This window comes from Calonectris borealis, chromosome 1 (genome assembly GCF_964195595.1).
Source record: "Calonectris borealis chromosome 1, bCalBor7.hap1.2, whole genome shotgun sequence".
Classification (NCBI taxonomy): Eukaryota; Metazoa; Chordata; class Aves; order Procellariiformes; family Procellariidae; genus Calonectris; species Calonectris borealis.
In genome coordinates, this window is record NC_134312.1 from 144,910,519 (window position 1) to 145,030,789 (window position 120,271).

Consider the following 120,271-nt stretch of genomic DNA (forward strand, 5'->3'; position numbering starts at 1 on the left):
TGAAATCTGAAGAGAAGTGAAGTAGTGGGCCTTTTGGCAACAGATAGAAATTCATCTTCAAACTTTTCTTTAGTTTGGGAAGCTGTGCTATGATGAGAGAGATCCCAAAGCTCTCAGACCTTGGAGTCTGAGAGCATCACGCACTGTACCTCCCTTCAGAGATGGGGGAAGGAGTGGCTGGAGAATTACAAACCAGCGAGCCTGGCTTGCATGCCTGGGGAAGCTCTAGATAAAAAATTATGAGGTTATTAAGGATTTCTCAAGAGCAAATTGTTTCAAAACAATCTACTTTCCTGTTCTGGCAGAGCAAATAGCCTAGTGGACAGGCAATTTTGCAAATAATTGGCTGGTTTTTATTAAATAAAGTAGTATCTGCACACACTTCCTACTTTTTTTTTTAATTAAAGGTTAAGCCACTTGACTTACCTCCAGACAAGCTGCCTTCACATTCCTCTCCAGACTGCATAAACAGGAAATCTTGCATAATTGTCAATGATGTTCCTTACACCAGTTTGGCATTGACACGGTGCCAGAGGGCATTTAACACCTTTGTTCTGGAGAACCCCCAGCAGTTTAATTACTATTGGAATTATGACTAGGGAAAAAAACAACAGCCTGGTTGTTGAGCAAACATTAGAATGAACTGAATGTTTTATTTCTCAATCAAGGTGTCTCTGTGCAGCTGTATGGACTCACCTCCCTTCCAGGGCAAGGTAGGAGTGAAGCAGAGCGACGGGCCAAGAGCCTTTATCCTGTTTTACCAATTATCTGGTCAAGTAGCACAGGAGAAAAGTGCTTGCTAATGACCTAAATTAATCATCTAGAATAAGTGTCTGAAAAGTACCTAATGTGGATTTTACAGTAGACTTCAGGTAACCACAATGAAATAATGGACTTTGGAAAACCCTGTTCAATGGCCAAGTATATTCAATGGTGCTTAGTGAATAAAACTCCCTTCTTGGCCCTCTGGATCTCAAATTTCTTTCTGGACTGTGGCCCAGTTCAACTGGAGGGACTAAATACACCAGCTACCTCCCTCATGTCACATCACCCTTCAAAATGTGTAGGACATTGCCCTGGGACATGTGGCTTGACTTGCCCTCTGCCTGATCAGAGTGCAGAACCAGATCTGCTTGTCGGCAGGCCAGAAGGCTACCACATAGGAGAGTTGAGCATTATGGATATTTTAAAAGGAAGAAATCAACCCATCTTTGTCCTTTCAAAAGTGCTAGGAGAGACCCTTGCCAGGAGAGGGATGCTGGTTCTGAAGAAAACAGCTAATTCTAGGGGGAATCTGCATACAGCCCCAGGGAAACTACGTTTAACATCACCGAATGGCTGACCGCAGTTTCTCTGCTCCTCCATGCGCAGGTTATTGTGGGAGATTATTATTACTCCCTGCTCATAGTGTCTGAGGGCTAACTCCAGGCTTTGAATAGCAGTGGTGGAAAGGCCAAATACCTCAGAGAAAGACACTGAAACATCTGGTCTGGTAAATGATGAGTGTTATTGACCTCCTTGTAACATCACGAAGTGTCAGCATTAAGGATCTGAAGATGTATTATGTGCTGTGTATCTTTCCAGGCAGTAAACAGATAGCAAATTCAATGCAAAGGCTAGATTTCACTAGATATCTACAGGTCTTAAGCATTCTTAAATAATTAAAGTAAACCTTTCCCTAGAAAATAACTAGAGAAATACAAACAAAAGACAGATTAAAAAGAGTTGATTCAATGAAGCGTTGTTGCATGTGCACTAGGCTTTTCCTAAAATCAGCTTCTGGAGTTCCTCCTGAGATCAAGTAGACCCCCACGGAGCTGTATCCTCCAATGCGACAGAAGCTGCTGCCCCACCTTGGACCAAAAGGATCACAATGTTTCAGTGAAACCAGCATAGTGTTGGGTCATTATTTAAATAGCCTCTAAAAATACACACCTTGACGTAGTGTTTTCTGTACCACTGTGGTATAATCAGCACCTGCTCATTGGGAAATGAACTGAAGGTCGTGGAGTTGTAGGAGTCAAGGATAGTCTGTTGGGGCCCAGGTTTGCACAAAGCCAGGAAACACTGAGGGCCCCCCTCCACAGCACTCGCTGTTTTTACACAGGCTCATCTGTCAGCATCTTCCAAAGTGCATTTCACTTACTCGCATGCAAGGTGCTATTTCTGCCCTGTCTGCAGACCATGCAGGAGAAGCAGTGGGAAGAGATGAGCAACTTCTCCACTTCCATTGCTCACCCGCTCAATCTGGCCAGCTTTTGGACAGGACCTGGCTCACTGCAGGTGTGCTGAGGCCTTTGGGGAAACCCCAAATTCAAGAGTCAGCTTTGGTGTAGTCATTGGTGTGGGAGAAAACCCTGCACAGTTTGGGCAAAGGGGAAAATGTCGATAGGCCAGATTTGCTCTCCCAGAGAAGAAAGAGGTTAAGGTAATGCAGCAAGAAACCCGAGCAGATATATACAGCATTGAAGGCAGGGACAAGGACTTCAAACTCAGTATGGACCACAAAGAGACATAAGAAAGCTGACAACAAGTGAGATTACTCTAAGTTCAGAAAGTAAACCCAGGGGAAAGAGAAGAGAAGAAAAAGGAAATCTAAAGGGAAAAAGGAGAAAAATACTTGAAACGGGAAAGGAAGAGAGAAGTCATGCATGCAATAAGAAGGCGAAGCCATGCATGCAATAAGAAGATATGGAAAGCAAAAGGAAGTCCCTATGTTTGTGTGCAAATATGACCCCTGACAGGACAACTCTACGGAGCATCGGTTTTCGGTATCACAGGCCATCCTGGTAGCTCCCGGGCTGTCTGTACCCTGACCATGTGTGTCACTCAGCATTTTCATGGTAATATATGAATGCAGAAAAAAAAATCCATAAGCATATTTTAAATATGGTTGCATAGTTTATTTTCAACAGCATAAATGGTGTCCTAAAGACAAAACAGAAGAATTCATGACAAGGCAAATGGAAACAGGCTAGCAAGGATGTAAAAATGGAGTGTGGATACTATGAATAAGTATGATCACCAAGAAAACACCTCGCAGGAGTCCCACAGCAGAGGAGCAGTCCAGTTCAAGTCATCACTCTTAAAATGTTTATTAAAATCTGCCATATTATTGCTGGTACATCACTGTAACATGAAAAGACAAACCAGGAGTCAGATTCTGCTTCGAGAACCACAGACTTGAAAATCCAGAGCTGGTCATCAGAAAGTTCAACAAAACTAAGCTCGAGCTTGAAGAGGTTTATGGAAAGTCACAAAAGTTATCAAGGTGTAACACAGATTAACTTTACCTCTCTAATCTACTGCATCATGCCACAGGCCCACAGAACAAGGAATATCTTCAATCCCAAACAAGCGCGCTCTTAAATGTGGATTTAGAAATCCTCACACAGATAAATTCTGCAGTTCCTTGGACTTCTCCTTGTCAGAATTACTACAAGATGCAAGCATTTCTTCTTTGTTATTTAGCGTCAATGTTCAAGCAGCATAGAAATTCTGTGGGATCCCTTTCACGCCCAGGCCTGTTATCTGTTTAAAAAAAAAAACAAAACAAAAACAAAAGAAAGGAAAAAGATAAATCTTCAACTGAGTACAACATTCAAATGTTGTACAACAAATATCATAGCGACCTACCCCTACTTCAAGAGGAGGCCAAAAAGAGTCATTATATGGAGTTCTTTAGAACTCTGTAAGATTAAGATCTTTAAGATTATCAAGCACCACTCAATAATTTTGCTAATTTACACATTATTTGTGGCCCTCACATGTGGTCCTTATCTCTGTATTAACCAAACAAATCATAGCAACTTTTAATGCGCTTTGCCCATGCAAGACAAATGTGAGTTTGGAAAATACCAATTCCCTTCTAGAACTGGAGAACTGAGGCAGAGAGATAAAAAAGGCAAGGCTTAAAATTATCTTTTGGTATTTAACTCTCCTGTGGGCTCCTAAATTCTGCTGCTTGAGAAATCTATCAGTTCTTGGCCATGGGAAATCTGTTCCAAGCACTGCTTTCAGACTAGAAGGTTCCGGATCCCAGATTAGATCCCCATCCCTCCTGGAACATGTCTTCATCCTATTGCCAAACTGATAATAGAGTTGGTTTATTCCATTTCCACTCATTTACAACCCTTCCCTTTCATGCTATGGTCAACTTTCAGAGAATGATGGCAATTGCTGTTTCAGAACTGCATTTTATTTTCCTGATGTAGTCATTTTACTGATGGACTGAAAAATGAAGAGAAAACCAAATTTTGGATTCAAAAGCCCTGAACAAAAATGTGGATTATTAGTTACTCAAAAGATAGCACCCACTTTTAACAGACTAAAAAAAATCCCAAGAGTTTTTGGATTGGGATGCAAAGCTTTGCCCTGGTGAATTTAAGCATTTAATTTTTAAAGGAGCAATCTGTATTGTAAATATTTAGATACCCTGGTACAATTAAAAAACGAGAATTAAGGGAGTGAAATTTCCAAAACTGATGAAAGTATAGTAAGATATAGGAATAAGACCCAATTCCTTACAGTGTAGTACAGAATATGCTATACAGGGCAGACCCAGATATACTGGCTGCCTTCGGATCCTGGCTGGATACCGACTTTGGCTAACCAACATATCAACACTATTACTAGAAACTTCTCCACGTCTTCCTTCCAAATGCATGAGCAGCTGTACCTGGGGATGAGCAATGCATCAGGACCAGCCCATCAGGCGAGCAGGATGAGCCAGGGCAGCCGGGGGGCACCTCACTCTCCGAGCACAAGGCTTGGCAGGTCTGACGTATAGAAAGAAATCAAATCTGCTCACCTTGAAAATCTCTCCTGCGTGAGGTTCCTTGGCTAAGGTGGACTCATCCAGTCCATCGTATGCTGAAGTCACATACATTTCTGAGTAGTCTTTTCCACCAAAGCAGCAAGAGGTGATCCTCGGAGTAGGCAGCCTCACAGTTTGGATTCTTTTTCCTGGGAAAAAATACGTGATTGTTTCCTAATGTCCGCTTTCTAGGAAACATGTAAATATGAATGTACTATTAGCGCACATGGTGCAGCTGTGGCATTTACTCAGAAGGCACCTCCCCTTCAGACAGGTCATACCCTAAAGGACAGTTTGTGGGGAGAAAAAATTCTTTCATCTGCCTCATCTATTTTTCAGCCTCTCCCCTGCATCTGTGAGGCTTTGTTTCCTTTTCTCAAAACGAAACAATAAAGTATTTAAAGCCAGGAAGGGCAGAGACACCTGGGCCTGGGACGGCTGTCATTCCCTAACAGCGTTTCCCAGTTAAACATTTCAACACTGAGAATTTTTCCCGTTTTAATTGCAGGTTTACAAAGTTTCTCGCAATAGATATGCAGTGCTTTTTTTTTTTTTTTTTTTAAAGTGGCATTATTAAGAAGTGGGTGTGCTGCATCAGCAGACTGTGGGAGCAGGGGTACTCGACGCTGGGAGGCAGCATGGGGAGCAGCGCTCTCCACGTGATCAGGGCCTGGACCAGCGATGCTCATGGCAACCCATGGGGCCGGGATGGGCAATAAACGACACTTTCTTATCTCACCTTCAGACATTCCTCCTGGCTGCCTTTCCTCTCATGTTTATGGCACGTAGGTGACACTCAATATGCACGTGTTGGTGGAGGCCTTACCTGTCTCTGGGTCTATACGAATGACTCTCCCGGCATCAATACAGGCCACCCAGAGCTTCCCTTCTGCATCAATGCACATCCCGTCGGGCATTTGCTCCTCCTTTTCTAGATGGTACAAAAGTTTGGGGCAGGCTGCAGGGAGAGTTACAAAGCCAGTGTTACATGAGCTGGTACCAGTTCTGCATCAGATCCCAGTCTAACATCTTCCACACTCTTGGAAACAGATAAGTTCATTTTCTGTGACAAAGACATACTGCAAAATTTATATCACATATGCATTTAGCAGATGTGTTAAAAGCCCAACCTAGCCTGGCAGAAACAAGCAGTAAAGCCACTGCGGTTTGGGATTGTCCTGAATTAAGGCTCTTATTATTTTACCAAGGAAGAGAACAAAATGCCTCTGTCCTTCTTGTTAACCCACGAGCTGACCACCATACCACAACTGCCTGAAGCGCAGTAACTGTTCCTGGACTTTCATTGCTCACGGCAGCCTGGACGTCTTTTTATAAGCAATACATCACATAAGTAATGACTTGAATTTAAATGTTGGTAATAAACAATCTTCCATGGGTAAAGATCAAGAACTTTACTTATTTTAATGGCCAATCAAGCAACCAGTTTTGATTAAGCCTGGACACCAACTGCTAGCGGTCTAGGCTGCTGGTCGGTGGGCATGTGCACAGACCATGGAGCGGTGCCCACGGGCAGCAGTCTGCCTGCTCTGACCCAGCGCCTTACGGCCATGACACCACCCAAAAATGGACAGTCACCAGCATAAAGCCAAGGCCAGGACACTCAAACTCATTATGTTTTTGTATTTGGGGGAGAAAAAGTAACATTAAATCTTCTTTAGAAATCTTATCTCCTAAAATCTGTAGAAATAGATTTTCTCAGCAAAATGAAATCTGAGTACCTGTAATTATTTGTACGATTTTCACCCATGATTACACAACACTGATTAGAGTACAAAGGCAGTTCAGCCACTTAAATTCCCATGAGTATAACAGGTTGATACAGCACAAAAATATTTCATGGAGTTTTGAAATGAGGTTACTTCCATTTTGCTTGCACTTAAAGCTCCTTTTTGGGGATATTATAATAAAAAATGTTTGTCTAGAAAATTAATTTAAGTGAAATTTGCGAAACATCTGAAGACAATTTTAATTTCAGAATTGGGAAACTTCAGTCACAACAATAAGTTGATTCTTTAAATATATTTCTGTGATATATATGCATGCACATTCTGTATTTGTATTTATGGAGCTAGTACAAATGAAGCATTCCAGTAGATGGCACTCAAGAATAAATAGCATCCTATAAGCTAATTCTCACCCTGCAGAATAAATGGCTTCTTCCCTGCAACTCCCTGAATGGGTCTAAATATAAGCCATCTATCCAGATGAAAGTAAGTTGAAGGACTGTCAAAAGTTTGTTCACCAAATACATCTGGTTTGTAACTAAGCTTGAGAAAAATCACAGTCAGCCTGCTGACAAGCTGTAACCAGAAGATATGAGATCTGCCAAATAAATCACTCCATATTACACGCCCAGGTCTTGCTGCAGAAAGAGTAATAGCACTACTTGTCACCAAATTTAGAAAAGCACGTGTACCGATCTTTCCAGTGTGCACATCATAGCTGAAGGCATGCACAGCGTATGCCAGGCTGTCGATGTGAAAGAAGGTCCTGTGGTCCAGGGACCAATCCAGACCATTGGAGATGTCCACCCGGTCTAACTGTTTTATTACCGAAAGGTCGGGGAAAAGGGTATAGAGAGCGCCTTGCCGCCTCGCTCGGACCCCCGGTGCCGTCTCTTCAGCCATCGTACCTGAAACAGAAATGGGAGCACCGGTTAGAGAGTAGAAGCTTGTTCCTCATGCTTGATCAAAAAACTCCTCTAAGTGTTACTGAGAGGTCCTACGGAGAAAGGGACTAACCAGGTCCCGTCAGACTGATGAGAAGGAGGAAAAGGAGTAGATCAGGGGCAGCTGCCTCCCGCGGAGGTGATCCTGGCTAATGAAAGGACGAGTTTCTGCGTCATAGACACCAAAGACCCAAAGGAGCACCACAACACGCCAGGGGCTGAGGTTTTGCTCACAGCAAAAGCCGAGATGCAGGCAAGCATCATGTGCTCTTTTTGTTGTTGCTCTTTGTAGGCTACTTTTATCATTTAAATGGGCTGTGACCTTAAAACACAGGTGCTGCAAATCACAGTTATCTCAGAAGCAAGTGGAGAATACCACAGAACTGAGATTTTTTCTTAATGAATTTATGCCTCAGTGTTGCACTCATCATTTAGTTTCTGATTCTCTCTTCTCCAGAAAGGAGAGAGCTCTGCAGTGATGGGATGGGAAGCACTCCAGGGAGGCATTTACGCCTTCTTTTAACTGTGACAGACTGTCTCTGTTGGCCTCTCCTTTTAGAAGACCTCATGAGCTTTTTTTACAACGCTTGGCCAAAACCCCTGTTGAAAGCATTGATCCACCATGCACAGCTAGGAATGGATGTGCAAAGCAGGTTTTTCTCTCTTATTCTTGCCCTTAACTCTAGTGACACGTCAGCCCTGGAGCATAACCATGAGTCAAATGAATTTCCTGATTTTTGGCAAATTTGAAATGAGAAGAAAAGGCTGGCTGGCAAAACAAATTTTCACTCCCATCAAAGTGAAAAAGCCATTTTCGCTCCCATCAGTCCATCACTCTCCACTTCCAGTGTGGATTGCTGTGGCTGGCTTATCATTTATGTGGAAGGAGAAAAAGCACAGGGGGATCCTGGCTGCATTGCAACGGGTGGCAAAAGTCCCTCTTGCCTTGAGGAGGCCGAGGATCTCTCCCCACACCCCTGTTTCCCTCGGGCTGGCCAGGGGAGGCTGTACATGAAGGGTGCAAGCCACAGCTCATCTTCTGCTTTGGGAGCTGCATCCTCCTCTACGTCTCCAGAAACCTTCCCGCCTGCGTGAGCCCTTCACCGGCTTTTCACCTCCCGTGTAGGCAGACGTTTGAAAAACACTGTCCACCAAGTAGAAGGGGAGCCTTCCTGCCAGACAGCCCTTGTCAACAGCCTCCATCCTCATTTAGGTCAGAGGATGCGGGGTCCCTTGTCCTCCTCTGTCAGGCAGTAACCGAGCAGAGCATTCACAAGACAGCTCATGCTCGTGATGGTGGTTTTTGTGGGGAACTCGACAGAGGAATTGAGAACAGGGAATAAAATGCACTATATAAAATACACTGTAATTACTTCCTCTTTGCTCCGAGGGAAATTTCTGCCAGGAACTTACCAGCAAAAAACCTCCCCTTTGGATCCACTTTCCCATCATTGAACCTGTTGTTGGGTTTATCCTGCTCGAGCTCGAGGATGGTGGTGACAGCTTGAGTGTCCCAGTCCAGAAAGGCAAACCTGGTCCCCAGGGCGATGACGTAGCCCCCACACTGCCGCAACGCCACCGAGCCGACACGGGCATCTGCGGGCGAGAGGGAGCGGGAGGTGGCGGGCAGCTCCGGGGCCATCAGTCAGGCCTTCTCCCCCTCCCCACCTCACCTCGGGCGTCTGGCTTGGTTGGGACATTCCTGACCCAGGAAAGGCTGAGCTGATGCTAAGATCCTTCTCCCCTGGGATCGTTAGCACATCTCACTGGCTCTGTGTTCTCCAAATCTTTCCACCTTCTGGGCAGACATAGCCATTAGGACTGTACCTTTTCCTCTGCAGGTCCCAAGTGAAACACTGCCTTCCCACTGGGGCTTAGCAAGGGCAACGCGTGCATGGCCCTCCACACCTGAGCACAGTCCCCTCTGCTCGGCTGGCTCAGGCCACACCATGCTCAGCAACATGTCGTGGAAGGACGGGGTGTGTGGCCCCATGGAAAGTAAGGGAGACCACCATGCTGCAGGACTCCTACCGGGAGGGATGGACAGGGGCAGACAGAGAAGACTCCCAGAATGAAGTGGTGAGTACGGACTCTTACCCACGGACACGCTCTGCACCTCGTTGGTGAGTGGGCTCCAGCGGCAAACTTTCTGTGAGTTAATGTCTACATAGACGAGTGCGCTCTCCCTTTCTTCCCAGACTGGGCACTCTCCCATCCTGTTCTTCTCCTTCACGACGGATTCAATTTTGATGGAGGAGGACATGATCTGAGGGGAAGAGGGTCAATAATAGAGTTAATGAAAAGCTCTTGTGTGAATTTTTCACACCTATGATGCTTAAAAGCAGTGTTTGTAAATGGCAAAGCCCTCCAAATCCCACGTGACAGAGTAATTTAGGAGGTTCCTGTGACATTTCCGTGGCCTCATGGCTGGAACTGAGCTCGAGGAGCCAAGGCTTCTCCTTAGCAAACCTTTTGTAGGCGAGGGACTTTAAACCAGAGCTGCTGATGAGGCACCTCTCTCCAGGCAAGAGAGTGCTGGGGACACGGCCCTGAGCCGGGACCAAGCTGTTGGCTGGGGATCGGTGATCCCGAGGGTCCCCCAGACCACGGGGAGGGACCGGTGGGCAGCAGCACCGATGGGTCAGAAGCCTTTTTGGGGAAAAACAAGGCTCTGCCTTGTTAACGCAGATGCATTGACTCGCTCCATAGGAAGATATATACGCACCCATAATACTGACTGCAGTTTGCCACTGAGGCCGCTGCAGACCAAGTGCCTGTTCCCACACCGAGTCAGTGTGAATATGCAAACGCCAGGGAAGGCTCCTGCCTTTGAAATCCCGCTCCTTTGTTTTCCCTCCAAGCGTTTCATCTTCATCGGCCCCCTCATCGCCCCAGCCAGGGCTCCAACCCCTGCCGCAGACTCCAGATTTCACCCTGTGCCAGGCTGCGGGTGTAATTACCCCAGTTGCTGCTTCAGGGGCAAAGCCTCCTATGAAGCTCCCATCCCGGGCGCCTGCTCCTGCCGGGGGGCGTTCATGCCCCGGCTGCTCCGTCCCCCCGCTCCCGTTGCAGCGGGGTGCCCGGAGGGACACCGGCCACTCGGCCACCACCCTGGCACAGGGTGCCCAAACCCTCACGTTTGCGTTCAGAGCCTGTTGATGCCCTTCAAAACAGGTAGCTCGGCCCCTGGGCCTGCCCTGCCCCTGCTGCGGTGTGGGATGAGAGCAATGACCTCCACCATTCAGCTCTGACAAAAGAAAGGGGCCTACTCGCTGCCTCAGTCACCGCTAATGGAGACGCCGCCGCTGCTACACCCGCCGGCCTCAGCACATTTTTTCCACAGATCGGAGCGATATTTCTTGGGAGGCAGCCAGTCCCTGACATAACACTATTCCACGGATTACTGTCTTCAAGCAGGCATTGTTTCTTAGTAGGTGAGCTGGTGATAAGGTTTATAGGTAATTAATTAGCACTAATGCGCTTCAAAGTACCTGGGAAGAGCCAGTGAGTGGAAAGGCCAGGGCTGGGGACGCGGGATCTTCCCCGCTCCCCAGCCGCAGGCATGCACGGCAAGGAGTCACGCAGCCAAGGTGAGGTCCAAACAACCCATTTATCAAATATATCCTTCTCCCTTCCAAGCAAAATGGCCATGAGAGGCCAGGCAGCGACCTGCTCCGGCACAGAAAGGCACAGGCAAATAGCATCAGTCTCAAGTGTAAATGAGGATACGCAGCAAGATGCCAGTAAAACCTCCTAAAAACTGTTAAGCCGTGCTCGAGCTGGAGGAGTGAGTTTCTCTTGGATTAAAGTTTTGTGTCACGTGGCTACCGCATTTGGGACCCGAGGCTTGGAGACACAACGCTGACTTTATTGTATCGCTGCAGAGCTGCTCTCGCCCCGCAGGAAGACGGGGTTCGGCAGCAGCCCGGCATCCGCGCGGCTCCCGCAGAGGCAGAAAGTCGCCAGATCTGCAGCAGCCGGTGTGTATTTGTCTCCTCGCATTCCAACCGAGCCTTATTAAACCTTCCTCTTCCCACCAGCTCCCCTGTCATTTATTGCCCCTTCTCCAGCTTCTGCAGAAACAAAACAGGGGCTGGCAGATAAGCCAGGGTGAAATACTGATTCACAGATCTGTCCTGCACGCCACATGAGGAGTATGCAATCACGCCATTGCCAGCCGTTTCACAAGGCACAGGCAGGGGAGAAATCAACCTGCCTGCCCCAGCTGCCTGCTTACCCCTCGCATGCCCCCACCCGATGCTGCGGAGACCCTGCCCCGTCCCACGGAGCCTCTGCGCCCGTCTGCCTTCCCCAGCTCCACATCCAGCCTCATCTCCCCTCCACCACAGAAATAGCTCCGGTGTGCCCCTCCAGCTGTGGGGTTTTTTCAAACAGCTGAATATTTTGGCTCAGATTTCCACCCCTGTTTTTAAGAGGAGGGCAAGTAGAAGGGAAGATTTGTGCCTTGCTGGCTGAGGTTTCACTAATTTTTACAAGCAGCTGAAAATGGAGGCTTTTAACAGGAAGGCTCATCCAACCCTAAGAGGCAGCACTGCCCTACAAAAGAGTCCCCCCCACCCTGGCAGGGATGCAGCCCCCGGTCCCCCCACGCCCGGTGGTCCACCTCCTGCCGCACCCTCCCTGCCGGCACCCCGTGGAGCTATGTAGCAGCGGCGTTTCACAGAATACAGCATCTCAGATGGAAAAATGAGGAAATGACCGCAAAAGCCTTGTTCAAAACATCCCGGCTTCATCAGCCTCGAGGTGCCCTTCCGCCTGGCACCTTTTTGTGTAGCACCTCGCACCCTGCGTGCCGCAGCACTGACCCATCGGAGATGAGTGTGCAGTGAAAAAAAGAGCAATTCCAAGCAGAAAGCACCAAATCCTGCTGTATTCTCCCCAGACAAAATCCCTGAGGATAAAAACATCACGTTCACCCTGCCTATATCCTCGCTGCAACATTTTGTTGCTGTTTTAGCCTCCTGGACTCGTGCCTAAACCCCTCGTGGAGAGCAAGGTGCTGACGGGTGTCACTGAAACGTTTTTCAAGGTAAACTGTTTAAAGTTATCAGAATTTGGAGACAGGAAGAAAAATTTCCTGGTAGGAATGAAAAACAAATGTAAAAACATCCAGTCTGCTGTAAAAACTAAAACCTCTTTCTGGTGGCTCTTTGAAAATAGCCTTTCTAATCCTCAGTGCCCACCCCTTTTCAAATGATCTTGACAAAAATTGGTAATTTCGGTACCCCTAAGATACATGTAAAATGCAAATTAATGACTTAAAAGGTTAAAAATGACTTAAAACCTTAGAAGGTTTCTTTGCTGTTTCTCTCCCTCTCTCCCCCGTGCAAGCACACATCATTTCATTTTTAATTTCAAGCCGAAGCTTGGAATAAGCAGGCAGACAGTTAAAGCTTTTTATGTGCATAGAGTGAAACAACCGTCTGTGTAAACCGAGGAATTTTAAGAACCCTTTTCCCTCAGTCAAACAGCCGAATATTTATACCAAGCTGGAGGACATCTATGCGAAACTCTGCAGTTCATCACAACAAAACACCTGCTGAAGGAAAATATTGCAAGACCTGGGTTGGTGTCTCTTTTCCAGCGCTGGTCCAATGAAACCGGCTGCTCTTTTCGGCGATGATTAAAAATGTGCAACAGTTGATGTTATCTGCACCGAGCAGGTAACCTTTTACATTTTGTATTCAGTCAGCAGTCACATGAATGATGAGGCACGGACCAAAGCCCTTCTGAATGGTCTGGTTCGCAGTGCCAGCAGCAAAATATGTGATAGGGAAAAATCCTTGCTCAGTATTTTCTCATGTCATGAGAGTGGAAGAGGGAAACTGAGATGTTGCACCATTCGGTCGCCCCGAGGGCTAGCCGGTCTTCCCAAATTTAGGGGCAAATGAACGTCTCGGGTGATAAAAAGGGGAGGTTAATAAAAGATGCGGGGGAGGGTTTTGTAGTACAAGTCACTTTGAACGACAAGGAAACAAATATTCCTGTGATTAAGGCATATTAGCATCGTTAAGACTTGGCTCCTATTCCCAGCTGTGCCACAACCTTCCTGTGCGCAGTCACCTGCTCTCCTCGCCTGGCTCCTCACCTCAAATATGCAAAGCCCGATCCCCGCCTTGGCGGAGAGCTGCGAGCTGCTCCCTGCAGCGCGCCCGGGGAAGGGCTTTGGCCAGGGAGCCTTGGCGGTCGCCACGGATGCTACAGGACAGCGATATCTTGCTTGGCTTTTAAGACTTTTATTTTTTTCCTTCTTGGGCATCTGCCATTTTTTTGTCTGTGGGAGGCAAAGGCGGAAGATGCCAAGTGCCTTCTCCCACCCAGCCCCGCTCAGCAGAGGTAGGTGACGGCGGGTCCCCCCCCAGCAGCTGGGCCAGCCAGGTGGGGACAAGGGCAGGCTTGCTATGGGGACAGAGTCCAAGCCGGGCAGCGAGCCAGAGCCACCACCAGCGGTTTGGTGACAGGGCACCTCTCCGGGTCCTGCCTGCTGCAGGAAGGAGGGGAGGCGGGAGGCAGGTTGCTGCTGGCGTTCGCTGCCCCCATCACACTCAGCACGGGCAGAAGCCACGTGAGAGGAATCAGCCCCAAACCAGCATGCAAGAGCAATGCATTTCTTTACTCATGCAAGACTTTAATGAACATTTTAATTTGATGCTCAAATGATTCACGGGATGAACGTTTTTCCCAGATAAGCAAATAGCCTAGACAGACCTCATATTATCCTATCGTAGTCACCATTGATCCAAATTCAGAGATTAAAAATTACAGCCCTAAACCAGAGACAAATTCAAACATTTCTAGCGAAAAAGCCAGTAATATTTCCAAGTCAAACTCCTGCCAAGGTCGCTGCATTACAAGCAAAGTGGTTGTGGGTGCCTTGAGGACCCTTCTCAGCCTTTCTTGGGCTCCCAGCCCAAGCCATTGGCTCCATCTCATTTCAGGACAAACCCTCCGTCTCTGCTTGCCCTCACAACATTTTTCATATTACCCTCCACTTTCCTTCTTTTAACCTAAATGATAACTTTGAAGGGAGGTTTATGTAGAACAATATGCATTTTTTTCACAGCATTTTCAGCTGGAAGACATATTCAAAAGGAAAACTCTGGGTTACGATCATTTTAACTGCTTTCATTTAAAAAGAAAAGCAACTGGTTCTCAGCTGCAGAAAAAAAGAAAATAATCTTTTTTTTCTGCGAAATATTTCCCAAAGCATTTTTTCTAAAGGAATTTTGATTGAGAAAATCACATATCCCATTCAGCTCTTTTCTTCTGGTGACCTGACTGACTTCCCCACCACAGGCTGCGGCAAAGTAAAATCAAGTCACGCAGAGGGACAAAGCATTCACCCCACCGCAACTAAAAAAAAAAAGCATACGCTGCTTTCCTAGCGAACAGCTCGGATGCTGGATTATCAGCAGCGCTAGGCAGGATGGCAGCCGTGAAAACACTACCAGAGCATGTCTCTCTCATTTACTGGGGTGGCTACAAATGCTCTGGGGACTCCCTCACCGCGTTCTGCACCATGCCTTATTCCTACCCCACCGACTTCTAGACTACCAGTATAGGTATCATATTCCCCACCCTCAGCACGCCATTTCAACATCCCCCATGTCTACCTTTCCAGAGGTCGGTCACTTTAGGAAGAGACACATCTCAAAGGCTTTGTGGACGCTGTCGAGGATTGGTGCAACCCTGCAGTAGCAGGTGCACGTATTTGTTCCTAGCCTGCCAGCTATTTTAACTATTCCCACAACATAAAGAGCCTGCCCCCGCCATGCGCTTCGTTTGTTTCTAACGTTGCTGGGTTGCAAAGCGGAAGTTTATAGTAAAGCTGGCCAAAGGCGGCCACGTGCCCCTGTACCTCTGACTGATGCCCCACCGCAGCGTCTCCTTCTGGGGCGGCTTCCTCCCTCCTTTCCCACTGCTTTGGTCTCTTCTGATGCAACTCCTACCGCTTCTTTTTATAGACCCTATTTTTTATCAACATAGTATAGTTGTGAGAGTGTATCAAGGCATTAGCACACCACATATATTTATGTGGTATTCAAATAATTGTGTTTGTCTTCTGTTACCTACAGGCATGCACTCAGACAATAGCTCTGAATTTGTTCCTGTGGCTTTACAAATATTTAGTAAATCTGTCGCTCCCCTCTTTTTTCCACAAGTCCCCAAATTACACTTGTGTCGCTTATGCCCCTTGAGGGTCCATCCCAGCTTTCATTACTCTAGAAACTCGACTTTGCATATAATTCAATTGTCCCAATCTCTTAAAGTCATTCTTCACCTAGAGAGAGTCATCTTCTGTGGCTGTCTCCCTCTTGGAGATGACAACAGACACGGTTAGAGTTAATGAAGACAGTTATTAAAAACCCCAGGCAGGCACAGGTGTAGCTACTCACCCCGGCGATATCCCACTCGACAGCGTTGTCCAAAAGTGAAGCCAAGGCTTATCTTCTTGCGGCTTCGCCCTTTTGTAGGAAGGGCCTGGTCCCTCCCCGGTGCTTGAGATGGGAAGAACTGGAGCTCCCGGGGCAGTCAGTGCCGCCTGCTTTTATTTCAGCAGAGCTATTTTGCCAGCAAAGGATTACTTGAGTTTTCTCTAGCTCAGTTGGGAATAAATACGCTTCACCTATGACTATAGATTTTGGTCACGAGGGTGAAGAAACCCTTCGGGGCACAGCAGCTGCTCCTCCTGATACAGCCTTTCCTGTCACTGGGTTCTTGCTCAACCCTAATTGAAATCAGTGCAAGTCTTTGATCAAAGAGGTGAGCGCCATTAATAAGCAAGGGATTAAACAAAAGTCAGAAAGCCTTCCTAATTGAGTGAACCGGCAACCGCTCAGCTCCAGTTTGCCGGATCCAGTGCTCTGTCATGGGACTCGAGTCAAAATACGCCAGCAGCGCCTGTCTCGGCTCCTCGGGGCTAGGGCGCGGGAAGCAGCTATGGCCTCTGCACCGGAGGCTGCGGCAAGGCGCGCTCCCAGGACATTATGGCAACTTTTAAAATACAAATCTCCTGGCACAGTTGGCTCTTCCTGCTCATGTGATGCCCGTGAAACCAGCGTGACGAAGCCCAGCGGGTGATCTTACAGAAGGGGGAGGTGGCATTTATTTGTAAAATCTCCTCAGAAGCTTATTTTACCTGCTCCCACTCCCACACTCACAAAGACATGCGTGCCCCAGATGTCTGCCCAGGGCCACCCACGCACAGCATAGAGGATGAGGGGCTCCAGTGGCCGTGTCCTCCCGGTGTCTCCCGGGTGCCTCTCGGCCAGTGGTGACAAATTAATCTTTGAGCAGATCTTTCATGCCTGTACAAGCTGTTGCCGTTACCTTTCTAGTGCAGCAATAAAAAAGGATGGGCAGGTGTCCTGCGCTGTGCTGGCAATCACCCTACAGCCATCGCGGTGGGGTGAGGGCGAGCACAGGTACAAAACCTCATGGTGCAGGAACCTCTGCAACATGATAGCAGTGGTAGAGGGAGCTTATTTGTGTTTATGCCTACTTATTTTCTGCTGCATCTCTGAATGTCCATCAACCACAGCAGGCCTACAACACGGTTCCCAAGCTGCAGTTATCACCAGGTTCATGACTCCAGCGAGATCAAAGCCCTAAATTTGCCACATTCACCGTCTCCCTCAACTCATAAACTTTCCCTCTAGCCTGCTTTGAGATCACTTTACAGCATATAAAGCAAATGAAGGATAGTGGACACTCGCAGAACAAGCCCCAGCTTCCTTCACTGCCTCACGCTCATCTTCTGCCCTGAAGTGGGGCTGCTTAAACCTCCTGTTTTTCTAGCTGTCAAGACATACCCCCGCATGCTTTAAAGAACGAAAATGGAGACTCGCACGTCCCTTGGTTCAAAGCAGCACCGAGGCCTCCCTGTGGTCCAGGGGCCAGGCAGCTACTGAGTCGCCCACTGCACACTCGGGGGGCATGGCAGACACAAGCAGATCCAGCAGAGAGAAACTAACTCCAACAGGCTTGCAGAGATGCACTGGAAAACCATGAGGTACCAATTCTTGGAGCTACCTGCAGAGAAAACGCACAGCCACAGGCTCTCTTGTGGGCAGTCGGTGGGTTATGCTCACACAGCAGGACGGGGACGGAGAGCTGTTTCAACTGCGGGTGCACAAGCATAGGAACACGTAACACGTCAAGAGCAAAATCGGCAGTTTAAAAACCAGCTGAGCTACACAATTGTTTCAGCATATACAGGCCTGAAGTGACCAGCAAAAACCCAATCCAGTGAATAAGCTTGCCATTTACACCAGGCGTTAGGAAGAAATTACCCTTTTCTGCACATTCGTAGAAGCAGTGGCCACTTGGGCATGCGGGCCCCTCTTGCCTCTCCGGCTGCTCTGGGGGGGTTTGGTGCAGCAGGAGGTACACGCAGGTGGTGGTTTCTTTTAAACACAAATGGCCAAGAACACCTGATGCTTTCATGTCATCACAGATCTCCCCAAAACAGGCTGAAAGCTTCGGAGGATGGACAAAGATATGGTTCTTGATCCTCAAAGTTTGGTTTTATATTTAACAAAATGAGCAACATAATGACATGCACTGATGATGATTGGCTCCAGCCGACCAGAGTTAATTTAAGCACAACCGCAGCTGAGGCCTTAAAAATGTAATGTAAAAAGGAAGCTGCAGACACACAGTAATCAGCATTAATGTTTCAGTTGTTGAGAACATCATGGGACAAATGATGTTCCAGTTAAAGCAGTGGTAAGACCACAAATGGATATTTTATGAGGAACTTTGAAAATATGTAAAAGAGACAGTACAAGTAGTTTAATCAATAAATCAATATGGCATAAGTTGCAAATGAGATGGGAGAATAAACAATAAAAAGAAAAGATATTAAAACATTATTTAATCATAAAAGAAAGTTACAATATTCAGTAGTTTATTAGGGTGAGAATCTTTTTAGCACAACAGAAAAAGCACCATCAGATATTTAAAGTAATGGAGTTTAAAGGGGAAAAAAAGATCAGTTTTAAAATATTCCATGTATTTCAGTAGTTTTTCATCCTTTCCTGATGAGGTATTATAATTGTGTTATTGTTTCAAAGCAAAAGATGCTGAACACCAGAATAAGACCTTCCGACTTGTCTTGCTTACGTCAGTCCATTCTGAAGAGTGTATATTTAACCTGCAAATGCATACGGTGGGACTCCTTTCACCCCTAGCCCTGTTATCTATTAAAACAGAGAGGAAAAAAAAAAGATTAGTGCAATAATTCACCACTAGCAGACACTCGCTTTTCTTTCACAACTAGGCATGCTTTAATTTAGAAAAGGACTGTGTCCTCTGACTTGACATCCTACTACATTTTGCACACAGCGGCTCATCACAGCCAGGAACTTCAACCTATGCTCTTTCTCTAAAGGTCAGAATCGCAGGCCAGAGTCCGTTCCCCAAATGCCTCTTCTCAGATACTACTAAGCCTTAATTCTGCAGTTCACAATGTAACCTTTGGTATGCACACATATGGAAGAGCAGGGCTTTAAAACAAATCCCAGGGTGACAAATTTTTAGAGAGATAATTTAGTTGTAACTAACTGGAAAGTAAATAAAAGCAGATGCTTTTATCTGCCATTGATTAAGACACAGAAGTATTTACACATTCTTTCCATAATAAATAGAAAACTTGACCTGTGTTGGGAGGGGAGAAGTAGAAAGGGGTGATAGCATAGAAAATTTGCAGTATCAGCATTGTTACAATTTTTAAACCCAAAAGTTTTTTCAAATCTCTAAATACATATAACTTTCTCGTCCTGAATCAGGAACCAAAAATATGAACAATAGCTTAACATAAGACACATATTCTAACAACCACCCTTTTCCTGCTTCCCACCACTCCAACTGGTTTGCTACCTGAGAAATCCAAGGGGGAAAAAATGGCCTTCTAAAATGACAGGAAAAAGTATCATTCACCTTGAAAACTCCGCCAGCCTGCGGTTGCCGTGAAAGCCAGTCTTTATCCATCCCATCACTGGCAGAAGTCACATACATTTCTGAATAATCCTTTCCTCCGAAACAGCAGGAAGTTGTCTTGTCAACAGGAAGTTTCACAGTCTGGAGTCTTTTTCCTGGAGAAAAACATGCATGCCGTTTCCTGTTCGTCTACTTACGACAAGAAATTTAAACAAATTATTGCGAACAACCAGTGTGGAGCCAGATGTTCCACAAAAGCAGGTACCAGCGCAGGAGGAGGTCACACGCTGAGTTTCAGCATACTGATGAGCACCGTGACAGGGAGAAACCAGACTTCTGTAAACTGCGTTGTTGACGATGCACCATTTAACAAGTTTCACTCTCAGTTATCACAAACAAATCCCACTCACCCCCAATCCCAGCCTGTCCTCTAATTAAATGCTAACATCCACAGCACAGACATCTGTATCTGAGCTCATCATCTAGGCTGCCCATGCAGTCAATGGAAATGGGCTATAATTCCTCCCTAAAATAGGTCACATGAATCACGCCCTAGACCTGCTGACTTTTCTACTTTTAACTACAAAGGAAGCCTGGAGCGAGCAGACCTCATGCAGCTCTACTGAGGCATAACTCGTGCTACACCTCTACTGCCTGCAGTTAAGGAAGATTAATTCCTAGAAGTTTTTCCTGAAATTTCAATAGCCTTTTAAATCAAGCTTGCATAAAATAGGAATCATGGGACATGTCTGAAGTTTACAAGAAACCAGCGCCACCATAAATAATACTATGCATTTATTATACGAACAAATAGCTACCGTCCTAATGACAGTAGTAAACAGATTGCCTCCAACCTTAACCAGAAGGCCGTCGAGACACCTTACAGCAGATTTTTCTAAAATTCCTCCTAATTCTGGGCAATAAGTGCTTATACCCATCACGCCTGTTTTATTTACCTACAGTTGAATTTCTCTTTCTAGAAATATGCTAAAGCACGTCAATCTCCTTACAAAATATGCAATTTCCCTGGCCCCTCATTTGCATGTGTAAAGGGCTTGGTCCCCTTACAGTAACTAACTGTTTAGCAATGTGTTGAAATAGCAGGAGAGTAACTTTGATGTTGGGAACCCTACAAGGAGAAAGAAAAAGTGGGAAGTTTGGCCCACAACATCTATGAGAAGTTTTTGGTCAGAGTGGGGCACCATTTCCCAGGAGGTGCTTAATCAAAGCAAGCACCTGTTTTCCTTTTTTATGTGCTCTAAAACCTTTTCCCTCACCCAACAAGCTGTGTGCCCTGCTGCCTTGCAGTACTGCCATGAACTGACAAAAGCACAGACCAAACAGCTCCACCTGTACCACAACCCTAAGCGAGGCATAGGCACAGACACTGGCAAAACCAGAGCCACGATATTAAGCCATTGGTGTCGTCCTGGCACAATGTTGGCCCACCTAGTTGGGTATGCTGCTCCCCAGAGACAGTTCGGGCCCTGTTTTGGCGTGGGAAGACAGCCTGGCTGTGCGAAAGAAGCTACAATATGCCATATGGTGCAGGACTAAAGGACATTTGCTGATCCATTTTACTTGCTAGTATGGATGTAAGCAGTACATCCAGAATACAGGACTAAGAGGGAATTGCCTTTGTTTCGCAGAAAACCCTGACACGAGGGCTGGACACTTTTAAACTGTCTTTTTAATCCCCAAATAAATAAAAGAAAACAGCAAGTGAGCAGTGGCAGAAGAGTCTCTTGTATGCAATAGCCAGGGAAGTTTCAGCACTCTGGGATTCCTGATGCTGTGTAATAAGCTTATTTGGCACACACTTTGACCCACAATGGCCAAAGTAAAAATCAAAATCAAAGTTTAAAAAAAAAAAAATCAACATCAGTGTAATGGCATTTAGATCATCAGAGATTATGTGCATTATGGTTAGCTGTTACTTCCCTGAAAAGAGCAGATTTTTCAAAATATCTAGAAAATTGGGAGACAAGAAGTCCTGCCTGTTGCCTGGGAGTGACAAGGACCAATGAGTCCCAAGACAATGCTCCTGCCAACTGGCTCTAGCAGCACTTTGTGGTTACCCAGTCACCTGGCAGCGGAAGGATTACATGGCTACATGGTGGCTTACAAAATGCTTCAGAGGCCACCCTAGAAATTGGCTGACACCAAGTCTCGGAGAAAATGAGTGGGGAGGGCATTCAAAGGGAGAAAACATGAACTGTAGGAGAGGCATGAGCCCCAGAGACAAGGGAAGAGACCCTGACTGTACTTGCAGAGTGGACTCAGCAGATAATGGCCCAGAAGATGTTGTTTAGAAAGCTCTAGGATCAGCAATGTCTTCCTGGAGCTGCAAGAAAATCTACACCTGGATGCTCTGAAATCCACCTGAAGTATTCATCTATGCTTGGTATCTGTAGAAGAGAGAAACTTAGCAAATCTTTGAGATCCTGTACAATCAAAGGATATAAAATACATTCATTAGGAAGAACTGGAAAATATTTAATTCCTAATTAAAAGACAAGATTGCATAAAACTAGCAGGTCACTAAGTGACCGGAAGGTAAGACAAGACTTGGCAACGTACAAGTTAGACATCCCTTTCGAGCCCTTTGCAAACCCAGTGGGATCAGTCATCATAGCCTTTCCCTGTAGCACATCCTGAATCTAAAGGCAGCAGCTACCTAGGCTAAGAAGCCTAGACCTGAAAAACCGCTTCACCCTGAACCTCAAAACCTTCGCTTAGAAAAGACGCCAAACAAACAAGTTTTCTCGTCCATTCCCCTAAAAACGCAGTCCAAGCTTTGCTATCAGTGAAACCTGAAAATCCCTCACGTGCTTTAGAGCTTTTTATCAGTGGATATATCTGCAACTGGTTGACAGTCATTCAAGCCACACTTAATAGCTATTGTCCATCAAATAAATAAAATTAAAGGCTTTCATGGAGCTCTCCTCAAACCTGTCTGGGTTATCTCCCTAAATAGTTACAATTCACTCAGAATTCAGCAAATTGCAGATTTTAGATATTACTTTAAAATGGTAGTGCACAGAGGGCAGATAAGCACGAGATATTCACAAAGAAGGTGGCTCTTTCTGACAGGGACACTTAACCTGTGAAACTTCCTGCTACTGTTTGCTGCGGGTGCTGGGAGTTTTACATGGGCGAGGGGAGACAGAACAACTTCACAGAAACTTGAAAATCCACTGGCAGTTACCGATACATCGAAATCACATCCAGCTCTGAAAGACCCTGAGCTGAGCGTAGTTGAAAGCTGGGAATGGATTAGGGATATGTACTCTTGCTTTCCCTATTCTTACAGTCTCCCTATGCATCTGCTTATGGACACTACTCCCATTAGCTTTCCCTTAAGAAAACACCTCCAAAAGGGAGGAAGAAAGGGAAAACAAGTGAAAAAAGGAAGAAGGTGAAGGCCAGGGTGGAAAAAAGTAGAAACAGTGAACCAGAGAGGAAAAATGGTAGAGTCTACTGCTCCAGGAGGGTATTCAAAGGGTTGGCGGAGGTCACCAAGGGGTGCTCTGCCCACCAAAGCGGGAAGATGTCGGACCAGAAACAGGTCCCAGAGCTGCTGGGATGTCCCAGCTGGAGCTTCCTCCTCCTACAGCTGGGTGCATACTCTGCAGGACAGGAGGCAGTCCCACAGGCTGGCAAGACCTTGGATGGGTACAAATCAAAAGGTGAGGGGAAAAGCACAGCCTGAGCCTCAAGTAAGAGGTTCCAGGAGTCAGAAGAGAGGCTGCAGCCTGACCCGCCTGGTGCACGTGTGTGCCAGGGTCTGCTGTGCGCTGCAGGAGGCATGCGTCAAGGGACGCTGGCATCCCTGAATCTGCAGCCCCACAAAACCCCAAGACTTCTGTTAGGGCTGGACCTGGGTTCAAGAGATCCCAGATGCAACCAGATGCAGTTGCTCCTATGCTGCATTAGGCAAACCTGTGCTGTCTGGGATCTGTCAAAATCACGCTCCCATTCTCACCCGCTGGCTCCTTGCAGACAGTGCGGTTCAGTCTCTCTGAAGTGCTTCGCAAGTTTTTTACCCAGACTAAACCACGCCTGGCAGACCACCAAAGTCCAAATGAGAGTAGCAATGAACCACAGGCTCAGACAATGGGCACACCCAAGACGTTACTGTGGGAATGATAAAATGCTGCGGAATTCATTAAATAATTTTTATTATTTCAATTGCAAAATTTATCATACAAATAATTTTCAACAATAAAAAAAATGTTGCTGGCATCAGTGTCATGTGGGACTTGTATTAACCTCAGTAGGCTGCCCAAAATAATACACTATGCTGAAGAAACAAGACAAAAACATGGCTTAACTCATCTTTGCCATTTTGTGGCTTATTCATTTTCTTCCACATCATTTATCAATAAGGTAAATGCTGATCTTAAATTTGGAGGATGCAAGAGGATGCTAACTCAAACAATTCGCAAGTATAACGGTAATCCCCTCAGCAACTTTACCTCTTCCAACACAACAGAGGCTGGGAACAAAGGAGACTTATTTACAAAGCTAACTTTTGAGAGCAGAGACGTGTAATTGCTTTTAAAAAAAAGCAATATTTTAAAAAGAGCAGATATACCATTTCTGTGAGGGGAAAAAAAAAACCCTCATTCTTGGCTTTTGTTTCTTCTTTTCTTTTTTTTTTAAAACACAGAATTCCAATCCACCTTTTGCAAGGACTTACCTGTCTCAGGGTCAAGACGAATCACTCTCCCACCATCGTAACAAGCTACCCAGAGTTTGCCTTCTGTATCAATGCACATCCCATCAGGAATGCTTTCCTCTTTTTCCAGTCTGTATATACTCCTACGGTTGCCTGCGGGGTAGAAAAACCACAAAAAAACAAAGTGAGATAGTTGTTAAAATTTTTATCAGTCACAGCCCAGCAGAGTTATTCGTACTATTATTTTCCAAAGCTGTGCTGAAGTCCTGAGTTCTTTGGTATGAAAGAAATAGATCGCGTGTGCTGCCTTGTTTGTTTCCTGAGATTGTTGTTTCTCAGCGTGAAAGCCTGTAGATCACTTTCTATCCATTGAAAGTATAATCCTTTTTTCTGGTGTTCTTTTCTAGTGCACCACTCATGCTGCCTACTTACAATATTAAGTGAATAACTGAATAAATTAATGTTATATATATTCAGAAAATTAACTACTTGTTCTAAAAACAGTTTCGATCATTTCAAGTATGGGTTGCTTCCAGTCAGAGAACTGGAGACTTTTCAAACAGACTGCTGGAACGTGCCAATAATCACTGTTCCAATAATCACTGTTCCAACACAAAACTGACCTTCAGATATATGAACTGAGAGTTTATATAAACACAGAGTTAGGAAAAGCATCAACTTCAAAGGCATACTGGCAACCTAAAAAAAACCAACTCTATCTGAACTTTTATCCACTGTTGTTAAAGAAAATTAAAACCAACTTTCCAAAATTGTTTATTTTATGCTCTGACAACTTCAATGTTTCTCATATGTAGCAATATTTTTAATGAGTTTCCTTTGTGCTCCTGGGGATTGTCAGATTGCCCATAGAAAGGGAGCGAGCGAGCATGGGTGACACAGAGAGGAGAACCACCCTATTTCCTAAAGAAAAATGCGATTGTAAGCCATAGCAGAGAGACATTGGGACAAGATGCTACACCTAAAAAGACTTCAAATTCACAGCTTTAAAAATAAATATCAAATTGACTGGGTTCTTTTAAAGCAAAATACCGCAGTCCATGTACTCAAAAGCAAATTATTAGTCCAAGTCACTGGAATTTTTCTTTTGCCCAAGCTTGTAGAAGCCCTTAAGGGCTTGTTTTGTTTTGTTTTAAATAAATGAAGGAAGAAGAGTTTTGAGTTGCTGCTTTCCAGTTGTTGCTTAGCTTTGTCTGCAGAATCTTCATCTAAGAGCTTATATTTTAAAAAACAAAACAAAGTGAAAAAAAAATCTAGAGAAGCTAGCAGAGGTTTTGCACAAGACTACAAGCTTTTCTGTTACTTTGCCTGTGCTGTCAGGAATAAGAAACATGCAGCCACAGAAATCTAGCCATACAAGAAACACTTTTGCCCTTTTTACACAGGAAGATCAGATATGCGTTGTGTTTAGTAACAGTAGTCCAGATTACTACTCAAACTCCACCATGCAATTTAAATACTTTATAATATTACCAACAGCCTCTGACTAGTTTGAGCTAGGAGCCTACACAGGCGCAAATGAATGTTAATATGGCTTTTGCTGTTTTTTTTCCGAAGAGATTTCTGAAGAAGCACTTCCAAAGCTCTGATCATCTCTGCATAACAATCAGAGTGGAAACAAATATCACAATCTTTAGGCACAAACGATTATTTTAGAATACAACAATTCATACCAATTTTTCCAGTTTGGAGGTCATAATCAAAGGCATCCACTGAGTAGGACAAGCTGTCAATGTAAAAGAAAGTTTTGTGATCCAGTGACCAATCCAGCCCATTAGAAATGTCCACCTGATCAAAGTGCTTCACTACTGAGAGGTCGGAGAAGAGCGTATACAGAGAGCCCTGGTGTCTTTCCAGCACGGCAGGTCGAATCTCCTCAGCCATCGTACCTGTGCAGAGCCAAAGGGGAGAAAGCAGGTTCAGAGTGAACGGGCTCTCTTCCAGATTTGGTGGCAGCCCCTCACTATGATGACGACCACACTGCCAACATCAAAGGGAGCAATGTTGGGGCTTCAGAAATTCAGGGAAGAAACCGAGTTAAAAGCAAAAGAGAAGGTAGATTTCAAAAGTGCTTGCTTTTAGCAGAAGATGACAAAACACAGCCTTTGGTTTTTTTATTGAACTGTGGCAGAAATGGTGTGCAGCGTGATTTCTGCTAAATGTTTTACTCAGTCACTCAAATATTAAGAAAGGTGTGGTCAGCATTTAACTTCCCACAAATCTTAACATCTTGTATAGCAGAGAGACTGGAAAAAAAATTTCCTCCTCCCTCAGAACGAGTCTTACTAAAGCCTTTTCAAAAACAAATCTTATCATTGTGGCTCAAAGTTGGCAGCTGAGACTGGCTCTTGAGAGGCTGGGTAAAAGCAAGTTATGGTAAGCCTGGGGACCCAGGCAGGGACAGATGCACAGAATGGTGTTTTAAAAACCAGGAGGACAGGATGACGGGATGGCTGAGGCTGGAGGGAACTTCTGGAGATCATTTGGGCCCAGCCCCTGCTCAGAGCAGGGTCAGCCACCGCAGGTTGCTCAGGGCAGCGTTGTGTCTTGAGTATCTCCATGAATGGAGACTCCACAGACTCTGGACAACCTGTTCCACTGTTTAATCAGTAAAACTCAGTAAAAGAGTTTTCTTTCATTTAAACAGAATTTCCTGAATTTCAGTTTGTGCCCATTGCCTCTGGTCCTGTCACTGGGCTCCACTGAGCAGAGCCTGGCTCCCTCTTCTTCATTCCCCCCCCCATCAGGTACTTATACACATGAATAAGATTCCCCTGAGCCTTCTCTTCTCCAGGCTTTACAGTCACGTAGTTTTTAGAAATGCCATCTACAAATTCTGATTTACGAAGAAGAATACCCACAAAATCATAAATTTCTCACTGGAAAAGTATTTTCTATTGGCACTCTGCCAGTATTCAAAACAAGCATGCCAACAGAGAGGAGGCAAGGCCAATGTCTTAAACTAGGCAGGCTCTGAATAGCGGGCCTCTTTTTAAAGAAATAGTCTTGATTAGATGGTGTCCAGGTGATACAAATAAGATTTGTAAATGGGATAAAACTCTGCTTGAAGACAAAAAAAGCCCCAGCATTTAACTATGAACAAACACTTGCTGCATCTACAACTGGTCACTGCATCTTGTCACCAAAACCTAATGGAGCAACAGAAAGAAGGAACCGCCTGCAGCATACCTGCGAAATACCTCCCTGCAGGATCCACTTTCCCATCATTGAATCGGTTGTTTGGTTTATCCTTGTCCACGTGAGTAATGGTGGTTACCAGCTGCTCTTTCCATTTCAAAGCAGCAAACCTGGTTCCCAGAGTGATGACATAATCCCCAGATTTCCGGAGAGCCACGGAGCTCACAGGAGCATCTAGAAAGAGGGTGAAATGGAAAAGAGATATGTGCTACGGAGAGACATTTCTTTTCTACCCACTTTAGACACAGAAGCAGTGACACCAAATTCAGTGAGACCACAGGCAAGAGAAACAACCTACTTTTCTACCAACAAAACTGTTGGTTTAAATACACAGAAATAGATTCTTTCACGCGAAGAGGGCATACTTAACGCGTACAGAAAGTTGCTACGAAGAGAATCACCAGTTTGGGACATAAACTCAGGGAGCTTGAGTACTACCACCACTCTCAGGAGCGATAATCATTACCAGCACCTGGTTCTGCCAGGTGCTTTAAAAAAAAACATAAAAAGGGGGACAGATACAGGCGTGTATGCTTTTTACAGTAGGTTACTGTGTGGGTTCCCCCTTCCCCAAGGGAAAAAATTGATTGCCACAAGACCTCTGGAGCTCCTGGGTAAATCAGCCCTGCATGGCCGTTGAGTCATAACTCATGGAGAGAGAATCTCTGCACTGGGACAGGTCACGCTGGGCAGGAGAACCCCCCCCTGCACCACACTCTGCCATGCAGTTCAGACATGCCTCCAGCAGCACCAAAAACACACCAAGGAGCAGCAGAGCTTTCCAAGAGTTAAAGCAAAATAGAAAATTAGTAAATGCTCCATGGTTAGTTTACACTCATTTGAGCTATTATGCAGTAAAACCTCAATTGCAGGTTATTATAAAGGAATTAGTAAAAAAAAACAGAGAAATGAGTGTGAAGATAACATTTCTGTAAAAACCTATAATCAGAGGCAATATAAGGAATAATAACTTTAAACAGGGTAATAAAGTCTGAGATAATATTTAATATGCATGGAACTAATCACCATGCAATCACCATGCTAAACTTTCTAATTTAGAAATAAAACATTTCTTGTATTTATAGCTTTGCAGAAGTCTAATTAGGTAATAGTTTCACAAACGCTTGTAACCGCCACTAGCCACCACTGTTGCAAGAGGAGATGCTCCTTTCTTGCTGCTTGCGCGTGGCTCGGGGCACGCCTTCCCTTTGCAGCCCCGGCAGCGGTACCACCATGCTAGAAATCCGAATGCTATTTGCCCCCAACACCTGAGATGCACCGCTGATTGCAAGCTCAACTCGAGCAACTCCTTCACCTAGAGGTGTGTGACCGCGCTGCTGAGGCTGCTGGTGGTCCGGGCTCATCTACGCTGGCCAAGTGGGTGCCACTTCTCTTTCCCCCATGCCAGCACAGGGAGGTCGGCGGAGTCCCCGCAGCCGTGTGTGGCACCCGCCAAAGGCAGTCATTTTGCTGCTCTCCCAATCGCTGGTAATCGTGCCCATAAAAGCGCTTTTCTATCTGCACCGGCAGCAGGGACTTTGCCGGCAGAGCGTAGGAACACAACTCTCCATTCGCTCTCCCAGCAAAACACCTGGGGCCACGGCCCACAGGAGCGCTTCCACTCGGGCAGCCCCCAGGGCCTCCCTCCCACCCTGGGGAGCAGCCCCCAAGCACAGCAGCCTGTATACTCCTGCCTGCCTGTCCCTGGAGGCTGCCCCTACAGCCACAAGAACAGCTCCACACCTTCCCAACAAAGCACCCCAGGGAAAAGGGGTGTAGCGAGACAGACACAGCCACCCTACTCTTCACTGCACAAATACAGGGCAGGCTGTATTAGCCCTTGCACCCGGCTCAGTCCGCAGCCACCCCAGAGGGCTTTGCTAAGCAGCATCCACAGGAATTGATTTATTTGCAACACCATTTTACGCCAAACAGAAAACTGACCATAAGGTCTCCCCCCCGGGCATGGTTATGTATGTAGTGGTGTTTTCCCTGTGGAGTTGAAAAGGGCATTTGAAGTTGTTGCCAAGTGTGGGGTTGCTGTAATTCTCTATAAGCTTCAGTAATGAGTAATTTCTCTCTGTTTCCACTTTGGACATTAACTCACTATTTTAATCACATGGCACTCTTTGGGTGTTTGGGGTTTTTTTGGTCTTTTAATCATGGTATTCCCAAAGGCACAGCTATTAATTACAACTATTTCATTACCAAACAGAAGGAAGTACTTCAGCTATATTCCTTCGACACCTCCAGAGGGGCCACATGTAAGAGATTTGAGAGTAGGTTCGAGTTGCGGGGGGAGGCAGGAACCCTACCTCAGCTAAGGTAAGAGGAAATAAGTTTGGGAAACAATGTTTCCAAAATTAGTATTAGGCCTTCTCTCATCATAAAACTGGTAACTACAGTAATTTGAAGGGCAGACAAGCCCACATCAATTTATTGTGAGTAACACAAACAGCTTATGTGTGGGCAAAAGCAAGTGATTTTCACCAAGTGTTACTGAACATAAGAAAGTAATAAATCCGAGTACTTAAATTATTCAAGGAACTGTCTTCAGACAGACAAATATTTACATTATCACATCCAGAAGTAAATCTGCAACTCTTTTTTTATGAGAGTTAGCACATCTCTCTCTTTCTGGAATAAATACTTAAACTATTGAGACTCCAGCTGGTGACACTGTTACCTTAAAAAAAAAAAAATCATTTTCTTAAATCGTTACGGGAAATTTTCTTCCAATAAAGAAAATGTTATGGGCATTGCTCATTCAAATCAGTAACAAAACTCCCACAGATATCAACAGCAGAACTTTACCTCTGGGACAAAGAGGGAGCAAAAAAGAGCGAGCTGTAAACAACTTACAGGAAAGAGAAGCAGGTAAAACATAACCCAATAGCACAAAATCATACGAAAAGTCCTCAGGACTAAGTCTGGACAGTACCTAGTGCCTGTGCACAGCACAAGCCCCAGTGTCCTTGGCCTAAGAAAGTCAGGTTTTAGGGAAAGAAGATGAGCACCCCGCAGCTGCTGAGTGATGTAGCCGCACCACCTACAGGAGTCCTGCCCGCGTCGGGCAGGGACGCAGCGCCAGGTCAGAACGCACAACTCTTGCGTCCAGCAGAGCGTTTTTCGAGCCGTTCCTTACCCACAGAGATGGCCTGCACCTGCTTGGTGACCGAGCTCCAGCGGCACACCTTTCTACCCGTGATGTCCACGCAGAGGAGCGCGCTTTCCTTCTCGTCCCAGACGGGCGACTCCCCAATCCTGTAGCCCTCCTTGGCAACGCACTCGATCCTAATGGATGACATGCCTGTGGGGAAAAGCAGTCCGGCTTTACGTACGCCTGCCAGGAGCGAGCGCGTATGAAATCAAGGCCCGCATCCGAATGCTGAAAGTCTGTATTTGCGCCTGCCGCCGGCTCAGAGCCCCATTTTCAATCTAGAGGGGTTTTACCTGCGCAGAGCAACGGAGTTTGCTTCTCCTGCTTGCACCGATCGCCCGCTCCGTCCTAGTTAACGACTCCCACACGTCCGACAACGTGTGGTCCCCCCCGCCACAGCCTGAGGGGAGCGCGGCCCGGCCCAGACCGCCGCCGAGGCGGGAGGGCGCCCGGGGCCGGCCGGGCGCCCCGCGGGGCGGAGCGCAGCCCTGCCTACCCTCACATTTAAACAACAAAAAAAAAAGGGGGGGGGGGGGGGGGGGGGGATAATAAAAGAAAGGAAAAAATAAATCCGGAGGTGCGGCTGGGCGCCGGGCGGGAAAGGCCCGTCCGCCGGCGGGCCCGCCCCCGCACGCCCGGCTCCTCAGGCGCACCTCCCGCGGCGGCACTGCTGCCGTGCGTGGGACGTTTTCATTTAAATGCATATAAAGAGAAAAGAATAATAATAATAATAAAACACCCACACACACACCCCGCCGGCCCTACCTGTTTCCAGCAGCGCAGCCAGAGGTCCCGGCCCGCCGCCGCTTTTATAGCGGGGAGGGGAGAGGGAAGGCGGCCACGCTCCGCCGGCCTGAGGGGCCGCCCGCGGCTGGGCCTCGGCTGCCCTCGCCAGGGGCGGGCGGGCGCGGCTGGGGCAGGGCCCACGCCCCGCCCGGGCCCGACCTGCGCCGCGGGGCAGGGGCCAGCGTCCACCTTCCCCCCCCCGGCCAAGGCCGGGCCGCCTGGGGTCGGCGCCATGTGGTGCTGTGAGGCCCACGCAGGCAGCGGACAGCAGCGGTTACTTGAGCTGCGGGGGCTCGGCTCCCCCCTCCAAGAGCTGCAGGGAGGAAGAATTTCTCTCCGCGGTGGCCAAGTTTCTCTGCTCCCTGGAGAGGTCGGTTTCCGAAAAGCCTGGTTTCTGCACGCCTTCTCCTCGCTGTGGTTTCGGCATCCACTGGGCCTTCACCCTGACTTCCAGCGCCAGGGATCTTTCTCCACAGCTCCTGCAGCATTTCCCTGGTTATCCAGAGACGTAGGGCCTTCAGCGTGCCCTGCCCTCCTTCGCTCCCTTTGCTCCAAAAACTTCCAAAGGCACGAGGCAAAGGGCTAGCATCAAAATTTCCATGTGCAGTTCTCCATTGCGCCTGCCTGCCTCCATGCTACGGCCGCTGCGGCTCCCAGGCCTCAAGTCGTAAAGCAAAAGACACTCTGTAAATGCCAGCTCTCCTATCCAGCGTCCCGTGACAAATGGCCTTTTGACTTGGATTCAGTCATCCCTGTAGGGATCCGTGATATAAAAATTACTTCAGTCTCACTGCTCAGTATCTCACGCGTCTTCTCCTGGCAACTCAGGGTGCACCAGGTAGAATCGTAGAATCATTAAGATTGGAAAAGACCTCTAAGATCATCGAGTCCAACCATCAACCCAACACTACCACGCCCACTACACCATGTCCCTAAGCGCCTCATCTACACGTCTTTTAAATACTTCCAGGGATGGTGACTCAACCACTTCCCTGGGCAGCCTGGTCCAAAGCTTGACCACTCTTTCAGTAAAGAAGTTTTTCCTAATGTCCAGTCTAAACCTCTTCTGGCGCAACATGAGGCCATTTCCTCTCGTCCTATCGCTTGTTACTTGGGAGAAGAGACCAACACCCACCTCGCTACAACCTCCTTTCAGGTAGTTGTAGAGCACGATGAGGTCTCCCCTCAGCCTCCTCTGCTCCAGGCTAAATAGTCCCAGTTCCCTCAGCCGCTCCTCATAAGCCTTGTGCTCCAGGCCCCTCACCAGCTTCGTTGCCCTTCTCTGGATACGCTCCAGCACCTCACTGTCCTAGGTAGGCGCAGACTGGCTCACCACCGCGTCCCCACAAACCAGCATTAACTTGGCTGCTCCAAAACCCGCCTCTCTCCCAGCCAGGCTCTTGTTTCCAGCTGGCACTTGTAGCAGCCCTTTTATTCAAGGGGCACGGCACAGCACTGCACACCGATGATCGCACAGCACCCACTGGGCTTTTTTACCGGGCAGCCCCCTACACAGCTCCTGTGACAGATTTTGTCTGTTCCTTATCATACACCTTCCTACTGGCAATTATCTCCTGTCAAGCATTTTTAATGGGTTACCTTTATTCATACAGCAGGTGCTCACACCCCAGACTTCATTTGGTCACGTTTTTTTCTTTTAGTGGTATATTTGGAAAGTTCATGGGCTGCATGTCCTTACCAACCCGTGTTTCATGCAGGCTTCCCTCGATGGACTACTACCATGATATTTATTAACTTATTGTCATCTTACCTCGGCAGTTAGGCTTTTATTTTACAGGCTTGCATAGCATTACCTCAGTGATTAGCATTGAATTTTATCTTTTTGCCCCCACAGTGGTGGTGTACAACAAACAGCAGGATTTCATCTCAGACCTGAGGCAAGCAAATTATTAGTGACTGCCAACACAGAAAACAAACATCCAGGAAAAAAGTGCCACAGCTCTCTCTCTTTCATACATTTTACAACAAGGAAAGAAGATCCAAAGTTTTAAAAAAATGAATGTATGCGAAGAATTCATTAAGTAAGTACAGTGAAGTACAATTATCGCTTTTTACAAAGCTCACCCACGTTTGCTCCTCTCCCATTGTCCTTGCACACTACAAGGCCATTTGGGATACGTGGCCAACGCAATGGCTTACTGAATTCAGCAGCAGGAGATACTGACACGCTCAACCCACCTGGCCAGTCTCTCTGCTCCTTGCTGACTTAGGCATTTGCCAGCATGGTTTGGAGGCATCAAAACAAGCTGTGTGTTGGCACACACCTTGGGAGAAAATTAACAGCTTCTGTGAGCGCCGAGTTACAACACAAACTCTGGTCTTCTTCCGAAGTGCCAAATATTTTGAACTTCGATCTTAGTTACACGGGACAGTACTCTTGCTTTGTCTTTTCTGTAATGGCTAATCCAGGCTTGCTGAAAGGTAGAGCAGGGAGGAGTTCACAGGGGGGTGCCTTCACAGAGGGCGTCAGCTGAGGTCTTCTGCCAGTACAAGTTCACCATGGGAGAAGAGCACAGAAGAGATGGCTGCCAAAGATGGTGGTGCCACGTGGCTTCCCCACCGCTGTGTTGCATCACAGCCACGATGTCTACTCTGTGGCCTCCAAATCTGAGCGATAGGGAGCACACGCAGCACCTCCGTGGCTTCCAAAGGAAGTGGCTGGTGGCTCAGGGTTTATTCCACGCGGCAGGGAACATTGCACACTTACTCCTCCTGCTTTGCAGGGAGCAGGGGAAGGGGAATCTTATTATCACAACCACGAAGAGCATAAGGAGTAGATCTGTGACGCAGGAGGCCCTGTAAGGTGAAGTCACAGCCCTCACCCAGCCTGCAGGTTCCCTGGGCCTGCGACAAGCCATTACTCTTCTCACCAGTCAGGAAGTGCTCAGCAGTTCCAGAGAATGGCCCAGTGTGCACAGAGCTGGAAAAATCCCCCCACTCATAAGGGCTGCAGGCAAGAAAGGGTGCTGGACGATTTCAGGGGTTATAAAAAGAAACTGGTTTTTGCTTATGCTGGTTCCTGGAAGGTCACAGTTGTTCTTCTCTGCTGTTATGAGCCTGATCCTGTCATTTCTTCATCTTTAGAGCCATCTTTGTCTTTTTTCTTTCACCTTTAGTCTTCTTGTTTTACTTCTATGTTAGTCCTCCTCCCTGCTTGAAGGTGGGAGGGCTGTAGGCCTTACCCATGCCTGGTACAAAGTGCAAATGCCGTAAATCAGATGTCCGTATCTTACAGCTGCCTCCAAGCACCGCACCACATGAAGGGAGTCTGTCAGGCCTCCTCCGCAGCTGGGCAAGGTGCAGTTGAGAGCAGGGACTGCGCCAAGGGCACGGGAGCCCAAAGAGCCACCACCTCAGTGTAAGCCTGCCCTGCTGTTACATCCTTTAGGGATGCTACAACCATAGTGAGCACATGGGAATTTACCACTAGTGGAGGTAGTGGTACAAGCAAGAGCAGAGGTAGAAGTGGAAGATCAGCCACTGCAATCAGTTGGCTGGAAAGCAAGAGTTGGCACTGCCACACACTTGTTTTCAGCCAAGTATAGTTCTTGGAATTGACTTGTGTGTCCAGATCAAGCTTTTATTTGTTAGTAAGCAACAAGCAGGTCCAGGAGAGATCAAACTGCTGAGAAGTCTCAACTGTTTACTAGTCTGGATGATCACAGTCGCGTATTTAAATAGTCACACAGTTCGAACATTTGCCAAAGTACACTATTTTCCTGCTTTGCAATGTCTCCTTGGGAGAAGGTGGCACGAGGGTGTTAAACAGCAGACTTGTGCCCATTGATTAATTTATATGTTACGTCAAGTCTAACAGCCATTGCTGTCACACTGTCACAGAAGTAAATGTAGAATAGATTAAGAATCTCAAACGGGGAATCTTTTCTAAAAAGGATTGCACCAAATTACCATGAAGTCGTATCAAAGCATTTAGCCTTAAATAGCCAGTTTCTCTCACAGAACTGGCAACGGTACCCTCTACTTACTACATTTTATTATGCAGACTTCTTTCAGTATCATTCCTTATATACCGGCCACAGTCTCACGAAAAAGCATCTCACACCTAAGGACGTAGTGCTATAAGTGTGACCCTTCCCAGTGCAGCCAGCTTCTCAGGTGTTTCACGAACACCCCTCACACCGTCACACGTGCACCTCCAACTTCTTTGTCGTGGGAGCACCTACAAGTGCTAGTTCCTGCCACCTTAAGCTGCCTCACAGAGCTCGAGTGCCCAGCCTGTGCCTTTCCAGCCCTCTGCTCTGCGCTCGGAGCAGCCGGGGAACAGGGCGCTTCAGAAAGCGTTCTTCATTGGAGAACGGCCAAGACATTTTTCATTAATGCCTTACTTTTCTGCTCTTTGTACCCCACGTGACCCGGATTTGCATTTTGCTTGCCTCAGGATAAAAAAAAAAAGAGCATTGATATGTGCTACGGCAGCTGCAAAATTATAGCCACAACGGAGGCCATGCAAGGGAGCCAGGACTTCAGGGAAAGGCAGCATCTTTCATTCAAGTAGCTGAGTTAGCAACAGTGCTTTCAGTGTTTGCGGCTTTCAGGCACGCAAGCCCTTCTTCTGGCCCAAATCAGAAGCAAACTTCAAATTAACTGCAGATTTTGGGCGACTGCTCTGAGCTTAATTTAGCATGTTCAACCAGACAATTTGAGAGAAGTCTGTTTTCTGTATTAGCCATTCGTAACGAGTGTAAACTACAACTTGCTTATGGATATCCGCATCACCTGGCTCATCCACCTTTTGGCCTCTGCGCTTCCTTAAGCCAGGAGAGATGGCTGGCTGCTTGTAGGAGGAATAATCAGAAGGGAGAGGGTAAGGCAATTTTAGAGGAGATAACAGAACAATGGCTGAGCCATCAGTTTTAACGAGGGGAAGTACTTTGGTCAGGCTCCATTCCACCAGATGCAAATGGAGCCTAAAATGCCAGTGATGCTAGGGCAGGGGTTCCGAAACTACTCAGCACCACCCTTCTGAGGTAAGAGGGCTGGAACTACAAAGGAATGCAACCAGACACCGTGGTTTCAGGTGAAGTGGGTGGGCTAGTTTAGCGATTTCCACCCCCACTCCCCATATCTCATTCCTTCACTAGGGCCTGCACTTCCAAAGGTATAACCAGAGCCATTTTCCCAAATGGCATGTAACACATTTTCTTTTTCTAGTCCACTCCAGTGGACTCCTCGTGGTTGCTGAGACCATAGAAAATAAGAGCAGTGGCATATCTTGTTGTTGGTCACAAGCTCAAGGGCTTTCGGATGACCAGGAAATTTCTTGAAGGCATCTTCCTTTATACGTTGCTGTTGTGCTAGGTTTTAAATTCTTCCTCGGGACACTGGCCCATCAATTTGGCCAGCAGAACACCTCCGGAGCTGTTAGGGAACTCTGTCAAAATACGCCTTGTGTCCCTGCCTGGCCCAGTGCTCTTCCGCAGGATGAGGGCGGGTGGGGCAGCACCCAGGGAAAAACAACAGAAACCGGAAAAAATGTCTTGAGGAGAGTTAAGTCAAAAGAAACCATAAAGGTGTCATTACAGAGCCTACCCGGAGATTTAAAACAATGTCTCAGATAAGGCAGCTTAGGCAAGGCAGATACCCAGCTTCAGGGCTGCTGCGAAAGCAATGGGAAGGCAGGGAGGGTCTGCCCAGCCTGAAACAAAAGAGTCCCAGAGAAAGGGCAAGGCAAGGTGGATCCAGGAAGTTGTCCCGGCCAAAAGAAGCCTACTGGAGAAAGATTGTCTGGAAGCTGTACTCTGAGGCAGGGAAACTAATGGGCAAATATCTGAGGCTGCTTCTCCTTACACAACAACGTAGGCACGCAAACTTATCCAAGCTATCTGCAGAGCGATTAACTTGAGGAACAGAAATAGGCATGCACATCTGCTATTTTCAAACAACTTATCCAACTGCTGTGCAACATTTTGTTTCAGAAAGCAGTGCTTGCAGTCACTTTAATCCACTTCTGTCACATTGCTCCAGAAGAGTCCAGAGGTTGACAGATCCGCTGACTTGGTTCGGAAGGGAGCCCGGGAGCAGCTACCCCAGGATGGTCTCTGCAAGAGGGGTATGTTGCAGAATTGCACCTCAGGAGGGGCAAAAGCCGGTTCAGCCATGAAGCTGGCGTAAGGAAGATTCAGAAGCAGCAGTAGCAGGGCATCTCTCATGAAACCCGAACCCAGAATCCATGAGTCTTCACTTCTTCCTAAAGAAGCCGCATTGAGGCATGCCATTGTTTTCCATCTCTGCCCTTCCCCAGTGTTTTTCCCTTGCATGCCAAGCTCCCAGGTTGTGCAAGCAGCTTCCTTTTGCTCATTAATTCACATCAAAAGCATGTTTTCCCAATAGATGTGTCAATTCCCTGCAGTGCTAAACCTTCACGAGTACTACGATCATCAAAATTCACAACAATCAAAATGACTGGTTTCGCTAGATTATCTTTGCAGCTCACAGAGGCAGGCTTTGAACACTTGGTAACGCTCAGTCCCTCCCAGATACCAGATACGCATCACGTGTTTGCAGAACCGCCTGCATGCCTAGGCCTAGCCATCAGTGAGGTACCACATCAAAATCAAGTGAACGTTTCAGGCTTGTTTTTAACAGTTAAACGTTTGTAATTCCTCCTTCTATGGTTTGGGATTCATGGTGCAAAGAAAACATTCTACAAATGACATATGCAAGTTATAGCTGAGAAACATTTCTCTTTGGACAAAGGCATAAATGCAGAAACGATGGTGCTGGGAATCACCGCACAGCCCCTATTAGTGCTTGTGAGAGCTTGGCCCCAGTTACTGTCAACAAGTAACCACACTTACTTATTTGTAAAGACTCTACAAACCAATAGCAGCTGTTTCCAAAATAATGGGGATACCAGTTTCCTTCCTTGGTCCCGTCTTTCCCACATCCCAGCCACAAGCAGACTGTATTGCAAAGGGAATGGGAGGCCGCCAGTAAGAAAGTCATAAAAAGGAAGTCGGTTGCTGGAATCTGTTGCAAGAACGCCTTCAGGGAAGGAGAAATCCTGGTCCTGAAAAACGGCTGACAATCCAACGCTTACTGCTTCTTCCTAGTGCTGATTTTTCCTCTCTTCTGTATGCACCTTTACTGCCTTCTTCCTTTCTTCCCTCCTGTTTTCTTTTCAGCCGAGCGACCTGTTGCTCCATTTCACCCAACCCACCTCCAGCTCTGCTCCCGGCCTGCCTGGGGCCACCTGCTCGGCCACTCCTGCCCGTACGCCAGGCCACAGGCGCGTTGGCCGCTCAGCTCATGGCTCGCTCTGCCGCTGCCTGACCCGCCGCAGGCAGGAGGGTCACTGCTACCTCCAACATGCGGCTTGCAAATCCCCAGTCCCTCTTGAACGCTGGCAGCTACTGAGCAGATCAGAGCGGGAGGGATGCTGTCGGATCAGAGCGGGAGGGGTGCTGTCGGATCGGTTGTGCAGCTACACCTGCTCCTTTCTCTCCACCTTCCTCCCCTTTTTTGCCGCCTTCTCTGCTCTGGCACAGGGAGCAGCTCGTCTCTGCCAGCAAGGTATATCACAGCACCGGCCTGTGGGAGCAGGGGGAACTACAGCAACAGGTCACGCAAAACTGACATAAAACATCAGCCCGGGAACTTGCTGGCAGCGATTTGTCCTTTGCACACACACGGCGATAGCTGGCTGTTAAGTATGCATTTGTGCGTGTGTGCCAGTGTGCAAGAAGAGGGACGAGACAGAAGGCCTGGTGACGGCTCTTCCTCTGTAACTTGATTTGCTTGACCAGGGGAAAAGAGTCATACTAAGGCATAAGCAAGTATCTTAAAAAGTGAGGCCAGGGCACCAAATGGTCTGTTACATTTGCTCAGCTAGGCAGAAACAAAAGCCAGGCTTGGACTATTTGCTATACACAGCAAATTAGTGTTCAGCGACTCTTTTTTGGGAGGCTGAAGGGGAAGGGTTTTCCTTGACACTTCAACTTGTTAAAGTATTGCCAGCTCTGCAGAAATAATTTACTCCTGATGGACACAGTACTGCTATTAGACTGATGAGTTTAGCAACCTGCCAGACACAGAGGGTAAAGCCCTGAATAAATCACAACAAATGAAAATACTGTTAGCAGTTTCATAATTTAATGAAAAAGTACTTGTAAAAAGGGGACATCTGAAAAAGACCGAGTCCATCTTGGAAAATTGAATATATATATATTTATATATATAAAACAAAATGCAAAAACACAAAAAAAATTTGACAAATAAGGTTAAGAGGTAATACTTCAAACAGTTAGCCACCGAACACACAATAAAAACTAGCAAATGCACTTTGGGGACAATACTTGAGAACTACATAACCAAGGGCTCCTTCATATATCTATTAAAATCATGTAAAAATTAGCAAAACTATTGCCCAGACTGGAAACAACTGAATTAATAACCCCAGAAGAGCAGAAACACTGAGTTTTGCTGAAGCACCATTTTCCCTCCCTTCTGTCATAGGCTTCCGGCCACAAAATAACATGAAGGCTTTGCTGACCTCCCAGATAAGTGTTCCCAATACGAGCTTCATAAAATTTCATGACCAGCAAGAGAGGATTACTAATAAATATCGAAGGAGAACCTAGAGAATCAGAACTGGAGTACAAATGAACAGACATTTGTTTACTTATTCTGAATGACCCATGGCTTGGAACACAAAGCATTTCCCGTTAAAATAAAATATGTGGAAACCTAAAAAGCTACTGCTTATTTACACCAAAAGAAATAATTTTGAAGATACAGCTCTAGAAAGATCAATTACACAAATATACATAAAATCAAGAAGTGAAAAAAAAAAAAAATTAAGATGCATGAAGCAAACAGAGCAGAATTGCCAAGTATACTTTTTTTTTTATTTCACTACTGAAAAGTCCTCCAGCCCCTGACCTGCTAGTCCTATTGCAACTAGGGAGATTTCAAAGTTTAAAACAAATCTAAAAATGTCGTTGCCATTTCCCAAGCTAAAAGCAATAAATTAAGATTATGAAGAAAAACAGGTGGATTCTGCATAGTTGTCTTCACGCTGGGTGGGGAACACCTTTTGTTTCTAGACAAAATGAACCCTCAACAGAAAAGAGCCGTATATCGTGCCCTATACAACCTATGGCCCATTTCAGCCAGTGATGTGGGGACTGAGAATGTTGTGTGTTTATGAAATGTACAGCATTTCAGAGAAAAACAGTGCAGTTACTTTGTTGATCAACACAACACCATGTGGAAAAGAGTAAGTCTGTTTGCATTCCAACAAAAATCCCCTGTCATTGAAACGAACAGGAAAGGATTCCCCTTCCCTTCTCGCTTCCTCATACTGGCTGAAATTTCATCACTACTTAACAACTGCTCATTTTAAAGACATACAAAAAAGTGTTAGTCTGGGAAACAGCAACTGATCCAGAGGTTGAAAAGCAGCTTAATAAAATAATAAATTTTCAGCAATTAAAAAAAACATACTCCAAATGATGACTGGCTAAAATTTTACAGACCTAGATGCCAGAAATAAGGCTCCTACGCCTATATTCAGGCAACTAGGGTTGAAAATTTGTGCCTGCATAAAAAGTTCAGACAAAATTATTTCTAATTCAGCTTATTTTAAAAATACCAGGTACAAACACCTCTGGACATGAAATCTCAGTTTCAAGAGGAACCTGGCATCACCGGTGATTGCCTAAATTTAAGTGTCAAATAGCATTTTTCTTTGAAGTAGTACATCTACTTTTGTAAACACTATCCACAAAATTAGCCATCTGTACTTGTTAGCTGGGTAAAATATTTACAAGTGCATCCCACAACAAGCAACTATGTACAGAGATTAAAAAAACTGAAATACTAGAAGTTGTATATTTACAAAATAAGCAAATTATTGTGAAGAGAAACACAACCTTCAGCAAGAGCAGGGAATGGGGGCACATCTAGAGGTCAGCGAGTTTGGCAGCGCCAGCGACGCCTGCTTCCACCCTCTGCAAGGAGCCTGCAAATGCCACTGCAGTTCAAAGCCTCCTGCAGAAGAGGATCGTCACTTAGTAGTCACTTTGGGCCTGATCCAGCAGAGCACACCGGCATGCGCTCGGAGATCTGAGCACAAACGTTCCCCGGGGAAACCAGCAGGACTTTTCACGTGCTTAACTTCCTAACACATCCGCAAGTGCGTTGCTGGATCAAAGCCATACTGCAGGTGCCGTAAGAATGCAGTTTCAGTGTCTCCATTTGCAGTCTCTTGCAACATGCTAAAGCAATGCAAGGACTTCTTTAATACCTGTCCACCACCACAAGATTGACATAACATGAACACGTTGCCTCGCACATAAGCTGGCAAGGGGGAAGCAGTTTCCTGAATTTACGCAAGGATTAACCACTTCGTGGTCTCCCAGATGTTACCCCCTAATAAAAGACATCGTTTTCCACATGACTTTGCAACAACGCAGTTAACCTTGCGAAGACTGCAAGCCAATTCACAGTTGAACAAAACTACTATGATTTCTCTCCCCTCCCCCCATCCCCTCCTGCAACTCTTCCTAACGTAGGTCCTGGGCTATTTTCTGGAACCTTGTGATGCTGAGCTCTGCACTGGTACACTGGAATACATAAAGGCTGAGTTACCCCGTGGGGGCTTCTAATCACCTTTGTACTGAACTGTGAGAAATCATATTCTTTTTGTTTCTATTGTGACAATCTCTTCCAAAGTCCTTACTTGGGCTTTCTCTCTCTGAGCTACTTCGTCTTAACCTCACTTGCTCTTTGTTTTCATCACTTTCTGCTTCAGAGTCACTCAGTTCTAAGTCAGGACAGTACCCGTCGTTGTCCTGGTACGGAGCACCTTCAAGCGTCTGCTTGCTCCACAAGCGATCTTTTGTTGCAAGTCTTCTCGTTGGCTTTTCACAGCACCGGAGATCTTCCGTGGTCCTCACCAGACTGTTGGTAGCCTCTTTAAAGGACCGACTAAAATGTTCTATGGTGGATTTTCTGAAACCGCTCTGGCTGGCCAAGTGAGCTGTGAGCACGGACTCTTGTTCGTAGGGTGTCTGGCTGGAGCTGTCTCTCTGGCTCACGTCTCCAGCCCTGCCCATCAGACCGTTGGACTTGGCTGCCAGTCTTGAGTTCTCCTGCTGCACCCGCCCATTCCCAATGGAAGACTGTCCATGCAAAGCAGCCTGGAGCGCTAAGGGCTTCCCGGACGGCTGGGCCCGGTGAAACTCCGGCATCTGTGTGGGGCCAGAATCCTTTGCCTCGCTCCGAGGCTTGCCAATCCCTGCCAGCAACCCGTTACTTCTGCTGTCATGCTGATACCTGGAGTAAGATTTTGCTTTAATTTCAAACGATTCCTTTGACATCGGCACGCTCCGTTTGCTGTAAACAGTGCTGTTGTTGTCAGGAGAAAGCGGTCTGTTGCCAGGCTTCAGAGAGTTATTTTTGCAGTCTCCTAGTGCTGATTTGGGCATTTTTAACTTCAGGGTGATCCTGGGAGGTGGGTAGAACAGTGTGTTCTCTAGTGCACTTGTCAGGGCATGGCCTACAGGAGAAAGAGACAAGGGGGCAGAAGAAAAAACAGGCTTTTTTAAAAGAAGGTAATCGTTTTGTTATCTGTAACAAGTTTTATAGTCCATTAGAAGGTCATTCAACAGTAAGAAGCATTTGCAAACAATTAGCGTGAAATTATTTTAGGACATTAAAGATTGGGATAAAGAAAACTGTTCCAAATTACCCACCGTTTCAGAATTTAGGTAAGCATTTTAGCATTTCCATTAAAAACAACAATGTGCCCTTTTTACAGGGCCAGTGAATTGAACCAGTTTTGAGATATGACTGAAGTAGTTCCAACAAAGTTATAAAAAAAGGTTCATATTCAGTTTTGGATGGAGAAAAAACAATGCTTCAAACTGAGTTTCAATTTGGACTTAGTTCAACTCTCTGCTTTGTATTATAAAATTCTCTACGCTTTAGAGGTCTTTTCACCCCAATATATTAGTCTTTATGATATTATACGCATACAGCACCATTGCAAAGTAGCTATCAAGCTATTCTAATAAGCATTAAAAAAGCACTTGTATTTGTAAAGACATAAAATAAATTTAGTAGACGTTTCTAATAAAATGCATTTACCCAAAACCAAAGTACTTTAGAGTACTGCTGCTTCCACAAAGTACTAGTCTGATCTAAAACAGTTTTAAAAAAACCACCTTGTCAGTACTAATGAAACCTATCCATGTTTCAAGGGTAGAGAAAAAAAGCACAAAGACTTTCCTCTAAATTGGTCATGAAAAACATAGTATGTATCTTGAAAGAACAGCGAGATCTTAATTTGACATTGAAGAAATAGCTGCCTTCCCTATTTAAAAAAAAAAAAAAAAGTAATTGCACTGTAATATATACTCTTCCTCTTTCCAAGTGTTGTGTTCCTTATTTCAAGACGGTCGCTATAAAAATGAAGGGCAGAGTGGGTTTTGGTACATCAGCATTCCTAAGCAGTTACTATTCACTATTAAAAAGCAGAGTACTTAAAACTCTTTTTGAAGGAAGGAGAGTAACTGCAGCTGGCAGGCTAAGAAACGCCTCTTTGCGCTGTTCATCAAGCATGCAAGGCAACGTGAGAACAACAGCGATTCCCATCAGTCACTCTTCTCTTTTGCCTGAAGGAACCAACTTCTGACAGCAAGCAAAAAGCCTTCTCAGCTGGAGAACCAAGCAGCAGCGCAGAGCTTGCTGTGGGGAAACAGTACCATAAAACAGCAGCCAAGGACGTGAAGATCCCCACCAGCTCGTTTCTGCTATCTGGATGCCATAGTGATTAATAATTAATAGGCATATACCAGAAACGGCCACAAAATAAATACCCAAGTAAATACTTTAAGAGATCAAAGCGTTTTGTGTATGTTGCTACTTTCGTTGACTGTGTACTTGAAGAAAGTTTTTAAAGGCAGATTTACAATGTTAAAAACACTAAGCAGGAACATAAAAAGAACACATTTTTTAGTTTAAATTCAGATAGAATTTGTAAATATTTTACATTTATGTGATTACCTGCAGCAATTTCCTGATTAATGAGCTGGACTTGCAAATTGAAGACCTGTTCATGTACTTTACTATGAGACAACTTCAGTTTCTCTCTCCTGCTTACCATGTAGCAGAGATTTCTTACCTACGGAGGAATAACAGGAAACTTCAGAGGCAATAAGAAAATAAATCCTGACATAGCTTAAAAAAGTGCATCAACAACAGAATTAAAATAGCATTATGTGCAAAATCCCTTGGCAAAGTTCTTGTGAATATTACTGAACATACGTAACTATGAATTAAAAAAAAAAAAACTGGAATTTTTTTAATTGCCAATTTAATGAATGCCTTGAATATCTTCTGCAAGAAAGCAGAATATATTTTCATCTATAGGAACAGTGAGCGAACATAAAATTCCAGTCAAAAGAAAAGTAAGTAATTTCTAAGACTTGCTTGTCTGTAAGCCTGCTTCCACTATGTACGATGCTGGGGATGTTACTGCAGGCAATACTGGATTCTCCCAGAATTTCCCTGCAAAGTGTTTCATAGAATGATTTTTAACAGCTAAACTATGATTGTTTCCCCTAAAATTATTGCAACGTTATAAAGTAATACTTTTCACAAAGCTACCCAAGACAGCCAGCTTGTTTGGACCAAAACTAACATGTAGATCACCTCTAAAAGAACACTCTGGCTTCATGTGCAACGTACACATTTTGGCTGACCCATTTAGAGTTTATTTTCCGACTCCATTGCATTGACTCATGAAGTTCAACACGGCCAAGTGCAAGGTCCTGCACCTGGGTCGGAGCAATCCCCAGTATCAACACAGGCTGGGGGATGAAGGGATTGAGAGCAGCCCTGCCGAGAAGGATTTGGGGGTACTGGTGGATGAAAAGCTGGACATGAGGAGACAATGCGCGCTCGCAGCCCTGAAGGCCAACTGGAGCCTGGGCTGCATCAAAAGCAGCGTGGCCAGCAGGTCGAGGGAGGTGATTCTGCCCCTCTACTCTGCTCTGGTGAGACCCCGCCTGGAGTCCTGCGTCCAGCTCTGGGGCCCTCAGCACAAGAAAGACATGGACCTGTTGGATTGGGTCCAGAGGAGGGCCACAAAAATGATCAGGGGGATGGAACACCTCTCCTATGAAGAAAGGCTGAGACAGTTGGGGTTAATTCAAGCTGGAGAAGAGAAGGCGCCCGGGAGACCTTATTGCAGCCTTTCATTTTATGAAAGGGGATTATAAGAAAGACAGAGAAAGACCAGGGCCTGTAGTGACAGGACAAGGGGCAACAGTCTTAAACTGAAAGAGGGTAGGTTTAGATTGGGCATAAGGAGGAAACGTTTTACAATAAGGGTGGTGAGGCAGTGGAACAGGTTGCCCAGAGAAGTTGTGGATGCCCCATCCCTGGAAGTGTTCAACACCAGGTTGCATGGGGCTTTGACAACCTGATCTAATGAAAGATGTCCCTGCCCATGGCAGTGGGCTTGGACTAGATGATCGTTGAAGGTCTCTTCCAACCCAAACCATTCTGTGATTCAATTCCACATAATTCTACTTTCACTATTTGTTTGAATTAACAGCAATATTTCCACCTAATGAAATGAGAACAGGAAGAGGCACTGAAAGTTCTTGATAAACACTTAAAAGAGCTTTCAGAACACAGAAACAGCGTAGGGGCTGGTTGAAAGATATTTGCCAAACATAATTCCCCCAGCACTCAACTCCATCTGTTCAGAACTGGAACCTCTCTCCCCAGAAAGGAAATTCCAAGATTCCCAAATTTATTTTCATGCCAAGACATAACTGAGCAGGAAAATCTCATGGCACAGGAAGTTCAGAAACTTTGAGACAGCCGTTTCAAAGTATGAAGTATAGAATCATAGAATCATTTAGGTTGGAAAAGACCCTTAAGATCATCGAGTCCAACCATTAACCTAGCACTGCCAAGCCCACCACTAAACCATGTCCCCAAGTGTCACATCTACACGTCTTTTAAATATTTCCAGGCATGGTGACTCAACCACTTCCCTGGGCAGCCTATTCCAAGGCTTGACAACCCTTCCGGTGAAGAAATTTTCCCTAATATCCAATCTAAACCTCCCCTGGCGCAACTTGAGGCCATTTCCTCTCGTCCTATCGCTTGTTACTTGGGAGAAGAGACCAACCCCCACCTCACTACAACCTCCTTTCAGGTAGTTGTAGAGCGCGATGAGGTCTCCCCTCAGCCTCCTCTTCTCCAGACTAAACAGTCCCAGTTCCCTCAGCCGCTCCTCATAAGACTTGTGCTCCAGGCCCTTCACCAGCTTCGTTGCCCTCCTCTGGACACGCTCCAGCACCTCCATGTCCTTCTTGTAGTGAGGGGCCCAAAACTGAACACAGTATTCGAGGTGCGGCCTCACCAGTGCCGAGTACAGGGGCACGATCACTTCCCCGCTCCTGCTGGCCACACTATTTCTGATACAAGCCACGATGCCGCTGGCCTTCTTGGCCACCTGGGCACACTGTCAGCTCGTCTTCAGCCAGCTGTAGACCAACACCCCCCATGTCCTTTTCCACCAGGCAGTTTTCCAGCCACTCTTCCCCAAGTCTGTAGCATTGCATGGGGTTGTTATGTACCTCCACTCAAAATAAGTACATAAATTTTAACAAAACTTGATGCAAATGAACCACTCGTCAAGCAAAAAGAAAAAGCTTTAAATGGTTTCTTTAAAGACAAAAAAAAAAACCCAAACCAAAATCCCAGCCCTCCATTTGAGGCATGTTACGGATTTTTTTTTGAATAAGGATCCATATCCAAAGTGCTCTTGGAAAAGGAGATCTGAGCTTGATTATGATTAGATTCAAGACAACAGTTAGACTAACAAGTGCAAGTCTCAACTCCAACACTCATCTCCCTGTATTTTCACGCTCTTTTCTCCCCAATATTGTTTTCCCTTTTTTTACACCACTATTTTCTCTCTTCTGTTTTTCCTTCTCTTCTTCTCCAATGTCTCGTCTCCATATCACATTTAGCACACCTACTTTATTTTGTTACCTTTCTTTACATTCACCACCTATCTCTAAGCACTTGAAAACTGCAGGTGATCACTAGCTAACAGGCCAACCTAATGGGCAGCCCCCGCGTGGTAACAAGCCTGGCTTCCTCCCCCATCAGTTGCTGGAAGAAGGCACTACGTATGCCTTCCTAATAAATTCCTGCTCTGAATTTTGCTGAAGGACTCCATCTTTTCAAACTACCAGCTAGCTGGCAATCTGATAAGAGCCCAGCTAGCTACTGATAAAAAGATAATTTCCTTTTCCTCCTTCTCAGTAAAGCCACAAGCAGTGGTAGACTCAGTGGGTTATTTTCAGACCGCTAACCAACCGTAGCACCCAAGGCAGCTACGTGCAGTGAAAGCATCTAGGTCAAGGGAGCAATGAGCGATTCAGCCTGCCGGCTACCTGGGACTAGCTGACACCAGCATGCTGGCGAGGAAGAGAGGTGAGTAAGGCTCCTGATTCAGATGTCACGGGAAGTGGTATGAGTACAGGCCAGCATTCTTCTTCTGTGTGTGCAGAGCCAAAAAGTCACCATGGAAGTTAACCATCTAGGACTTCACCTACTTGCCTTCAAACCATGAGGGTGAAAAGGTCTGCTTTAATATATTTTTAGGATTCTCCAAAAGCTTAATGCACACTCACCAAAGAATACTTACTGCTTTACCTATGCAAACTGATTTTTCCAAACCCAGAGTTGGCTAATATTTACCATTCTATTACAAAACACCTTTTTAAGTACAAATTAAGAGTCCCTCCATCCCAGACAGAAAGTGGAAGACAAGAATTTGTTAAACCTGCCCCATTCCTTCGCTGTTTGCACTTACTTTCGTTGAATAAAACTAACATTTTTTGTTATTGAATCTGTATCACTAGCAACTACTACAGCTGGGCCAAATAAATTTACTCAATTTTTCTAAACATTTACTCAATTGAAGTTGAAATCAAAGAGTTAATCAGCAAATGGGTCCATTGTGCATAGAAACATGCATCTTAAAATACATAAAGGAATAACCTCTAAGCATGTCAGGAAGCACTCTTTTCACATTGGATCTCTCACTGGACTGAGAAGAGACAGTTCCTGAAAGTGTCTGCAGCAGGCAATGCAGCATACCAAAAGATTGGAGTTGAAGGCCTTCCTTTTTTTAATTATTATTTTAAAAATCACCTCCCTGTGCTTCCCCCATACCCACTTTCATCCCTGAACAAAGACCTTGCTCAACTGCAAATATTTTTTCAAAACTTTACCAGTTAAACTCTTACCCTCTCTAGGTCTTGCCTCAAATGCATGAACATCCTCATGCGAGTATGAATGCTATCTTCTTTTGGCTGCACCAAGCCATTTTCTTCATCCTCCTTGGGAGGAAACAATGGTTTGTTAAAGTTACTTTTTCGCTTTAATTTCCAGTAATTGTAGATGAAGTCTACAGCAAGTTTAGGAAGGCCCAGTTCTGCTGCAACATCCTCCACTTTAACTAGTGAGTAAAACTCTTCTTCCAGCTCTCGGAGTTTCTGGGCTCTCAAACTGGTTTTCTCACTCTCTGTTTGCTTCTGGTCTGACATGCTCTTGGGGTGCTCATCAACATCAGGCAGTGAATTCTGTTTGTTCTTGCTGTGCTTTAGACAATACGACTTGAACTTGACCTCATCCCCATCATCCAGGATAGTCTTCATCTCTAAGCTATGCTCAAAGGCACAGGTGACATGAAAGGCAGTGATACAGCTTTTCACAGAACACTACAGGCAAAATAAAACAAAAAACCTCAATCACTAACAGTAGCAACAAACCAGAAAAAAAGGAGAGAATTATTTTAATTACATGAAAGTCCACCCCTACACAAACATATTTCCTAAGCACTCTTAAAAATATCTGTTGATCTCTTTGAATTTGGTATCACCCGATTTAGTATTTTCTCTTTTGTGAGCAGTGTTCAACGGAAGGACCTTTCTATCCATCTCTGACCCACATAGTAGCAGTCCGTACACATCTCAGCCTTATTCAAAAGAAGGCAACTCAGACTAACTCCTAAATCTCCGTGCTAGTGAACTAATTTGATAGCAAACAGCTATGAAGAAGTAGGCATCTATCCAACAGTCATCTGCATTATAAAGCATCTCTGAACACCGGAAGAACAAAACGCAAACCTGAAAAAACTCTTCTCACATAGACTCAAGAGTTACCACACGACAAGTACGTACCTGAATGCAAGCACCAGTTTTCAGTTTGCATAAACTACACACTAGAGCCCATCGACTTGGTGGAATGTGAGACACCTTTGTGATTGGCTCCATCCTTTCTGGACAAGCAATGCTAACCTGTAAACAAAAAACCAGCATGGAAAGCAGTTATCAAGGCAATAAAAGCAAGCTCTCCATTAATACCAGAAGAAGAAATATGACCACACATTTATCTCACTGCGAGATCTCCATGTGCTCATACTTCTTAGCAAGGATCCCACATGAAAACAATATTGTGGCATACTACTAATTTAACCTGGTGGCTAGAAGTTGCAATTCTTCAAAACGTTTGAGGCATCTACAGCATGCCTTGTTATGAACCAGTTGAGAGACTGCAGTAAGTGATCCTTAAGTTTATTTCCTTTCCATTCCATTTTTTTTTCTGTGCTGCTTTAACAGGTCTAACTTAAAAAGTACCAAAATACAAGCTACTCAGAACAAAATAGGAACACTTACTCATACTTACGTGAAAAGTTCCTTCTTTAAGATCCACAGATCTGCTACAATAGCTACTTCTGCCAGCTCACAATCTGGGGCAGAACCAAATCTGTCAGTCAGCAGCCAGGGAAAGCCTCGCTTCCCAGCTCTGCCTCTCCACTGAGCGCTCCCAATGCAAGAGGTGATTCTCTCTCCTAACTACAGATTGTATCAAGTATAATTTGAGAAAGAATACAACAAACTTCTCTTACTGCAAAGCACGGTATATTCTCTTGTGCCAGTTTTCACATACTTAGTCTGGATGATCCATTTGTCTCTGGTAGACCAGATTATGGATATTAATACTAAAAGAAAGAAAAAAATTCAGATAAGCACAGGATACTTTTTCCTATTCTTTGTTATACTAACATCCACATATCCATTGTGATAGAAATTTCTCAGCCGCCTGTTGTCCATGCTGGGAAATAAGGACTGTCCTCCATAATCTGGACACCAAAACAGACATAAATTATCTCTGTAGGCATCCCTGAGCCACTCCTGACAGACAGGATTTATCCAAGGACAGAAATAAAAAGTTGGCCAGCTCTGAATGACCAACATGCAGAACTAGGCCAGTATGAGAATGGCACATGGCAGAAGATTTCAGTGAGATAACTGTTCTGTCCCAAGAATGCCAGTCTCCAAAAGCTTGGATTTTGATGCTTACACAGCACTTTCTGAATTTAGCCATTGTGTGCTTTGGAGGGCTACCTGCCTGAAGAAGAAATACAATGCTGATTCTAGCTAAGAAGATCTCCACGCTTTCTATGAACAATTCACCTGAACAGAGCAGACCTGTATTTCCAGTGGTAGGATAGGGGCCTCTTCTCAAAGGGGTCAGATCTAAGAATTCAAAGAAAAAAGGTTCCTTGGTCATGCTCTGTGGCACTGTGAGGCCAGAATAAAGCTGATTCCTTAAGAAATAAGTTAAGGCTGAGATTGGAACAGCAATTGTTTTTTCTAGAAAACTTTAAGAGTGTTACGCTACAGTAGTTTCCATAGATTACCTCCACAATAAGACTTTCCTAGGGAAATCCAGGTTATATTAATTAGTTTAACATGTGATAATTAAACCATTGACTTTACAAGAGCCAGTAGCCTAAGCTGAATTTTGTAGCTTCCCTTTTGGGGTACATCAACGTATTCATTTTAAAACCTGCTTAATCCCTGAGGAGGAAAGGTTTGCTTCAGCAGACGTTCTCTGTGAGGTAGACTTATCCAAAGACAGCAGTGCTAAGTTGATCAAGTCCGAGAGTCATAGTTGCTATGCTCAACCTGAGTATTTTTGCTACTTTCTCCTTATCATTGCATTGCTCTAAGGATCATTTAAGTAGGTGGAAAAGACAGCTTTGCAAGAGATTACTTGGTTCATTATTTCCACATTTTAAAAGGTTGATCAGCAGTTCATGAATGAATGACATAAATTGACTCTAATAAGATTTATATTTGTTGTAGTACTTCACCCCCTGGTCCCCCAGCTGCAAGCCACATCTTCTGGAACATACTGAGGTCAACCTGCTGCATGGCGTTTCCAGAAGTCTTCATTAGGAAGATAGTGAGATGCTTCAGAGAGGGTCCAGGTTTTACCAGACAAGAAGGAGAACAGGCAGGCAATATGTCATGCCCTCATCAGGTAGAGGTGACAAACAATTTAATCTGTTGTGGCCTTCCTATAAATTGGTGGGAAAGTGACAAAGCTGTCCCTGAAACGCTTGAATGGTTCCACAAAATCATGTCCAGCACTCTTAAACATCACCAAATGTAGCTGTTTTGCTTCCAAAATGAAAGAGCCTTTCATCAACCTAACGTGACGTTGTTCAAAACAGAGCTGGTTACAAGTTGCACAGGTATTTCTGAAGCAATATTGTACAAAGACTGACTGCAATTCTCGTTCCAGTTACCACTACACTAAGAGGCAAGACTTCCTTTGGGAATGAAGGGATTATATCAACTTGTCAGGTTGTCTATATTCCTTTCAAAAAGAAACCAGAATCTTCAGTGAATTTTTCTGGAGACTGAGCAATACCAGCTTTCCACCATGCTTCCTCGCAGGAGCTGGGAACTGACACACATCTTCTCCCTATCCCTCTTTGCCCCTTTTAATGCTCTCCCTGCTCCTTCCCCAGAGGGGACTCATAAGGTCAGGAAATGTTTATGGTGGAAATACTGTCCATTCAGCTTGTAATGCTGCCTGTTTATATTACTCCACTTTGCAAAAGTACAAAGAGGCACTTACAGAGTCAGGTGCAATTTATTTATACTGGCCTCATGCCGCCTGCGTGTTTCTGATATTCAAAGAGAAGAATCAAGGCAAAGTCTGTTTGAACTTCGCTGCTCACAAGGGATCCAGAGGGCAGAGAAGCCAACCTTTTCATTCCCCAAAACCTCCCATCCCAAGGCAGAAATGATCCATCTGCTGTAACATGTAGCTGTTTTCTCTGTTTTTTCTTCACCTTGTAACATGTTACATTTTGACTGCTGTACTCTGAAGCGGTTTTAAGAGTGGGAGAGAGTGAAGACAATGGGCTGTCTTCTCTGCAACTGTTATGCACACGAGCTGCCATCTCAATCGTCACCCTGCTGTCCTCTGCTCCCCTGCTAACCTGCCGGGAGCAGCTGCAGGAGCGCACAATGATCTGCATTGGTGGCTGGGAAGGGCAGCCCAGCGGCTGGAGCACAGCCACTCACAACAGCAGCTAAGGAGAGTCAATTTGACACCCTTCCAGTTGTAGCAAGGAAAAATATCTTTCCCCTGCAGCTAACACCACATTGATTGAGGGACGACGTAACTGTAATGGGTTATCTAAGGCAGACAAGGACCTTGGATTTCAAAACACTCGGTATAAGTTTTCTGGTCTCAGTGTTTCCTTTTTTTATTTTTTTAAAAGAATGCCTTTTAAGAAAACATGAAATAGACTACACATTTACACTAAAAGACAATGAAGGCAGAAGGGTCAAGAAAGCCTTTTGATAACATTAGCTCACAAGGAAGGGAGGGAAGAAAAAACATTTTAAGACAGTGCCGAATGAGTTAATGAAGGAAAATACCTGGTGCAATTGCCTGCAAAAATGCTAGCCTATACTTGGTGATTCATGAAGTCCCTCTTTGAACCTTTTAACCACAAGGCACAGACATGTTTATGGCCCATTCCTCTCTGCATTCTGCCTTGCTCCATTTTATTAGAGCCAAAAGAGGAAATGGCAGTGACTTTATAATTAATCTATTTCTTTCGGGGGAGTTCCAGTGTGCTACTATCTTGGGGAGAAGAAAAATAGGTATATGAGAATACACATTCTCCCCTAAAGTATCCATCCCCAGGTCTTCAAACTCTGGGTCTTTCTTGCCCCCCACAGCACATAAGGCCATAGTGACTCTCCAGACACAAACTGACGTGCCATTTTAGTAGAGATTCCCAAAGGTTTCTCTGGCTTCTCCAGTGACTGAACTGTTTTACAAGTGACAACGCAGGAGACTGAGTGAGAAAACGGATCCAAGAGGCATTTCCCACCCCTACTGGCAGGTGTCACCTCCTCACTATGCCTGACACACTTGGTATTGCTGTGGAGGGGAGGAGGTGGCCGAGGCCTGGAGCCACCAAATGGGCTGTGGGAGCAGCCGGATTTGAGCTCTCCCACCTGGGTGCTCCCCGGCAGCTTCTCTCCTTCGGCCAGAGGAAGGTGGGCAGGTGGGAAGGCAGCATGTGCTCCCTGCCCTGCCATCACCTGCTTCCCAAACCTGCCGGTTCCTCTTCTGCTGGTGAGAGCATCAAGGCAACCACATGCAGAAAGAATCTTAGGAAAACCAGTCCGCTCAGAGCCAGGAGAGCTTCCACCCAAGACACTTCATAAGTACAGGAGGAAAAGTCAGAACATCTGTTTTTTAAAAATTTTAAAATAAACCTTTCTTTTTTTTCTCAAATCCTCTCTCCTTAAAGGTGGAAGAGATGCCGGGAACTACAAGCAGGCCTGAAAGGAAAGGGGAACTGCAAGATAACCTCCTTGAAAAGCAGATATATGCCTGAGTCAGAGCAAGGAATTACACATTGCATCTGGCTGCTATGTTAAAAAAAATACCCAGAATCTTAACATCTTCCTCAAAGTTTTGCAAACATGAGGCCTGGCTGCACTTGGGAGCAGAAGGTTCAGAAAATGATAGAATCACAGAATCATAGAATAGTTTGGGTTGGAAGGGACCTTTAAAGGTCATCTAGTCCAACCCCCCTGCTGTGGGCAGGGACATCTTCAACCTGATCAGGTTGCTCAGAGCCCCCTCCAACCTGACCTTGAATGTTTCCAGGGATGGGGCATCTACCACCTCTCTGGGCAACCTGTGCCAGTGTTTCACCACCCTCATTGTAAAACATTTCTTCCTTGTACCTAGAATCATAGAATCACTAAGGTTGGAAAAGACCTCTAAGATCTTCGAGTCCAACCATCAACCCAACACCACCATGCCCACTACACCATGTCCCTAAGCGTCACATCTACACGTCTTTTAAATACCTCCAGGGTTGGTGACTCAACCACTTCCCTGGGCAGCCTGGTCCAAGGCTTGACCACTCTTTCAGTAAAGAAATTTCTCCTAATGTCCAATCTAAACCTCCCTTGGTGCAACTTGAGGCCATTTCCTCTCGTCCTATCGCTAGTGACTTGGCAGAAGAGACCAACACCCACCTCGCTACAACCTCCTTTCAGGTAGTTGTAGAGCGCGATAAGGTCTCCCCTCAGCCTCCTCTTCTCCAGGCTAAACAACCCCAGTTCCCTCAGCCGCTCCTCATAAGACTTGCTCTCCAGACCCTTCACCAGCTTCGTTGCCCTTCTCTGGACACACTCCAGCACCTCAATGTCCTTCTTGTAGTGAGGGGCCCAAAACTGAACACAGTATTTGAGGTGCGGCCCCACCAGTGCCGAGTACAGGGGCACGATCACCTCCCTGCTCCTGCTGGCCACACTATTTCTGATACAGGCCACGATGCCGTTGGCCTTCTTGGCCACCTGGGCACACTGCCGGCTCATGTTCGGCCGGCTGTCAACCAGCACCCCCAGGTCCTTTTCCTCTGGGCAGCTTTCCAGCCACTCTTCCCCAAGCCTGTAGCGTTGCCTGGGGTTGTTGTGACCCAAGTGCAGGACCCGGCACTTGGCCTTGTTGAACCTCATACAGTTGGCCTCGGCCCATCGATCCAGCCTGTCCAGGTCCCTCTGCAGAGCCTTCCTACCCTCCAGCAGATCAACACTCCTGCCCAACTTGGTGTCATCTGCAAACTTACTGAGGGAGCACTCAATCCCCTCATCCAGATCATTGATAAAGGTATTGAACAAGACTGGCCCCAAAACTGAGCCCTGGGGAACACCGCTCGTGACCGGCCGCCAACTGGATTTAACTCCATTCACCACAACTCTCTGGGCTTGGCCGTCCAGACAGTTTTTTATCCAGCGAAGAGTGTACCTGTCTAAGCCGTGAGCCGCCAGCTTCTCTAGGAGAATGCTGTGGGAGACAGTGTCAAAGGCTTTACTGAAGTCCAGGTAGACCACATCCACAGCCTTTCCCTCATCCACTAGGCGGGTCACCTGGTCATAGAAGGAGATCAGGTTGGTCAAGCAGGACCTGCCTTCCATGAACCCGTGCTGGCTGGGCCTGATCCCTGGTTGTCCCGCACATGGCTTGTGAGTGCCCTCAAGATGAACCGCTCCATAATCTTCCCCAGCACCGAGGTCAGGCTGACCAGCCTGTAGTTCCCTGGATCCTCTTCTGGCCCTTCTGGTAGATGGGCATCACATTGGCAAGCCTCCAGTCATCCGGGACCTCCCCAGTTAACCAGAACTGCTGGTAAATGACGGAGAGTGGCTTGGCAAGCTCCTCTGCCAGCTCCCTCAGTACCCTCAGGTGGATCCCATATGGCCCCATAGACTTGTGAGCATCCAGGTGGCGTAGCAGGTCGTTAACTGCTTCCTCTTGGATTATGGGGGGTTTATCCTGCTCTCTGTCTCTGTCTTCCAGCTCAGGGGGCTGAGTAGCCTGAGGATAACTGCTCTGACTATTAAAGACTGAGGCAAAGAAGGCGTTAAGTACCTCAGCCTTATCCTCGTCCTCGGTGGCAATATCCCCCCCCCGCCCCGCATCCAATAGAGGATGGAGATTCTCCTTGGCTCTCCTTTTGTCGTTAATATATTTGTAAAAACATTTTTTGTTGTCTCTCATGACAGTGGCCAGATTGCATTCTAGCTGGGCTTTTGCCTTTTTAATTTCCTCTCTGCACGACCTAACGAGAACCCTGTACTCTTCTTGAGTTGCCTGCCCCTTCTTCCACAAGTGATAAACTCTCCTTTTTTTCCTGAGTCCCAGCAAGAGCTCCCCATTCAGCCAGGCCGGTCGCCTTCCCCACGCCTGCTCCTGCGCCTCCTCCTTCCTGAAGAACGTTCAGCCTTCCTGGACCCCTTTGCCCTTCAGGACTGTCTCCCAAGGGACCATCTCGACCAATGTCCTGAGCAGGTGAAAGTCCACCCTCCGGAAGACCATAGTAGTGGTTTTGCTGGCCCCTCTCCTTACTTCACCAAGAGTAGAGAATTCTATCATTTCATGGTCGCTAAGCCCAAGACAGCCTCCGACCACCACATCTCCCACCAGTCCTTCTTTGTTTGTAAACAGCAGGTCAAGCGAGGCACCTCCCCTGGTAGGCTCACTTACCAGCTCTGCCAAGAAGTTCTCTTCCACACACTCCAGGAACCTCCTCGACTGTTTCCTCTCTGCCGTGTTGTATTTCCAGCAGACGTCGGAAAGCTGAAGTCCCCCATGAGAACAAGGGCTAGCGATTATGAGACTTCTGCCAGCCGCTTGTAGAATGCTTCATCTGCCCCTCATCCTGGCTAGGTGGTCTATAACAGACTCCCAGCAGGGTATCTGCCTTGTTAGCCTTCCCTCTCATCCTTACCCACAAGCACTCGACCTTACCATCACAATCGTTGAGCTCTAGACAATTGAAGCACTCCCTAACATACAGAGCCACCTCACCACCTCTCCTCCTCGCCTGTCCCTTCTGAAGAGTTATAGCCATCCATTGCAGCACTCCAATCGTGAAAGTCATCTCACCATGTTTCTGTGATCTAGTCTAAATCTACCTTCTTTTAGTTTAAAACCATTCCCCCTTGTCCTGTCGCAACAGGCCCTGCTAAAAAGTTTGTCCCCATCTTTCTTATAAGCCCCCTTTATGTACTGAAAGGCCGCAATAAGGTCTCCCCGAAGCCTTCTCTTCTCCAGGCTGAACAACCCCAGCCTTTACTCACAGGAGAGGCATTCCATTCCCCTGATCATTTTCGTGGCCCTCCTCTGGACCCACTCCAACAGGTCCATGTCCTTGCTGTGCTGAGGGTTCCAGAGCTGGACGCAGGACTCCAGGTGGGGTCTCACCAGAGCAGAGTAGAGGGGCAGAATCACCTCCCTCGACCTGCTGGCCACGCTGCTTTTGATGCAGCCCAGGATACGGTTGGCCTTCTGGGCTGCAAGCACACATTGCTGGCTCATGTCCAGCTTTTCATCCACCAGTACCCCCAAGTCCTTCTCGGCAGGGTTCTCTCAATCCCTTCATTCCCCAGCCTGTATTGATACCGGGCGTTGCCCTGACCCAGGTGCAGGACCTTGGACTTGGCCTCATGTGGACCTCATGAGGTTCACACAGGCCCACTTCTCAAGCTTGTCCAGGTCCCTCTGGATGGCATCCCGTCCCTCAGCCGTGTTGACCGCACCACTCAGCTTGGTGTCATTTGTAAACTTGCTGAGCGTGCACTCCATCCCACTGTCTATGTCATTGATAAAGATATTAAACAGTACCGGTCCCAATACGGACCCTTGTGGGCCACCACTCACCACTGATCTTCATCTGGACATTGAGCCATTGACCACTACCCTCTGGATACAACTATCCAGCCAATTCCTCAGCCACCGGACAGTCCACCCATCAAATCCATACCTCTCCAGTTTAGAGAGAAGGATGTTGTGGGGGACCATGTCAAAGGCCTTACAGAGGTCCAGATAGATGACATCTGTAGCCCTTCCCATGTCCACTGATGTAGTCACTCCATCATAGAAGCCCACTAGGTTGGTCAGGCAGGACTTGCCCTCGGTGAAGCCATGCTGGCTGTCTCGAATCACCTCCCTGTCCTCCATGTGTCTTAGCATAGCTTCCAGGAGGATCTGTTCCATGATCTTCCCAGGCACAGAGGTGAGACTGACGGGCCTGTAGTTCCCTGGGTCTTCCTTTTTTCCCTTTTTAGAAATGGGGGTTATGTTTCCCCTTTTCCAGTCAGCGGGGACTTCACTGGACTGCCACGACTTCTCAAATATGATGGATAGTGGCTTAGCAACCTCATCCGCCAGTTCCTTCAGGACTTGCGGATGGATCTCATCGGGTCCCATGGACTTGTGCACCTTCAGGTTCCTTAGATGGTCTCGAACCTAATAAAGCATCCATCCCCCTGATGTCATGGTGCCAATAGGCTACCGCCTCGCATTAAACCACCCACTGTAATGAATCTGTGGATCTTACCAGAAAGAAAACAAAAATATTCCAAGTACAAAATTAAACACAAACCCCACCTATACATGAGTGAACATTTCCGATTTACAGAATTCTAATGTGACGCTAAACTTGATTCAAAATAGAGGAAGAAGTGTAAAGCTTCGTTATTAAACTCTCCATATATGTATGCACAGATATATCAAAAAAGCCTTTACTTATAAAATATAACATAGAAGAGAAAAAGCCTCATCTCCCCACCATTCAGAAAAATTTTAGTTCAAAAAAATCCTTAACTACAAATCTTGGAGTCCATCCTACACAAATAATGCAATGGGGGGTCTTTAAAAAAAAAAGAGTGGCTGTATGCATGCAAATTATACACCTAACTGAGCACACAAATTCATCAGAAAATAAGAGAGACAATGAAGCTGCAGTTGTACAGTGAACACTAGCTTACATCAGTAACCCTTTCTAGCAGGTCACTCAGATACTATAATGACACCAAGAAGTGACTGCTGAGTAAATGGAGGGGACAAAGTGATTAATTAATGGAACATAAGCTGCACTCTCACCCAGTCCTCACAGACTGTGCAGACTCATCAGAATAAAGTCTGGTATTAAGCCAGACAGATATCTTAAATCATGAGAACATAAAAAGGCAGAGGAGGGAACGAGAAGAAGGAGGACAGAGAGGAGTCTATGATACAAAAGAAAGAGGCAAAAATTAAGTTTTACCTCTGGAATCCAGAGAGCACAGCTCACATGTGCCCACTTGGTCCCTGTCCTGGTAGCTTTCATGGCACCTCCTCTTTTGGGACACAAGAGGCACTGAGGATGTATTCCCAGGACACAGGTGCGACACAGCCAGCTCCCTTCGGGTACTTTTAAGATTCCATAGCATGCCTTGGAGGAAAACAGGTATTGAGATCATTGCGCTGATACGATTTCACACACAAGCATTACTATTCATATGGACCAAAGCTTTCAAATACTAAAGGTACAGTTTGGCCTTAATTTAATCCTTCTCTAATTTCTTTACCTTAAAATGAGTCAAGTGATCAAAGACATAAACAGCCTCTAAAGCAAAGTCTTTTCATGCCTGTTTCTTTTTAAAATGTGTGCTGGTATTATTTGTTTATGGTATAAAACATACCCATTGCGACTGCACAACACCACTGGTGTTAAGAACCTTCGTCTTTCCTTTTAGGGACTTTTAAATTTCTGAAGCAAAAAATGTAGACATTTCTTTAAATTAGCTTCTGCATCTAATCCTTTTTAAAATCACAATTTCCTACCACTAATGACTTTGCACTCTAACATAATTCTATTTAGATGTGAAGGGATATGAGCTGTTTGACTGAAGACCGTTTCCTGCAACATTAAATTACCTTTGTGGTTGCAGTTCTGTGAACTGTTTGTTACTTTAAATATTTATATGATATTGCAACAAAAATTACGGCATATACTGAAATTATGAGGTGCTGGGTTTTATGCCTATTTCCTGAGCATTGCACTTAACCCCTCAGAAAATGAGAAATACCTTAAGTTTTGCTAGGTTTAAGAATTAAAAACAAAAAGAAAAAAGAAAAGAAAAAAATAAGTCTGCTTTCTGATTCAAGTTCCTAGCAGTTCTTAATGGCTAACTACACATGTATCTAGATATATCTCGCTGTACATACATACATGCATATTAAAGCTGAGTATATCTGAAACCATTGGCTGCCACCAAGGTCTGATTCCACTCAACTGCTCCAAATGAAAGCTTTATCAAAAGGGTGGCTTTCAGAGTAAATCTCACCATTCCTAACACCGTCTCTCGGAACAGTAACATTGAAAGCCTCAACAGAACAGGATCATTAGCTGTAACCAGTCTTTCAGATTCAAATCTAGTATAAAATTCCCACACTTGCCTTCCCAGCCTTCTAAGTGTAAGATCTCAGTATTTAATATGAAGCTGTATCATAAAACATTGCACATTTATGTCAGGCCTGTAGAGATGGGGACTTTCCTGAATTAAATCCCGCATTATGGAAATGCCAAGACTGACTAACCTGAACGCTATTTTGATGTGACGACTGTTGTAAAAACCCAACAGGGGGAGCTGTAATCTAAATTTTACAAGTGATTTTTTTTTCCTCTTATGTGGCACATTCCCACCAGCATTCTTTCTATTACTAATGCAGAAGAGGCATTACACCTAAGATCATATTTAGTTGGTTGGAAATGGACTGAAACTATACTCTAATTTAATCCAACTAATGATTGGAGGAAGCCTAGACTACTAAACCAGTAATTTCACGATGTGTTTGAGCTGGCACGAGAGGGCACCGTGAAGGAGGAAATCTCCTCCTACTCCTCCTACCAGCCACCTCCAAATTGTGTGACAACAAACAGAGCTGAAGGCTAGATGGTGAACCAGGGCTGATCTAGATTAAAAACAGAATGATTTTTTTTGTTGTTGTTAGGATTAGCTCTAGCCCAGACATGCTCCCCAGTTTGTTTCAGGCAGGTCTGGCATGGGGAAGGGTCAGGAGGAAGGAGGCAGCAGGCCGTCAGCTCAAGCTCAGCTGTCAGCAGGCAACCACGAGCCTCCGACTGCAAATTCATCATTACTTTTGAACAGGCAGGGGCTGAAGCAGGCGGCCCAGCTGCCGGCCGTATTCCTGTCACTGGCCGTGTTACTGGCACTCAGGCTCACGTGGCTGCTTCACGCGGTGAATGAGATCAGGAAAGCGGCCAGGCTGGAAGCCAGCCCAGTGTGAGCAGGCAGATGACAGGTCCTTTTTCAGTCAGATATGTTTTCCGATTATTACTTGCAGTCGGTACAAAAATACATCTTAAAAAAGACCTTCTTCATCTCTTCTCAATTTATAGCAAAACCCCCTTCCAGAACAGGGGACACAGAAGCCACAGGATTCATATTCCTTTTTTGATTATAAGGATACTTCTGCCTGACTAGGCTGAGCTCAGTAATGTAAAATCTTGGCTACATCTGAAACACTATAAACGTGAGCAACATTCAGACTGAGAGCACGGTTATTGCAGGTGCTTATGCCTTCTAAAAAAGATCAATCTGTTAAAGTCCCTACATGTGCTTTCAGATAGCTAAATTTGGACAGGCCATGTCTGGCCAATTAACTAGTCAGTCAAGGAGCAAAAACCCCAGCTCTGAAACAAATGGTCTTTAGATTCTTCACATATAGGGCAAGCCAGCATTTCCTGCCCTGTTTATCTTCAAAAACAGGTTTAATAATAGGGGAAAAATTGTTTATGGTCACAGAGGAAGTACTTGCAAGTCCCAAGAACACATTTCGTGTTCCTATTAGACTGTAAGTGGCCACATATTTACCATGCTAGGCCACTTAATCTACTGTAACTGTCAGGGGCCAAAAATTCAACTCAGTATTGTACCACTCTTCATACCTAGGAAATTACAAAGCCCTCCAATTAACATTTAATAATTAGTAACACTTAGTTCAAATTCCACACTTTCCAAGGTAAACTAAGACCACAGGACAGCGTCAATATTTCTGCAGGCACTAACCTGATGGACACAGATATTACACTTGTCACAAAACACCATGTCATTCCCATCTTCACTGTCAGGGGACCGGCACACATCACAGATGACGTCTTCATCATATTCAATACCCAATCCTTCTTCAGTCTCAATAGCATGATTCATGTTCTCATGACAGTGCCGTTCCAGCACTTCAATTGTCTTTTCCATTGTGTTTTCATCCAGGGGCCCACATCCTGTAACAAAGAATGTAGAAGGGGAATTAGAGGACAGTCAGGTGCCTCTGACTGAGTCCGAGATGCAGAAAGAGAGAAGAACAACTTCCAGCAACTAAAGCAGTAGACACAGCGTCTTCTCTCCCATCACGCATACTAAAAATAAAAACTAAAATAAAAATAAAAAACCTTTTTCACTCACTGGCTAATTGTAGCATTATCTTATAAATACAAGTAGAACTACTACCCGAGTAAAAGTTTAAGTTGTACAGAAAACACAAGACTGCACCTTGAAGAAAACACTACAGCATAAAAAACAGACAGCAGTTTCTGTAACTGCTCGCTGCTCCCATACAACCCTCTCTCAACCTCCATCACTTTAAGAAACACTAATGATATCCAAAAATCACACACAAATTTCTTCTGAAGACTAACTCCCTAGGAAATAAAACTTATCAAGAACACTTTAGACCTTATGAAGATGCAGAAGTTGCCACCACCCAGTATACTACTTGAGCGATCAGCACAATGGATATGAAAAGTGCTTTTATTGTTTTGTTGGGTTTTTAAAAATAAAATAGTAGATAAATATACTGTTGGCAATCCATACTGTCTGTTCACTTGAACACTACACATGGTATATACACTCACCACTAATCAAACTTAGCGTAAGCAGAACCACTTAAAAAGGATTTGCTATGAGACTGGTCCCCAGCTTGCAGCTTCAGGACACACAGTGCATAAGAAACCCCTCTCAAAATCCTGAGTCAAAAACGATGCTGCTGCCCATAGTTCACTATTTACTCAGACCTTCAAAGGCTGAGATATTCATGTAACATTAGTATCAGAGGCTAACATTTTAACTGCTGGACTATGCACAAGAACACGGCTACTAATTTGGATTCCTTGTTGCAACTGATAAACATGGAGATGGAAAAGATAAATGACTGCTGATACAAAGTGTCTTCTGCTATTAAACTGTTCTCTCCCATGCCTGGGTATTTTCTCACTCCCTGAATTAAAAGAATGACAGAATTATTTAGGTGGGAAGGAACCTTCAGAGGGCTTCAGCCTAATCCCTGGCTCCAAGCAGAGTCAAACAGTGAATCCAGACAAGGTTGTTGCTCAAGAGATCAGATCGTGAAAATGTTCATGGATGGAGATCTGTCCCCCAGAAAAGCTTTGGTTTTGCTAACAGCACCCCTGTCTGCCTGAGAAGCTTGTCCTTGCTTCTACCTCTTACATACATCCATTGGCACTGGAGCTCAGTCATGAGTTCCCTCCTTCACCAAGCTGGTCTCCTGACACATCTACTTGTTTTCCTGAATGTCTGGATGGATCTTTCTTGTGCTTGGAGGAGATTGTCCTTCAAGTCCTGCTAGCTCTCTTCAGCAGTTCCACTCTTCAGAGCTGCCTCCCAGATCCCACCTACCAGTTACGCGAATAAGTAGAAACCTGCTCTCCTGAAGTCCAGGACCAGAAGGCTACTTCCTTTCCTCACTCCCCTCAGGTTCTCAGTCACCACTGTTTCATAGCCACTACAGCCAACGCTGCCATCGATTATCACATCCCTACAGATTCTTCCTTGTTTGTGAACAGCAAACCCAGGAGATGCCAAGTATCTCCCTCTTTTGACCACCTGTCCTTCCTAAAGGACCTGCAGTCATCCATGGAAGAATGCCAGCCACACAGGCTATTCCACCACAACTCAGTTATTCCAGTGATAATTCCAAGATTATTTTCCATAGCTTGCTCCCACTCATAGCCCTCTATACCCACAACTTGCACAGAAAAAAGAAAGTTTACTTAGCTGATTTTAAATGGGCTAACGTGTGAAACTTAACTACTCTGTTAAGAACCCAGCATGCAAGCTCCTCACAACTCTGAATTTGTAGCAATAATATGTTCAAGTTTAAGAAACGGAAACATCTGCTTTTCCTACACAAAATTTTTAACTTCTGAAGTCCTAAAATCAATTCCACCTAGCGTGGGCTTTTTCTCTTCTGCCTCAGTCTGCAGAAGTTGCACATGATTTTGGATGTGAAGAAGTTTTTTGGCACAACAGGTAAAACATAAAACATAAACAGATCGAGCAAGTCATTATTTTAATCATTTTTACCTCTTGTTTTTCTCAGCATTTCCGTTCAATTCTCATTCAGCGATCTTTAAGAGATCTCACACAGCAGACTACAACTCAAACAGCAGAAATTAACCGCTGCTTTTAAAATTAGAACACATTGTGAAATTACCCATTTCTGTAAGCTCTTCATTTAGCTCCTGAAGCCAAAAGATGTCCATGTCATCCAAGTCATAGCGACACACAGATTCTGCCAGTTCCAAAATGTTGATGTAACCTGGTTCTGTGGGCTCTTGGCTGGAACAGTGGATGTATTTCCTGGGTCGTGTATACAGTACTTCTTTCACCTTTTCTGCTACAACCCTAGAGTGAAAGTAAAAAAAGAAAGAGAGGGTTATAGCTTTTTAAGTCCCATCCTTGAAAGACACGAAATATTTGCTGTAAGTGCGAAGAAACCTAGTGTTTCACAGATTTTAAACTAGCCGGTAAGTGTAGCCAGGCTAGGGAGACGGGATACTGTAAATGTCATTTCTTCACACAAAATGTGCTAAGGTTTGCTACATATGCAGAATCCTTTTTAAAATGTAAGCCTGTGCATATGATTTTCAATTTAACAAATGCTACTAGTGCGACGCTGCAAGTATTTTTGAAACTCACAGAAAGTATTATGCACAAAAACCCCTACAATCTTTGTTCTATATTCTTCTTAAATGATAGAAGGAAATCCTGCCAAGTGATTTCTTGAAAATACCAGCTTTGTCACGAAAGCTTGATTTATTCTACTGCAGTGTGTGTGTGTGTGGAGAAACGCTTGCTCTTCATTTGGGATAAACAGTCTACCCTTATTTTGTAAATGACACTTCATCCACGTTACAAATGTATTATTTTGTTATGTAAGAACCATTCTGATGCCAAGCAAAAATGTAAAGGGGGAAAAAAACAGCTAAAAATCATCCAGGAAGCAAAGGAGAAAAATATTGGCGTTTTCAATCTTTCAATTATTTTAAGAGATAAAACTCAGCATTTGATTAGTAAACTAGCCTATGGGAATGGGAAGACTGACCTTAGCTAGATAAAGTCAATCTTTCTCTGAATTCAGTGCAAGAGGCCCTGCATGTGAAAGGAAGCCAGAGAGATACTGAATGGAACGGTGCCATGCGTGAGCAGCTCTGCATGCTTTCTGGAGCTAACCCTCCACAGGACAAGGAGAAAAGAAAAGCTGTGGGAAATAAGGCAAGAGGAGTAAAGAAGGAGCAGGCAGCAGTCAAACAGTATCCCACGCAATTCTTACCGGACAACGTGGGTTGTCAATGTTAGCACAAACAATGTTTTTCTGCCATTCTTCCTCCCCCTTCACCTTACTCATTTTTTCCTCTCATTCCCTTGTGAGCTTTTCTTTTCTCTGGTCCAGCCAAATCTATAGCAATTTTTTCCTCTAATGTAATACTGCTGGTATGAGACGCAATAGATTTATTTTTAATAACTTGGTACTGACAATAGCCCCAGTGGAAATTAAATTATGCTGGCATCAGCGCTTTCACTGGACAATTCATTTATCTTCGTCTCAAAGACCACGCTGGCAATAACATTTCTATGTTGAAACACACTCTGTTTCCACCAGGAAGGGTTGCAGGACTACGATGTTATGTTTTCCTAGTCTAAGCACAGTGTGAGAGAACAAAAGGTTATTTATCTATCTCCTGAAACTGAGATCACTGAACTTCTATAATGTTAAGCAGCTATCTGTGGCAAGAGAAGGCAGAAAGGGTTAAAGCTTTGGCAACAATAACCAAAATTAAATTATGTGAACGAGAGTAACTTTATCAGGTATCAGTAACTACTGCGTGCCTACTGCTCTATATCATTATGCTTTATAGGGAAGCCTTTCAAGTACATGTATAAGATTTGGGTTTATTTTTAATTTATTAAACTCACCATATGCAAATGAGAAAACTGTTTTTAATCCATAGCACTGCGTGACTCAGGAAAAAAGATCCCCTGTTTAAACTCACAATATAGATTCTATAACAGTGTAGAGACAGAACCAGATCTGGACTGAAGTGCCACAGAAATGTTTTCCAAATTGGTACTTGTTTGGTTTAAGAACAATTCCTGAGATTTAGAATTAGAGATGCATTAGAGATTTAAATATAATAACACAGAAAAGCTGAATGCATTTAGACAACCTGTTTTTGAGAGACCATCTTTTCTAAGTTGATGTTTTGTGCACATGACCTGCATCTGATTGCCATTACCTGAGAGAAGGCTGTGGAATAGTTTCTGGACTGGCTGGAACTTGAACCCCTTTCTCCCATTCTTGTTTCCACGTGTCCGCAAAGATATAATATTCATCAGGGTTGACATGGTGAGAATCTGGTAGTTTCATGGCACTAATGAGATCCTTGCGGAACACCTGCAAGAAACACCAGGGAAAAGAGTGGCTTGAGAATGAGTGTTGCGCTAAAGGAAGCAGTAGGTATTTTTCTTAATCTACACTGAAACAATGCATATACCTTAATAATTTTTTTAAAGAGTACCAACACACAAACAAGTCAATTTGAAATTACCTAGATTATTAACTCAGTGTATCACGTGCAGGATGACAAGAAGTTTATGTTAACTCAAAACCACGCTGCTGCCTGAAGGCTAATCAGAAGGAAGAAGGCTGTTATAGGCGACCAGGGAGAGGGGAAAGGAGGCCTGCACCTGATTTAAGACTCCTCACCATATCACTTTCAAACAGCTTATTTTACTTGCCAGTCTGTAGTCTTCACCCCAACTTAGATACAAGGTAGCGTGTCCTTTTCTTTCACTCAGTTTAGCTACTTTAAACTGTCATATTCATCATGGGCTACGAACAGTTGCCATGGCAAAAATTGATGTATAGGCACTTGTTCATTTATTAAAACCACTTGAAGTTCTCCTGGTCGGGATCTCCGGGATCAAAGATGAACAGCTGCCTTTGCTGAAACACGAGACCTGTGTTGCTCTGTGCCTGAACCCCAGCGATGCAGGCACAGCAACACAATCCAGCCTCAGCATCCTTTAGCAAACCTATACAATGAAATGCGCCATCGTGAAACAAAGCAAACCCGTCAGTGACAAACCTCCAGCCATAACATTCAACTCTGGGCTCAAGAGGATTAAGTTTTTACGAGCATGCAAACATGATTACCAGTCATCTCAAAGCTTACTTAATGTCAATGTCTGTCAAATACAGGTACATACAATTTAAATAAAGGGCATATGCATCTTTTGTGTTTTTTTTTCCTCCACTGCTACATGCACCAATTTAACGTTCATAAAAGCAAAACAGTGACTGTGGCTTGGTGTTAGGGAGACATCATAACTAATTAACTGTATTATCATAACGAGAAATCAAATCCTCAAAGGGCAATAAAATGAAACGGAAAATACCCCTGCAATAAGCTGTGGCAGGTTGAACTCTCTTCTTACTAATTCAGTTTTATAGCCAGAAGAGTAATAAAATCTCTCAGAGCCAAATATCTTCGTGTAACCTTTTCAATTTGACAGCACCAGACCAGTTATGCCTACTGCAAAAATTCTCAGCTGTTCTTGGAAATCATCAAGTAAACATTATTAAAAAAGGCTCCATGCTAAAAACAGGTATTGAAATAGGCTGCCGGTGACCTGGAACATCAGTGTTACTTCATTATGTCCTACAACCACATCTCACATGGGCTGCCAGGAGAGCAAGCTGACCAAGAGAACTCAAAACCACAGACTCAAGGCTCTCTTATTTGCTACTGATGTGTTATCTGCTTTGGTTCAGACCAGACTGTTCACTGTTGTCTTCTGTGTAAAACTTCTTAGGTATCTAACAGGCCTGTATTAAAATCTGAACGACAAGAGTGAAAGCATTAAGACTGCAAGCATCCATTTTTTCCAAGGAGTGGAAAAATAAAATGTAAAATGATTTATGCCACTTAAAAGGCATTTTCATTTTCTGTTTTGCAGGTTCAGAACCAGGATTATGAGAAACACTAACATGGCACAATTCCAAAGAACTCCAGAAAGCAAAAAAATAATCCAATAAATGAGAAGTGGAATGACTGGTTTAATTATCAGAAAAGATATTCCTCAAACCTTATCTGAGGTAAGTGCTTTACAAACTACCTTTTAAACCACTGGCAGAATATAGAAGTAGAATGCTTCATATCAAGCCCACTATTTTTTAAACACTAGATGAAAAATGCTATTAAAGGCATCAGTATTCTAACGACATTGCTTAGCAGCAAATTCATCTTCTGATCATCCATTATGTATGTGAACTGTACCATCTCTATTTTTAGAGCACAAATACCCTGGAGCATGGACTTTGTTGGTTTTTCGACTGTTGTACAGTACTGACCACACCATTACCACACCACAATGTTAAGTTCTCTGCTTCAGATTTCTAAAATTTTCAATAGAGGTACCACCAAAGCTCAAAGATTTAACCAATATAAACGTAACTGCTGAAACCGTAAGGAACCCCAAAACTCGACCAAGGCTTCCTAAGAATTGCCTATTCATACTTGCGATAACAGTGCAATTGAGTATTTCCTGCAGACGCTTGGAATCATTACAATCTCTAGCTCTCATCATTCTTCATTTCTTCACGTGTGGCCAAGCAGGGGTCTTCCAACAGTAAAATACTCACAAAGGACAACATATGAGAACACGCACCTTGATCACTGACTCTGTATTTCCTTTGTTGTGGAAATAAACCAGAACACCCAGGGGACCCAAAGAGAGTTTTCTGACAAATCAGGTAAATTTTACTTCAGCAGTCAGCCTCAAGGCTATGAACTAAGCCAACTCAACGAAGAGCAGACACATGCCTTCGGGATTTAGATAGACAACTTCTCCTCGTGGTTGTTTCTTTTTGGACACTTATTTGAAAAACAACGCAGCTCCTTTACTAACTGTATCCATAAAGCAACAGATAGTCCACTCTCCTCTTGGTAAGGACCACCTTCACTTCCACAGCTAGCCGATGAAGTGCAGCAGTCATCTTTCAGTCACCCAAAAGCAGTTCTATTTCTTACCATGCGTAAAACACAACCCTTCAACTTTATTTTAATATCATATGTAATATCAGAAACATTGAGAAGACCTGAAAAATAAGCACGCCAGGTCTAGGCTAACAAGGCATTCCCATCCGGACACATCACTCCTCAAGAGTACACTCAGCTAGCACTGCGTGTCTTTACCATGATAGAGAAGGGCCTTGCAGAGCTGAGCTACAACCGACTGACCACAGCTAGCAGAGCCAGGTCCCTACACACAGAAATGGGAAACTCCCCACCACTGTAAGCATTTGCAAAAGTTACCGTGTGAGGGTGGAATTTTTAAAAAAATATTTTTAGCAACTGAAAGCATGAAAGAAGAGACGAGTTTTAGCCCTGCTTACCATGCAAGACTGCTTGGTCTGAACTTGCCATTTCATTTTGCTGCCAGGAATTTTCAGTTTGAGCTGAAAACAGTGCAGCACTTCGAGTGAATGACGTAAATGAAAGATGTATTTGCTTATGTCATCATAATAATAATAATCTTAAGCATTTTGTTGAGAAACTCTAATAATTATTTCATGCTTTAGAGCTGGAGCTTAAATCTGGAAGAGGAGACCTTGTTCTTTGGTCAAGATTAGCTTTTTACTCTGCAACAAAAGTCTGCCTGGATTTGCTGAGGCAATGAGAACTTCCTAGTCACCTCTGCAGAGACGCACTGCTGTCTCTAAAGCCTTTAAAAGCTACATTCTACAAAAATTCTCCAGAAATAAGGATGCTCTGCTCCCCCACAGCACTAACACACCAAGTAATAATGATATCATGGAGCTGTGGAAAGAAAGATATGGTTCATATGTTTCATTTGTTTTTCAGACTTCTGAGTCCTATTTGGAAATTATGTTAGAAGAGTATGTCCAAGAAAATGAACTTCTTAGAATCCGTTTACAAATGCTTCACCAAAAGCTGTCTATAACTTTAACCCAAACTCCTTCTGGAAACACTCTATGAAAATTCAATATATAATCTTCCTCACAGGACCCTCCTGTGCTTACACTGTGAATAAATCAAGCCTATGAAACAAAGAACACTATTTTGTGTGAAGTATCCTTATCCACTAAAGATATCAAGGAGGATACAAGTAATGCTATAGAGAATCACAGTAAAATATTAGCTTCAAAGACAGAGAGTGGGTCTTGACAATACAACAGCCTTCTACAAACCCCATCTTCGCTGAACAATTCAAACATCAGATCTGCACAGACTGTCAGGCACCTTTTGTTCATGACCATTGCAAACCTAAAACCACATATAGGAAAAAAAAAAAAAAAAGAGAGAGAAGAAAAAAAAAGAGTCAAATACCTTTTCCAATACCCCTCTGCAAGCTCCTACTGAAGCTGACTGATGCCATTGCTCATTCAGCTTGTCTTGCCCAAATGCATGTGTGAGGGAAAACAAATGGATTGTGTCATCTCTTAAAAATGGAAAGAAAACCAATATATCTTCTTATGACACACTCTAAGCTTTCGGGTATTTTGACCAACTGCTTACAAACCCTCAACAAGGGTAAGCCGCTTGTCACAGGCGCCTAGGACACGACTGGGAACCACACCTCAAAGGTTTAAGTAAATTATGGGTTAACTGCTCTGTTGTTACAATCAAAGAGGGATTTCTGCTGGATTGCGTCTAATTGCTTCAGTCCTAAGGCTTCCCCTGCTCCTGGCAGAGCCCAGAGCGAGTCAGCCACATGTGTTTCCGTTCCTCGTGCCCACTGCTTAGGGAGTCAGAAGACCCACTGACCCAGAAACACAGACCCATGATTTTTAAAAAGCAGGAGGGAACTACTATGTCCCGTCCTGTCCCCTCCAAGAGTATATTCTCAGAAATCTTTTATAGAAAACAGTGTGAAATGAGGGCCAATATCCCCTCTAACCAGAGAAAGCTGAAACAGTTAGTATTTTCCTGGATTTTTGGTCTCCTTCACAACCCATCTTGAAGGCCAACTTTGAAATTCCAGGTGCCAAACATTCAAACTACAGTGGGCACTTTCTGTAAAGCGTAAAGTAAATTACACAAGAGTTTTTCATCATATTTGAGGTCAAATAATCTTTTTTTATTCACCTTTGAAAGGATCTAGTAACTTTTTTATTCCCATAAGCATTAAAGCTTACTCTACTATTGTAGCTGTCAAGCAGAACACCTTCAGCAAAATTTAAACACACTTATAAAGCAGCAGTTTATACCTAAAATCACCTCTTAATAACAAAACAAAAGCCAAATTGCGATATGACCTATTACAAGTGTAATACAGCCACATAGTATCTCAGCATAGATAGTTTAATCTTTGTATAGATGTTTCACAGTATGTGCAAAAGACTGCCCATTTACAGAGGATGAAGCTCCATGGGCTTCATTTGGTGGGCTCATCTTGGAGAGGTAGAATTTTTCTCATAGCAATCTGGGCATTAAGTTTCTGAATTAAGGCACCTTATTACAGAGGAGTCTGGAGACTCAAGATAGGGTGGTTTTTTTGTTTGGTTGGATTTTTTTCAGCAGCAAAGTAAATAAAAGGCAACATAATTTTAAAATGGAAATGAAGCTATAGTTCCAGGCATGTATGCTGACTGGAATGAAAAACTTGAGATGTTAAAAAAGCTGGGACAGAAAGGAGTAAATGTAGCATTAAATTTGTAATTCTCAAACATCCATACAATTTGGACATGCACTGCAGTAAAATCCTAACATTCAAACCACTGCTCCCTAAAACTATTTTTATGGATCATCCAGAATTCAAGCAAATGAAATATTGTACTTTTATTTTAAGTAGCCATGAATCTTCCTAGCCTCCTTTAGAAGCCTGTTTAGGAAAAGCCTGGAAATCAGATACTAAATCCACCCTACCTAACATCATGTCTCTGACAGTATGTCATGAGCCAGAAGAATGTGCAAGAACACATCAAGTTTCCTTCTGGTTGCTAATCAGACATAAGCTTCAGATTTTGGGATTAATCCTAACAATCAATTTTTAAAATGGCATTAATTTATACAGATATTTAGAAAAATCTGTACTCATTATCATCTGTCCAATTCCTTTTTTAATCTTGTTTAATTCTCAGTCTCAACAACTTCCTGTAGCAGATGAGCTTCACAGTCTAATTACATGATGCATGGAAAGGATATCCTTTTAATTGCTACAGATTTCCTAAATTTTGGCCTCATTCATCTCCCACCGCCTTTCCTCCCCAATTCTTCCATCACAAGGACAGGCAGGACTGAAGCTCTAGCTCTGCTGTTTCCAGACCATTCACACTTTACTGTTAGGCTTGCTCATTCACTTCCAAAGGTAAAATAGCTCAGCCTTTTCACAAACAAGCTTTTCCATTCCCTTATGCATTCGTGTCACCTCTTGCTAAAGTGTTCAAATAGCCTGAGATGGTATCTCAAAGCAAAAAAAAAAATCATAAAAATAACCAATGAGGTTGCACCTCTGACTTACATAAAAGTATTGTAAATTTTTTTTTTTAATCAACTAACCCAAGCAGACTAAAAAGCAGCTCATTGAAACACATAAGGCACATTCGCCAGAGGTCTTGAGAAGCCTGTACAGATGTCCAAGTTAATTCAGAATTTTCTAAGGTAAGCACGCGCATAAAGGTAGCAGTTTCCTATTCTACTATGCATGGTACATGCAATGCAATATGATTTAACCACGTTGCCCGTTTATTTGCAGAACAAAACCAACCACTTTCAAACTGCAGAAAGAATCCATTTTCTGCCAAGAATCTAGTCTTACAGGGTGCTCCTTGGGATCAAGACCTATGGTTTATGTGGCAGTTAAATGCCACTAAAAAAAGTTTCACATACCCAAGTAATGAAAGCAGACCATTTACTCGTGGAAGACAAGCTACACTTCACATGATAACACAGCTGTCACTATGAGCAATGAGGGATTAAAAACTACTATTGCTGTGAGATTCAAAACTCTATTTGCAAAGAGAGGTAAAATACTGCCATCTTATACGGGAAGGGTTAAAAAAACCCCACAATGGTAACTTAACTCCTTTACAGTTTCAAGAGGGAGAGAGGACTGAAAAAAACCAAAATGTAAGCTTGAGTATTATAAAGATCTCTTAAGCTCTTTTGTGACCCCACTAACCTAAGGGAAAAAAAATGGTCAGCCATTCATAGAATCATAGAATAGTTTGGGTTGGAAGGGACCTTTAAAGGTCATCTAGTCCAACCCCCCTGCTGTGGGCAGGGACATCTTCAACTAGATCAGGTTGCTCAGAGCCCCCTCCAACCTGACCTTGAATGTTTCCAGGGATGGGGCACCTACCACCTCTTTGGGCAACCTGTGCCAGTGTTTCACCACCCTCACTGTAAAAAATTTCTTCCTTACAGCTAGTCTAAATCTACCCTTTTTTAGTTTAAAACCATTACCCCTTGTCCTGTCGCAACAGGCCCTGCTAAAAAGTTTGTCCCCATCTTTCTTATAAGCCCTCTTTATGTACTGAAAGGCCGCAATAAGGTCTCCCCGAAGCCTTCTCTTCTCCAGGCTGAACAACCCCAACTCTCTCAGCCTTTCTTCATAGGAGAGGTGTTCCATCCCTCTGATCATTTTCGTGGCCCTCCTCTGGACCCACTCCAACAGGTTCATGTTTTTCTTGTGCTGGGGGTTCCAGAGCTGGACACAGTACTCCAGGTGGGGTCTCACCAGAGCAGAGTAGAGTAGAGGGGCAGAATCACCTCCCTCGACCTGCTGGCCACGCTGCTTTTGATGCAGCCCAGTTGGCCTTCTGGGCTGCGAGCACACATTGCTGGCTCATGTCCAGCTTTTAGTCCACCAGTACCCCCAAGTCCTTCTCGGCAGGGCTGCTCTCAATCCCTTCATCCCCCAGACTGTGTCGATAGCGGGGGTTGCCCCGACCCAGGTGCAGGACCTTGGACTTGGCCTCATGTGGACCTCATGAGGTTCACAGGGGCCCACTTCTCGAGCTTGTCCAGGACGGTCCAGCTAATAGGTTTTCCCTGCAAAAATGATTCCAACTACTCTGCCATCATTTTCTGCTGCAGCTTCCATGGAGACAGGAAACTGCAAAGTACAGGCTTCATGCTGAGCCAGACATCCAAATGCCTCCTACCCTGCTACTCCCACACAGCCTACTGCTTAGGCCTGTGAGCCCCTCCTGTCTAGGTTTAAACCCATGAGGGGCAATACCACGAATGGCATGTGGCCAACACCATCATAAAGGTCTGAAAAACTTTTATGACTTATACTACCGGTGTGCCTGTAACCTTAACACAATTTATTTATTCAAAGTAAATGCTAAAGCTAATCAGACAGCAGAATTTTTAAGTCACTATTTCAGTAGTTTGTGATAGACTGTAATCCAGAAGGGGAGCACCAAGAAAGAGCCACAGTCTTGCTTTTGAAATTACACAGAGAAACACCATGGTCTGAAGAAGCATCGTTACAGGCTTGCCTTGTTCTCACCTTGTTCTCCAAGGAGAAAAATGGGGTAAGCAGACCACAGGTCTGAGCCAGTAACATCCCTTCTGCACTGATGTAAACCCCTGGCGTAAGTCAGGCTCTGGGAACGGGTTTTGACATTTGCACTCTAACACTGCACCGCTTTGCCCCACAGCAACACCAGGCGACCTTGCTCCACTGAGGCCATCCCCGCACCCGCCTCGATTCTGAAGCACCTGGGAGGCAATTCAAGGCAGAGCAGTCCTCAGATGCAACCACCCGTCATTTTCTATAGGTGACCACAGAGGACCATGGTACATACAGACGAGTCCTGTGAAGCAACTGACAGATACACTAACTTGCTTGTTGGTCACAGTATCAAAACCAAGCTTTTATTTAGAGAGAGAACCTAGGTACTTGGGTTGGGCTGGAGATGGTTGAGGAAGTGGAAAAAAACCTATGTATTCACATGCAACTTAACTCAGAAAGCCAGGCTTACTGGCATGAAAAAAAAAATTAATGTATGAAGACCACGAGCAAAAATATTCCCAAACAGCTATTTATAGCTTTGACCTTTTAGATTTTCTGCATCACTAACTCAAGAAACAGCCTGCTGCCTGGCAAGCAGAGGTGAATGAAAGGAGAGCAATGCCAACTTGTTAAAGAGAGCCCTTGCTAAAGGGATGCTGTCGCCTGAAATTTTAAATGTCTATCTAATAGATATTAGACAACTATTACTACAAAAAACTTGTGGAATTACAATGTGATTTTTGGAAGGGTGTGTGGTGGGGTCTCTTTTCAGTCTTTGCTTTACACCCTTGTCACCACTTGGTGCATAAATAATCAATTTCAATGCTCTGCTGACAACAGCATTGCATGTAATACACTCTCCAGCATATGCATTTCAAGGGGTTGGAAGGAATGCTTGCTTCTCGCAGAAGGAAAGGAAAAACTGGAAGGATAGCCAACAGTCCTACGTACAAGCAGTAGAGATTATTACTGTCACCTTCCCTTCTACTCCCTTTCCCAGAGGAATTAAATTTTTTTTTCAGGGTTCTTTTAGATATTGTACTTGGGACACTCCCCAGAAGAGGATATATTCTAAGGTTTGAGATTCCCCCCCCCGCCCCACTAGAGTGGGATCTTGAAATATGACAAAAAGGTGCCAGTATTACTGCGAGGATGATGTTATGAAATACACTTTTTTAATTCCAAGTGTATATTCCAGATTTTGTTCTTCAAAGTTTCATATTTTCAAGCATTAAAGGGCTCAAGATTTTGTCTTGGAACAGGTAGAAAGCACCAAAGAAGATCTCAAGAGGAGGAACTGAAAACAATGCTCGTTTTAGTTCCTAGAAGCTACGTAAACAGAACACTTGTATGCTATATACATGGACCACATCTTCATAATTACTGTTTGTAATGTACATACGCACATAAAGACAGCATGGAGCAAGGGCAAAGAAAACAGTAAGAGGACAATCCCTAAGAGGAAGGGATACAAGAAGAAAGCTGGATGGCTGGGCAGAAAGAAGGGGTTGGTAAGGGACTAGCACTGAGGTGTATTTGAAACAGCAACAAGTCTGCAGTATATGTGTTTCAGTTTCCATTTGCCCAGCTTGGCTAGTAACAAAGCTACTGCCTAGGCAAACATGAGCAACTATTACAAGACCTCAGTAGCCACGAGCTGTTTTAAGATTAAAATTCTTACAGAACCGTACTCCTCAGACCAACATTTTAAAGGTGAAAAGCATAGTAGGCTTTTCTTAACCTTCTTGGTAGCTGTAAATAAAACATTATGTAGCTAGTTCTGGCCAATTTTGCTTTTATTGAAACATTCATGCAAGATTCTCTTTTAGAAATGAATCAGCGATAGAAATTGTGATAAAAATTAAGCTTCCAAAGAAAGGACATGTTCTGTAGCATTTACCTTGTTCTTACCAAACCAAACTCTTCTAGTTAGCAGCATTTAAAAAAGAAGCATGAAGTATGTTTGCTGAATAGCTTTTGCTGTATGAACACAATCTATATAGTTTATGCAACCTCTCGCAGTAGTATCTAGGCAGGTAAAAAGCTGCTGCTATAGTACACAAAATTACTTCTGGGACATAACTCTCAGCTTTAAATTCTAGAGAAGCAAAGTGGGTTTTGTCAGTCTCTTTTTCAGTAACCTTAGGCATCAACAGTCATATGAGTGCGTTGAAGGACCCATTCGGAGGGAATGTCATTGCAAGTAAGGGGATTTAGCTACAAGAAACATTTCTCCCATTTGCAGTTACTATCTGACTTTAGCCCTTAAGAAAGCAAGCATCAAATCTGAAGAAGGCAGCCAACAAATCCTCCCCAAAAAGGGCTACCAGTGGAATGACTGATAGGATGGTTTTGAGCACTGGATTGTGCATAAATACCAATTTATTCAATTGGTGAATACAGATCCAGTAACAGTGGTGATAGGTGTAGAGGTCCTAACAGGTGGGGATGGCAGAGTAAAAAAGCTTTATTGAAGGTAAAAAGCCAAGAGTGAGAAAGTGGCAGAGATGAGTAAGCACTGTTCATACATATCCTGCTCACTTAAGTGTCCCCGTTTTATCCTAAAGCAGAAGGAAAGCATCCTTCCCATACACATGAACCACTTCTTTCTGTGTCATGCTTTCAAATCATAAGACCATCCCAGCTTTTCCAGTTTCAAAATGAGACTAAACTTCAGGGGAAGGACTACATGTCACTGTCTGCAAATGCCATAAGTCATTTTGGGACATCAAACACGAGAGCTCCTGTAATACTCGCGCAGTGGGGAAAACACAGTTTCATGGAGAATTTGACAGGTGACAAAAGGACTCACTGGCACTAGTTCAAAGCTCATGATTTCAAGGCTTAGAAACATGAAAACTACATGACAAAAAACTACCAGGGACCAATCTTTAACCCTGGTTCTTACCTCAGCAGGTTTCTTTTGTTCATTTGCTGGTGTTTTTGACTTGCTCCTGTATTTAGAACAAGAAGAAAAGGAAGTGGAAGGACCTGTTTAAAAAAAAAAAAAAAAACAACAAAAAAACCACCATTATAGCTCATTTCAATTCATTTAATTTTTCAGTAAAACACAAGGCACTCCAATCTCTTGAATTATCATGATTTTTTGACAAGACGTGGGCAAAAAAAACCTCTTAGGCAGTCTGTAGGCTTGATTACAGCTCCTCCTGTTCCACTCGTTCTTTGTAGAACCACAGCACAATGAGTTTGTGGGTACATTCTGCTCTGCCCAATACAAGCATGAGTAAACAGGAACAAGCAGGCAGACCACTTTCCTTCATTTCCTTTCTAACAAAGTGGAAGGAGGAGGACAGAGTTTGCAAATGCTAAAAAAAACAAACAAAAACCCGATGATACTAAAGGGTGCTGATGAGAGATGCAAAAAATTGTGAAAGTGTGATATCTAGACATTTCTGGGCAAAATGTTATTTCAGTACAGGATACATTGATGACTCACAACAAATATGACAATGAATCATCATTATGTATGGAGTTATTAGATGGGCACTGGTTTATAAGAAACAAACAAGACCCTGCCATACAGGGTTTTTTTGCGGATAAAATAGGAAGATGCGACCTCAGGCAGATGTGTGCCAAGGAACATTTAAAATATAACTTTACTAAATTGTGTAACAGACCAAAGTGGAATAGATCAAAAACCAGTATAAGATAACATAACAATCAATATACTGTTTATAACTCTATCCTATTATATATAACTCCAACATATCAATGCTCAAATAGCTTGCCAAACCCATTAATTTTAAAGTTGAGGCTCTGCACAACAAGAGACAACAGGACTCTTTTTTAAAAAAATAAATTACAAAATAGGACCCCAGATAGTAAAATTTCTCTTGAATTACAGATTTCTTTTTCCCGACTCTGAAAGGGAAAGACATAAAAGTTTCTCTTCAAATTCTAAGTAGACTCAAAACTGCCCCCAGGTTTACAGGATCCTTCGCCTCATTTTCCTCCATAACAGGATTCAGAACACCAAAGACCACAGAATGCAAAAAGAAATCAAGCAAGATACTTTTTTTTTTTTTTTTAATTGTAAGAGGTGAAACGGTTTGCCCTCAAACCACAGAAGGAAACCACAAGGGGGTGATAGACCAAAGAAAAACTAGTAGGTATTACTTACTCTCATTGTCTGAACTGTCACTGGTGCTTAGATGCCTGTGGCGTTTCATCCTGACGCATCCTAAAGAGAAAAAAAAAGTTGATGGCAACCATTCTACCAGAAAATCACCGGCTGCTGGCTGACACCAAGCTCTTTGCACTAAAGGCAAAGCTCCTCTGAAGAGCTTTCAGGCACAGAAATAACCCCAGTTCAGCCACTACGTTTTATTTCTGCAAGCAACTATTAGACCACAGTATTATTTGTGAAACTGAGCACCCTCAAAACCAGCATGCCTCTGCTGAGCAGAGCTTGCTTTAAATTTTGCAGAAAGGAGTGCAGCCCGCCAGCTGATTCCCGGCAGGGCGTGAGCGGCGCTCTGCTCTCGGAGGAGACTCAATGTCCCATCTGTTCAGCCAGAGGAAGAGTTGCCATGGTGGCAGTCGCTAGCTGAGAGACGGGTGGAGGCCAGGAAGTAAGGTGGATGCACAGCAAGGCAAGGATTTAGAACTATAACCCACCTTAAAAAAAAAAAAAAAAAGAGGGCAAAAAAACCCAAAGGCATCCATGCAAAACAAAAGGCAGATTTTAAATAGGGACAATCACAGAAAATGGTGACTGATGCCATTTAATTTCAATCATCTGATCACTGCTTAGTTCACAACAAATGTAGGTTTCAGAAGTTTGAGAAGTGATCAAGGGTATTGCTGAGAAATATTTCTGTGGCGCTGCACCAGTTCCATTAAAAAAAGGCATTGAGCTTTTTGAAATTGATTTTTGAACATGTAACGCATACAGAGAATGGGGAAGAAGAAAATTCCGCACTGCTACTTAATAAAAGAAAGATCAAAAGAGTGATCAGCTATATACTCTAAACAAGTGCCAACAGAAATCCATATACATTCTTACAAGTCCTGCCATTCCAGAATATTCAATGTTACATTTGTTAAATAAGAACCAATAACAGTTTACAATTAATAATAGTAAATGAAAATCACCCCATCTTTTTAATGGATTGAATGAGCAAATCATTAGAGAAAATTAGTAAAAAATGATTCTGCAAGAATAGATGACAAGTTTTTTTTTTGGTTGGTTGTTTTGGTTTTTGTTTGGTTTTTTTTTTAAGCAGAAGATAGGCACAAGTAGATTACAGACAGCTGAGCCCAAAATGCCTGCAGTATTAGAAGTGCCAGCCTGGCCACACCTGAAACATAAGCAGCTTCATTTCTTAAACAAAACCACATGCCATTAAAAAAAGCAACACAGCTAAATATCCCATTTGATAAACCCTCCACATTAGTTATTTACAACGGGTCTTCAGATTATCCAAAGATAAAGAAGATTTCCAGATACGAGAAGCCTGTCCAAAAGCTTTGAAGAGATTGCAGTTGAATTGTTTGCAGCACAAGTGTTTGATTTAGTGGAAATTTTCAGCCTTTATATTTAAGAAAGTGAGTTTACTGAATCTACATGCAATGACCACTCAAAGTTTAAAACAATTCTTTTGACCTATCTGATATAAAAAGACATTGCCCACACTCCTGGAAGTTGAAAAAGGAAGCGATGTGTGCAGTTTTCAAGCAGGTAGGTACAGAACTTCTGAGTATTTAACCTGGAGGGAGGACAGACAGACACAGTGGTCAACAGGACGGGATATCAAAAGGTCTAAGTTGTATCACTTAAGCAAGCTGTAAACTCCCATTACATAACAATTCATTTCACGTTAATTCACCTTCTCACAGCTCAAGCAACCTTAGGGAGGCAAGGCAGCCACGCTGTATAGAAAGACTAGTGTCCAACGGAAGAGCGACATCAAAAAAAAAATACCCAAAACACCGCAGGACTTCACTTCCAGCTAGCAACATAAGGTGGCTTGGCTTGTGCAGACACCGGTCAGATGAAGAAACTTCCATTAATCTCTTAGGTAAAAGCTGTTTGACAGGTAGAAGACACTTGGGTCAGAAGGGCTTGTCTTTGTGCATGTTTTGGGGACACCAGACTTGAAGTTAACTGCTGGGTAGTGAGGGGAGGATCAGAAGACCACTTTCATCTTGCCAACCCATGAAGTTTAAAGGCATAGACTTTAATCAAGAGCAAATAAAATGGTATTGCCTATTTGAGAGCTTGTACTCCAGCAGCCAAACCCAGCCGCCCAGAGCATACAACTCTCCCTAAAAAGGAGCAGGTTCTGCCCATGGCAACACCTTCTCTGCTGGCAGTCTTCAGTTCCAAACATCCCTGGCTTATAGACCATTGGGCATGCTACAAGACCTTGGGAGACGACGAAAAGATGCATCTAGGTGTGCCGAGCAGTATTCATCACTCCCATTTCTTGGCAAGAAATGCAAGTGCTTGCTGCTTGCTCTGTTTTTATGTTCAGATGAATTTTTGAGCAGTTGTTAAAAGGCGCTGAAAGCTTATGGCAGGCAATTCTCATCTCTTATAGTCTATATAAACATGCAGCAATAAAACCTTTTCACTATGTACTAAAGAAAGCTATCTGCAGAGCACAACATGAACATTCAATTAAAGTAGGGTCAAACACGAGGTTGAGAGAGACAACTGCAGGAGGGAACACCCAGGAAGCCTGGATTTTTGCCTGGGCAACTGGGAAAGCAGAGAGGAGATGGCTACTTCAAAGCAGAGAGGAGATGGCTACTTCAAAGACAGCTTACACAGAAACGGCAAGTGTAACAAAAACTTCAAAACAGAAAGTACACTTCTGCCAACTCCATAGGACAAAAAAAAAACAAAACTAAACTAAAAAAAAAATTAAAAAGCTGTATTTGAGAATTGGATTTGTAGCAGCTCAGGCAAGAGATTTACAGCTCCATCATAGCAGGCAGAAACAGAAAAAGCAGTCACTCAGGGTAAAAGCCCTGAATAGTAATAACACTGGATTCCTGCCTGATTTTTTGCAGCAATATTAACCACAACAACAGTGAATAAGAGCTCACGATGCTACAACAAATCACAGGTGTGCTGCGTTCAGTAAGACAGGTTATTAAAGTGACCAACATGCTACAAATTCACTGTACACCCCCACATGATGCAGGAGTAACAGCCTCAGCATCATTCAACAGGACCACCTCTGCAGGCGGCTTCACTTTTGTTTTTAATAGCAGACTCCTTTGCTGTACACTGGGACTGCCACACAACTTCCAGCTCACTTCCACCCCAAAGCGTGAGGGCTCATCAGAAAGGCTCACTAACAATGTTTCCGCTCCCTAGCCATTACAGAGGGATGCCAAAGTAACACCCATTTTGTGGTAAAGCTCCTGTCTCACTCCTTCATCTGCCTTTGCAGAATGTGGAAGAATCAGCAGCCGCTCAGTTCAGAAAGACAGGAGATGCAAAGCCAAACCCCACAACATGGAAACTGATGTCAACCTTTCCCAGCTTCAGTCCAAGTCCCCCCAGAGCAGTCCAGCACCCTCCAGTTTGTCCCTCAGCTGCAGACAACGATACTATTAGCCAGGTGATACGGCCCAGAGCAAGGTTGCAAGCAACCCTGTGACTCAATTCCTGTTTCTTCCATCACATTTATGTTTTATCACTTGCAAAGCACTGTGAAGAAGTTAAAATAAAAATATACACACACACATATCCCTAAAAGGGCTAAATGTAGAAAGAAAGGGCAATCCATGCATATCAAACGCCCAAACTAAAAAAGCAGAACCAAAAATCCCACAGAAATGGGTACAATCTCATATATCCTACTTTTGCCCCTTTTCTAACTTCACCCCTGAAAACTATGGTAACAATAAAGCCTAGAATAAAAGAGCACAATTAATATTTTCAACGTGTGCATCAAGACTTAACAAAAAGTAGAGAAGTAAATTCATGAGATTGCCAGTGCTCTTCTCCTATCTCAGAGTATCCGTTATAATGGCATGTAGCAACACCAAGAGAGACTCAAGTAAATAGTATAATTTTTACACACAAAATGAAAAAGTTAGTAATTTTTTATAACAGATAAGACTTTTTTCCACATAATAGTTCAAAAAGAAATTTAGAAAACAGCCTCAAATAGATGCTACTTATTAAAAAAAAAAAAAAAAAAGACATGAGAAAAGATGAGCCGACATTAGGAGCATGATGGAAACACCCTACAGCGAGCAGCTAAAACCATCAGCCTCCTTCCACTTCCTTTATCTTCATCCAGGCATTTTGCGAATGTGCACGTTGAACTTTTTGTTTGAGTTTTGAGAACTTAGTTTTAGCAGTTCAGAAAGTTTAAACTTTCTAGCAGTTCCAATGCACAAGCTAAGAAAAATGAGGAGTGTAAAGCAACTCAACACTGAAATGTTGTTGCAGAGCAAAAGAGGTAAGTGGCCCCAAAAAAGGCCCAAGAAAACCCTATTTCCCAGTCACTAAGTAATGATTCTCACTACCTTAAAAAGTAAGTAGGGGTGCTTTGACTGTGGATTCAAAATGTGCTCAAGCCTCATGGTCAAGCACAGATTACCTTAAAAATGATCATTAAAAACAAGAACATAACATGCCTTGATCGAAAGCTTTTTTTTTGTTTTGTTTAGTTGGGTTTTTTTGTTTTGTTTTGTTTTAAATCCACAGAAAGACTAATAGCTGATCGATCACTTGTATGACAACATATACCAAAGATGCTCACCTTCAGGGATCTTTTAAATGCAAATTAAAATACAGGAGTGATATTAAGAAATCATCATGTGGCAAGCAAAAACATACTCAACTCTCCAGGCAATTATTGCAATGGAATATTTTCTGGCATCATTTTTAATATCAATTACCAGAGCGGTTCCTAAGCTTGAACCATATTCCACACCTGTCGCATTTCTGACTTGTCAAGCCACGGCTGCATGCGTATCTCTGATCTGCTCACAACAGCTTAAGACAAGAACCGCAACTTAAAAAAGAGAAATTGGCCATGTTCCTTGCCCTCACCTAACACCCGAACACAGGTCAAGATGCTCTGAACCCTTGGGGTGTTCAACCAAAAATAACCCCAGGAAACGCACTCTCCTCAGCCACGGGCAGCAACGTCAGGCTGCCAGCATTTCACCGGCTTCTCGAACGCTGCTGCCCATATCAGGAATTTTGCCCTGGAGCCAAAACTGATGCTGGATCCAGCACATCACCGCACTTTCAAGGAGAGCCAGGAAAAAGCCACCTTGAACTCACCTGGCTGAAATTAAACATGGATCCCAAGTGAAGAGTAGTCAACATATCAGCCAGCACGTACAAGAATCTGACTAAAAGGATAACGCTGATATTTCCAAAAATCGAGGGGAGATGTTTTGGAATTAATGATTTCTAAATTACGTTTGCTCCTTTTTGCTTATTCACAAATATCTGCACTGCTGAAGTGAACAAGAAACAGCCACTTGCCTCTACCACCATTCTCTCCTCTCCCCGAGGAAAATCAATGTTGCACCGACTTAAGGCACTTCCCATTTCCGAAAAGCTAGTTACCATGCATTACTCAAAAAAATCAGTCAAGCAGCATATGTAAACAGCAGACAGTTAACAAAATTTCAGAGCTTTATTCAAAGCAAAAACCCATTTCAAATACCTGCAGAAACAACAGCAACAAACATTTTTCTCTCTTCAGTTTGTGTCAGAGTAAACAACTAAACTTACCAAATAAACTATTAAGTTTATCCTCTTGTTCTGACACATTCCTCGGCATAGTTCATCAGTTACAGAGTTAGCAGAAAGAAGGATGAGGTATCTCACAGTCTGAATTCGCACAGCATATTAGGCAAGACATCAGTGACAAGTGTACAAAATGAATCCTTAAATCCAGCCAAGATTTCTGAACAAAACAGTGTCTCCCAAGGAGTAGCAGTCCTTCCCTTCCTGGCTTCAGTTTGTTGCAGAGAAAGGTTAAACATATCCATACGCTACTCGGTACCTGTTAAGACCTATGCAGAAGGAAAAGGCAACCAAGAAATTCAAGGAACTGTAATGCAAATATATCCTAGACCTCTTAGATTTTATTTCTTCATATTTTAAAATAGACAGAAAAAAAAGGAATTGGCCACAGCACTAAGGAAACTTTCAAGTGGAACAAAAAATAACCTACCTACTTTATCTTATTAAAAAGAAAAACAGCATCTATGTATGAAAACCAAATGACAAGCTACATGCAAATCTCAGATTAAAATTCTGTACTTACGTTTTTACAATATGGCTTGTCTACAAAAAAAAAAAAAAGGCAGAGGCAGTAGGTAGAAATTTCCAAGTCTCCAAAATGTGGTTTATGTAACTGTTAAATTTAGATTAGGAAGCAAATTATCTTGAAAGGTCTCCAGGAAATGTAGTACAGTAAAACCATTTAAATAGGTCAAATTTCATAGTCAACTGCCAGGGAAATTACGAAATATGAGTAGAGTTAATACAACCTTTCAAATAACTAGAGGAAGAGAGATCACTCGTGTTTGGGTTTTTTATTATTATTTTTTAATACCCTATCCAATCTCACAAAAAGGCTATATAAACTGGAAAAAACACCCACTCGGAACTTAGGTAAGCAATATTTGCTGCACTGAAAAGGTCTGAAAGGTTAAACAAAATTCACAGAAAAGGAAGTTCAGCAAAAAAAGTAACATTGTTTCTTTATTTCACTCTAACCAGAAAATTTTTAAAAATTAGTAACATACCCCCTACTTAGGGGGTTGTACTTAAGAACCTCATAACAGAATGACCACATCTATCCTATGCTCCCCTCATCCCCAGAATAAAATCTTCTTGATTTTATTTTCTGAAGACTGTACTGGGCCTACCACAAAATAAAACTTTTCTTGCTACTATTTCATACTAAGTCTTGGTTAACATAATAATCTGTAATTCAACAAAGGAGGAATGTGCCAGTTTTTAGAAGCAGCACTACTAGCAACAGCCAATTCCTTTGTCATTAGGTAAAAAAATAATTTTAGTAGGCAAGGAACTGCACATTACAGAAATCTGGCTAATAACATGGGTCTGTATGAAGTGCAATAGGAACTAGACATAGTCTCGAGCTTTGTTGTCCTTATAGGTTACCTTTTTATAAAGGGCAATTTGGCAGCTGCCACAAGGATACTGTGGGTTTAAAAATGAGAAGAAAAAAAAAAAATCCAAAATATCATCTTCCAGCATGACTTATCCCCTGAAATAGTTAAATTCTGGACTGAAGTCAGCTGATAGATCATAAAACTAGAATGAAGAAACCCCAAATATAATCCCCCCCGCACTCATTTGTGGATTATGGGCCAAAAGGGAACCCTGACATCATTTCGTGTGCCCTTCTATGACGATGATTCATCATTTGGTCTAGTGCAAAGCACTTAATGCCCATCATTTTGCTTTGTGAGTATAAAAAGAGGGTAAGTGATGCTACTTCACATTTATAATATGCTTTGATGACAACAATAAAATACAGCATACCCCAAGTACAATTGCCTTTCCTACCTTGAAAACAGCAGTGCAGCTTCTAATTTCCAGTGCTGCGTCTGTACGCCGACCCACCGTGAGGGCAGGGGGGACAGATTTCCACCAGAGGCCTTCAGCTAAATCGCCGCACGCCAAGCAGCTTGTTAAAAATCAGAAATCCTTCTCAGAAGAGCAAGTCACCAGCAACACAGGCAGCGCCACCATTACCTCACCAGAAACTCTCCAAGAGGCTAGAAAGAAATTAAATCACGCTCTCTTCCCTGTGCTTCCTCGACACCCGCCAGTGACTGAGCAGCCTTATTTTCACCTTTGAAGCAAGCTGCACATGTTGGCCTGTACACAGAGCAGCCAGGTGGGCCAGGCTGACATGGAAATATTTCTGCCCATTAAACACTGCAGCTTTAGCATTAGCATCCTGAAGGTGATACTGATCTGAGCAGAATCAATTTTAAAAAAAATAAACAACATCAGATTGTCATTAATTCAAGCAAATACACCAATGCGTATGTGGTTCCGCTCCTCTCTAGTTCAGTCCTCATAATTACTTTCCGCTCCTGAACACAATGCTGTTTTTACACCAGCTGTTTATTAACAGAACTATTGTTTTCCTAAAACAGTAGTAGAGATTTGGACACAAGAAAAAATTATTTCCTTCAAAATACCATATTGAGCTTGAGCGAAAGCCTGCCTTTAAAATAAAATAAAAAAGAAGAAAAAAAGCACTTCCTTCCCGAAACCACAACCAGGCCGGCGCTGCCTGGCATTACCACGCTTGCACGCCTGAGGGGTGCCTGCCAGGCCGCAGCCCGGTGAACGCTCCTCACCCACCTCCGGCTCCTTGCCCACCCCCCAGCACGGCTCCCCGTCAGGGGAAACGCTAAAACGCGGGCACGGCCCTCAGGAAGGGAACCACCGCCCTCAGCAGGGTACCCTGCTCGGAACGACAAAGCCCCCAGCGCGATGAAACGAGGAACAAGTTCCCAGCAGGAAAGTCACAGCGGCTTTAAACACACGGGCAGCCCACGGAGCGCCGCCATCTCGCCCGCCACGCAGCAGGTCGATGCCAGAGGCCAAGGTGGCCGGCAGGCCCACAGGGCAGGGAGGAGCGCCATGTCGCTGGAGGGAAGCCATCACAGCTCTCGCTTCCTCAGGCCACTGTCACACAAACCAACCACCTCTTGTCAGGCTGTTGGAAACTCCACGGCGGCTAATTGATCCCTGAAGGAAACCCCCAGGGAGGCAGGGCTAGCTTGCGTACAGCCCTCTAACTACGCAGGTGCATACGCATCGCAGAAAAGCACCTACCTCAGCTACGCGCGCTCGGGGAGATCGTCCGCTCCGAAGAGCGCTCAGCAGGGGAGACGCAGGTACTGATCGTGTGTTGTCTGTTTTACACGGCTCCCTCAGAAGAAAACTCGTACCTGACGTTAACACTGAGGCATCTAATAAGCAAGGGGCAAAAGAAAAAAGAAAACCCCACAAGCCCATGTGTACTTACTCAACAAAGACGGAGCTAAGGACAACGTCCGCTTTGATGAAAGGCTGGTGTGGACGTAGTGCTACTAAAAATGGACCAGTACCGGGTCACCACACCCGGTGCTAAGCCAGGTAAACAAGGAGCTGGCTGCCCAGGAGCTCCCCTTCGAGGGTTCAACACCCAAAGATGGCCACATACACTGTATCTGCAAGGAGACTGCAGTCACGGGCGTGCCAAGTGCCGGTGAGAAACAGGAGCAGCACGCACACCCTTCACCAATATGACTGAGCAGAAAAACCTCAGAGAGCGTTTAGCTGGGCTTTCTATTTTAAGAACTGGTATGATTCACGTTACCTTGGCTCTAAGTGTTTTGCAGTCTTTACCGTATCTACTCTCACGATAAGCTCATGTTAAGCAAGCACTGAAAGCCCTGACATTTCAGAGCTGCGGCGCAGAGCAGCCATACATCACGCAGGGAGCCTCCGGCAAAGCAGGCAGCTGCATTCAGGTCTTCCAAGCGTGTATCCAGGAGCCTCACCACTCGCTGCCCTTCCTGCTGATCTACACGTGGAGTCGAACAGAAGGAAAATCCCTGTGATGCACTAAGTCACCAAGTATTGTCGTGCTGTTGTACAGTGATGAAATTGCACCACAGCAAGGGCAGGGAGGGAGGGGAAGGGGGGGGATAAAAAAAAAAAAAACAAACCACAAAACCAGAAGCGTCACTACTTAATTGAAAATTAGGCAATAACCAGTATTACACTCGTTCAACTGTAGCTGCCACTTTGCCCTATCTGCCTGATGCTACCAGCAGTTGCCCACTTGTATCTGTTTCACTGCTATCCAGCTGTACTAAAGCATGCTTTCATGACAAAACTAATGCATGCTTTCATGACAAAACACAAGTAAGGAACTAGTATCACAGGTAGGAACACAGGCAGGAAATATTATCAAAGGAAGGAAGGATCTAGAAACGTATTCACTATTTGGGATTAAGAAAAACAACTTTTCTATTAATAACATAGCCAACAGTTCTCATAACCTGCAAGATACTCGCTTAAAATAATCAATTAATTTTTTGGTACTTGCTAATAAAATAAATTCAAGTAGGTTTCACTGTTCTTGTTTTGTTTTTTTTCTGAATCTCAAAAGAATCAACAACACCAGCTTGCATTAAAAATTTTATCTGTTTTGACTCATTTATTTCTTGCTTGTAACGCTTTGAAGAGGCTAACCGCTTCGCATCACCAACAAAACCTAAAGGATTGCAAAAGGCAGAAAACATCAAGTTGCGTCTTTATATTCTACTCAAAGGATTAGAGAAACCAAGAACACAAATACTTTCCTACAGGAAACATTAAGTTGATAATTTCTTTCCTCATCTGACAAGAAATGGTTTTCATTTACAAATTGAAAATAAACATTCTGGATGCTGAAGTTTTCCTCAAGCGAAAAAAGGGCACCGAGGGGATCATTGGACAGGAACAATTAAAGGGAATGTGCTGTCACAGCCAGAATTCAAAATAATATTTGGAATATTCCAAATCATTGGTTGAATACTGACATCCTACTATATTTTCTAGCATTTCACATGTCACATTTATATGTGGTTGCACTATTATTTTAGTTCTGCATGTCAAAACATCGAAATGTGAGCAAAAATTTACTAGAAGATTAGTTAAAGCACTTCTTTTTAGTTTAAAAAACTTTTTAAAAACACCACAAAATTTGTCTTAATAACTAATGAATTTAAATTAATTTTACTGGCCAGTCAATTAATGTTTTGTGCTACAATCTGTAATATACAACACATCAAAGATGTTGAGGGGCCTTTTAGTCAGACAGATTTAAAATAGATTTATGAAAACATAAATAGAATTCCAGGTTTATCTAAATCACCAAATTGAGGTGGGAGAAAACATCATGAAAGAGACACTGTGACCAACTGATGTTTGTCCATTTTTAAGTACAGAGCAGAGGTAAAAAGAAAAATTACTGATTTTTTCTGTCATAACGCAAGGTGACAAAAATGACAAAATAAATAGCAAACTTGCCTACTGGGGCTGACGCCGCCCTCGAAAGGGGAACCACAGGATGATTGTACTTGCCTAAAGTTTCTAAAATGCCACATCTTGTTTGAGAAAGCAGTCCAGAGATGTGTCCTAAACACCACATAAGGTTCAATTTCTCATCGAACAGCCCAGTTGAAGCCAAAGTACTTTTATATTTTTTGAATGAGGGGACACACTCATCAGGACTGACCGTTAACACTCCTCTAAATTCCTCCTTCCTCTTCCCTCCTGTTGACTAAACAAACAAGATTAAAATGAGTAAGACTAGATCACCACCCATCTACTGTTCCTAGTGGAAAGCATGTCCTACTTGAGCTGTGCTAAAGCTGACTGAGTAAATGGAGGTGGCTTTTTCTGGCACAGGATAAAAGGTGCCGCCCCACAGGGTGGATCACAAACAGTGCTGGTACTTGAATAGGAGGAGTTGAAGTACAGGAAAATACTATCCTTTCCATCCTATGAGGGTAAGGAACTATCACAGCTGACCTTCCAAAGCTGCGAGGGTGCGAGATAATGAATCTGACTCCAAAGCAGGTCCCTTTGTCCACTCTCCACTCCTGTATTGGGAAGAATGGAAATGCCTACAAGCCGTGGAAGTAGGGAGGTGTCTCACCACATCTTTGTTCATAGGTAAGAGCCCACAACATGCAGCAGCTGCTGCACCTGAATCCCATCCACAGTAATAAAATCTGTGCTGAGAAACAGGGAGAGAAAAGGAGAGGTTACAACTAAAAATGCAACTACAAAATTGAACAAAAGAAACAAAACCACCTTTACAGCAGAGTCACACTTAAGACTCCATGACGCAATGTAAAACCTGCACAGTCGATATGTTTTGTACATGCAACTCCAGTCGGTCAGTGAGAAATCTCCTCCTCTGCGGGCTCTTACCCTGCGCAGCTGCAGGGCACGGGGCAGGTTGCAGCTGTATCGCTTATCAGAGGCTCTGCAATTGAGAGAAGGCACAACTAAACCTGTGCTCAGGCCACGGCAGAATAAAGCCACCTGAGACTCCTCTTCCACCATCCACCTCCCCAGCTCTGCAACAGCAAAAGTGACCGGTTGTTCACACTGAAGCTGTGACCGGGGAGCAGCTCGGGCACGGTCCATCTGCTCCCTCGGATATCCCCACCAGGGAGGCTGAGCGCTGCTGCCTACCCCAACACCAACTATGGCTCCCAGTGAATACATGCACAGCCGCACCACAGCGCCTGCCGGACACTTCTGAAAGGTCTTAAGAAGATGAAAACATACACATTAATTGAATGCCTTTAAAAATGGGGCATTCCCAAATCAGCTGTACCAGAAACTATTGTAGGAGGAGAACTGCGCGTTGATACAAGAGAGGCATCCTTCTGGCAAGGCCCAAGAGCGGCGTCGATACAAGCCTGTCTGGTTTCATTTGCTACACCTGCTGAGCCACATGGAGAAAGCTTTATGGATGAGCAACACTAGTAGATCACTCATTTGGGCTAAGAGCAAGGGAATATCCTCTCCCTCCCTCTGGCACCACTGGAGAAAAACGTGAACCTCCCACTACAGCTGTAAGGGAAGTGTGCCATGGCTTTAGGGTAAGAGATTAAACAGACTGAGACTACCCAGCTGAGAAAGGAGGATGCAGATAGGAGAGATCTGCCACAACTGGTAAAAAGAAGTGAACAGGATGAAGAGACTACTCACTGCTTCTCATGGCCCAGAAGACAAGGGACACATAAAGTTATGGAACAAACTTCAAAGGAAAATCATTAAGAGAGAGGGGAAAAAAAAAGTCATTTTGTACAAAATTACTTAGAGAAAACCCAATGCTACAGGATGTTGCAGGGGTTGAAAAGTAAACAGATTGAAGAGAGTTAGGCAAATGGAGGACAAGGGCTATTAAACACAATATGTCATGCCAATCTGCCGGAAATCCCAAAGGCAAAAATTTTACAAGAAACAGAGTCTATATGAGCTTTATAATGCTTTCGTTCCCTAGGTGTCCACTGTTGACCATTATCAGAGACAGTAATTGGCCTAATTCAGTAAGGGAGCTCATCTGAAGCCAGACTTACTCATAACAATTCACCTCTCTGCGATGGATATTTTTTTTTTTTTTAAATATATCAGTTCCCAGGCTGACCTCTGTGGACTAGAGATCAGATAGATGGTCTATAGGGCCATGGTAAATACTGAAATGAGTATGTTTATCAGACAAGGTTCTGATTATGATGAGCACAACAACCAGAGATTCTGACAGTTGACATACTGCTACCCTGAGGAGTTTGTTAATCGCTGTTCACTGTACAGAGCTATTTTGGTCAAAACGATTAACTAAAAGATTAGATCATTCCCAATGTGTTAGAGTTGTTGCTTTTTATTTTAAATAATTTAAATTATAAATACAAATAATAATTTAAAAAAGTAAATAAACATGCTGTGCAAATATAGCCTACATGCACCTTAGGGAACTATCCATTCAAGATTTTCTTTTGGAGAACCTGAAAGAATGAAAGGAGAAACAAAAAGCATCCTGGAACAACCTGAAACGTATGCATGCATGTGCACATGCACATGTGCACACGCACTCAAAAACTACTGCTGCACCTCACAAATCTGTGCAAAGGAAAGAGCAGTCTGTGCCTTACCTTACTGCCTCTGGAGGCACAAGTATGCCTTCTATACATTAAACACTTTAGTCTTAAAATCACCATTAAGCATTGTTAAATTCATTGGTGAAACCTCCCTGAGTTTCATATAGATACTAAGGAACTGTTTTAGGAAAAAAACTGCTTTGAAATCTGTTACTCTGTCTTTTTTTTTCCCTTATCATTTTTAATATCTGCCACAAAGTAGCAGAGACACATCTACTTATATCTATTCCTAACTCATCTAAGTCATGTTTAAAACTAACATAAATATCTACTGACATACATAGTTGCAAACAAATGCTTTATTCCATTTCTAGGCATTGCAGTCAAGCTTGCACAAAGCTAAGAGAACGCTAAAAAGAATGTGCTGCAAGGACTTAAAAATGGCTAGATCAACTTTAAGCTAAGGAAATTAAAAAAATAAGTAAAAAACCAAAACAGAAAAACCAAAACTCCACCACAAAACCAAACAGGCTCTGAGAATTTCTCAAGACCCAAAACCTTTTAAAGTATCCAAAATCAGAATATATAATAGTTTGATGGTTAGCACTTTTACAGAGCAGGAATAACTTGAATTATAGCTTTCCTGAAGCTGACCAGTAAGACATTCTTGTAAGTGACATGTTAGTAAGCTGACAGATATTTAATACAGAAAAACACACAGAAGTTTATATCTATTTAATTATTCCTCTTTTTTTTCCTCCTAGGCTTCTACTCTGTAGAGATTCAATCCTCTAATAATTAGACTTTTAATTCCATGTCTGAAATTTAAGAATCCACTACACTTCCATTTCCTTCCATTTTTCCAAATCTGGATAACTAGCATGGTGTTCTCATGTGAACTCTTACAGGTTTATTATCTCAAACCTTTCCAAGATACACATCTGAATTTATTCTGTCTCTCTCCTCACCCGCAGGGAAATAACCCAAAACCTGCAGCCAGCATTGTGTTGCTGCATGCTTGAATTCTGTGAGCTAAACTCTTAAAAACCTACTTAAACTACTTAGAAAAAAGTAACCGTGCTTAAACTTTTGTCTGTAAAGCCCAAACATGATAGCGATCCACCTCATCTGAGCCATTAATTTTATTAGTAAAATCTGTCTGAGGTGGTAGGTTCCAACTGCAAAGCACATTGCATTGTAGCCCTGCTAACAGTACAGAACCAGGTGGGAGGACAGACCAATGCTGGTTTTGTGTAGAAATGAATTGCTAAGCCCTGACCCCTCGAAGACAAAGGGATAGTGCAAGAGTAGTCAAGGCCAAAGCTCTATTTGCAGAAAATCAATGGGTTATGCACAACAGCAACTGCACTCAGATGTTCAGAGCCCAGCTGGAGTCTGTAGATCTGGTCTCTAAATTCAGAGTATCTGACACTGAAAACTAGAGAAAACACTCCCCCACCCCCTGTTTTGTTGGGGTTTTCTTGTTGGTTTTTTTTTTTGTGTGTGGTGGTTTGTTTTTGTTTTTTTTTAATTTATTTAAACAGTCAAAGCAGAAGCAAGCTTTGAACCAAAAGTCTTGAAATTGAGATGACTGCATCCCTTCTCTTTGCCACTCCTTATGATCTTTGGTAGCCAGCCAAATGGCTCAGCTTAGCTTCACTTTCCACATCAGTCCAAAAGTTGAATAAGTAATAAAACTTGCATCAGGAGAGGGCTTTATAATCACATCAGAAACCTGCAACAGAGGCTGGCTACCTCGGTTCACTGGACAGCTTCAACGAGGCTTCATAATGAGGTACAGGTGTTGGCACTAATTAGGAATACCCAGCTCACTGCTGACATCAGCCCCTCAGAGCAATGACTGCACTTTAATCCTTTAAGCCACATAAAAGAAAAGCAGGGAGCGGGCGGACAAAAAAAATCTCTGAAAACGCCTCTGCAGAGGGTTGAAATATTTTTGCTTACTTAAGGGAAAAAAATAGAAGTGTCACAAAATTGCAGGAAGTTTACTGCGAAGTATCTGAGTACGTAAAAGAAGCTAAACTTTGTGTACAGCCAGAGCTTTTAATTTTAGTAAGGGTATCTGAGTACGTAAAAGAAGCTAAACCTTGTGCACAACTCTTTTAATTTTAGGAAGGGTATCACCTTGTACAGTATGTATTCATCACAACTATCAAAACTTATATCCAGAAAAGAAGCACAGAATAAAAAGGAGTAGGAGCAGCATACGTAAATATTGTGGTAAGATAAAATTATTCCATCTATGCCTACCAGCCTTCCAAGCATTACGGGGTACCCCAAGATAGATTTTAACTGAAATTATTACAAGGTGTTCTGCAGGCTGGAACCTCATTGTTAACAACTTCTTTTATTACTTCCTCTCCTTTAAAAGACTTTATATTCCTTTAAAATCCACAAAGCTTTCATTTAAAAGGTGATATCTGAATGCTGAAGGTATATAGGTTCAATTTACACGTTGTAAACACCAACACACACTTTTTTTTTTTTTTTAAAAAATATCCGTTCCTCCTTCACTTACATGCCAGGTCATGAGGTAGATGTTTTCGCTTCAGCTGATGACATCACAAGCTCCTAAAAAAATGAAAGGAGTGCTATTTAGGTAGTAGGAGTGACATCAGGCATTTCATGTTTGAGCTACGATTTAATTTTTGGCAAGTAAGTGAAGGGTATGTTATATTTTTATTGCAATTTTCCCAAGAAAATGATACCTCCGTAATACAAACCATTAAATTCCATAATTCTCACTTAATATATGGAAAAATTAAATGCATCAGCTGTATGTACACATACTACAATATAATACATGAAGTACTACAATTAAAAGTAAATTCATAAGAATAACCTCAAAGTCGACTTTGTTATCCTCTTAACACAACTTTACCAATACCAACAAAACAAAACTTTTAATTAGTATATTCTCTACCCTGTTTTGGGAATACAGAACAAAGCATTCAGGAAGCTAAACGATTATTCAGCTGACTTAAGAGGCTGATTTCTCCAACTACACTAAGGCTTTCTTCCTTCTAAAGGGTCTTCTATGAACCAAGCATGCTTACAAATTCATAGGAGGGCAAATAAAAAATAAGTATGGAGGGAAAGCTCTGTGTGGCTCCTGCCTTAATTCCTCAAGACATTCCTTCAGACCTCTCCTTGACAATCCCAGATAGCTCAGCTTCCCAGGCAGGGATTCTGCTTACTCGCCCTTTTTAATCTAGTCCTGAGCCTTGAGCAATATTAACTATGGGAATAGAAGGAATTTTTCCCTCCACCAACTGCCCGCATTCCCCTCCTGCAGGATCATGCACATGTATGTTTTGTGTCCTATTGTAATGGCCATGGCAAAAGCATTAAAGTCGTTACACCCAACAGATTAGTTGCAGCACTCCTCAGAGATGTCAGCAGTTAGACCAGGGCCTGTCCTGGCAGGCAGTCCACCCCATGCCTTAGAGTGAAAAGCTAACAAAGACAGGGCCGCTACGAGTTGGGGAACAAAGTATTAGAGAGCAGAAATGCAAGTAAAAACCAAGGAACCGATAACTGCATACCCTGCCAGAAGAAAAAGAATAAGAAGGGGGGGGGGGTGGGGGTGGCAATGTCTTTCTAACTGAAATAAGGCGGTTTCTGGCCAAAGTGTCAGCACCATGCTGTAACGTTTCTGCTTCTCCACCCATCTGCAGTACAAGAAAAGGATACCACCACCCATCCACTAAGGAGTAGCACAGATCCTATTACTTAAGAACTATTGTTGCTCAACTTAGGCTGTGGCATCAAAGGAAAACATTTCCTTACAATCGGGGGAGGAGGGGAGGAGAAGGAGAACACACAATATATTATAGCTCCTGTATGTTGACCTTGCAAAATTTTAAAGATTTGGCTATGTTAATTTTCTTTGATTTAAGGTTTTGGTTTTGTGTTTGTGTGTTCTGGGGGGTTTGGGGTTTTTGTTTTGTTTTGTTTTGTTTTTAAATCGTCCCCGTTTCCTCTTGGACTGTCAGCCATAGCCTGACAGTCTCTGGCTATACCCCACATTAAGCAATTAATTTTGAGCAACGCGAGAAGATCTGTAGATCAAAGCAGTACCAGAGCCAAGGTTACTGAAACATGAATCACGCTACGTGGGTCGGGTTTTTAACTTGAGATAAGCAGATACACGCCGCCGCCGCCACCACCGCACACATGGCCTGAAGCGATCCACAGGGTCCATGAGCAGGAGACGGAGTGCACTTGGCACGGGCATCGATGGGAGCCTCCAGCCTCCATCCAGAGGGACCCAGCTCGCGTGCAGGAGAAACACGGCGTGCGAGCTGACACACAGCGAGTGGGGGTGATCAGAGGGACTCGCCTTAAAAGCTGAGTCTGCCGCAAACCCGGTATTAACGCTGCCTCTACCCTCCGGCTAAGAAATGCCAAGAGCCTCACCCGCAAAATGCACTGGGGGAGGGAGGGCAAGGGAAGAGACAAAATAAAAAATGAATAAATGCCTGGATCAATTTTTCAAACATGACTACAAACAAATTTTTCTTATAAGATGTTTCATTATGGGATAATTCCTCAGTGTCCCGATTGAACCCCTTTAATGTAAGTTTTCCATAGAAACACAAGCAAAGCCCTGGTCATAGCAGCTCAAATGGCATCATTAAAATGCAACACAGCCTACAGCTTTTAAGTGTGAACAAAACCACAGCTTTTGCCTCCCAGCTGAACCACAAAACTAATACATTTTTGAACTCTACATTAAAAACACATTTGTTTGCTCAGTTAAATGCCAAGATGAACTCTGAAATACCAAAACGTTCAACTAAAAATCTTTTCTTTCTCTAACCCTTACACTATATGGTCATAATCTTCAGTCCCAACTTTACTTATTTCACAACGATGTGCGAATATACAAAATAGCATGAAAATTATAGCTGACCCCACAAAATACCACACCCCTCTTTTTTTTTTTTTTTTTTTTTGGAAAGCCAGTCTTAACATATTGATTCAGAAACATTAAACTAATTCACCTCAAATTAATGAGCAGGGGGCTCTTCACTAGTAGGTAAAAAACCAGAAGAGTGCTCCCCAGCTTGGAAGGGTGCCAACCCCCCAACCTCCCCATCAGCAGCAAGTTCAATAGCGGGGTAACAAATGCACAGGAGACGCTCGCCCTCCTCTCCGCGCGCACACCGTGCCAACTGATTCCGCATTTCTGCTCCCTGGGTGCATTTGAAAAAGCAACGGGGCAGCAACTGAAACTGTGGCACAGAGAAACAGAAAAACAAGAAAAAAAAAATTATAGGAACTAAAGGAAAATGTAGACAGAGAAAACAAACTTAGAAATGCACAGTAGCTTTTCATAAATACTGCCTGGAAACTAAGCGTCACCAGGGGAAAAAGCATCAGGAAGATTTATTTCTTAAAATACAATTTCTAACAACAGAAAGCCATTTGGAACAAAGACCTATTTTTGCAGTTATCACTACTGTTATACTATCATTCCCTCTACCATAGTGCTTACCAACAGCCAAGCCTCCAAAACAAGAATTGCGCTGGTTGAAAACAGTGCTTCGTGCTTCTCTCTTTAACCGTCCCACGCGCTGCACTGCCATTTTCAAAAAAAGAGACGGTCGCAGAAAAGAAGATCTGCCAGGGTCCTGGAAAAGGGCACCAAGATAGGCCCAAGAGCTCAGACTGTGCATAACAGAGGCTCCACAGCCTCTCCAGGTGAGCCCCTTCCACTCTGCGTGACCCTTACCACCAGAAAGCTTGTCCCGGCGCTTAAAGCACACATCTCCCTTCACGTGGCTCAAGCCCTTTACCAGGTCTCTCTCTCCACTGAACCTGAAGAGATCACCCCTTTCTTCTTTACACAGTTAACTACGCTTAACTCTTGTTAGTACGTCCTAGTCTTTTCTCCAGACTAAATATAACCCAGTTCTTTCACCCTTTGCTCACAGGCCCCGTTTTCTATGTTTCTGATCCTTCTAGTTGCTGCTCCCCACCACCCTTTCTAGGGCTGGCGCACAAAACCACTATGAGGTTGTGAAGCCCAAATCTGGGCAAAGTCTTCCAGCTGAGCCCTTCCCTACAGGAAAATACTCCTTTCTTGTTACAGAAAAATGTCCTTTACTGTCACGCAACTTGCAGATAATAATTCTATGTACAAACTCCTGTGCGTTTGTTTTTGCAACAGCACGACCCTGGTGCCTCACGTTCTGGCCGTGAGCGGTTATTGCTGCTGGGCCCATGGCGCTCAGCCTGCAGGCGTGCAGCCGAAACCTCCCGCCCCCAGAGCTGCTCCTCAGCCCCTGCTCAGCCCCATCCAACCCCTCCTTCCAGACTCCTCCTCCAATCTGCCAAAATAACTGTAAGTTCATCTTCTCAAATAGACACACAGGTCCACCCAGTTTCATCCAAGTATTTAATGAGCAGAGTCCTCATTCCTTCACCCACATCATTAATGGCAAATATTAATTAATACTGGACCTAGGAGAGACCACTTAAATCTCACCAAATTCACCAGTCTTGTTCGAAACTAATTAGTGACTGTCCTCTTAGTTTTCCAAGCAGTTGCAAACATTCCTGTAAGCATTTCACCTAATCCACGTTTCCTTAGCTTGCTTCTTATAACATGCGTTGTCTGATAACTTGCATCATCTACTGTGCAATTCCCACCTCACAAATGACTTTCAAGACCAAATTAGAAAGCTAGTCTTGTGACGCTTCACGTCTCCTTCACAATAAATAATCCCATGGATATAACAACTGCTTATCTGGGAAAGGTATTAGAAAATCATTTTATTATTTCAAATTTTTTTACAGACTGTTTCAGATATCTAACGCACATAGCCAGCTCCCCATGGACTACCAGTAACATTACACAGATCTCTTACAAAAGGCAGATCAAGCTTTTAATACTACCAAGACAGCATAGAAAATAAAGCCAGTAGTTTTTGAGATTATAAATAAATCATAGTATGAAGCAGGAAGGTAATGGTACTCTTCCCCTTATAGTTCTGGAAAAATCATAATAGGAACAAGTATCCAAATACCAAAACAGCATCCATCGTATTTAACTGAAGAGAGACTTTCAGGCAATACTTACCCTACAGGGACTAGAAGTAGAAAAGAAAAAGTCACTAAGCTTTAAGAAAAGTCTTCTAACATCCTTACGAAGTATTCATAACAAACAGGGTTAGGTTTTTGCTTGTCATAAACTGTGATCTGATGCTTTTTTTTCACAAGCTTCTAACAGTGCTAACTACAGTGAGTATTCAGCAGCTTCCCGATTTTTACGTCTCTTCCACATTGGCTTAGCCAAAAAAGTAATTCAGTATTAATTCACAATCTCGTTGTAAAAATCTAAAGATAGTCCATCTCACCTTAAGGTAGGTCAGAGATGTGGAAAGCATCTAGCAAAGCCTGCAACTCTCTAGCACCTTCACTTCCTTCCACCATCAAAAAAATATTTCATTACACCTTTACGCAGCAGCATGCCTATTCTTAATAATAACCAGTGACTTAGTAATTCCCAGCAACCAATTAAAGTTTGCTGGGAAAACAATTTCCCACAGCGGCTTACCCCATTTTCAGACAAACAATGCAGCAGGATGTCTAGAAGGATAGGTTTCATAAGGCAACTAACAAGTAACATCAAGCCGTTTTATGAAACGCTCTGAAGTCCTGGGCCCCTAGGCACTCGGATGGTGACCCAACGCAGCAGTTATTTAGCACGTGTGTATCGCCAGCCATTCTGCAAAATACTCAAAAATTCATATTTGTTGCTTGAAATTACTTGTTGCACAATATAATTAACATATACATGTGGAAAAGAGAGTCAGGGGCTGAAACAACTGCCCTTACAGGGAAAAGCTACCGAGACTGACACACACACAGGATTTAACTTAAACACCTAACCTAACATGCACACAAAGCTGTTTATATTCTTCATATACCAGTAGAATATTAACATTAGTGAAACAAAGGCATGGGTCTGTAAGATGTCAGACATAATGGGATAAATTTAAGAAAAAAGTAGTTTAGGCTTAGCATTAAGGAAACGTCCTGACAGTCAGAACTGCTGGTCCATGTCCCCCGGGAAAGGATCGGAGGCTGCAGCTCTTGACGTTTAAACAAAGATTGGACAAGAGTCCTGGTAGCTGCGCTGCCAAGACAACATGCTCCAGCTCAGCATTTCTCAAACTGGCCGGAGGGCAAGGCAACAACACATGGGACCGAGTATAAAGAGGAGGACTGCAAAAAGCGGTTTGTTCGGCCTGTCTGCACTGAGGACTGCACATAGCCACACAGACAAGCTGCTGTGGAGCAGCAAATACTGTGCATCAGCTACTCCACAGTACACGTGCGTATTTGCTGTGTTGGTGAGAGCAAAGCAATCCCAAGGAGCTATTCTACCCTTACCTCTCTCTTCCCTGCATCAGAGACCGAGGGATATATACACACCTAGGGATGCTACAGTGTACAGCTGCATGCACAGACAGTTACCGCACACCAGCTCAGGTACGCATTCCTCTTTTTCAGGACAAAATGTTAAGGAGATGCATTACTTCAGCCTGGTGCAGGACACTCCTCTCTCCGAAGAGTGGGTATTCCCTGCGGCAGGTCGCATTGCAATGCAGCGGAGTGTAGCAGAAAGAGACCACAAATGCACATGGCAGAAGCCTGTAGTAGAAGAGCTAAATTGGGATAAAAGTATTGGGAACTGGCAGGATGCTTCCTGAATCCACGAAGCCTGGAATGGGGTACAGGCAGAAGTAACAAATGTATTTTGGTGCTACTACTACCAGGAGCTGCAAACAGGGCTGTGAGCCACAGACCAGCAGAAACAGGCTATTTATGAGGATCTGGAGCCAAAAAAATAAATCCAGTTCTTGAGGAGAGGGAACACTACATGTCTTGCCATTAGCCACAGCCACATGTTGGCCAGTTGGATTTTAACTGTCAACCCACCTCATTCGACTTGTACATCCTGTCCTGAACAGATGTGTGCTTGTGTGCATTTCCTAAAGCTGAGTGATGGCAGTACATCCTATGTTCTGAAGGGAGGCTCAAGTGAACATTTCCGAAGCAATAATGTAGATGACCTAGAAGCATCTTTTCCCATAGCTAATTTCCATTATTTAATGCAACTATATTTATGCACAGTTATGGATATCTTTAGTGGCGATCTTAAAATAAAAAATAGAGCGGTTCACCAAGTGTGAGAACTTCTAAAGTATGGTAACAGATGTTATGTTTCTGATGGCACAGCCATGCCATTCTCATACACTCTGCAGCAAGTCCCATGACCCCCCCCCCCCCCCGGAAAATCACAAATGCTAAAAGCAGCATCACTGTTTCTTGCTGAATCCTCCACAGACTGACAATATAAAAGATGAAGGGCCAGATTTAGACATTGGACTGAAGTAATACCAAACTGTGCACTTCAATGCCTTCAAGTTAGATCTCTGGCTCCAAAACAACAACAAGAAGAAACAAACCCCATAAGGCTTTAACTCCCCATGCAGCAAATGTAAAGGTCTTTACAGCAGGATGGGTACCCAGCACGTTCAGGACAGCCAGCTCACACACCGAAGAGGGAACGATGCCAGAAATCTCTCCTCTCTTGCAGATTCAACTGCTGATTTGCAGCCCTGTAAACAGATACCTCTGGGAATCAGATCCACGCTTGGACCTTTCCTCCTCCTCACCTCACATGCACTCTTCAGGCATCCCATTCAGCATCACGTAAGGCCTCAACGGTTGCCACACTTGCAAAGGCTGTCCGTCATCTGCGCCTCACCTTCCCAGCCCTCCTCCCTGTCCACTGAGACTCAGCCCCAAATGCCTCCTCCGTCCCAACCCCAGCTACTGAACCCGGGCCCCTTTCCCTCAATTCCTTTCCCTCGCAGGACTCTGCTGCTGCCTACCTGGAGCACACAAGCACCCATGGCCATCCCCACCACTCTGCTGGAAGACTAGTCTGTGCAAGCTTTTCCTACCTATGTTGTGCCTTTTAGCTTCGGCCACTTACTCGCAGGATGGCCACCAATTGCTGGGGAGCGTCAGGAGGAGCTCATGCCTCAAACCACCACCAGCTTTTACAAAACAAATGAGCCTGCTGAGTCTCTGTTCCTATCATGGTCAATGCAAGTAGAAAAAACAAAAACAAAAAAACCACCCACAACTGATTGACATCAGTTAGTTTAAAGAAAAGATTAAGAATAATTTATGTCTGAATTACAGCAGGAAAGCTATCTCACAGTTGGATGACAGTAGTCAAGATAAGACCGTGTCTCCTTTTCTGGATACATTACATTGTAATGCTCACCAGTTAACAACACAGGGGTTCATACGGGCTACAGAACATGCGCTTTCGAGCTTCTTCAGCTGCTCGGGGTACAAGGAATTTGAGTAGTTGAAGTAGTGTGGATATACTGAATATTCCTGGCCTTGAAGGTGGTCCCAGTGCTCACAGAAAAATCACCCTCATAAACAGCTCACCTCAGATCAAAACATTCAGTCAGTATTTAACTGAATGATAGTCAGTTCCCAGAAAAAAAAAGAAGGGCAAGAGAAAAGTAACAGAGTGTTAACTTCACTTGCTCATCACAGTGATTTAAAGAACTTTCGACATCCTTAATCAAAGTCGGGACATCGGTATTTGTGAGATTTCATAAGGAAAGGCCCCCTGTTCTTTCTTGGTCAGACATCTGATCATCACACAAGCACTCAAACTGTCACCTCCCCCTGCAAAGAAACCCCATAAATAAATAAAGTACCCAAGCTTTGCACTTAGACCGCAAAACACAAGGCTTGGAGCACAATCAAATGACAATTAATGAAGCAGCAGACACGAAAACACAGTAAACGAGACTTCATCAACTTCATCCTTTGTGGCTGCAAATTCCATAGCAGCAACCAAAAATGAATTCTTCCTTGAAGATGATCTTAAGTGGTCGGAAAGGGTTGGTTTTTTTTTTACTGCTATGAAAGAGAAACCTGTGTCAACTAACTAATCCTTTTCCAAAGCCATTCCCTCTCAGTCAGACAAAACACATGACAAGCTCCGAGAAACAAGCAGGGAAATTTTGGCCTCGGTGGAGTCAATAGAAATTAAAGTCAGTACCAAAATGAAGCCAGAAATTAGCAAGGCATTTATCTGATGAATTTGTGAGCAGACAAAACTGAGCTTATTTCTTCTCAAAATTTCCTGATGCAGATATATTGGGGAAGGGGGGGAGGGATTGCAAGATCAAGTTGTAATGCAAGAGAACTATTCTTTTAAAGCACCTGCTGACAGAAGAAATTATTGTCAAAAGGAAAAACGTGACCTTTAATAAAATTGTCTATAAATACACAGACCTTTATGATTTCTTGTAGTTTATGAAAGTAAGACTTCCGCTATACAAAGCTGTCGCCTTTACAGAGGCAAAGTTTTTGACATTGTTTAGCAAGGGGTTAAGCTAGATGTACAGAGACTGCCACTCACGCTGGTATGGACGGGCTTCCACCAGTTCTGAGGAGGACAGCAGGTAACGCTGCCCCTCGCAACTGGCTGGTATTTCTGCACTTCGGGCACACAAATGGCACCAAGGTCCCTGATGCTACATTCACCAAACCCCATCAATGACCCAAAGGGGGGGAAAAAAAAAGAAAAAGGAGACAACTTGCCTTAATAGGTTTGCTCCCCAAGAGTTTTACATCACTTCTGCTTACCTGAAGCACAAAAACTTCTATAATCCTGTTAATCCTGGAAAGCTCAACAGAGAAAGTACACACAGGAAAGCTGAGCTGCTTCTCCTTTGAGAATTGCCATCATGCAGTTAAACTCACAATTCTGACTGACTAAAGCTCTCGTGAAGAGGCAGAGGTGCTACAGAGTACCCTAATGTGGCATTAAAACCTCTAAAAGATAGATCTAAAGATGCTTTATTAAGGCCAAAGAAATCTGGTACGGGAGCGAAGCAGGCTCAATTTCCATAGTCCTCATGCAAGGGCTGACAGTAAGGCCACTTCTTCAGAATTAAATCTATATGACCAGTCTGATCACTATAACGTAGTTACACTAGTCTAACACCTTCAAATTGTTATAAAAGCAGATTTCTTTGATAGAATGAGCTTAATATAGATTTCCTAAAATGATTTCAAGGAGGAAAGAAAAAAAGCATTTTGGAAAAAAAAACAATCGTAGCGTAGACAATGGTTAGAAAAGGATTTGAGAACAAGTGCATCCTGGTTACTTTTAAGTGTTTTGAAAGTTACTCCATCAAACCAATGCTTTGCCACTGTCTTGCTTTTCCAGTGGTTCCTCTTGATACATAAAAGTAAGTTTGTTTTTGAAACATACTTATTGTCTGTACAAAACACACATCAGCAATTGTGTTTACTTTAAATCAAACACACAGGTTCAAGCTGCTTAATCAAGCACAACTTACATATGTACAGGCATAAGAGCACAGAAGTTTTTGTTAAATACACAAGCAAAATACTCATCACAGCAATACAAGTGTTCACTGAAAAAAAAAGTGTTATATAACGAATGCTTTATATTCTATGAATATTAAAAAATACCACTTGATTTTTCAGGGGATGATGCTTTTACATATACACATATGTAAACCCCTACAAATGTACTAGCCACAAAAAAAATAACACCTCACATAAAAACACTGATGAGGGAAAAGCCCCTCTTTATCAGACCTAGCCAAACTACACATATCTTATTTAATAAATCCGAAAAGGTCTGCCAAAATATTTTCAGGCTGATTGCAAATAATCTGGAAGTCCACACTGTCTGGAGTCCGGGACAGGAAACAAATTTAATTTGACCTAGCTGATTTATAGGGTCCTGAGAAGACTGTGAGACACTCACTAGAAATGCTGTTTTTTCCAATAACAAGGAAAAACTTGGGAAGTCAAGGCAAAGAGAAGAGGGGACAGCCAACGGGAGACTACAAAGGCATCAAAGACATGGCTGGGAGAGATAACTAGGAACTATAAATCACATTCAAGTTGTCGTGTGCACTTGAAGCTTTTTTTTTCCCCTTTTTAATTTACTTTCGACGTTTTTTCCAACTCTTAACCCATTCATATCTCAAAAGTGGACTGTTTGAAATGTGGAAGTTAAGCATGCAGAAGCGAACGCACAGAAAACAAATTTCAGTAATCTTAAAAAGAGAATGAAATGGCACCTGCAAAACCGATTAGATTTCAGCAATCTAAATTCATGCATATCCCTGTTTGCTGTTACATGTAGAGGCTTCTGAAAATCTAGAACAAGTACACAGAAGACGCCAAACAAAGGATCTAAAACAGCACTTAAGCCAGATTAATCCACGTAATGGGAGTCACAGGGCTCTGACTGATACTGAGCTGATTGTTAGGAGTATAAGCTTTCTAATAATTTACGTCCCACCTTCTGAAGTTCTATGGCATTTATAGAGGAAGAAAAACAAAAACACCACACATCAGATCTAGCAAACAACCATATATATTCAGTTTTAAGCAATAAAGGAAAGATAGAGTACACTAAGTACTAATACACAAAGTAATTTTTAACTTCCTCCTCTTTCATTGAGCTCAGGCCAGAGTCTTCATATTTGACAACAGTTGTACCACAGCTATTTCACCTCTGTATAGGCGCATAGATCCGATTAGAGCAAGTCAGATCTCCATCAAAACTGCAGAAGCATACGTGGATGTAACCTGCTAGTCACTGGCAAAATCTCATTCAATTGCCACTGTTAGTAAACTCTTTGTACGCTAGCTGTATAAAAATGTATTTTGATCAAAAATACACTTACTACCAACTTCAACACACTTAAACATCTGAAAAATACCTGAATAAAGAAAAACTTTTAAAATTTTCACAAAACATCACTGGGAAACTACAGTATAAGATCTTAAAAAATACAAAACCAACAAAAACCAAACCACCTAGATTGATGGATACCAGTTGCAAAGAGCATACAAAACCATCTTGCATTATTTCTATTTATATAAAAATCTGGAATTATTTCATCCCACAGGTTTTTTCACCTTTTTCTTTTCTTTTTTTGGGCCAAAAAGCAAAGAAGCACTAACCAAAGGAAGTGCAGAAAATTAATTTCTGTAACGTGGACAAAATATTTTGCAAAGATGATTTCCATAGAAGAATCAATACCATTAAGCAGGAGTGAATTTTACTTCCTATGTATGCCAACAGCCATTACAATATTGTTGCTCATAAACAAGCACCTTGTACTAAGATCAACCTTTTAGTTCCTCCCTCACTCTTAGCACATTCTGTTGCAGAGCTGCAAGTTCAAATTTGTCAGGCAAAATGCTTCACTTACTTCTTAAGACTGCTCATTTCATGCTACGCTGGAAATGATTATGTTGTTAACATAAGGAAGACTGCAACTTCATTATCAGGTTTAAGTATCTGCCTTTCAGTTGCTTAAATGACAGTCAATTTGATTTTTGTAAAACAACACAACTGCTTTCGAATTAGGCTGAAGTTGAAGAGTTGCTAGAACTCCCCCAAACAAGGTTAACGCTATCAAAGCGTAGCAACGCTGACGACCAGTAACCTTTCCCTCTCCCTTGTCAGACCAGCAGTCAGCGGTCTGCATTCTTGAAAAAACATAGAAAACTATTTTCTGTGCTTGAAATGAACATTTCTTCTCCTTCCTATCAAACAACATTTAACAAGGTTTACATTGCACTGCAGAGTAATCACCTGTTATCATTACTTCAGTCAGTTACCTGCTGGGAAAAGAACCTATTTGCATCAAAGCAGGAAAAGTTTTTTATTCCTCTCCTCTTGCAAGAACTAATAAAAGTGGGAGAGGTATTACTCCTACCTCTCCTTCTGATGAGGCTCCTCCTCACCAGATAATTGCTGAGCCTACCATTTTCTTGTGCATCCCCGTAACTCGCTTGCATACCGCGTATTTTAGCTCCACGAGGTTTTTGGTAGGTTGTTTTTTTTTTTTTGGTTGGGTTGGGTTTTTTTTTTTTCATTAAAGCCAAAACCTGGGTAGGACATGGCACTATTTCAAACGATGAATCCTCTACAGCCACTTCGATATCAAAGCCTGCAAATCAACACTGGAAGAATATTAAAGAAATACAAGCAGTTAAAAGCAGAACAATAAAGAGAATTAAAAGCCACAAGTAATCCCACTAGGTACATTTTTTCCCTCCCTTGTCAGGATACACATTTCTCCTATACATTTTTGTATCCAGCGGTTCAATATGTAAGATTTTCTATGCAGCAGCAGAAAGAAAATACTGCCATTTTATTCTGTTAAACTTGATATGTAGGGAAGATTTAAATATTTGTGCATTAAAAATAATAATTTTCTCAGTATCTTCATGTTCTTTAAAGCAAGTATTATTTAAAAATTTTCTGGTCTGTTAAACCAATACCCACATTTTTAAAGTGGTACAAATGAAAGCTCAGAGTTTAGCTATGATTTTCAAGTGCTAGTGAACATCCATGTTACTGTATCAACCTAGCAGTGTATCAACCTAACAACCAAACTGCATCAATATAACAACCAAAATATCTTTAGCAAAAAACTTTTGTCTAACATTTGTAGCAGATACTTCATTTATTTGCATATTTAAAGAATTTCGGTCATCCAGTATTACATGATAAACTATATATCACAATTAAAAGCTACTTAGCACACAGACACGTCCTATACAGAAGTTTTCCTCCCACTACTTGATCGTCTACCCAACAGCATATTCCAAAACAAGAACTACCTGCGCATTTAAAAGACAGCTTGGGAAACACTTTGTAACACAGTCGCGCAGAATTAACTATTTGCAATAAACGCTCCCGGTCAGTTGTTTCGCTTTGCACAGCCTGGTAAGCGGGGTACCACCCCCCGCTTTGGAGGATCCCAGGCACCCCGGCGTCCGCTCCCCCACCGCACAGCGCTAACCCGTGGAAGCTGCTGGACTTGCTGTGCGTCAAACCACTTGGCGCAGGCGTGAAACTGCTCTCCAGGACATGGACGAGAGCCCGAGCCTTTCACCAGCAAAGGCTACCACACAGTCAGGAGCTTTTTAGCAGATATGACAAACCCTCAGAAAACATTCAAGCAAGATTTTCTTTGGGGGGGTGGGGGGGGAGGGGAAGGAAAAAGAAAAGAAAGGGGGGAAAAAAGAGCCCTGGACAGTAGATTGGCCAAATAACACACAATTCCCTCAAGACCGTGTGACAAGCATATCCATTTTAGCAACCAGTCAGGCATGTGTATAAACCTGTTTTTTAACATCTCCCTACAGCTCTAATTAAAACACAAGGAGGCATTAACGACACGATATGTTATGTTCAGCATTCAATTCAATAAGCAGGAAACACAGCTCTGTAATCTAATGCTGTAACAGGTGTACTTTAAAGAAAGAAAGCACTCCGAAGTTTTCAAACAAAGTTTAACAAGCTAAGGCAAGCATCCCAGTATTTAATCCAGGAGAAAGTTATAACAAATAGCATCAGCAGTCATGAGCTTATCCTCCCACCTTCTCCTGCTCCTCTGAACAGGGCAACTTAACAACTGCCAGCAGAGCCCCCGCAGCCGTGCTCGCAGCTCGGGGTCTCTTCCATTTCTTTAAATTCAAGTAAAGCTTGTATTATAGCTCTACAAATGCAGGAGCTTTCATTAGGCCCAAGATCACACATCCCAGACTGCTCTAATCCCCAAATTCTTGATATCCTACGCACTGAAATAAGATTTTAAATGCTGGAAAAGTTCAGATGCCATCTAGAGAAGGGTGACTTGGAAGTAAAAAAGAAAGCGAACAGTCCAGGGAAGCAGGGAGGTGGTTAGTAATTACACAGACGCGGAAGGGCAGAGCTAGCAACGTGTGGGTCTGACATCTCTGCACAGAAGTCAACACCCGGGCTGTCACATTACACTTCTAAAACTTCTTTGCCAGATACCATCTTATAGCTGAAATAAGTTGAAGTATCAATAACAATAGTAACTATAAATACACTTTTTAGGGGTTCTGAACATCAGATGTGCAGTTGTAGCTAGAAGACAGTATAAAGAAAAGTAATTTTAAAGTGACAGTGTAATTGATCATTTAACATGGATAAATATAAAAGAAATCCCCTCTCCCCCTCTTTTTATTTTAATTAGCAGCATTAAGTTAAAATCAGCTGTGTGCTAAAATGCAAAATATCATCTAGTTATCTCACTTTTCAGAGGTGCCATCAAGCCCTACAGATCTCCGGCATCTCCCACTCCCACCTGACCCAGCCTCCGCCAGCACAAAACCTGCCAGGGCCCTGACATAAGATTTTATACATCAGCTCTTCAAGATGCAAATAGCATCTGTCGGCTTCCATTACATAAATATCCCCCGATAAGAGCTATTATTAATTTGTTGGTTTCCATTTTAAGTAAAGTATGTCAAAATTGCATTTATATCTCCAATTACATGAAGCCTCAAGAATTATAAGCGCTTCAAAGCTTCAGAAAAGAGAAACGCCACACGATTCCAGAGGAAGGGTTCCCCTCTCCAGAAGTTCGAAAGCCCCCAAGTCCCCTTAGCTGTAGCTCCCACAAAAACTGTGGGAGTGGGGAAGAGATTAAGCTGACATGATCAAATGGCAAGTCTTGGCTAAGTCCATTTCTGTCTATAATGCAAGAAGTCACCAACCAAAAAGCAACATCACCACTGATCTAGACAAAACAGCAAGTTTTTGCTTATAAAATGCATCAAGAGAATGATACCCACACTTACAAAATATTAACTTTTAAATTTCAGTTGAATACAACATTCTTTGTTATTAAATTGCCCTGCATTTTCTGAAGAGTGGGCATTAACACTACACTATCAAACCTATTCAGGGAAGAGGCCCCAAAACCACATACCGACTTCTAAAGGAGACCTCTAGGGACTGAAGGAGAAAGACACACCACAGAAACAGAGGTTTATATAACACTGTCATCCATGGATCATAAAAGGCGCACTACAAAAATGGGTACACTTTCCCGCTCCGGATATATCCCAGGTCTCGCCGAGCTAACCGGAAAATGTACAGACACCATGCCGTGCGCCTTACCCTCTGGGGCATAATGGTCAGAAATTAATTTCAGAGATTGAAATAAGCTACCTAAATAGACCACGGGGAACATCGTAGGGATATCGATTTCGAACTCAAACTCAAGGCAGCTCGTACAGGGTTTAACTTCACTTCTCACCAGCAGGTCTTACAAATCCAGCCATTTTCACCATGGCCTCAGACACCTGCTATCATGCCAGTCCAGAGCTCAGGTCACCAGTCAAGACACCCCACAGGCTGCAGCAAGCTCTTTGGGATAAATGCTCTACAGCACTCGGCACGTGCTAGCTACTTCAGTGACCATACACATGCGTACCCGCCTATGCGTACGTATATAAAGCTGTACAGGTAAAAATAATACTCAACTGTAGCCAAGCAGCCTTTGTAAATTCTCCTCTGTAAGCGAACCACCCAGCTCTATGAAAACTGTGTATTTTAAAAACCAAAACAAAAAGCCCACAACAGTCTCAGGTATCCCAATAAATCCCAGATGCAAACTTCCTGATTTTCTGCTACAAAGAAGAAGTCCACAGAATCGCAGAGAAGGAAAAAGCTGGGTTTATTCTAATGCTACACTGAGATCCCCTAGCCCAGACTGTTACATTCACGGCGGATTTTCATGATTTTAACAAGATCCCAAATGAACATGCGTCCTTGCCAATAAATGCCACTGCATATGTTCCTGCATCAGCTCTCTAGCAAATCCTTGCAGGTACCTGCTACACAAACATGATGCAAATAAAACAAAACAAAAAAAAAACCACAGTTGTGCTGACTGACCCAACTCAGGGGAATTTTTCCTGCTGGGGGAGGGAGGGAGGCCTGTTCTGTAAAAGGAACCTAGAAAGAGGAAATATCAAATGAAGGACAGGTAATAGAAACAGCTCTCATTATTTTGATTACTTTTACTGCACACAAAGCCCAACTTTTGCAGAGGAGAGCTTTCTCCTGCTCCTCTTTGGCATTAAAAACAGGGCATGTCACATCTAGTCTGGAAAGAGGTCAGAAGTTCAGTTAAAAAAAAAACACGAAACTTTGGATCCTAAAAGCATTAACTTGCTTTTAATTTGAAAAGGTGCTTTCTTAACTAAAGACATTAAATTGCATTTGCAGGTGAAGGCTTTTCTGATGTCCTGCTAAGGAACTCTGTGGCAGGCTTGATAGTTATGCTAAGGTGCCTTCATCCAGGTCACCCTTTCCTCTCTAAACCCATCCGGCTCTCCTATTTTCAGGTTAGCTCTAACGACCGCTGCGATACGGTCTCGCTTTGTGGAGATTAGCAGGTGTGCTGGAGATGCTCTGCAGAACAGCCCACAACAAGCACCAACATGACGTAAAAAGTTGGCTGCAGATAAAACATTTTGCATGCACCAAGACAAAATACAGTTCTCTTAATCTTTCAGTTTTAGTGCAAAGGCTCTTTTACGTTAACAGAAAGGTTATAACAATAGCTTTCAAGTTTCTAGTGTATTTTAATCACAGGATTTCTAATCACAACTAGATGCCGTCTCCAGCACCCCCTTCTCCTGAACATGAAAAAAAATGCAGCTTTAAAGCACAGTGCTAATTTAGTAATATTTTAAATAAAGTACATAGCCACTCATTAAAACAATTTGTGAACAACGGCTGAACTCTTCAAATAACTATAAATGCTTTTCATAAAAGAACTGCAGTTATAAACCAGATAAAAGTAGCATTTATTCTTCCCATTAAGATGTATTTTAAGACACCCTGTACCCAACTCTTCCATTAATCATCACAGAATTATTTGCAAGTGCTACTCTTGCTACATCCCCGGCCGCTGATCATACCGGTCGCCGTACCTCCGTGAAACGAAGCCGTGCCTTTGCAGAAAGATGAGCAACATGACAGCAAACACCGCGCGAGAGAGGAAGGTCTGGTTCGGAGAAGCGGAGCCGGGACCCTCCCGCTCCCGTCCCCGCAGGCTGGGGGGCACTGGGGCGCTGCCCGCGACCGGTACCCAGGAGAAAACTTACCTTGGCGGCGCGGCGGGCCGGGCCGGGCCGGGCAGGCGGGAGGGCTGCGCTAGCGCTTCATTGTCAAACTCAGTTCTAGCAAGTTCCTCGACATACCGGCGGAGCGGTGCTCGGCAGCGGACAAGCGCCCGGCTGCCTGCCTGCCTGCCCGCTGTCCGCCCGCCCCGCCCCGCCGCGCTCCGCAGGGCCCCGCCGGCTCGGGGACCGGCGGGTCGCCGCCTCTCCGGGCTGCGGCGAACAAAAGGGCGCTTCGCCGGGGGCCGCCGCCGCCCAGCCCCTGCCCAGGCCCCGCCGCCCCCCGCGGGCACAGCCCGGCGAGCGCGGGGGCGGAGCGGCGGCCCGACTCCGGCGGGGCGGTGGAACCGCCGCAACTTTTCCCTCCGGACGCGGCCGCGGCCGCAGCGCCCACGCCGGACGGGCGGCCCGCCGGGACGCCCGGGGCACGCTGCCCGGCCGGCACGGTACGGCCTGGCTGCCACCCGCGGCCCGGCTCCGCGCCCCCCCCAGCGCCCCACGTACCCGCAGCCTCCCCCCGCTCACCGCTGCTGCTTCCTCCTCCTCCTGCCCGGCCTTGGCGCCAAACGCCGCCGCCGCCTCCCGCCCGCCGCAGGCCCGGCGCCTCCCCCGCGCACAGGCCCGGCGCGGCGGCCCCGGCGGCCCGGCGCCCGCCCCCCGCCCCGCCTCCATGCGGGCAGCCCGGGCCGCGCTCACCTCCCGCCGCCGGCGCGGCACGGCACGGCCCGGCGCGCCGCCGCCTCCTCCCCTGCTCGCCGGCGTGGGCGGCCGCGGCCGTCAGGGCTGGCGCTGGCGCTCCCGCCGCGGCGGCGGCTGGTGCTCCTGCTGCGGCGGCTGCTGCTGCTGCTGCCGTCCCGCGCCGGCGCGCATCGCCTCCGCCCGCCCGCCCGGGCCCGTGGCCGGCGGCGGCTCCCGCCCTGCGTGCCGGCTGCTCGGCGCGCCCGCAGCCAGGCCCCGGCCCCGCGCCCGCCCCGCTCCTCCTCCTCCTCCGGCGGCAGCGGCCGCACAAGAGCCCTATTGTATTATTGACACTGCTGGGCTCCAGGCCCCGCCTCTTCCCCTTCCCTTCTCTCCCCCCCGCGCCGCGTCGCGCCGGGCCGGGCCTTCCTGCCAGCTGCGCCGGCAGAGCCGGCCCGTCCAGGAGAGCGGGCGGGAAGGGGCCTGAGGGGAAGGCCTCAGCCCCGGGCCCCTCAGGCGGGCGTCAGGGCTGAGAGGACCAAACCGTGCCCGGAACCGGGCGGGAGGTAGCGTCTCCCTTCGAGGTGCCCAGATGAAAAGCGAGGGCCAGCGCCCAGCCCGCGTGCCCGAAGCCACCGGCTACCGAGACCCGACTTCGCGCTGGGCCACTGGCGGCGGGGGCAGAGGTGGCCGGGGGCCTCGCCACATCCCGCCTGCCTTCCAGCAGCTTCCAAGGGCACCGCGTGCCCATCCCAGCGCTAAACTGAGAACATTTTACGCATGTGACACAACTTGTAAAATGATGAGCATAAAGTCTACCTTAGGGCAGCTTTTAGCCAGATACCGGTGTTAATCGTTCGGCCCGTGACAAGAGTTCCCCGTCGAAACAGCATTGATAGAAAGCACAGCAGGCAGCATCAGTTAGAATAAAGGAAACAACGGCAAAAATTTGGCAAACCTCCTCCGTTGTTAGGCCCCACACCCACACACATTTCCCATGCTGCTATTGCCAAGTATCACTTGCATCAAATGCACTGCAAACCCCTTTTGCCTTCCTTACCAGAGGGACTGCTGCAAAGAGGTTTATCTGGAGAACACCCTTCAGCTGCTGCAGCCCCGTTCTCCATGCACACAGTAACTGAGGCATGGAAAGGCTATGGAAACTCGGCAGAGAAGAAAATCGAACCTGGGGTCTCAGATCTGGGATACAGCCCCTGTCTCTAGGCCAGGCACAGAGAAGAAACAGCAAGAATATAATAACAAGGAGTACAAAGGAAAAGGAATGAAGGGATGAGCAGCAAGCATGGCAGGGTAGTTTGGCATGCCCGAGCTGCACTTCTGCAGTGTTTCCAGACAGCAGCCGAAAGATGAGGTGAAAAAGGAGGCACTGTTTCAGGCCAAGTGTTCCTTATAGCTCAACAGCCTCCCACCTGCTCTAACAAGTCACGGGCCCCCGGCATCGACTTCCTGCTGGCCCAAATGGGCATCCACAGTAAGATACTTCCCCCAAGTACTCTGCAAGCCTCCAACTGCTTCTTACTCAGATTTCCCAAGCAGGATGTAGTGCATCTGTTTAGTAACCCTCAACAGATCACTTCTCCAAGAACTTGTCCAAGTCAGCTTTCACTGAATCCATGTAGGCTTCTGACTGCAAATCACTGCTGGCAAGGACTTCCATGGTTCTACTACCTGCTGCAAAAAAAAATACAATCTTTTTTCTGTTGAATAGCTGGTTAATATTCCTGTGTGTAATATGAAGTGTAGCTTTCTACAAATGCAGTTAGACCGCAACCAAACAGCAATGCTGACACGTATGACTTCCTTCACACACCAGCGATCACCTCATTTGCCTTCTGTTCATTAATATATACTTGCCAGGAAAACACTCTGAGCAGCTTCAGAAAACCACGACATCAAGTAAAATACCAAGAACGCCCCACCACCACCACCACTTGTGGAATCCTCTATATCAAACCGGGTGGTCCAGGCAGCAGGGCAAACAATACTGATTTTTAGACAAGAGGTTTGGAGTCCAAAATGAAGAGAATTCAGAGTGATAAAACCAAGTCCATGCGCTATAGAAAAAGACCTGTTTTCTAGTCATAAAAAGAATTTAAAGTCCTATTGAGTTAAACTAAGCAGAAACCATTTACAAGTGCTAGTATCTTCATTCGGATTTTAAAACAATTTCTATTTGTTGTGTGTCCATGAAACCAGCTTAGTAGACTGTATAGATATAGTGTTTAAATTATCCGTCATTCTGAAGGACAATGAAGAACGTATATTCCCATCAGTGAAGGAAACATTCCTGTGAGAAGTTTCCTGCCAGATTACTTTATATATGAATGACTTCATCGGGAGCAGATGCAGCCCAACCCGGGAAAGGTGTTGCGCAGCTACCTTCATTTCCCATGCCTAGAATCACACACACACCCCTGCACTGGGTGTCACATGTCAGGAGACGATGACATTCAAACCTCTAGCTCTACAGTAAATCCAGAGCTGTACATTGTGGGCTCAGGGCCAAAAGATAGGTGACACTAGAAAACCCCTGGCAGAAAGTCCGTGGGGCTACTAATTTCAATAAATGCTTTTATGTGCAAATAAATTTTTTGTTATTTCATCCTGTGTAACTTCTAGCAAACTATTTGCCATTTGATAAGAATTTACACAGAACTGCATTTCTATGCAATGCTATGCATTTCTATAGGAACATCAAGCAAGACAAATAAATAGGAAGCAGATTGTACACTGTTGTCCTTTTTAAAGACATGTGCAACGCAGTTTCCACATTTTCTCAAGAAAGGATGAACTACAGATGCTCTTACGCACCTAGAGAATATAAGGAATTTACAAAGCCAGATGTTAACATGTTGATAAAATATAGCACAAACATGAAGTCTTCCCAAGGGAGGAATGCTCTGGAAACTGGAAGTATAAAAGATATGGTCAGGATAAAAAAAATGTATATATGTATAGCATACTGAAGTTGAACCAAGTCATTATTCAGCCGTACAAAGACTGCCCATAGTATATTAGGGTATTAAGAAAGTTATACTGAAGCAATGTTTAACATCTGAGAATTAGGGTCATGCAGAGTTTAACATGGACTGGACCCACAAAAGAAGCATCTCTAATTGAAATATCTAGAAATATTTCAGTGAATTTCAACAGAAAATTATTTTTTCTACAAAATCTGCTATCTCTGATCAGATGCCAGAGAAGTAAAAGACAACAAACACGCCACAGTATCATGGAGGAGTAGTGGAGAGAAGTAAGGATTGGAAAAGCCTGGGAGGTTAATTCATACCCCTTACCTCCAAGTCTTTGCAGCATTCGCAGCCTGCACGTAGAAGCCTCCATGGGCAGCGATTCCAGTTGACTCTGGTAAGAAAAGAAATACACAGATACCAAAGCCTGGTATACCACCTTTCTTTGAAACGTGTAGACGCTGCATAAAACTCGCTTCTTTGGTAGATCAGATACCATTGATGAAACCTTTATACAACGTCCTTGAAACCAGAGCAAGCATTGGCAGCTACTGGCAAGAGACAGAAAAGCTTAACTCCCTTATTTTCTTTTCACAATGAGCAAAATTATTAAGTGTTACCATAAAGCACAAACACCCACCTACAAACGAGAGCGCTAATTATCGCCATGGAGTAACTTTCGTTCTTCTGTGGAAAAAAATGCAAAGCAGAATCTCATCTAAGGATGGCTAGCTGTCTTTAAACCCCCTTGTGACTAAAAATGTTTCTGATACTTGCTATTAGAGATAGAAGCAAAAAGCACTCAGAGCTTCAAAAGATTGTCTTTACCTCTAACACTGAATCCAATCCTTTAGCACCTGTTGGGGCAGCTATCAAAAGATGCCCTCAGGTCATAGCACAGCCCTTCTATTTAATCTCCAGAACCCTTCAAAAAAACACCCCTGAAGTGTTTTTTATGGAGGGACTTCAGAAATTGGGGGGAAGGTCTCCCCTCATAAAAAGATCAGCACATTCAGACAAAAAAAAAGTACTTCCACAATCATGAAGCATTTACTCTCTTCAGAGCAAAATGTGCCAGCTTCACTTCCCAGGATCTGACAAGTTCAAAGTTTTGTGCTTAGGGAGATCTTCAATTTACCTTTCTCCTTCTCAGATAGTAACATAGAATGGAGAGGACTGCCAGCACCTTTCAAAACCTATCAGTATTATGTCTCTGTACCTTAAACACATGCAATCAAGTACCTAACAAAAAAGAATTAAAGAATACATCTTATGTTTGTATTAGTGAGGAAACAAATTGTGTATCTTGCCTAAAAGAGTTGGAAAGTTAGCTGCCTCCACGATGCCGTACATGCAGTTTGGGGGAAATCTCCCTACAGCAGTCAGCATCCATGTAAGTAGGGGGAATAAGGGCACGGCTCCCTTCCGTGCCCAGAAATCACAAGTCAACAGTCACCCCACCCTTCCCCACCCCCCTAAAAGTTTGTTTCAATTTTTTTATTTTTGAGACACACAAGTTTAATGGCTCACACGGCAAAAAAAAAAACTTTTCAAGTTTTCTTCACTATAACAAGGACAAAGGTACCTAAAAATGAACGTGGAGATTCTCACATGACTGTACGAACTGGGACCTTACCTACTTGTGATAAAATGATGTTAGAAAAGCAGAGATACATACGACTCTCATCCAGGCACTGAGTCCTTTGAGCTCCTAGTACTGCAGAGGTGCTTAGCCTTAAATTTATCCTCATCATTTGGGTAGAATCTGTAGTAGCACATTGCTTTTAGCCTTTACAGTTTGGGAACGTCAGACAAACGCTCATTTAAACACTGTTCAAGAGCCTCTTAACCTCACTGTAATTTCCTATCTATCAACTTTACCTGATGCTTTTAAGGACAAACTTTCTATAGTGGTTTTAAGAGAGGGATGTGAGGGAAATCCACATGTGTTTGGAAGATCTCATTAGACCCTTGACAACACTGGCAATTTTAAAGCCTTGCGCAACTGGAAAGAGGATGACTCGTCCTTGACAGATGCTGGTCACATTGCTTAATACATTCTGGGAAGGTACTCAGATACTCTAGCCATGACATTGTACATAGCTGAGGATTATCACTAGATGCATTAAAAAAAATAAAGGAATGAGCAGTTGCACATTTTTCTTTGTGTACTCAGAAAATATCAGAGCTTTTTTAAAAGCTTCTCACTTCCCCCTCCTTTTCTTCTATCTTACTCAGAACCAGTGATGATTACATATGCATCAGGAAGACTGCATGACCACAAACATTACCAGCAACAGTCTTATGGCAACCAAGCATTCTGAAGAGATGAAAGCAGTAAAAAGCATTCTTCTATCAAACTGGACACCAAGATATTAATGTCTGGCCTGTTAACACACCGTGACTTGCAACCATTCCGTGAAGCCTTCTGTACATCCTGCTTTTACCAGGTTTACTACTTGTAAAGTTTTCCCATACATAGATGGTTGTGTTGAGAGGCAGAGCTCACACTAGATAGCTTGAAGACAGACTTCCAGGCTGGCAATACAGCAAGTTATTATTTTTCAGAAATTGTTATGCTCAGCAAATTGCTATAGCTCGTACTGCGAGCTCTGCAATGTCCAGGGATCAGGGTGGACCACCACAGAGCTGCCTTCCAACATATACTGGAGCAAGAGTGCATACTACAGCACACAACTTTACGAAGTGCTACAGCCCACTTGCACCATCCCATTCAAATCCATGCATGCTAGAGACAATACTAACGATTGGCACTTATTCATAGCTTTTAATACTGTTGGACTAGAACTTCGATGTTTTAGATCAGGTTTAAACATGTCCTGGAAGAGCTGTTCCTGCAGACCTCCAAACACCTATGTCACCCTCATGGATTCAGAAGGCTTACTCATTAATTCAAAAAAAGAGATGGCTCAAAGGCTCAAAGGAGTCAATGAGGAACTTGATAGCAAAAATCCTAGAGTTTAGGAACTACTCAGGCAGGCACCTGGACTGCTACTAGGTCTTAAAGATTCATTTCACAGAGGCTTTTATTAAATCTTTAGGAAAAAAGCCTGGGGAATCAACATCTTCTACAAGATATTATCAGCAACACTAATTTAAATATGCACAGAAAGCTGAATGCTGTATGAATAAAGCCTAAACTTTTAAAAACCAGCATTTAAGAGAAGAAGATATTCAGCTACAGAGTCTTGCTCACACTTAGGTCATTTTTGCCCCTATTAGTCAGAATGACTGAAGCACATATTTTGCAATAAAAAGTTTCAGGCTGCTTTTTGGAATTGGAAAAAAAAGTGCCAGTTATGTAAGTACAGCCTGGTATGTGGATTACTTTTAAATTCATGCATTTTATGCATGACTATTTAGATATGACAAAAGAAAGCGGGTGACTTCCTAGCAACTAGGGCACAGATCAAAGCTTCTGCATATTGGCAAAAATTGTGAAAATACTTACGGACAGCTTTGCTATGACTTAGATACTACGTAAAAAAGATTACTAGGCAACTCAGATTTTTTTTTTAAAACTGAAATTTTACAATAATTGCTAAGTGTAAACCAAAAACTTTGATTCTCTAAAGCTTCACAATTTAATTCAATATATTCAACAGAAAATTACATTGATGCAGTACTTCATGTTCTTAGCAAACATCTACGCTTCATGAAAGTTACCCTAGACCATCTCTAGTTGGAAGATTCTCATTTCTGACCAGTTTAAAGCTGAGTTTGGAAATTTATTAAATGTGTACCTGTTTTAAGGAGTCTTTAGATGTTAAAAGGGATATACAAAGGAATTGCCTTCTAAATGAACAATTCTACTAGTATAACCACCACAATCTGGTTTTGCTACATGCATCTTGTACCCAAAGAGGTAAGCACAGTTAAAAAGCACAAAACTTTTACAAGTTAAAAAAACAAAACAAAAAGAAACAACC

General features: G+C 43.9%; 3 protein-coding genes and 1 long non-coding RNA gene across 13 annotated transcripts; all 4 read right to left on the reverse strand.

Moving 5' to 3' along the window:
- Nucleotides 1-2,887: 2,887 nt before the first annotated feature.
- Nucleotides 2,888-9,768, reverse strand: LOC142075103 (regucalcin-like). Its single transcript, XM_075136165.1, has 6 exons — nt 9,603-9,768; nt 8,919-9,101; nt 7,254-7,469; nt 5,643-5,774; nt 4,811-4,965; nt 2,888-3,531 (listed from the first exon to the last, which is right to left on the reverse strand). The coding sequence occupies exons 1-6, from the start codon at nt 9,766-9,768 to the stop codon at nt 3,481-3,483; spliced, it is 903 nt and encodes a 300-aa protein (XP_074992266.1). The 3' UTR covers nt 2,888-3,480.
- Nucleotides 9,769-18,298: 8,530 nt separating this feature from the next.
- On the reverse strand, nt 18,299-31,361 carry LOC142074027 (regucalcin). Of its 3 annotated transcripts, none has more exons than XM_075134405.1 (7): nt 31,289-31,361; nt 30,509-30,673; nt 27,355-27,537; nt 25,839-26,054; nt 24,169-24,300; nt 19,467-19,621; nt 18,299-18,727 (listed from the first exon to the last, which is right to left on the reverse strand). In XM_075134405.1, exons 2-7 carry the CDS (start codon nt 30,669-30,671, stop codon nt 18,677-18,679), a joined length of 900 nt encoding a protein of 299 aa, XP_074990506.1. In that variant the 5' UTR covers nt 30,672-30,673; nt 31,289-31,361; the 3' UTR covers nt 18,299-18,676. The 3 variants fall into 3 exon arrangements, with proteins under 3 accessions (XP_074990506.1, XP_074990498.1, XP_074990513.1); XM_075134397.1 differs by lacking the exon at nt 31,289-31,361 and adding an exon at nt 30,817-31,156; XM_075134412.1 differs by lacking the exon at nt 25,839-26,054 and having other exon boundaries at nt 18,377-18,727.
- An 8,133-nt stretch (nt 31,362-39,494) lies between these two features.
- On the reverse strand, nt 39,495-113,447 carry JADE3 (jade family PHD finger 3). Of its 8 annotated transcripts, none has more exons than XM_075134456.1 (12): nt 113,350-113,421; nt 95,108-95,160; nt 79,061-79,120; nt 77,828-77,910; nt 66,666-66,823; nt 64,583-64,773; nt 62,143-62,354; nt 59,334-59,501; nt 49,570-49,686; nt 48,634-49,107; nt 44,360-44,477; nt 39,495-42,851 (listed from the first exon to the last, which is right to left on the reverse strand). In XM_075134456.1, the coding sequence occupies exons 3-12, from the start codon at nt 79,107-79,109 to the stop codon at nt 41,959-41,961; spliced, it is 2,463 nt and encodes an 820-aa protein (XP_074990557.1). In that variant the 5' UTR covers nt 79,110-79,120; nt 95,108-95,160; nt 113,350-113,421; the 3' UTR covers nt 39,495-41,958. The 8 variants fall into 8 exon arrangements, with proteins under 8 accessions (XP_074990557.1, XP_074990547.1, XP_074990537.1 ...); XM_075134446.1 differs by lacking the exon at nt 113,350-113,421 and adding an exon at nt 113,179-113,201; XM_075134436.1 differs by lacking the exons at nt 95,108-95,160; nt 113,350-113,421 and adding exons at nt 70,643-70,718; nt 113,179-113,197.
- A 2,741-nt stretch (nt 113,448-116,188) lies between these two features.
- On the reverse strand, nt 116,189-117,020 carry LOC142075180 (uncharacterized). The gene is made up of 3 exons (XR_012670820.1): nt 116,962-117,020; nt 116,649-116,715; nt 116,189-116,259 (listed from the first exon to the last, which is right to left on the reverse strand). It is a non-coding gene; the product is annotated as an uncharacterized LOC142075180 (long non-coding RNA).
- Between the last annotated feature and the right edge of the window lie 3,251 nt (nt 117,021-120,271).

What these genes read in the sequence shown, in the direction of transcription:
- LOC142075103 (XM_075136165.1), bottom strand. Translation starts at nt 9,768, where the DNA reads ATGTCCTCCTCCATCAAAATTGAATCCGTCGTGAAGGAGAAGAACAGG. An exon ending in AAAGGGGAGGTTTTTTGCTG is followed by an intron (nt 7,470 to 8,918) that starts GTAAGTTCCTGG and finishes TTTCTGTTTCAG; the next exon opens with GTACGATGGCTGAAGAGACG. An exon ending in TGTGCACACTGGAAAGATCG is followed by an intron (nt 5,775 to 7,253) that starts GTACACGTGCTT and finishes CTCTCCCTGCAG; the next exon opens with CCTGCCCCAAACTTTTGTAC.
- LOC142074027 (XM_075134405.1), bottom strand. Translation starts at nt 30,671, where the DNA reads ATGTCATCCATTAGGATCGAGTGCGTTGCCAAGGAGGGCTACAGGATT. An exon ending in GGTGCAGGCCATCTCTGTGG is followed by an intron (nt 27,538 to 30,508) that starts GTAAGGAACGGC and finishes CCCTCTTTCTAG; the next exon opens with ATGCTCCTGTGAGCTCCGTG. An exon ending in CCTCCAAACTGGAAAAATTG is followed by an intron (nt 24,301 to 25,838) that starts GTATGAATTGTT and finishes TCTACCCCGCAG; the next exon opens with GCAACCGTAGGAGTATATAC.
- JADE3 (XM_075134426.1), bottom strand. Translation starts at nt 77,961, where the DNA reads ATGAGCTATAATGGTGGTTTTTTTGTTGTTTTTTTTTTTTTTTTTAAA. An exon ending in AATTGTTCAGCGAAGATGGG is followed by an intron (nt 66,824 to 70,642) that starts GTTTGTAGAAGG and finishes TGTTTCTTGCAG; the next exon opens with GTGTTCCGCAAGGATCTCAT. An exon ending in GTGCTCTCTGGATTCCAGAG is followed by an intron (nt 49,687 to 59,333) that starts GTAAAACTTAAT and finishes TTTTGTTTACAG; the next exon opens with GTTAGCATTGCTTGTCCAGA.